Source organism: Humulus lupulus, chromosome 6, assembly GCF_963169125.1.
Source record: "Humulus lupulus chromosome 6, drHumLupu1.1, whole genome shotgun sequence".
In the NCBI taxonomy this organism is placed as follows: Eukaryota; Viridiplantae; Streptophyta; class Magnoliopsida; order Rosales; family Cannabaceae; genus Humulus; species Humulus lupulus.
In genome coordinates this window covers 73560757-73704935 of record NC_084798.1, presented here as the reverse complement: position 1 = coordinate 73704935, position 144179 = coordinate 73560757, and positions in this window count along the sequence as shown.

Genomic DNA, 144179 nt, shown 5'->3' with positions numbered 1-144179 from the left:
CATAGAGAAGAAAAGATAACAAAAGCTAAAGCTGCTACTAGCATTCCTCGTAGAGACACACCATTCAATAAAGAACAAAGCCGCTTTCCCAATGACAACAAAAGAGGGGCCCAAAATTTCCAATTTAGACAGGGATAGAATAATAAATTTAAAGGAGGTCAGAAAAATAGGCAATCTGGATTCCAACAACAACCACGATGTCAAACTTGTGGAAAGAATCATTTCGGGGAGTGCAGAATTCTAAGTAAGAGTTGCTTCAAATGTGGCAAGGGGGATCATTTTATCAAAGATTGTCCATTGATTATGAACCAACAAAAGAAGGATGAACCTCAAAAGACAAATGCTAGGGTGTTTACGATTACTCAGGCTGATGTTGATACTGACAACTCTGTGGTGTCAGATGATATTTTTGTATCTGGTATTCTTACTCATGCATTAATAGATTCAGGTGCCACACATTTATTTGCATCCTTGACATATGTAAAAGGTTGGGTAGATCGTGTGAGAAATTGTTAGAAGTTTTTAGTACAATGTTACCATTTGGAGAGATTTTATTTTCTACACATTGGTTGAGGGGGGTTCCTATTTGCATTGATGGTAGGGAATTATATGCTGATCTAATAATGTTAGAGATGATGATTATGAGGTGATTTTGGGTATGGATTGGCTTTCAAAGTATAATGCCACTATTGAATGTAGAAAGAAAACAGCGATATTTAAGCCTTCGAAGGAAGATGAGTTTATGTTTATTGGAACGACATCAAAAAGTTTCATTCCTTTAATTTCTGTTATGAAGGCCAAGCGACTGTTGGAAAGTGGATGTACGGGTTATCTCACTAGTGTGGTTGACACTTATAAGGAGCAAAAGTTAAAACCGGAAGATGTACCGGTAGTTAGAGATTTCTTAGAAGTATTTCCAGAAGATTTCACTGGTTAAGGTCTTGTGGAGAAGTTCAAATATTGAGGAAATGACATGGGAACTGTTGACCCTGATTTTGGTCAACTGACACGGAGTCAAATTTGCTTGATGTGGACAAACACGTTGGAAAGAATGTGATGGCGAAATAATAAAGAACACAAGGGTTTATAGTGGTTCGACCCCAGAATATGGTAATAACCTATGTCTACTTGAATTGTTATTGATATAGGATTCAAAGGAGTGATCAAAGAACTTGGGTTCAATGAGTTTCACCAACCTCTGAAGAACAATACAATATATCAAATAGGATAACTCTAATCTCTAGTGATCAGAAAGCAAGAAAGAAGAAGAAGATCCTTGTCCCTTGAGCCCTCCTTCTCTATTTATAGGCTCAAGGAGGATTTACATTAATTTGTTACAAATATCATTTCCTAAATAATCGGATACTCAGGAAATCATGGGAGATAATTTCAGATACTATCATAACTGCATAAGATCTTTTCCGCGCATAGCATTCGTACGACTAGGCTGGTCGTATGAAGAGATTGAACGTCGTGACACTAGATATCTTCCTGGTTGATAGCCGAGCACGAATTCTGCTAGATGTTAGCCACGTGTACTAAATGTTTGCCATGTCATCCATGCTTGTATTTTGGATAACATTTTCCCCCAAGTTTGTTTAGTGCGACCAGCAATAAAGAAACTTTAAGGAAGCAACCGCTCATATCCCCACGATGTCTGTCAGAATCCCTGTGCGTTTTTGAAAATCGTGACATGATTATGTCTAATCAAGCCCTTTCAGTTTTCAAGAAACAAATTGACGGCTTATACACTTCCCCACGTTTCTAGAATTAAAAAAAAAATGATTGCTACTTTTTAGCCATACCTCGGTCTCCATAAATACCTCCTTTTTCTTCTCAAAAAAGTTTTTCTTACTGTCTTTGTCAAGAACTTCAAGAACCTTGCCTTCAGAGCTTCGAAACCAGACAGTCGCCTAGCCGAGGATCTTCCCGACTCGAACTTTTTCATTCTCTTCCGAACCTCCATCTTCGCCCAGGTAATCACTCTGCCTTTCTAAATTTTTCATTATGCCATGCACGCCGTTTCTATGCTCTGTGATTTCTGCATTCTTGAGTAGGGTTTTATGAGGATCTTTTTGTATAAACCTTCCATCGCTTGGTAAGAGGGCGTCTTTACGCCTTGTATAGGTTGGGACCTAGTTTGATAGTTAGGATCATAGTCTTAGGGCGTAAGATCGACGTAAAAATTCAATCTTTAAGCTAGGTGAAAAAACCGAGTTTTGTCCCGCCCTTTAGGAGTCAAAACAGTTCTCTTTCAGAAAACAGTTTTTCTTCCTTCCTGATCCGTTTTTCAAACCATTAATGCCGAACTTAGCGTAGGAGTAGGATGCTGCTGGTTTTTTAGACGCGAGCAACGTTATCCCAATCTTCCACATTACTTCGCAAATTGTGTCTTATCTCCTCCATTGTCTGTTTGCAGTTCTTATGTAAGACCCTTGGGGGGAGAAAGACCTATTGAAGATGACCTCTTGGCCCAACTCCTTGAAGGCGAAGAGAACCCATCTACTTTGATACCAGAGATCCCCTTTTCTCGCCCTAGCTCAAACCGTCCTCCAGTCCCCAATCAAAGAATGGCCCGAACCAAAACAAAAGCTCGAAAAAGGAATAACCCTAACTCCTCAGGCCAGCCTTCTGCTGATGCCCCCTCGACTAGTGGTCGAGGAGAATTCGCTCCAGAGACCGATGTCCAAAGGTGTGCCCGCCCTCGCCATGTCGACCAGCCAGCCGTTGCATGGCATATCGTCCCTCAAAGCACGGTGACACTGCGGATGATTGCCAATTATCTAAACAGATACAATTTGACGGGTGTGACCTTAGTCAAACCATCTATCGACCAGCGAGCCAACCTGCCAGGTGGGGCTTACAGCGCCTGGTCGAGGTTCCATATTGAGGCAGGTGCCACCGTGCCTTTTCACTCATTTTTTCAGGGGGTGGCTAATTACTTCGGAGTAGCCCCCTTTCAAATCACCCTGAACGGATATAGAATGCCGGCCGCACTCTATATCCTTTATAAGCTCAAAAAATGGCCAGTACCTTCCCCCCACGAGGTCAATTTTCTTTTTGACCTTAAGTCCAACCCCAACCAAGATGGTACGGGGTTTTTTCACTTCTGCCATTAGGAATCCGGACGCACTTTTTTGTCTGACACCACCCATATCTCTAATGTGGGGAAGTATCACCACGAATACTTCCTCACTCCTGACCTTGCTGCGGACAACCTGGCTTTCACCCGAGGAGGTAAAAATTCTTACGCGAGTAGCTTCTTTACTTAGTGTCTTTCTGTCATAATATCTTAACATCTATCATGTTCCAGGCCCGTGGCTACGTCCAACCCCTACTCCAGGGATGGAGGCAAGGGCAACACTCTTAGCCAGCATGCCAAATGCTGATAAGAGTGTAAAAAACTTAGTCAACGAGGCCAACCTTAGACTGGTCGGCCTTTGGGGCTCTCAATCTGCGATGAATGAACCCTCGGTGGGCGATGCTCAAGCTGACATGGAACTCGAACAAGAACCCGAGTAGCAACCTCAGGTGCCTCCTCGGAGGCGGCCAACTGGGGTTATGATCAGGGAACCTGCCGTTCCCCCCCGAGCGGAGGAACCTTCAGTCCCCAAGGGCAATGGAAAACAAAAGGCTGTCGAGCCTACCGAACTTTCTAACGATTCATCAGATGTAAACGGTACAATAATCTCGCTTTTAAATAATTTTCCAATTCCCTCTCATCTATTTGATGGGGACGGAAACTTTAGGAATGCTCCCTCTTTAAACTCAGATTTCTTCCAGAAACTAGGTAGTTCAGTAAATATTGCTACGACCAGTAGTTGTAGCTCGGGTACTTTACTTGTAATCCTTTTACTTTTATCTCTGTCCCCCCTATGACCATTTAATCTGACTGCTCAAGTTGTTTCCCTTTGTGTAGGTATGGACTCTGGAGACGTCTTCGCTCATTACGAGGCTGTCACTGCCTCTTCTGTCCCGAAGAAGGATAGCAAGAGGGCTCGAGGGGAAAGCAGCAAGACCCCCTCGAAGAAGGCTCGAACAGAAGATACTCCAACCGCCGTCCCTTCCAAGGAGAACATGACACCTTCGCCCCCCACCGAACAGTCGACGCCCACACCTGTGAATCCACAGTCCTCCTCTAGGGCTGCTGACAAGGAGACTTTGGACAACCTATCCGAAGGCTCCCTGTCCAGCCTCGTGGTCGGGTCGGCCAGGGAGTGGATATACAAGCTCTCGAAGCACAGACGCAGTCAGGCCGCCATCAATGAAACTGCCTCAATGGAGGTTGACCAAATCATCAACAGAGGGTTGAATGAGATAGTCAGTGTAATTCATCTTCTGCTACTTCATCATTTATGTCTGACTTCTTTTCCTTACTTTCTCATTTTTTGTCTTCAGGGGATGCTGTCTTTAACTGCTAGCTAGCACCGTGCTGGGGCGTTGGTTTCCCGGGGACAGAACTTCGACTCCCGGCTTGCTCAAGCTAAGCAAGCACTTGAGGACGAGAACAACAAGCTGCTCGAGGAGAACAAGGAGTTGTCCAAGCTGAATGAACAACTGTGCGAGGACCAAGCCACTCTCACCAAGGAGCTTCAGGACAGCCAAGGGGCCTTGAAGAAATCCAACGAGGAGCGGCATAAATGGAGGGAAAGTTCTGTACTTATTACCCAAGAGTGTAAGTATCTCAAACTCGATCTGACTGCCAGCAGGGATGAGGCGAAGAAGCTTGAAGAGCGGGTGCGGGAGCTCGAGGGGCGAGTGCAGGAGGTTGAGGAGGAAGGGGTCATGAACTTGAAGAAGTATAAGGAGGCCACCCTCCTCTACTTTTATGACTTTTGGAAGCACAACTAGGAGGCCAACTTCAACTATCTTTCCGAGCGATTGAAGAGAACTTTGATGGTGCAGTGCGCCACCCGGTTGGAGGCAGAGGAGAAGGCTAAGGCTAAGGCTCCTGCTGCTAATGCTGAAGTTGGTCCTCCTGCCGACCAAGGCACTCCCCTTAATCCTCAAGACCCTCCTGCCCAGTAAAATTTTTTCTTTTATTTTGCTTTTATGGCCCACGGGTCTGTTTGTAAAGACAATTTATTTTTATTGCTGCAAGGGCAGCTTTTTTACTTATAACTGAACAATTGCATCCGAGCAATACTGCTCGCGGTGCAAAAGCTTTTTACTTTTAATCGAACAATTACATCCGAGCAATACTGCTCGCGGTGTAAAAGATTGCTTTATTGATATTATAATGTTTCTTTTATTATAATATCTGTTCGCATGACCGAACTTAGCATAGTACTTTGGTTTGATTTAACAAAACATAAATTTTGAAAAATACTCTAAGTACCGTAGCATGCTTTCACTCATTTTGTTCATGTGTTTACATACCCTTTGGTATGCTTTGCTATCGATGTACCTTATGTGCCCCCCAAGTGATCGAGGAGCTTTAGGTCCTTGGTCACTTGCTTTGACCACGACCTGTATGAACATTACTGCTCGATAGTAAACATAACACTTATAATACAGTAAAACAACAAAGGTAATGAACAAATACTTGTAAAAATAAATTTACAAAGGTTGGCAAGAATGACTAGCTGCGCAATCCCTTATAATCTCGTATTAAAAATGGACTAATCATGTCTTTACGAGTGATCTTAAAAAGATCTTACACTTATAAGCGATTAGCCATACAATGTGGCTAACCCTTTTTCGAAACTTGTAAAAAGTAAAAATTAATACAAGCCAGTCCTTTAAGAAGGACTGTTCACTGATAATACTTGCGCATGTGTTCTCCATTCCAATAGCGTGGAACAAGATCTCCATTTAAGCGTGCAAGTTTGTAGGTGCCCGGATGAAGGACTTCTTCAATCTGGTAAGGTCCTTCCCAGTTTGGTCCGAGTACTCCAGCAGTGGGGTCGCGGGTATTTAAGAAAAATTGTCGTAGCACTAGGTCACCGACGTTGAATTTCCTTTCTTTCACCTTTGAGTTAAAATACCAGGCTACCTTTTGCTGGTAGGCAGCAACTCGGAGTTGGGATCTTTCTCGTATTTCTTCAATTGAGTCTAGGGACTCCATCATCAGTTGGCTATTCTAGCTCTGGTCATATGTAATGCGTCGATGCGAGGGGGGATCTAATTTGACAGGTGACATGGCTTCATATCCGTATGCAAAGGAAAACGGGGTATGACCTGTCACTATTCGATGAGAAGTTCTATACGACCAGAGGACTTCAGGCAGCTGTTCTAGCCATGCTCCTTTAACATCTTCAAGCCTTTTCTTCAGGGTGTCCTTAAGCATTTTATTCACTGCTTCGACCTGCCCGTTTGCTTGTGGATGCGCGACTGAAGAAAAGCTTTTGATAATCCCATGTCTTTCGCAGAAGTCGGTGAATAAGTCACTGTCAAATTGGGTGCCATTGTCTGAGACAATCTTTTGAGGCAAACCATATCGACAAACAAGGTTCTTGATGACAAAGTCAAGAACTTTCTTGGTCGTTATGGTAGCGAGTGGTTCAGCTTTGGCCCATTTGGTGAAGTAGTCGACTGCTACAACTGCGTACTTCACTCCGCCTTTTCCCGTTGGCAGGGACCCAATCAAGTCTATACCCCATACTGCAAAAGGCCAAGGACTCTGCATCTGTTTTAATTCATTTGGAGCTGCGTGTGGGATTTTGGAAAATCTCTGATACTTATCGCACTTTCGTACAAACTCCATTGAATCTTCATTCATAGTCGGCCAGAAATAGCCCTGCCTTAGAATCTTTTTCGCCAAACTTTGCCCCCCAGTGTGATCCCTGCAGAAGCCTTCATGTACTTCCTTCATTAGCTCTTTAGCTTTCTCTGGTGTAATACATCTGAGCAATGGCATGGAATATCCCCTTCGGTATAGTACACCATCGACCAATATATACCTAGCAGCCTGCCTTTGAAGAGTTTTGGCTTTGTTTATATCTGTTGGTAGTACACCATTTGTCAGATACTCCAAGTAAGGCGCCATCCATGTATCTTCCATTCAGATTTCCATACTGGTTTCATTTTCTCGTATGCTTGGCTCACTCAATCTTTCCACTCAATCTTTTGCGTTCAAATTCTGATCCCGGGGGATTTGTTGGAGGGTATACTTCGTGAACTGGGCTAACAGGTCTTTAGTTTTGTTCAAGTAGGCTACCATTTTCAGGCCTCATGCTTGATATTCCCCTAGAACTTGATTCACTACCAGCTATGAATCACTGTAAATATCCAACACCTTTATACTCATGTCTTTTTCCATTCTTAATCCAGCGAGGAGTGCTTCGTATTCGGCTTCATTATTTGACGCGGTGAAGTCGAACCTAATGGCGCAATGAAATCGATGCCCTTCTGGCGTTATCAAGATCACTCATGCTCCTACGTGAGATTCGTTTGATGACCCATCTGTGAATAACTTCCACGAAGGAGCTTCATCTTGAGGCTCAGGCGCACTAGGCTTTTCGCACTGCTCGCTGTCCGGGAGTTCGGTGAACTCTGCAATAAGATCAGCCAAGACTTGTCCCTTTACTGCTGCTCGCGGTGAATATGTAATATCGAACTGCCCAAGTTCGACAACCCATTTCAATAAACGCCCAGCCGCCTCTGGTTTTTGGAGTACTTGCCGAAGGGGCTGGTCAGTTAAGACTATAATGGGATGGGCTTGGAAGTAAGGACGTAGCTTCCTTGAGGCTAAGATTAAACAATATGCCAACCTCTCGATGGGAGGATACCTTAGCTCTGCTTCGATTAGCCTCTTGCTCACATAGTAAACCGCTTTTTGTACGCCTTCTTCCTCTCGTACTAGTACCGCACTAGCAGCAACTTCAGTGATCGCCAGGTAAATGAACAAAGTTTCTCCTTCGATAGGCTTTGATAAAATAGGAGCCTGTGCCATATGGGCTTTCAAGGCCTGGAAAGCTTGCTCGCAGTCTCTTGTCCATTCAAACTTCTTGTTGCCCCTAAGTAGATTGAAGAAAGGGACGCATTTATCCGTTGACTTGGAAATAAATCTACTTAGGGCTGCAATTCTCCTGGTTAAACATTGTACATCCTTGATCTTCTCTGGCGATTTCATGTCGATCAGGGCTTTTATCTTGTCGGGGTTGGCCTCGATTCCTCTTGAGTTAACAATGAACCCCAAAAATTTCCCTGATCCAACTCCGAAGGAACATTTGAGAGGATTTAGTTTCATTTGATACTTGTTCAATACATCGAAACACTCTTGTAAATCCTTCACATGTCCTTCTGCCTTTTTTGACTTTATCAGCATGTCGTCCACGTACACCTCCATGTTTACTCCGATCAATTCTTTAAACATGTGGTTAACCAGTCGCTGGTAAGTCGCACCTGCGTTTATCAGTCTGAAGGGCATTACTTTATAACAGTATAATCCCGTATCGGTCCGAAAGCTGGTGTGATCCTCATCAGGGGGATGCATGCTGATCTGATTGTAGTTTGAGTATGCATCCATGAAAGAGAGGATCTCATGCCCTGTAGTAGCATCGACTAACTGGTTGATCCTCGGGAGTGGGAAGCAATCCTTCGGGCAGGTTTTATTGAGGTCTGTAAAATCCACACAGGTCCGCCATTTTCCGTTAGGCTTGGGAACCAGTACTGGATTAGAGACCCACGATGGATAAAACGCCACCTTGATGAACCCATTCTCCTTTAATCTTTCAACTTCTTCTTTTAAGGCTCTCGAGCGATCCTTATCGAGCAGCCTTCTTTTCTGTTGCACGAGTGGAAAATTCTTGTCTACGTTCAGGACATGGCTGATAACCGCAGGATCTATCCCATCCATGTATTTGTGCGACCAGGCAAAGACTTCTTGGTTTTTCCACAAAAACTCCACCAGTGCATGCTTCGTGGTTGGTTCTAAGTTTTTCCCGATCTTCACGACTTTGGTCAGGTCTTTTTCGTCAAGTTGGACCTCTTCCAGGTCCTCGACGGGTCCAACGTTTTCTTCAAAATCCCCAAAGCAAGGATCTAAATCTCTATCCTCACTTTGGGAAACACCCTATTTGGTGACTTCATCACCGAATTGGGCTTGTGTATCAATTGCCATCTGCAACCTATCTGGGGGAGTGCTCTTTGACGTTCCCTTCTTCGCCTTCATGACTGAGGCGTTGTAGCACTCCCTAGCCTCCCTCTGGTTTCCCAACATGCATCTTACCCCTGCGTCTGTCAAGAATTTCATGGCTAAGTGCCACATAGAGGTGACGACCCGTAGATCAACTAGTATAGGCCTCCTAATGACGGCATTGTACACCGAAGGACAATCGAGTACTATAAAAGTAGCGAGTAATGTCTCGGTAGCAGGTGCTGTACCTGCTATCACTGGTAGTCTGATTGACCCTGCGGGGGCGAGTCCCTCACTAGAGAAGCCGTATATTGTTTGGTTGCAGGGCTCCAGGTCCTTAATGGACAACTTCATGCGTTCCAGCGAAGACTTATACAGGATATTCACTGAACTTCCTGTATCAACCAGCACTCTCTTCACCATCATGTTGGCCATTTGGATATCCACGACCAGTGGATCGGAATGTGGGAACCAGACATGTTGGGCATCGCTATCAGAGAAGGTTATTTCGCCTTCTTCTGACTGAGCCTTTTTCGGCGCGCGGTCATCCACAGTCATCATCTCGATGTCCTGGTCGTGGCGCAGAGTCCGAGCATATCATTCTCTGACCTTTTCGCTGTTTCCCGCGAGGTGCAGGCCTCTACAGATGGTTAACAATGTGCCAGTTACGGGGTCAGGCTGCAAAGGTGGTGAGCGTTGGCGTGTGGGTGCTTGCTCTTTGCCACCTGGAGCTTCTCGTTGGGAATTTCCCAAGGCCCGTATATATCTTCTCAAGTGTCCTTGTCTAATAAGGAACTCGATCTCATCCTTCAGCTGGTTGCATTCGTTGGTATCATGTCCGTAGTCGTTATGATAATGACAAAACTTGGTAGTGTCTCTTCTCGAAATATCCTTTCGAATGGGAGCAGGTTTCTTATAAGGCACACTGGAACTAGTGGCCTGATAAACCTCTCCCCGAGACTTAACTAGGACAGTATAGTTAGTGAACTGAGGTTCATAACGGTTACCCTTGGCTCGTTTATTGTCAGAGGAGGAAGGCTCATTGTGTGGCCGTTTCCCCCCATTCTTGCCATTGCCGTTGCCGTTCCCGTTGCCTTTGCCGTTGCCGTTGGGCTTGGACCCATTGGCAGCTTTGGCGGGCTTGGCAGTCCCCTTGTCCTTGCTTGGGGGCTTTCCTTCATTGTTGATGGCGTCTTCTAGCTTGATGTAGCGATCAGCCCGATCTAAGAATTCCTGCGTAGTTCTAACCCCATGTTTTCGGAGGCTTTCCCAGAGAGGCGTGCGACGCTTAACCCCTGCGGTTATGGCCATCATCTTGCCTTCGTCTCCCATTGTTTTTGCTCCAGCAGCTGCTCGCATAAAGCGCTGGACGTAGTCCTTCAGTAGTTCTCCATCTTTCTGGCGTATTTCAACAAGCTAGTTTGCCTCAGTCGGGTGCACACGACCCGTGTAGAACTGTCCGTAAAACTCCTTTACGAACATTTCCCAGGAAACTATACTTGTAGGAGGGAATTTGAAAAACCACTCCTCTGCGGCATCAGAAAGTGTTGCAGGGAAGATCCTGCACTGAGCGTCCTTGGACACTTTATGAATGTCCATTTGTATCTCAAACTTGTTGACGTGAGATACTGGGTCACCATACCCATCAAAGTTCGGAAGCGTAGGCATTTTAAACTTGCTAGGAGTTTCTGCCATAGCTATCCTCTGGACGAAGGGAGTGCCTTTTCTCCTATCGTGGTCGATATAAGATGTCCTTCCCCAACCAGCTACTGCACTGCCTGGTTGAGGGCATCTATCTGGGCCTGCACGGCGCTAGGAATCGCCGTGGCCTTCGGTGCTGGGGGGACGTTCTCGTCTTGTCGCTCCCGGCGACCGTTGAGTACGTCTCTTAAGTCCTCGTCTCTCCTCTGCTGCTCGCTAGCTCTGAGCCAGTTGAAGACGTTATTTTGTCTGGGCTGCCCCCCAGTGTCCCGTCTGTCGCGTTGGTCATCCTGAGGTGGCTGGCTTCTGCCTCCACCTTTTTCTTCATTCCTCCGACCGGCATTTCCTCTGCCTGAGTCGACCTCGTTATAACCATGGACGTCTCTGAATCTTGATTGGCTATGGTGGGATCGACTGTTCCCTCGATTGCCTTCCCGGGCTGGAACCTCCCGAGCATTAGAGGGTGGTTTGCGTTCGTCGTTAGCTCCCCGTGCATTATCATGCCGTGGGGGGCCTCGGACCACAGAGCCTAACTCTGAGTTCCTCCTGTTACCAGGAGGATGCTGTCCTCTACTTGGAAGATTTGGCTCGTCTCCCCTATGGCGTCTAGGACTGCGAGGCTGCTGCCCGGCCCTATTCTGCCTTTGCTGCGGGGGATTGCCGCGACCAGTTTGGGATGGAGGCTGTGCTTCAGGGTCCCCTAGTGGGACATCGTCCTGAGGCGCCAGTGGCTGTTCGGGCCTTTGTGGGCTCGAGGGCTGGATAGGCGGGCTAGGATTGGGACCCCTGTGGGGTGGCCCATTCGCGGGTTGATTAGGCTGCGAGGCAGGTGCAACTTGATTCCTAGCCAGTTGCAAGGCTGCCTCGAGGGCTGCCATGGCCTCCCTCTGGCGACGGTCCATCTCCGCCTGCCTTTCACTCAGCTTTAAGTGCTGCCGTTCAATTTCTTGTTGCTGCGCGCCATGATTTCGGCAGCACTTTCCTGGCCGGCCCTCAGATTGGCCAGTTCCTCCTATAATACCCCTAGGGTATTCTTTAGCGTCTCGTCGTCCATTTCTTCCTCATCAAATTCCAAATGTGGCTCATCCTCAGCCACGTTGGGAGGAGGAGGAGGCGGGTGAGATGGTGCAGCGCCGGCCGCCTGTCCAGTTTTCCTGGTAGTTTTCGCCATTGATCTTTCAACGATAATGTATCAAGCTCTCAATGAAAGCACCAGAATGTTGACCCTGATTTTGGTCAACTGACACGGAGTCAAATTTTCTTGATGTGGACAAACACGTTGGAAAGAATGTGATGGCGAAATAATAAAGAACACAAAGGTTTATAGTGGTTCGGCCCCAGAATCTGGTAATAACCTACGTCCACTTGAATTGTTATTGATATAGGATTCAAAGATGGGTTCAATGAGTTTCACCAACCTCTGAAGAACAATACAATATATCAAATAGGATAACTCTAATCTTTAGTGATCAGAAAGCAAGAAAGAAGAAGAAGATCCCTGTCCCTTGAGCCCTCCTTCTCTATTTATAGGCTCAAGGAGGATTTACATTAATTTGTTACAGATATCATTTCCTAAATAATCGGATACTCAGGAAATCATGGGAGATAATTTCGGATACTATCATAACTGCATAAGATCTTTTTTGCGCATAGCATTCGTACGACCAGGCTGGTCGTATGAAGAGATCGAACGTCGTGACACTAGATGTCTTCCTGGTCGATAGTCGAGCATGAATTCTGCCAGATGTTATCCACGTGTACTTAATGTTTGCCATGTCATCCATGCTTGTTTTTTTGGATAACAGGAACGGAAATATGAAATGAGATCCAAATACCCAAAGTTATTTGGGTAAGAGAATTTCGAGTATGAAATTTTTATAAGGTGTGGATGATTGTAGCACCCACATTATTTTGATATAATATAGCTAATAATCACATGATTGCATTGCCTTACATATCATACAATATGTATAATTTGAGCATATGCATATTCTTATAAGTGTTTTCATGTATAAGTATAAAAGTTGTGTATATGATGTCTATGTGTATGTTCAATATTATTAACCTTGTGGCATTTGAGTTGTCTTTTATGGGTGTTTGATGTGCTCAAGATATAAGAAAGGATGAAAAATATGGACAAGGCATGAAATCAAGTGAGAAAAGTGAGATATAGAAGGCAAAAGATGTTAAGCGGTGAAAAATAGTACAATGTCGATTACTAGTATTTTGGTGTAAAATTGAGTATTAGTGGATTTACCACATATAATTAAGGTATCATTAAGGTCTCATTGATGAAGTAAAAATGGTTTTAGAACCATTAGATCAAGTCTTGATGGGAGGTATACATAATCAATGGTGTTGACGCAAAGTCAAAACGAGCTTAGCATAAGTGCGCTACGCTCAATCGGGTAAGCATAACTATTGGGTATGAACTCATATGAACCTAAGGTTTGGTGTGAGTGTTTCAAACATAAGGAGAATAGGCCTAGCAGATGATTAAGTTGAAATTATTGAAGTGATAAGGTCTTCATAAGTCAAAAAGTGAAATGATAATGTGAAAGGTGTCAAATTTTGATACAATAAGGCCAAATCATTGAAAATAAAGGATTGTTATCAACCTTATCACTTTCCATGACCAAGACTCTGAGAAACAGAGAGAAAAGAAAACCAAAAACATTTCTTGGCTGGCCTGAAGAGATTCTAAGGAGATTCAAGTTAAATAAAAGCCAAAGAAGTGGATCAAGCTTAGTTTTGGCCTTTTTATGGTAAGTTCTTGTACTTGGAAGTTAAACCATGTTTTTGAATTTTGCTGAGAGCTTATCTATGATGTTTTATTGTTTTAAGATATTTCTTGGTGGTTTCCAAGTGGTTTGAGGTTTAGGAAATCTTGAAGAGATTGTTTTCACCGAAAAGTTGCTCGGTAAGTTAAATTTTGTGTTTTATGAGGTTTTTGTCATTCTTGGAGTAAAAACTGATTTTTGGTTATTTTATGAATTATGTTGGTATTTGGGATATGTGGTTATGGCAGGTTATTTGATGTTGATTACTGATTGATTTTGATATTTGGGGATAGCTAAAATTAAGGGGAAGCACTGTCAAAATTTCTCCAAGTTTCTAAGATAAATCTAACGCTCGATCTAAGTGGTTTAAGATATTTTAGGCATGATTTGGATATGATGTTTTATGGATATTTTTAAATGATAGTTCAATGCCTTACTGCCATCATTATGATGTGAAATTCATGCCATTGTCAGGATAAGCACATCAACACCTAAGACACCACTTGTTACACGGTGAAATATATTTTGGACACAAGGTAAGTAAAATACTCAACTGCAACACAAGATTTACATGTTATGTGAAAGTATGCATTATATGAATATGTTGTGAATAAGTGGTATTAACATACATTGACACTTCATCATAAATTTCTATGCATGGCATAATAGTGATATGGTGAATTATTGTATGATATAAGACTATGTATGATATTATGATGGTTAATTATGTGATGCCTTAGCAAGTTTTATGCAACATAAAAGAAAGTTGTAATAAGAAGTTTAAGTTCAGTGCCACTGTTTTGAAAAGGAAAATGAGAGTATAAGTAAGTGTAAACGAAGGCCTATAGTTACGCTCATAGTGGCAGCCCAATAATTTGGGCTAGGTTTTAGTGAACCAATTATATTGTTTGTCATGTTCCCGTTTTTATTTCTCCTCCATATGAGTTATTGTTATATGTATTGACACCACAATGTGTTGCCACCTTAACTCTTGAGCCCGACGGGGCAACGATGGAATAAGGTTTTTAATGCGCACTACTATGGTGATGGCTAGCCGGAGGAGAACCCATGGGATTTTATATTATATGTGTAACAAGCCCTGTAGGCATTGGCCTAATCAAACAGCGTGCACAATATGAAGGGGCCCAAAATTTAAAAAGAAGTTGTGTATGTCCATTGACATTGGGTAATCATTTGCATTGCATGCATTTCTTTGCTTACTGAGCTTTAGGCTCACAGTTGTCTTGTGTTGCAGGTAGAGAAAGAAATGAGTGAATGACATTGGAGAACTGAAGCATGGTCCTGACTCTGATTTGTACATATGAACATATCGACCTTTTGTGGGTTATTTCAGTTTATCAGTGTGTATGTTTGTAATAAAGTGTGAAGTTATGTTTTGAAAACAAATTGGGTTATTTAATACTTATGTATAATATGTTTGAGACACACTTTATGTTTAATGTAAATAATGTGAAATACATTTTCTTTAGAAAAAAAAAATCCAGACTTCCGCTGAAAGTAAATATGATATAGTTTTAAAACCAATCAAAGAAGGATACTCATCTAGTCCCTAAGAAGAATGAAGGGCAATTCAAGGGTGTGAGGGGCCCTTGTTTTGTTTGTGGTAAGAGTGATCACATGTCTAGAGAATGTAAGTTCCAAAATTCCCACAACCAAATAGGAGTTGGTTGCTACCTTGAGTGAGGTGAATGCCCTCCAAGGAAAAGTGCAAGGATGGTGTTATGACACTTGTGCCACCATTCATGTAACTTATGATAGAGATATCTTCAAAACCTTTGAAGAGTCAAAGGATGACCATGAGATCCAAATGGAAAATGAGTATAGATCCAAGTTGTTGGGCAAGTGGAATGTTGATCTCTATTTCACATCTGGAAAGAAGGTTCTTTTGACCAATGTATTGTATGTTCCAAATATGAGTAGGAATCTTGTGAGTGGACACTTGTTGAGTAAACTGGGCATCAAAGCGGTGTTTGAGTCCGAAAAGCTAATCTTGTCCAAGGGGAACTACTTTATGAGGAAAGGGTATGTGTGTGATGAAATGATAAAATTGTATACCAAAAACTCAAGTTTTGATAATAATGCATGCACATATTCCTTTTATGTGTTTGTCTTTGATTCTATTACTTTGTGGCATAATAGACTTTCTCATGTAGGTTATAGTACAATTAATTTTTTTATCAAATGTGGTTTAATTATATGCAATGATGTTGAGCATGATAAATGTGAATAATGTATTAAATCTAAGATGGTAAAGAAACATTATCCAAATGTGAATTACCTTTATTGATGATTGTTCTAAATTTAAATATGTGTACTTGCTTGAGAATAAGGAAGATGCCTTTAGCATGTTTAAAATCTATAAAGCCGAAGTTGAAAATCAATTGGAAAAGAAAATTAAAGTGATTAGAAGTGATAAGGGTCGTGAATACTTTTCTAATGAATTCAATGTGTTTTTGTGAGATGCATGGTATAATACATGAATGTACAACCTCTTATACACTCCAACAAATTGGTATAGAAAAAAAAAAAAGAATAGAACATATGTTGAAATGATAAATGATATGCTTTTACAAGCAAATTTGAGTTTTGTGTTATGGGGAGAAGCCTTGCTATCCGCTTGTTATATTCTAAATTGGATTCCTCTATAGAAGAATCAGATTTTACCATATGAGATATGGAAAAGAATGTAGAGTCCAACAACTTTACTTAGCTAATTAGATAGTAGTAGTAGTAGCAAGAGCTAGTAGTATTTATAGTATGTTTTTGACTGTGGATTTTGGTTCAAGCCGGGACTTAGTTGGACACTCGTAGCAACACTTGTAGATTTTATAAGTTTAACCTATAGTTTAAGAATATTAATTATAACCTAAGGTTTGATTAATATGACTGATTATGAAGGTGTTATTTATTATACTATAAGGTTTAGATAGACCCAATAAGATAGTAACACTTGTCATGTGTATGCTTAATGAGAAATTAAGTATTTTTGAGGAATAAGTTTATTGAGAATAATATTTGAAAATCCTAGGGTCTGCCAGCAGCTTTGAAATCGTTAAAAGACTTAGTCAAGGCTGTTTACTCAATTCAAATTAGGCGGAAAAAGTGCAATTACGTGTATAATATTTCAGCGTATGCCGATATATCGCAGCTCTAGGGAGTGATATATCGCCACACGGGGATACAAAAAACATGTAACTTCACACGACAACTTCGACGAGCCTCGGGAATATCAGTCCAGGCGATATATCTCATAGCATGGGCGATATATTGTCTGCAGTGCATGATTTTTGAATTATTTTGAAACCAAGCTCATTTTATTCTTTAACCTCTTGATAAGTCCAAAATCTTTTTGTCCGAGTCTTCAGCCTCTACTGAATGATTATTCAAATGTTTTTCAATTAAAAAGCCATTATTTTAATCAAGCTAAATGAAGATCTTTTCATTCTTGAACTCTATAAATAGGACCTAGTACCCAGCCATTTCTTCATTCATCAAGCTGAATTCAGAGCCTACAAGTTGCAAGGATTACTTTAGAGTGTTAAACACTTGGGTTGGGGTTATAAGCTTTATCATCTTAGGCTTATCAAACACTGGGGAAGTAAGCTTTATAGTGTATTTCGATTTCGAGGTGTAGTTCGGTCATAGAAGTATTCAAAGGTATTCCTATTCTAGTTCCTTTCTGTATTATTTCATTAGTTCTTATAGTTTTTCTCTACTCAATTCCTAACTCAGTATTCTTTATTCTTGGTTAGGCATCTAAGTTCTTTGAACTTGAGGTTCTTGTTGGTAAGTATCTTCTCGATGGTTTAGTTCATTCTTTTCATCTCTTTCTTTTAGAATACTCACCTCTCTATTAATGGTTTTTAGGAGTGTTCCAAAATCCCGACCTTGTTCTCATCACCCCAGTATTTTGGTAAGGAAAATAGGATAGTTCTTATGTGATATGTGCTATGTTTATATAAAAGTGTTATGATTATGTTATAGTATGACTTTATGTGTTATGATATATGTATATAGTTGTTATATAGCAAATCCTATCACATTTATGTTTTGGGGCTTATAGTTGCTATATAGCAAACCCCAACACTTTTATGTTTTTGGGGCTTATAGTTGCTTAACTAGCAAACCTCATTTTAGTTTGAGGCTTATAGTTGCTTAGTTAGCAAACCCCAATAGTCACCATGTACATGGGTTAGAATTATGATATATGTGTTATAGTATATGATATATGTTCATAATTTATGTGTATGATTATGTTTCATGCTTGTAGTAGATTTTCTTTGCTGGGCATTAGGCTCATTCCTTTATGTTTTATATGTGCAGGAAAATAGTTATGGCAGCGGGAGGGTTCTTGGCAGCTTGGGAATGTGTATTGAGGGAGAACGGAATCGATGGACTGCGTGAACGATTCGAGGATGAAGTTGTTTAAGTCTCTTAATTATGATTTCTATGTATTTCCGCACTTAATATTGTAACCATTTTATTTTAGATTTAAGTTATGTTATGCTTTATTTTCAAAACAATGGGATCCCATATCCTACTCATGAATTTTTATGTATTTTAAACCTTTACTTTACAGTTTTTAAATAAAGTTATGGTTATTTTCTTAAGATTAGTGTCTGTGTATAGTAGTTATTAATGGTCCAAAATCTAGAATAGTTGGGTCGTTATAGTTGGTATCAAAGCAACGGTTCATTCGCATGAAATTCTCCTCGATACACACATCCGAATATGACCACCAAGTAAGTATTTAAGTTATAGTTATTATGTTTATATGTATAGCTAACGATTTTAGTCTTTATGTTTTCAGTTAAGAATGAACGAAGCATTAACTTATGAGGATATTCAAGCCATTAAGGCTTTAAAAAGAATTAGAGAACCGAGAAACACCGTAGGAGTGCTAGAAAGAATCACTCGGAGGCTGCTTTTGTTCCACAGAGAAATAGGTCACCTCCAAGAATCTAAGCAGATCATGATGAGAGCAACGAAGCAATACGTTTTAGTAATTAGACTATTTAGAGATTATCATACTGTAATTGCAGCCTTTGAGGAAATATGGGAAATAATGGATGATGAAAATGAATTGCCAGTAGCAATGAGATATTATTTTCTCTTAATTAGGTTCACTTCAAAAAAGGAATTTCACTTTACAAATTAGCAAAAGCATAGAATTTTTACGAACCTTCGTCGAGGGAATTTTGAGGCACATGATAATGAGGACTATGAGGAGTTAAATGATGATATGCTAGATGAAGGATCGGATATAGAAGATCCCGATTTTTAGAATAATTAGTTTCATTATTTGTTTTAATTTATTATTTGTTTTATTTTATGGTTGTAAATAGTGAAAAACTTTCTTTTCCAAATTAATATCATGGTTATTTTTGTTATCATATATGAGTTTGATTTTATTTGGCAATCATAATAAATAATAAATAAAATAAATAATGACTAAGTTCGGTGAGGGTGCATACAAATCAATAAACCAAGTTTCTATATTGAGAGTTAGGGGGCCATAGTAGTGGGAACGATTTTACTGATCCCAGCCCTCCCTCAATATGGTTAACTTTGGAACAAAGATGAGTTTTGAGCCTGATAATTAAGTCATATAGGATGATTAGAAACAGACTTAGAAAATAATAAAGATGGCTTATTTTTCTAAGTATAGAAACCCACTCTAATAATAAAGAAGACTTATATAATTTTCATAAGAAGTCATAATTAATAGGTCTGAGATATGTTTGTTTAGATTAAGTTTTTGCCTTAAAGCCTATTAGGGTAAAGTTCTGACATGTTTCTCTCAACTATTAGAACTCTACTGCGATGTTGCTCCGAAGATCTGCTCGCACCAACGGAAATGCCTCCAACGCTGCTCCGCTGAACAATGAAGCCCCTCCGGTTCGTAGAAGGGGAGTGCGTGCTGCTGCCAGCCGCAATGCGCCGCCGACACCACCGGTTGACAACACTGCAAAGATCGCTAGACTGCAACAACAAGTAGAGGAACTATTGCAGCAACAACGACAATAGGCTTAGCCCTAGACTCAGCCTCCCCCGTAGCCACAGCCGCAGCAAATGGCCTCAGCACCCCAACAAGTTGGTCCATATGGGGGATGGCCAATGGAGAATTATGCACCGTATCCGGCACAACACATTGAGCCAGTTTATGAGCAGTTCCGTAAGCAACACGCTTCGAACTTTGAAGGGACTACAGACCCCTTCGAGGCAGAAGAGTGGCTAAGAAACGTGGAGCCAATCTTGACACACATGAATCTAGGCAACGCGGACCGCATATCCTGCATTTCGTCTTTGCTCAAGAAGGATGCCAGGATATGGTGAGACTTAGTCCAGCAAACGCATGATGTTGCCACTATGACTTGGACCCGATTTGTGGAGTTGTTCCACAAGAAGTACTATAATTCGGCTGTACTCGCTTCAAGAGTTGAGGAGTTCGCTGGCCTGAAGCAAGGAAGTTTATCAGTGGCAGAGTATGCTTGGCAGTTCGACCGTTTGGATAAGTTTGCACCGGAATTGGTTCCAACTGACTATCTAAGGGTGTCTAAGTTTGTTAGAGGACTTCGACCGAAGATCGAGCTAGGGGTTAAGCTAGCAAACCCAGGAAATACTACTTATGCTGACGCTCTAGAGACGTCAATAGAAGTAGAAATGTTGCATGCTAACGTTTGTAAGGAAGAAGCCAGTAAGCCTGAGCCTAGACATCAGGGTCAATCTCAGACAAGTCGGAACAACAACCACAATTAGTACAGCAACAACAACAACAACAGTCAGAAAAGAAGGCATCCTGACAACAAACAGTCCGGCAACGATAAAAGGGCACGGACAAATAATGGAGGAAGTAGGTCGGGTTATGTAGAGTACCCACCATGTGCTAAGTGCCAAAGGAAACATCTTGGGGAATGCCGAGCAAACACCAAAGGATGTTACAACTGTAGTCAAGAGGGACACCGAAAGAAAGAATGTCCTCAGCTCAAGAGAGAGGGGGAAAAGGAAGATAAGATGGTTCTTGCCATGGTATTTGCCTTAACCCAAGGAGAGGCTGATGCTAGCAATAAGGTGGTCACAGGTCAGGTTTCTATCCTCAATAATATATGTTTTGTATTATTTGATTCGGGAGCAACTCATTCGTATATCTCGTTAGGAGTGATAGAAAAACTAGACAAACCTTGTGAAAGATTTAGAACTAGGTTTGTAACCAGGTTGCCTTCAGGCAAAGTAGTTCTATCATCACGGATAGTACGAGGCATACTAATCAAGATTGAGGACATGGAATTAGAAGGAGACCTGATAGAACCGGAGATCAAGGACTTCGACGTGATACTAGGCATGGACTGGCTAGCACGGCATGGCGCAACCATCAACTGCAAACACAAGAAAGTGACGTTCGAGACTCCTGACGGCCAGAGATTATGTTTCATGGGACAAGTTTCAGGATTACGCACACCGCTAGTATCATCTCTCAAAGCTCAAAGGATGATAGAAAAAGGATGTCAAGCGTTCTTAGCCAGCATCACAGACGTAGTACAGGAAGCACCACTTAAAGTTGGAGACGTCCGTATTGTAAGAGAATTCCCAGAGGTATTTCCCGATGACTTACTAGCGTTGTCGACGACTCGGGAAATTGACTTCACGATAGAATTAGTACCGGGCACCGAGCCTATCTCCAAGGCACCATACCAGATGGCCCCTACAGAACTCAAGGAGTTAAAGACGCAGCTGCAAGAACTCCTAGACTTGGGTTTAATTAGGCCAAGCCATTCGCCATGGGGAGCACCGGTTGTATTTGTGAAGAAGAAGGATAGAAGCATGCGGATGTGCATAGACTACCGCAAGCTGAATAAGGTAACAATTAAGAATAAGTACCCGCTACCCCGGATTGACGACTTGTTTGATCAACTCCGAGGTGCGACTGTATTTTCAAAGATTGATTTACGGTCCGGGTACCATTAGCTCAAGGTGCGGGGAGAAGATATTCCTAAGACAACCTTTAGAACTCGTTATGGACATTACGAGTTCTTAGTTATGTCTTTTGGTCTTACCAACGCACCAGCCTGTTATGGACTTGATGAATAGGGTCTTCAAGGACTACTTAGATAAATTCGTTGTAGTGTTCATCGATGACATCTTAGTATACTCCAAGGACGAAGTCGAGCACGAGGAACATTTGAGGTTGATTTTGTCATGACTAAAGGAGCATCAACTCTACGCCAAGTTTAAGAAATGCGAGTTTTGGCTTTCGCAAGTGGCGTTCCTCGGGCACATTATATCCAAGGACGGAGTTGCAGTAGACCCATCAAAGGTAGAGGTCGTGAAGGATTGGCCAAGACTGAAGAATGCATCCGAAGTAAGAAGCTTTCTGGGATTAGCTGGATATTATAGGAGGTTTGTTGAGGGATTTTCTAAGATAGCCACTCCGCTCACCAACCTGACCCGGAAACAACAAATATTCAACTGGAATGATAGATGTGAAGAAAGCTTCCAACTGCTTAAAGACAAGCTGTGCTACGCACCAGCACTCTGTGAACTGACACCCAACGATAAGTTCATAGTCTACTGCGATGCGTCGAAGCAAGGGTTGGGTTGCGTGCTGATGCAGAATGACAAGGTGATAGCCTACGCCTCAAGGAAACTGAAGGAGTACGAGCAACGCTTTCCAAATCACGATATGGAGTTGGCAGTGGTGGTCTTTGCGTTGAAAATCTGGCGCCATTATCTTTACGGAGAACGGTGCGAGATTTATACGGACCCAAAAAGTTTAAAGTACTTCTTTACTCAGAAGGAGCTCAACATGAGGCAGCGTAGGTGGTTAGAGCTAGTGAAGGATTACGACTGCGAAATCTTATACCACCAGGGAAAGGCAAACATAGTTGCCGATGTGCTTAGTAGGAAGAGTTATGGAAGTTTAGCAGCACTAGCAGGAATAGAAAAGCCGCTACAGCAGGAGCTGATCAGTGCCAGGATAGAAATAGTTGTCGGTAAGCTGGCTAATTTGTCTATCCAATCAAATCTGCTAGAAGATATACGGATTGGGCAAGGGCATGATGACACACTAGCGGCACATATGGATGCAGTCAGAGAAGGCAAGGCCACAGATTTCTCAATATCAAGTCAAGGATTATTGAGATATAAGGATCGGGTATGTATGCCAGATAATCAAGGGATTAGGATGGCGATTCTAGAAGAAGCGCACAGTACCCCGTACTCAGTTCACCCAGGGTCGACCAAGATGACACATGACATCAAAATAATCTATTGGTGGCCAGGGATGAAGAAGGACATAGCAGAATTTGTGTCTAAGTGTCTAGTATGCCAGCAAGTGAAAGCAGAACATCAGCGACCCGCAGGCTTATTACAACCGCTTAGCGTACCATAATGGAAGTGGGATGATATAGCCATGGATTTCGTGACAGGGTTGCCACGAACGAACAAGTAGCATGATTCCGCTTGGGTAGTAATAGATAGACTAACCAAGTCCGCTCATTTCCTTCCTGTTAAGACTTTATACACGGCAGATCAATATGCAGACATATATGTCAAAGAGATAGTACGGTTGCATGGAATCCCCAAGACAATAGTGTCAGATAGAGGATCGGTGTTTACATCGAGATTTTGGGGAAGTTTACAGCAAGCCATGGGTACTAAGTTAAGTCTTAGTACAACTTTTCATCCTCAGACAGACGGTCAGTCCGAGCGTACGATTCAAATTTTAGAGGATATGCTGCGCGCTTGTGTACTTGATTTCGGAGGATCATGGAATAAGTACTTGCCGCTGATAGAGTTCTCCTACAACATTAGCTACCAGTCGACGATCGGCATGGCACCTTATGAGTTGCTTTATGGAAGAAGGTGTCGATCGCCGCTATACTGGGACAAGGTAGGAGAAAGGCAGCTTCTCGGTCCCGAAGCTGTTAGAAAAGCTCAAGAAGCAGTAGCGCTAATTAGACAATGTATGCTTGTTGCTCAAAGCTGTCAGAAAAGCTATGCGGATGCCAAGTGACTCGATGTGGAATTCAAAGTCGGAGATCAAGTCTTCCTGAAGATATCTCCTATGAACGGTGTGAAGCGGTTTGGGAAGAAAGGCAAGCTTAGTCCCCGATTTATAGGCCCTTTTGCGATATTGGACAAAGGAGCAGTTGCGTATAGACTAGCCCTACCGCCAGCACTAGCAGATAGCCACAACATGTTCCACATCTCAATGCTACGCAAGTATGTGTTAGACCCATCTCACGTCCTCAAGTACGATACGATAACACTCCAGAAAGACTTGAGTTATGAGGAACGACCGGTTAGCATCCTAGATAGAGGGATGAAGCAGTTATGATCCAAGAGTATTCTGATAGTCAAAGTCATATGGAGTAACAGTTCTGAACGAGAGGCAACGTGGGAGTTGTAGGAGGACATGCAAGGCCTGTATCCGGAATTATTTGGTAAGTAAATTTTGAGTACGAAATTCTTTTTAGTAGGAGAGAATTGTAGAGTCCAAGAACTTTACTTAGCTAGTTAGATAGTAGTAGTAGTAGCAAGAGCTAGTAGTATTTATAGTATGTTTTTGACTGTGGATTTTGGTTCAAGTCGGGACTTAGTTGGACACTCGTAGCAACACTTGTAGATTTTATAAGTTTAACCTATAGTTTAAGAATATTTATTATAACCTAAGGTTTGATTAATATGACTGATTATGAAGATGATATTTATTATACTATAAGGTTTAGATAGACCCAATAAGATAGTAACACTTGTCATGTGTATGCTTAATGAGAAATTAAGTATTTTTGAGGAATAAGTTTATTGAGAATAATATTTGAAAATCCTAGGGTCTGCCAGCAGCTTTGAAATCGTTAAAAGACTTAGTCAAGACTATTTACTCAATTCAAATTAGGCTGAAAAAGTGTAATTACGTGTATAATATTTCAGCGTATGCCGATATATCGCAGCTCTAGGAGGCGATATATCGCCACACGGGGATACGAAAAACACGTAACTTCACACGACAACTTCGACGAACCTCGGGAATATCAGTCCAGGCAATATATCGCCTAGCATGGGTGATATATCGGCTGCAGTGCATGATTTTTGAATTTTTTTGGAAACCAAGCTCATTTTAATCCTTAACCTCTTGATAAGTCTAGAATCTTTTTGACCGAGTCTTCAGCCTCTGCTGAACGATTATTCAAATGTTTTTCAATTAAAAAGCCATTATTTTATTCAAGCTAAATGAAGATCTTTTCATTCTTGAACTCTATAAATAGGACCTAGTACCCAGCCATTTCTTCATTCATCAAGCTGAATTTAGAGCCTACAAGTTGCTAGGATTACTTTAGAGAGTTAAACACTTGGGTTGGGGTTATAAGCTTTATCATCTTAAGATTATCAAACACTTGGGAAGTAAGGTTTATAGTGTATTTCAGTTTCGAGGTGTACTTCGGTCATAGAAGCACATATTCTAGTTCCTTTCTGTATTATTTCATTAGTTCTTATAGTTTTTCTCTACTCAATTCCTAACTCAGTATTCCTTATTCTTGGTTAGGCATCTAAGTTCTTTGAACTTGAGGTTCTTTTTCGTAAGTATCTTCTCGATAGTTTAGTTCATTCTTTTCATCTCTTTCTTTTAGAATACTCACCTCTCTATTAATGGTTTTTAGGAGTGTTCCAAAATCCTGACCTTGTTCTCATCACCCTAGTATTTTGGTAAGGAAAATAGGATAGTTCTTATGTGATATGTGCTATGTTTATATAAAAGTGTTATGATTATGTATATAGTTGTTATATAGCAAACCCTATCACATTTATGTTTTGGGGCTTATAGTTGCTATATAGGAAACCCCAACACTTTTATGTTTTTGGGGCTTATAGTTGCTTAACTAGCAAACCTCATTGTAGTTTGAGGCTTATAGTTGCTTAGTTAGCAAACCCCAATAGTCACCATGTACATGGGTTAGAATTATGATATATGAGTTATAGTATATGATATATGTTCATAATTTATGTGTATGATTATGTTTCATGCTTGTAGTAGATTTTTCTTGCTGGGCATTAGGCTCATTCCTTTATGTTTTATATGTGTAGGAAAATAGTTATGGCGGCGGGAGGGTTCTTGGCAGCTTGGGAATGTGTATTGAGGGAGAACAGAATCGATGGACTGCGCGAACGATTCGAGGATGAAGTTGTTTAAGCCTCTTAATTATGATTTCTATGTATTTCCGCACTTACTATTGTAACCATTTTATTTAAGATTTAAGTTATGTTATGCTTTATTTTCAAAACAATGGGATCCCATTACTCATGAATTTTTATGTATTTTAAACCTTTACTTTACAGTTTTTAAATAAAGTTATGGTTATTTTCTTAAGATTAGTGTCTGTGTATAGTAGTTATTAATGGTCCAAAATCTAGAATAGTTGGGTCGTTACAAGGAAATAGGCCCAACCCAGGGTTTCTCAAAGTGTGGGGGTGCCTTGCTTATTGCAAGAGCATGGAGCATAAATGGACCAAGCTGGGTCTAAGGGTCATTAAATGTGTAGATGTAGGCAATACCTCAAATAGTAAGACCTATAGGCTATTAAACTTGGAGTCTAATGAGATAATTGAATCAAGAGAAGTTGAGTTCTTTGAGAATTTTTTATATAATGATAATGTGCCTCAAGAACCAATCTAATTAGAAGGAACTCAAGAGGAGTTACCTTCAAGGGTTGTAGAGAAACCGATATTGCCTAGTAGTAGCCAAAGGCTTAAAAGAGAGTGGATCACAAAATAATTTTTCTCAAGTGGAGAATCTTTATCTAGTAGAGGGAAATCACAAGGGAGACACTTAGAAGTATCCAATTGTACATCAAGTGGAGGATGATCCTAAAACTTTGCAAGAAGTTATGTCCTCAAGGGACTCTAACTTTTCGAAAGAGGCAATAAATGATTAGATGAATTCAATTATGTCTAATCACATTTAGGAGATTATTGATCTACCACAAGGATCAATGCCTATAGGTTGCAAGTGGGTATTTCGAAGAAAATACAACACTAATGGGACCATTCAAGCCTTTAAGGCAAGGTTGGTGGCCAAAGGGTTTAGACAAAATGAATATGTAGATTATTTTGATACATATGCTCCGGTAGCTAGGACAACATCTATACGATTGTTGTTTGCCTTATCATCAATACACAACCGATATGTTCATCAAATGGGTGTCAAAATGGCAATCTCGATGTGGAGGTGTACATGGAACAAACGGAAGGGTTTGCTCTAAGGGTAAATGAACATAAAGTGTGTAAGCTTGTTAAATCATTATATGGTTTAAGACAAGCACCAAAACAATGTCATAAGAAGTTTGATGAAGCCATTGTTTCGGATGGGTTTAGACACAATAGTTTAGACACATGCTTAAATTCTAAGACTTGTGATGACTATTTTTGGGGTTTTATGCCTTAATTAAAACCCAATTTCTTTGTAATCTCAATTTATTATCAATAAAAGAATAGAAATCATTTTTTACTTGGGCATGGTGCATGGTTCTATATGCTTATGTTATCTGTAGTGAGAGCTAGAGTTTTGTTGCAGGGAGGTGCATGGAACTCTTAGCTAGTGTGGTGGATACCACTTAGATTGTGCTAGTGAGATCAGGACAGACTGGATTAGTCTGTGGGTTTTGAATGTGTTTCCAGGTGGTCTGCCGGGGCTTCTTTTATATGAAAGGAGACTAGAATAGTGATCAGATTAGTGCCAGGAATAAATTTAGGTTTAAGGCACTGTTTTGAATGGCTCAGCAGAGTTATAAGAATTAAAGGTTTAGTTGCGGAGTAAGATGGAATTCTGTAAGGTGGATCTTGGATCTGGTTAGGACCAGTTAGAGGTCAGAGAGGAAGTTATATAAAAGATTATGTTGGTATCAGATAAGAGCACTGAGAGTGTTAAATATGCTTTGAGAATTGGTTTAATGTCAAGTGTTTATGAATTAGATGAATAGAGCATTCAAAGGTTTATTTGAATGGGATTTGTGATCGTCTTGGACGATGGTATTATGGTATTTTCTCTGCGGAGATTTGCCAAGGTTGAAGAATGCCTTAGGGGCAGGAGTGTCCTTGGGTGGTAAAGATATTTCAGGTGCCTTGGGAAAGTGTTCTGGGTCTTTTATAGACTAGGATCAGTTAGTGGATTGTTATGACATCTCAGTAATAGAGAAAAGTGATTGCCTATGCAATATGTTGATTAAAGGATCTGACCAGAACGAGAGTAGAGTTTCTGGTGGGCCAGGTGGCCAGTTTATTGTTTGAGATTATTATCTCAAGGAAGATAAAAAGGAAAGATGGTTAAGTGAGCCACAGATAGGAAAGATTGAATGGAAAGCTTTAGTTGGATTAGCTAAGGGTTGTGCAGTGACAGATATGAATTTATTAAGGTATAGAGATCGGACTTGGAATCCGATGGACATCGAGATTAACTGGGAGATTCTGGATGAATCTTGTGTTATTCTTCTCTTCTTTTCATTCAGGCATCATGGTAATGTAACAAGATATGAAAGCTTTATAGTGGTGGCCTGAGATGAAGAGGGATGTAATGGGATGTGTGGTAAAGTTCTTAACCTGTTAGCAGGTCAAGACAGGGTATCAGGAATCAGTAAGGCCATTATAGCCTTTGAGTATTTCATAATGGGAATAAGAGAGCATCGCGATGAGTTTCGCGGTGGGATTTCCAGGTTAGTGGAACAGTATGAGTTGGCATTGAGTCATTGTGGACTAGTAGTCCAAGTGAGTTCATTTTATCAGTAAGAATAAGTAAATAGTACAGTTGATCAGTATTCAAATCTCTTTGTGAGAAGGATAGAGCGCCTTCATGAAATTCAAGGTCTATCTTATCAGATGAAGACTCTATTGCGACTTCTAGGTTCTGGAAGGGTTAAGAAGGCGATGACTATATAGATGGAATTCAGTACAGTTTATTACTCTCAGACTGGTGGTAAATCAGAGAGAGAGGGTTATCCAATAATTATTGGAAGAACATCTTATAAGATGAATGAGTTAATATATATATCTGGATCCTGAGGGGGGTTCAGGGGACTAATGAGATTGCTAGAGATTGAAGCTTGGATGCTCACTTCTCAGAATAAATGGAAAAGTTTTACTGAATTGAAAAGTAGGAATGTGGAATTCCAGGTAGAAGAATGTATCTTCTTTAAAGTATCACCATGGAAAGAGGTGAGGAATTAAGGCAAGCTAAGCCCTAGTTCATCTCGACAGTTGAATCCTGGATAGGTCTGGATAGGTTGACTCTGGATCAGCTTTATCTTTCGCACTGGTAGTTGTATACAGTGTGTTATGTACTTCCATGTAGTGGACATGGGTTAAAGGAACTTATGCATTGAGTTATAAGAATCTGAAGGTTGAGGTTAAGTATTCTGGTAAGGAATAGCCAGTTCAGATTGTGACAGAAGTAATAAGGTTCTGTTGAACAGAGTGTACTTTAGGTAACACTATAGAGACAGTGAGGTCGAGGAAATGACCTGAGGAATTTGAGTCAATTGTGCGGAATTGTTATTCCGAGCTGTTTGAGTAAATTTCGAGGATGAAATTTCTGTAAGGAGGGGATAATTGTAATGCCCCGCATTTCCTAATAGGGTTTAGGACCTTGATTATGAGGCCGGGAGGGCCATAATTGATTTATCATGGTATTAAATGATTATATGCATGTTAATGTGAATTATATTATTATATGATGATAAATGCATGCATATGGGTGTATTTATAACCATAAGGGCATTTTGGTAAATTGGCATGTTGAGGGCATATTTGTAAATTGGGTGCATATTGTAATTTATGAATGAGATTTTATTATTATGGAGATATATTCGAGCTATTCGGCATGAGACGATCTTAGATTATTGATTAGCGGTTTTGTCATAACGGGGTCGATATTGGGTAATAAGAATGTTTATTTGGTGATAAATTGGGAGTATTTGAGGTCAGGAGGAAATTCAGGAAGTTTTGACTATAATGTCCCCAGGGGTGTTTTTGGGACCCCGAGCACTAGGTTTTATTTGAGGTTACTTAAGCTTGAAGTAGCTTGTCAGATAAGAATGTACGTTAGAAAATCTCTCTCTCCCTTCCCGATAGCTTGTTTTACCGTTTGAAGCCTTTTTGAAGGAATCTCGAGTTCTAGGAGTTGGAATCAAGCGAGGGTCGAGGCATAGCGATCCTAGGAAAGATTAGAAGCTTCTTAACTGAAGGATTTGACGGAAAACAACCCAATCGAAGGTAATCTAAGTTTAAGTTTTAAGTTTTCAAAGTTTTTAAGCTTAGAATTGGACTTTGTGAATCGTTTAGTTTTTGGTTCGTTTGAGCCTTGGGTTTTGATGGTTTTGGACCATTGGGAAGCTTGGGAACTTTGATTTGATGATTTGGGAATGTTTAGGCATGTTTTTGGAGGATTTGGGAAGTTGAAAATCGTGTTTGGGGATGGCCCAAGGTTGGGGGCCGCGACCCTGTTCTTAGGCGCCGCGACCCTAGCTCAATGAAGCAGGTGCCCCTGTTTTGTTCTTGCTAGGCACCGTGACCCTTGGTGTTGGGCGCCGCGGCGCTTGCTTCAGGTTGTGCTAGGGGCTGCGGCACAAGGTGCCAGGGCCGTGGCTCTTGGGTAGGGTTGAGCCCGTTTGTGTGTTTTGACCCCGGGAACATAGTTTTAGGCCTCAGGATGGTTCCTACTACTTGGATTAGTTTGGATTGATGTCCCAGAGGCTAGATTTTGGTTTGGAAACCTATGTTGATCATTTTTATTGATGGTGTCCCATATTTGGTTATGACTAGGTGACCGCTAAGGGCTTAAAGGTTGATCGTTCTCAAGGGTCGTTCTTATATTGATTCTAGCTCGAATCTGAGGTAAGCAAATTGCACCCTGTGTATATGTGACATGCATGATTATTCTTGATGCATGTTGGTTGATTAAATGTGGCATGCATGATTATTGTTGAGGCATGTCAGGTGGTTAAATATGATGCATATGATGCACGAAAAACATGTGATTAGGACATGCTTTGTATACTGAGTATGATATTGTTCAGAGCTTGAGCCTCTGTGTTTATGCATGGTCCTAATTGTACTAGTACTTGTTAAGTAAGTATGATGAATGCCTTGTATACGGATATTGGATATGTGATATATGTTTGGTGGCATTGCTTACTTGTTTATGGCACTGACTAGTCAGGGCAACTGACCTAAGAGTCAGAAATTGCATAGCGTCATGAACGCCGAGCCAAATGAAGATTAGATCTAATCGATATCAGCGTTGAATGGCTCTAAGGCATTAACACTGGACCGACTCTAAGGTCGACGAACTTATAAGCACTTGTCTAGTCTAAGACTAGTTACTAGAGCCGAGGCCTAGGGCCCAGGTGACTGCTTGTCACACGGCTAGGGAACGATGTTCCAAGGTTATGACTCTATAGTCATGAAGAAGGTTATGTTGGTGACTAATCACCATGCACCTATCCTGTTTAAGCTATGGAAGGTTCACTTATCTATTAAGCCCTGGTGACCCTATCGTCACATGGCTAGAGGGGGCTGTACCCACTTTTGTGACTTTTGCGACTGTCACCTATTTGTTTGGACCGAAAGTCCTGGATGATTATTATGATCGTTGGTTGATGTATTATACTCAACATTGCGTTTCTATATTGGGGCTAAGAGTCCTGGATGATTATTATGATCATTGGTTGATGTATTATACTCAACATTGGGTTTCTATATTGGGGCTAAGAGTCCTAGATGATTATTATGATCATTGGTTGATGTGTTATACTCAACATTATGTGGATCTGTTGCCTGCTGGAATAGGGCTATATCTACTAGGCGTGTGCCTTATGATTCGATGACATGTTATAACTGTTCATGAGCATATTAAGTTTTCTTGCTCACGGGTGCTATGTGGTGCAGGTAAAGGCAAGAGAAAATTGAACCATCCTTGAGTTGGAGAGCTTAGGTGATGGTGTACATATGCAGTTGCTCGTCCACCATGGCCGAGGTTTGAAGAGGAACTAGGATTAAACCCTGTTTTGCCGCATAGAACGACCTGTTGTAAATATTTTCTTGTAGTAGATTCTGAAATTATAATTTTGGGATCCCAACATATATATTAAACGTTATGATGAAACGTTATATCTTGTCCAAAATTTTTAATCCCTAAACCGTTAATCATACTTAGTTACACGATTTTGCCCAAATGACTCGATTAGCGAGTTTAGCATTGTTTACAAGGCACACCGTAACGGTCCCTGGAGTTTAGGGCGTTACATTCATCATTCAGGAAAAACATGTGGCTTTCACATATCAAAACAATGCTCATGTTTGATTTCCATTTCATGTAGTTATCACCAGTCAATTTCTCATTAGCAAGTAAAGTAGTTACAGCATTTAGATTAGACATATTGCTGAAAAATAAATAAATAAAATATAATGAATTAATGCATATACTAAATACCAGTTTATATTGGAATAGTAAATTTAATGCATGAATGCAACACATAAAATAATACATAAAAAAATAATTACTAATTACTAATCTACGATAGATTAATTTGAAAATTAATGGACCAATCTTTGGGTGGGTCAGACTAATTACAAATTAACCTTGAGATAAGATCTCAACTCCATAAGTGAAAACTTAAACACTCATTTTTATCTTTTGACTTATGAATTACCGTTAGTTTGGTCAAGATGTACTAGTCATTCTCGAAAACCTAGATACATCTTCAGAGTGTAACCCATTATTTTTCGATTAATGACTTAACTCAAGAGTGTGCCTTAGGGTCAGTCAAACTTGAAATACATCAATGATCTTATTCTCGTATGAGAAGTCAACCTTGAGATAAAATAAACATATTTGAAAGCCTTTCCTTAGGGAGGCCGCAAACGAAGGCGAAAAGAGGCCCTTCCTATGCCTCTTGTGTTCAACCAATAATGGGGACCATAAGACTTATTGTCATAACTCCCTCTCCCACTTTCTATTTTAAAATAATGTGTTTTTCTCAAAATCGATATTTTTCAATTTAGTTGTAAAACTAATTAAATTAATTTTACCAAATGATATTCTAAAAAAAATACTAATCCGATTCTGCAAAATAAAGAATCGTGCCCTAGATTAATTTTATTTTGCTTTTTAATAAAAAGAATATCATTTTAATTTAATAAAACATTTTTATTAAATAAGAAAACAAACAACTTTTAAATTCTATTTACCATCTTAACTAATTAAGACTAAATTAATTATATGAGTTATCAAATAAAAACATATAATTAATCATAAGCATGTTTCTAAAAATAGATGCATGTTTAATATGTATTGTGTGGATAATATGTATGGCATGTTGTAATGCATGATAAAATATTAAATCATTTAATCATGTTCAAGTAAATAAATAAATGCGGGTTGGGTGCTTTGGGTATTTCTAGAAAATTACAACACTTGCAAAAAATACACAAAAAAATAATAATTAAACTAACTAAGTTCTAATGAAGAGCAACTCATTTGATCTTGGACCTTCTCTTTTAGTCTTTGGGCCATTACCATTTTAATTATCTATTATTAATTAAATAACCTTTTAATTATTTTAAACAATTTAAAAATAATCAAACTTTTGGTTTTAATACCCAACAAGTTATTGAGGCCCAATTGGAATTTGGACTCACCACAATTAATTCAAAAATTATAATTAAAACACTTTCAATTATATTGGGCTCAAAATGACCCAAAAAGATAATTACACATCCATTAGGGTTTGCATGACACAAACCTTAATGGGTGTGTCATGGTGGGCGGTGGCAAGGGAACCCGACGGCGGAGGATGGCATGGCCGGCCATAGGTGGCGGGCTCACGTGCCTTGAGGTGCGAGCACACTAAGGCGGACGGAGAACCAAGGCCAAACGACCTTGGGACTTGTGCACGACCACGTTCGAGGGAGGAGGACCTGACCATGGTGAATTCTCCTCGGGTCCGGGCCTTGAACGCCCTACTACCTTAGAGTCGTTACCATGTGAGTTATAAATGTGTCATTAGCTCGCTAATCGAGGTTTTATGTTAAAAGTGTGACTAAATTGAAACAAAACTCGTTTAACGACATTAATTATAAAGATTGGGACATTCATTGTAATCATAAGAAGTTATACATTTGGGATCCCAAAAATACTATTTAGAAAATGTATTACAACTCAAAAATATAAATACGGTCGATCTAAGCGACAAAAAAAACCACTATAGTACATTTCCCCAAAATGACCTTCTCCGTGGCAGCCAGGTAGGCAGAACATGCACCCGTCGCTCCACGCTCTCCGTACTCATGGTTGGTCGACCTTTCCTTTGCCCTTACCTGCACCATAGAGCACCCGTGAGTCAAAGCCCATCAAGATAACTCAATGCTTATAAAGTATAGTCCAATCTAATAATAACACAAACAGTCAACAGACTAAACACATATCGACCTACGCCAACCCAGGGGCTTTACCAGGCCCTAGGCTCGCAATCTTCACCGAGCGGGTGGATACAACACCCTTGGAGAGTCTCGCCCTAGAGGCTTGCACTCAGTGTGCTCAACGCCAATCCTGGCTCCTTACTGTACTCGGCCTTCGCCGTTCCCGGCCTTCGCCATTCCCGGCCCTCTCCGTTCATTCATAAACACACATAACATTCACAGATACTCACACATATATTAAACATAAATAATAGGGTCGCATCCTGAGACACAAATAGTGGGGCCATGCCCTACACTACGGGTACAACAGTTTTCTTACCTGTGTCCCAAGTTGAGTGACTACCGTGATTCCGAGCACAGTCCCCTAACCCAAGCTTTGACGTAAACCTACTCACAATGCATCCATCATAACAATCCATCAAGCCTTGAACAAATTAATAACTTCGAAATATTATTCTAGCCTCAGGGACCTTGAATCCTACTAAACTGGGTAATAGAATCCTTGCCGAGCCTTAACATTTGAGTTCCCAAATTTAAAACTATCATTTCCCCTTCTTTCCATTTTGAGCCGCAGCCCGCCCCATAGGGCTGCGACTCGCTACAAGTCAGAGAGCAGAGCTCACTCTGCTGAATGGCACGAACTGTGGCGTACTATACCCTACGTCGCGATGCCTGGGAAAACTTCCGAGGCCCCCAGGCCTCAATGTTCAAACGAGTCACGGTGCCTGATGAACAGGATCGCGGCTCGAGCCTTAAAACCCAGAATTCTCACCACTTTTCTGCATTTTTCCCCGAGCCTAACTCAATAATCCACACCCAAACATTATTTAAACCCATAATTGAGTCTAGATTTCCTATTCACACAACCTAGGCAACCTAACAATCCCATAAACAATTTCATATCCTCATCAATGCTCAAAATCAAACTAAAGTTCACTCACATGCATGCCTATAGTTCTAACAAAATTCAACAAAACAACAACTGAAATTCCCTACCTCTGTGATGTCCTAAATCCTTGAGCTAACTCCAAGCATAGCAAGCCTCTTGTCTTCAATTCCTTGGTCTAGAATCCTCAAGGTTCCATCAAACTCCAAGCACCAAATAGAGATAGAGGGAGCCGTGAGTGAGAGAGTGTGATAAGCTAAGGGAAATTTGTTTCCTTATAAGTGACTCTAGAGTCTCAGCTGCCTAAGGTCTAAGTTTATCCCCTAGCTGAAAAGTCCAAAATACCCTCAAGACTATACTACATCCTCTAGTGTCACCAAGGGCAATCCTGTCAATTTCCACATCTCGCTAAATCCTCAAATGTTCCTATAAATCCCCATTTTATCCCCGATACACCTAATCAAACGTTAAATCACCACTCGTTACCCGGTAATTCTCGAACACATATTATATTCCCATAATATCCCTAGGCTTCTCCCGAGCCGGGTATTCGATCCCATTGTGACTATTCAGCTATTCCGCTCCCTAGGATCGTCCCAGATCGCACATTACGAACATATCACCACACCCTCGTGGTATCAACCACAGTACACATATATATCACATTTTTGCCATCAACAAGCTAAAATTACAAATATGCCCCTAATAACCAAATTGGACCCACATGCATATTTAATTCACCTAAGCATTTCTAATCACAAAATCACTTAATTCACAGCATAATTAAATAAATTATTGCCCTCCCGGTACGCTAATCAAGGCCCTAAGCCCTATTAGCAAATTTTGGACACTACAGGGCCATTGATTACAATATTTTTATAATTTAAAATACAATAAAATAAATAACAAAAATCTATGCCCCATAATGACTTAAAATTTTTATATATCTAGAAAATTTAAGAACTTTTCCTATCCCAAAACCGTCATATAAACCAACCCTTAAGAACATCAAAAATTCATACATAACATCCATCCATTCATATATTACACATAATATAAAAAATCCATATGATACCCACATAGTAATTAACATACGCAGGGATTAAAGATGGCTTTGGTACAAATTGTTCCTAGTGCACAACAGAAATTGCAGTAATGGTAACATTGTATACCACAAAAAAATTTCATAGAAACAATTTTATATAAGGATCTTTCAATATGAAATATGTTAATCAACAAAATATGCGTACGTAAACATTGATACGAAATGATTTACCTCTTGTAGCCTATCAAAAGTCCTTGAATCTTTTTGTAAATAATTCAATCTTCCTATACTCGCTAGAGTACTCACACCAAGATCTTCCAAGACGTTCTCTACACCTCAAGATGTGGGTGGGCACATAGAGAACAATAATCAAATTTGTGAATCAAAATTATTCTCAACACATGAGACTCTTGATTATTGGCTATAGAGAAAGAGAGGTTTTTCTTTTGTGAGAAAATGTGATCACTCTTACTCATGCTTCAAAAATTTCTTCTTTTCCTATTTTCCATCATATAGAATATATAGGTATTATTATTATCATAATAATAATAATAATAATAATAATAATAATAATAATAATAATAATAATAATAATAATAATAATAATAACAATAACAATAACAATAACAACAACAATAATAATAATAATAATAATAATAATAGTGATCATTTTAATAATAATAAATAAATAATATTTAAAGACAAAGTCTTACATTCTATTTAAAAATATTTTTCAAGATGTTTTATTAATTAATTAAATAAAAGAAAAAACCAATAACTTATCATTATCACTATCAGTAGTGGTACACGCATAAGGCAGTCTAGGAAACCCTGTGCGTGTAACACTTCCCTAAAATAAGGGGATTTGATTTTTCATACATATTTATTTTAATACATTAATAATTAGAAATTCAAATCAGGTATCATCTTTTTAAGGAAAAGATAACAACTGAAATTTCAAAATTCAAAATTCAAATTTTGAATTCTCATTATCTTCTTATTATTAATTAAATAAATATAATAATCAAAACTAATTTTGACTATCCATATTTATCCTTTCTCACTTAAATAAAATAATTGATTAAAATAAATTTCTTTTATTTCTATATAGTTTCGAAAATTGCATTAATGCAATAATAAATTGTGCAACTTCAATTATCACATAATTGTATATTTATCCCAAAGAATAAATATTCTCTCAAATATCTCATTCACAGTTTGACCCTTGTATCAACTCTTAACTTGAATAGTGTTGATAGAGTCACCCTAGGGACTTATGGACCAACAATTCCAAGCTCTAATAAATAATAGATTATTAACCAAAATTCATTGATTCAATAATCATATTTATTAATCTCATGATATTTCCACTATAAATATGAGACTGCACTCTTGAGAATTAAAGACATACTTTTACTGAGTACTATATTGTAACCACAAAATGTCCATTGATATAATCATTTCATACAAATTAATCCTCTAATGATGATTCATAATTTAGTGGGAAATTGTTTTACCCTTTTTAATTATATTTTGTTTCCTAGTGTACCATTGACTTCACTAGTGAAGGTTAATTCATAATCTAATTATGAATTTGACGTCAATAACATTTTCAGTTCCAAAAGCCAACCCAATAGGGAACCATCATTCAATCGATAAGAAAGTATAGATTCCAAATCTGTTAAGCTATGTCCCCAGCCATATACATCATTTAGTCCCCAAAACAATAGTTCTTAGCCAGATTATTCTGACAAACCATAGCACATGAATCAAAGGATCAAATGACATATATAGGAGTTCATAGTAACTTCGGGATTAAGATCAATTTGTATATGATCATCAATTTATGTGTTTCATAATACTATGAAACGATATTTAAACAAGTATTATCAAATCATATCTGGTCCAATTCTACATACTCTCAGTTTGCAAAGTACCTCCACTAAAGTGTCCTACACTAGTAACCCGGATCTAGATAACATATATTCATAATACTAGTGGACCATGCTAGTAGTAATTAATCTAAAGATTCCAAAACTTTATTTTACTGCAAAATATTTAAGTCCATTATCTCAATCTCGAACCTCTCATACTAATATGAGATTGAGACCACATAGATGAACTTGAGAATTTTCTAATATTTACTTAATATTATTACCAATAATATAGTACATAAGCTACATATACACAATAATTCAATTCATTTATTCTTTTCATTAAAACCATTGTCAACTACAATTGTTTTAAGGGCACTATTCCCAACACAATCCTATTTCCATTGCCCCTTCTCATTCCAGTGAAAGTACATACCTTTTTCTTTCTTGTTCTTCTTTTTTTCCCCCTTAGGCGTCTATGCACTTGGTTGTGCACTCATCTTTTTAGCCTTTACAGGTCTGGGGTTGGTGTTTATTCCACCTTTCTTCTTGTTTCCAGCTTTCGAAGATGAAGCTAGGTTAGTTTCAGCCTTAGTTGGATCAGCAGTAGTAGTCTTCTTTTCTCCTCTATTACTTGGTCCACCCATGATTGACTCGAAAGTCTGAAGCTCGTTCATGAGCTCCGTTAGACCATAGTTAAGTTTGTTCATCACATAGTTGGTGGTGAACGCCAGGAAAGCTGGAGAGAGATGGTTGAGGATTAAGCCAACTTAAGTCTCCTCATCTATTATTGCTCCATGTAGTTCAGCTTCCTGAAAGTAGTTGGTCATCTTGATCAGGTGATAAAAAATGTGCTGAGACAGTGCCATCCGAGCATTGGCATATTTCTTGGTGGCCTCAAAACAAGTCTGCACAGACTTTTCCCCGAACATGTCTTAGAGATATCCATGATTTCGTAGGTCGTCTTGACATTGTCCATCTTTGTCTTGAGAGTATCAACCATACTTGTCAACATGTAGTGTCGTGCCTTGTTATTAGCCACCTGCCAACGCTCATATTTTTCTCTTACATACTTGTTAGTTCCCTTCAGCTGAAACTTCTGGGGATTCTTCAATCATGACGAACTTAGAGTTGTCACCAATCAACACTATGTTGATGTTCTATTTCCACTTAAGGAAGTTTTCTCCAGTGAGTTTCTCCATAGAAAGTTGAGAAAGGATGGGAGTAGACACCGCCATAATAATACTACATATTATCAATAAAATATAAATCAATCACATTTGCTCAATAAAACTTCTATTCACTCAAATTTCAAGAATTAGCACAACATATATCTCAAAATATGTAAGATACGGAAAAAAATACCAAAATAATCATATCTCTATTTCTTTAGGTTTGTAACTAATCAATGATATTGTTGTCTCGGTTGGCAAGTGTCAAATAAAATATCATTAGTGAAATAGACTTGTAAACTCATTTAATAATGGGCACCATTATTAACAACCTACTATTTGATCAAAATAAGAAAACAAAATTTCTTATTTTATGAGCTAGACCCATGGTTTCGATAATCATAGATTTAGAATTCGATCTATAATTATCTATCTTTCGAAATCTAACCTTGTCAAAATAACTAATGAACACCTTCCATAGGGGACGAATCGAAGCGTCTCGAGGCCCCATTAAGCTATCGACCTTGTTAAACTAACGGTGGAGATTAAATATAATTCTTAAAATAAGCTCATTATTTAATTAAAAATAGTATTTTTTATTATTAATTTTCGAAAATTAATGACTATGGTTCTAAAAAAAATATAAAATTAAAATTTTAAAACCAAAGTCCTATAATTTTTTATTAATTCTAGAGTGTCACATTGAAACAAATTCAATGGAATTATAATTAATTTGTTGCTAATCAATATTAGGTTAAACTATTATAATGAACTTATATAATTAAGTCCAACTCAGGCAAATGAGCATTAACAATTGGGCTTGTATGGAGGAGGGTTGGGTCCAGTATGTCGTTCTCACTACTAGGGCCCCCAAACTTCCATACCAGGTCCAAAAGACAGGAATTTAAACCTTCATTTTATTAATTGATTAGGTCCACTATAGTCATGCAAAGTAAATATGCATTCATAGGTGGAATCAACCATAAGAGAGGAATTTAAACTTTACATTTTCTAATGGGCCCAAATAAAATCTATCATTTTATGAATGTTTTATTTAGCAAAATACCATATATTATGCAAACATATGGACCACTATATGCATCTAAGTCCAATTGCAAAAATACCACATATAGTGAAAAAAAAACATGTTATAATTCGATGGTCTTAATCATGTTACTATATGAACAAGTCTATGAATTTATGCAAAAAAATGCCACAATTTATGTCATTTGCAAAAATACCACAACTAATTTTCTAGAATTTATCCAAAATTTGAATTAATTAATTTTTTTGTGCAAAAAATAAATAAGTCAATTTAAATGAAATTTATCAACAATTAACAAAAGTTAATTTAAATTTCATTTATCAACAATCAACTTAGTTTAGGTCATTTTGAAAAATATTAATTTAATTTAAACAAGATTTATCAACAATTAACCTAAAGTTACTTTAAATCTCATTTATTAAAAAATATAATATTTTATTAATTGGTTTGCAAAAACGTGATATTTTTAAAATTTAACAAATTTTAAATTTTAAAACAAACATCATTAACTATTTTTCAAAAAATATCTTGTATTGTTACAACTATCAGCAAATATCTTAACCATTTATTACAAAAATAAAATATTAATAGTTATAACAAACCTAAAATATCTTAAGCAGTTAAACAAATTCAAATATCCGTAAAAATATATAGTCAACAAATTTTCAAATTTCAAATAATTTAAATATTAAAATCTATAGAATAATTAGATATTAATATTTTCAAATAAAAGATGTAAAAAATAACAAGTATTAAAAAATATCTTTAATATCTCATAACTTAAATCTAATATTTTAATATATTAAAAGATTTAAAATTAATTAGTTAACTTATTTTAAAATTTGAATTTGAAACTTTGTAGAAAATACCCAATTTTTAAGTACCAAACAACAAAAATATCTTATTTTAAAAAACAATTTTTAATGATAAAATAAATGTGATATTTTTGGGTTTGTTACAAAAAATTAAGTTTGTATTTTATTATCTTTAATTTTTTTTAAAAAATTAAAAAAAAGCAAAAAAAATTGTGATGATATGGGTACTGTCCATCGTGGCCGACTATGACATGCGCGCACGCACTGAGGTGCAGCGTCGAGGGACGCACGCGTCAGCAGGAGAGTTGCGTCGAGGGACGCGTGCGCGGATGGGGAGTTGTGTAGGGGTTGCATGCGCAGGTGGGAAGCAACACCAAGGGGCGCGCGTGGGTGGGTAACGCATGTGCAGATCAGCACGCAGGTAGCCCTTGCAGCCCAAATTTTTGTGTAATTTTTTTAACCGAAAACTGTTTTCTATATAATTTTTTCAATGTTTTACACCAAATAAAGTATTTATAAAAATTATTTGCATAGAAAACACAACAAAATAACCAAAATTTGCTAATAATCTCATGAAATTCAATATGATTCATAAAAAACATGAAATCCACCCCATTACTCAACGCGTAAAATAATTCGATTTTACCATTTTCATGCATGAAAATAAAAATTACCAAAGGCTTTGAGGCTAGTTGTTGGAAATACTAATAGATGATCTTATTTATTTTCATGTAAATCATATTTAAACAAATTAATATAAGCAAACCTAGAACATGTTTCTATATTTTAATTTAAACAGATCTAATGATAAGAACACTTAAATTATATGCAGCGGAATGAATAAGGCATTCCTTCAGTTTCCCTAACCCTTGTGTCCTTTCTGTAGAATGGTATCACCAAGAAACTGAACCGATCTTTAAATTTCTTCACAGTCTTCCATAGTATCCTTAGAATCACCTAGACTAGAGTAGGCAATTCTCAACACATGAGATAGATACAGAGAGAAGAAGAGAAGATAATATAGAGGCTTAGAAAAAGACTTTTGTTGTAGACAGAGTCTAAAATCCTAAAGTATCAAAACTAGATCTTCTGATCATCTGTTTTCAACTCTCACTTAAATTTCCTTTAAAGGCTCAAATAGGTCATTTATTTGACTAAAAAATCAATAAAGTAATAGGCAATTACATCCCTTAGGTCGAAATTCTCATGGACTATAGGCCCGTGAAATTTTCCATTTAATTATAAGCCCGTTGGACTTAAATTCAAGGCCCACATTATTTTCTATTGATTAATTAATTAAATAATGATTTAAATCCTTTACCAAATTAATTATTTATAATTTGAACATTGATTTAAATTTATTTATTAATTTAGACACTAATTTGTCTTAATTAATAAATTTGCCCTAAAATCTATCTTCTTCTCTAAATTGCATATAACTCTGTAAAACTATCCAAAATTGACCTGGTCAACATAAATAATTCTAATTGATAATTAAATCAATTAATTGAGGCTATCTAGATGATTTTATCCAAGGTACTGTGGGGACCATAGGCCTACGAAATCAAGCTCCAATAAGTTATCATAAATTTAACAAATAAAATTACTAACTTATTAATTCCTCGTGACTCCACTAAAGACTCGGAATTGCACTCTTAAATTCATAGAGCACTCTATAAGAAATATAGATAAGTTGTTAGTTATCCATTGTTACAACCATAATTATCACTCAGTCCTCTATAGACGGTCTACAATGAGATGGGACTAAAATACTGTTTTACGTTTCATTGTATTTTATCCTTAAAACATTTAGTTCTTTGTAAATGATATTTCAACAAACTAATATTAATTACTGAAATGAGATCTCTATCATTTAGCACCTTGAACTAAACTAAACAGAAACTATTGTTTTACTTCTTTATCAGAAGCTATAGATGTACATATCTATGATTAACACTCCCACTCAATCATACTACTGGGTTTCCAAGATGTAAGTATGAGCTAGTTCGTAGGGTAAGCTGGTAATGAACAAGTCAAAGAACTCAAATAATACAATCAGTTATAATACTAATCACTCAGAATTGAGATCGAATTGACCTATGGTCAACTATATGATATGACTAGAATAAATAATAATGATATGTTTACTTATCTTATCTACTGTCAATATCGGTCCAGTCCGATGTAACAAATACATTTGATCTTATCTATTTTGCTAATGTTCTGAAAAGAACATAACACTACAATGTGTAAGTAGATTATATCATAGATTGGCAAGTCAGTGTAAATCCTATGCAATGAATAATCTTAGGACTAACTTATTTTTGAATATATAATCATATTTATATTCCTTTGTGATTATGTCACTATATGTGGCATTTGAGATTGGGGCATACTGGTCTAGACAGAATTAACAGACTAACAAAGGATGGTCCTTAAAGAGAACTATCTATTGATTCTCTCACTGTCTGTGAATCTTGCCTAGAAGGCAAAATGACCAAGAGACCTTTCTCTTCTAAAGGTTCAAGAGCCACAAAACCACAACTTGTACATACAAACGTTTGTGGTCCATTAAATGTCCAAGATAGAGGAGGTTATGAATGTTTCGTCACTTTCAATTACGATTTTTCGAGATATGGTTACCTATATTCAATGCAAAGGAAATCCGAAACGTTTGGTAAGTTAAAAGAATTCACTACAGGAGCTGAAAAACAATTAGGTAAATCACTAAAAGTGCTTTGATCAGATCGATGTGGAGACTACTTAGATTATGAATTTAAGGACCATTTGCATGAGCATGGTATTCAATCGCAACTCACTACACCTGGAACGCCACAACAAAATGGTGTTTCAGAAAGACGGAACAGAGCCTTGTTGGATATGGGTAGATCGATGATTAGTTTCTCAGCATTGCCTTTGTCATTTTGGGGCTATGCAATAAAATGTGCTCTATGCATACTCAATATTGTTCCATCTAAGTATATTCAGAAAACTCCATTGGAATTATGGAATGGTACTAAACCTAGTTTACGCCATTTCTGTATATGGGGTTGTCCTGCACACGTGCTTAAAGGAAAGACTGGGAAGTTGGAATCACGCACTGAGGTGTGCATGTTTGTAGGATATTCCAAAGAAACAAAAGGTGGTGTATTTTATAGTCCAAAATATAACAAAACGTTTGTATCTACAAATGCCACTCTTTTGGAGCATGATTACATAAATAACCACAAACCTCAAAGTAAAGTTGTACTTGAGGAAATGGTCTCAAATAAACAGGACCAATCACTAGCACTGGCAAATGAAAAACGGCCAGACAATATCGCTAGTTCTAGTCAGAACAATGGAGAGCTTTGTCGTAGTAAGAGGGTTGGTAAACAACCAGATCGCTATGAACATGAAGTTTAGACGCTTGTGTCTAACACAAACAAAGATAATCCATTGACATATAGAGATGCAATGGAAGATTCTGACAAAGAAAAATGGCTAGACGCCATGGACCTTGAAATAGAATCGATGTATTCCAATTCTGACTGGACTCTTGAAGATCCACCTGAAAATGTTAAACCTATTGGTTGCAAATGGATATTCAAAAAAAGGAGAGGAACATATGGGAAAGTAGAGACTTTTAAAGCAAGGCTAGTAGAAAAAAGCTACACACAGAAAGAAGGAGTTGATTAAGAAGAAACTTTTTCACCTGTGGCCATGCTTAAATCTATCCGCATACTCTTATCCATAGCTGCTTGCATGGATTATGAGATTTGGCAAATGGACATTAAAACAACTTTTCTAAATGGCTATCTTGACGAAACCATTTACATGTCTCAACCAGAAGGGTTTGAAATTAAAGGCTAGGAGCAAAAAGTTTGCAAGCTTCTTAAGTCTATATATGGAATCAAACAAGCTTCGAGATCTTGGAATCTTAGATTTGATGAAACAATAAAAAACGTTTGGTTTTTAACAAAATGTTGATGAACCTTGTGTTTACAAAAAAAATCAAAGATAGGATTGTGGTATTCCTTGTTCTTTACATTGATGATATTCTACTCATTGGGAGTGAGAAAGAAACATTATCATTAGTAAAGAAACGGTTAGCTGAGCAATTTCAAATGAAGGATTTTGGAGAAGCCGAATATGTTATGGGAATTCAGATCTGTAGAGATCGAAAGAACAAAGTTTTGGCACAGTCTCAAGCAACTTATATTTTGATAAAGTACTAGAACGCTTTGGCATGCAAAACTCCAAGAAAGGGACTATGCCTACCCGGTCAGGAGTTAAATTTTCTAAAGAACAATGTCCACAAACACCTCAGGAAAAGGAGGACATGAGGCAATATCCCTATGCCTTTACAGTAGGTAGTCTAATGGATGCAATGTTGTGCACTAGACCTGACATTTGTTATGCAGTAGGGATAGTCAGCCGTTATCAATCCAATCCTGGACTGAGTCATTGGACAGTAGTAAACAATATTCTCAAGTATCTCATAAATACTAGAGATTACATGCTTGTGTATTCAGGTGGAGACCTGAACCCCACTGGATATACTGATATTGATTTTCAATCAGACAAATATAGTCGAAAGTCGACATTTGGATCAGTTTTCACACTTGGAGGAGGTGTTGTAGTTTGGATAAGTTGTAACGACCCTCAAAACATACAAGACCAAATTATGCGGAAATTTAAATTTTCTTACTTTTAACTCATTGTACCGAAAATCCATATAAAAATAAACTTTTAAAAGATCGTGTTCACACACTTTTAGTTTAGTAAACAAAAATACAACTACTCTTCCACAAAGTTATAACAAAACAAATGTTATAAAAGAAATAACAAGCTCCCAATGTTTCTTTTCAAAATGGGTTCCATCAAAAACCTCCCTAGGTCGGACTATATGTACATATCCACAAACAGACTCCGGCGCTCACTGCTCAACTTTGCTTTTTCACTTACCTACAACATGAAACAACTAGGTAAGCGAAAATGCTTAGTAAGAACAGCCTTGCACACAAATATACTAAACCTAGTAACGGGTCAACCTAAGGTAGATATAACTACCGGTCACTAGGGTACGAGAAAAGTCCCAACCCTACCAAACAATTTTTGCAAGTGATAAACATAACAGATATCAACACTTTGGTAGCACTCAAAAACCAATTTGTTATGTAACATAAATAATCCTGCACTCAGAAAATTCCCAGAACATTCAAGATATATATAATTATATCCAAAATAAATACTCTGGTTGTTTCTAACAACCGAGTTCACACATATCACAACAACCTACACTCAGAAAAGTCCTGGCTCAACCCAGTTCAAGATATAAAACACATATCATAACTAATCAATAGATTAACAACAAGGGATTCGGGCCTCAACCTGGTTCCAGCATTAATGTCCTGGCTCCAACCCAGACTGTATTACCATTGTCCTGGCTCCAACCCGGACCATATTACCTTTGTTTTGGCTTCAATCCGGACTATATACTTACCATGTCCTGGCTCCAACCCGGGTTATATACTTACCATGTCCTAGCTTCAACCTGGACTATTTTACGTTAGGGTTCTGGCTTGAACCCGAACCTACTTACCATCTAGCTGCAGAATGCATAAGCATTGCAAAGGTAGGCATTAAGCATACCCTGGTCTTAACGAACCAAACAAAACTAGTGTAGTCTACTACTATAAGCACACACTAGTATATTCATGTTGTAGACAAGAAAGAGAAATTCTAACTTACTTGGAGTCCTTAGCTCCCAGCTGGATCTTTAACACCGCTATTCGTTTTCCTTTTTTGCGATTACTGTAACTAATACAGTGTACTCAGATTACTATGGTTGTAACACCCTGGATAACCAAGCCTGTTACACTATGTGATTTTAAAGGTGCAAGACTTGCTAATCAAGTCATATATTTGAAAACGTGATCCTAAAGTCGTAATTAGGTTAGGGTTAAAACATTTTGGCCATGAACAAAAAATTCCTCATTTAAAATAAACGTTTAATAAATGGGATCCCAAAATAGGTTTTAAAGGAAAGTTTACAAAATTTCAACATTTAAGTACAACCAAAGCCACTCTAATGGAAAAATAGGCACTTTAGGTTCTCCTGTCCCTGTACCAATCCTCGGTTGTGGCAGCCGATCAACTGACTATGTACATTCTGCCCCAAAGCTCTCCAACTCAGAACCGGTCCACCTTGCCCTTGCCTTTACTTGCACCACGTAGCACCCGTGAGCCAAGGCCCATCAAGAAAACATAATGCATAGCATAAGCGACAATCAATAGACAGATAATTCACAAATCACCAATCAGATACTCAGCAAGTCACATTGTTCATATAGTCAACGATATCAATCTGCAAACCAGTAATCAATCATCCAGATAATAAACATGCCATAGTCATCACATTCATAACAATAAACATATCATTCAATAACTAGGGTCGACGCCCTTAGGCCACACCCTCTGCTTAAGTCACTGTCTTTGGCTCACTTAGGCCGAGCCTAGTGTTCAACCCACTGACTCTGGCTCTCTTAGGCCAAGCTCAATGATTATTTAATTAACCTCAGTTACCAATGGCCGAGCCGCGTTCTGTGCGCAAATAATGATTCTGGCACTCTTAGGCTGTTTATCACATGTCCCCATGGCATAATACCATCTTATGACATCACATAAAAATATAGGGAACTCTTAGTCCCAACATAATCACATAACTGGGTGCAGTTTCTTACCTTTGATTCTGATTGCTTTGGTTAAAAGAAACGATCCTCGAGCACGATCCCATCCAAGCTCTAGCGTACACCTAGTCACAACCATAAAATAGAACCATCATTAAACCTCAATACCGTAACCCAACATCGGGACCAATCCCAAGCCCTCGAGAAGCCCAAATCCACCAAATGGGGTGGTGGAATCGACCCCCGAGCCTCCAAGAAAAAACCCTAGGAAAAATACCCAAAACCCACTTCTGGAGGCAGGGTAGCACTACAGCGCCACAAGGTGGGTGCTACAACGCTACAAACAGGGACAAAAACCCCTCAGGAAAAGAAGCCTAGCGCTGTAGTGCTCCAAGGCTAGCACTACAATGCTACAACCAACATGAAAAAAACCTTCTGGGATTTCCTTCGAACTTCCCTGACCCAAAGCTCCACCAAACCACTCCAAACCTTAACCAACCCCAAAATTGACCTTACAACCCACTATAACTCAACCAAAACAACCCATCAACATCAAAAACCTAACTAAAAGTACCATCAATCACATAAACCAAACTTGAGCTCAAAAACTCAAGAACATCATCAGAAAACCAGAAACCCAAAACTTCAAAGTTAGAATTAGTTACCTTAACTGAGAGAATTCAACCTTAGGTTGTTTCTATGCCCTTCCAGCCTTTAGTTCCTCAAATCCCCAAGCTCAAGTCCCTTAATTCCCATCCAAAATTCAAAATCAAAATCAACTTCATCAAAGTCAGAAAATTCATACCAAACTCTGTAAATTTACCTTAATTGAACATTAACTCTAGCTGAACTTCTAGCCACTTCAAGGATCAAAGTCCCAAGACTTTTCCTAGACCTTCCCTGAGTTTCCAGCTCCAAAACCCACAAGAAATGGTGGGGAATAGGGCAAGCCGAGTGGAGGAGAAATGGGTGAGTTAAATGTTCTTCTTTTTTCTTCTTTCTTTCCTTCTATTTCTATCACTTTCTACAACTTCCACTAAAGAGTATCTCCCAATAGGCAAAAGACTCTTTTACCCTCCCATTTAATTCCAAGCCTTTTAGTCATTCTAGGGGCATTTTGGTCATTTGTTCTCAATTCCCGCTAATTCCTCGAGTGTTCCTAATATTTACCACTTAATTTCTGTCATCTAATTAATCACCAATTATTTTCCCCAAGGTCTATAAATCTCCAATATATTTCCCAGATTCCAAAAATACCCCAGGCTCTCCCGAGCCGGGTATAAACCCCCACCGTGACTATAACGCTAAACCGCTCACTAGGATCGCCTTGAGCCACTAGCTGCGAATACATCCACATAATAATGTGGTCTCAAAAATTTATCACAAATAATCACGTTTATGCCCTCAACGGGCCAAAATTCCGAATATGCCCCTATAAGCTAAACATGGCCTATATGCATACTAATACTCGTAGTCATGCATTTCACATATCCATATAATCATATAAGCATGCTTATCACATAATCATGCATTTAACCATTTAAATCACACATAAACCAATTATTCCCTCCCGACACACTAATCAAGGCCCTTAAGCCTTATTAGTAATTTTGGGTCATTACAATGGCATACTCTTATAGCTAATATTCTATGATAGCTACATGTAATAACGTTCTCTTAGAGACTCTATACCATAGTCTCTTATACACCTTACAATGTATAAGGCCAGATTTCGTTTTAGTCTTTATAGTAACATGAGAACATTGGCCTCATCGCTACACGCATTCCATGCCGTGCATCTTAATATTCATTAACTAGAGAACTCTCTTATCGGATAACTCGTATTTTAGTTTTTGGAAAAAAGGAGTTCTACTCAACCCCTTTCTTAGAAAAACACCAACTTGTCGTCCTCTCACAAAAGTTTACCATTTTCTATATTTACCAAAATATCGCTTTCTGACCCTTTACAAATAATATATGACAATGTTATCCCACTCTCTCAAAAATTCTACAAAAACCCAACTACCATTCGTACCATTTTTTTATCCATAACCTAGGATCTCTTTTTATGTTATTTTAAAAAAAGAAGGGCAATAGGACCCTTAACTTAAAAATGGTAAAATCAACTTTTAATTTAACTCAAACTGATTTGGGATTCATTAAGTCTCCAAATCCTTAGTTATCTTTACAAAGTATTATTTCTTTTAATTCCCAAAACTTTGCTTCCACTATTAATCTTAAGGGGTAAAGTCTCCTTTTTAAACTTTGCCCTAAGTTGAATTTTGGGAAAAAAAACCCTTAAACTATCGTTCACGTGTTCTATGTCATAAGAATGGGAACTAGGCAAAAGCCTCGCATAAAAAAATATTTTAGGTTAAGAGAACAAACCTCCCAAAAATCAATTTTCATTAAGGTTCGAAAGTACTACCTTTCAGTTTTTAAGGCAACCTTAGAAAAATTATTTCTCTTAAAATGTGACACCTTTTTCTTTAAAATTTTACATAATTCCTTATACACATCTTAAAAAATTCCCCTCAAAATTTCATAATTTTTGGGATGGCAAACCTCATTCAAATTTGTAAAGCAATCTGGGTAGTGCCTGCTGCCCATAAGTTTTTCCCAGATTTTAAGGTAATTTTGAAAATTCATTTCTCTTACACCGTAACACTATCCTTTTTAAAATTTTACAGGGATATTTATACATGTATAGATTAGATTCCTTCAAAATTTCATAGTTTTTAGAATAATAAAACTCATAAAAATGTTTAAAGAAATCTGGGTAGTGCTTTTTGCCCAGAAGTTTTGTTTCTAGATTCTAGGGGAAACTTTGAAAAATCACATCTCTTACACTTTGAAACACTTTCTTCTAAAATTTTACAGTGACTATTATACATGTTTAAACTAACACCCTACCAAATTTCATAGCTTATTTATTAGTAAAATGTGTTCAAAAGTCAAAACAATCTGGGCAGTCATGCTGCCCATAAATTTTCCAGATTTACATCGAAATACCAAAACGTTCATAACTTGGGTTTAAAAATACATTTTTACGATTTTCAAAAGACTATAATCAAGTAATCGCAAATAAATATGTAACTACACAAATATTTTTTCACAGACAGAGGCAGTAGTGTGCGATCTGACCCGTTGGAAGCCAGACCACAAAATTTTGGCATCATGCTTTTTTACACAACCTAACAACAATAAGCATTTCTAGCATAACCCTAGCCATATGCATGCATGAAAATCATCATACCACAAATAAATATCAACCTTAAGCATAAAATAAGCTTAAAAACTATTGAAACACCCTATACAACCAGATCTACAAGAATCATCATAAAACATAAAGAACTTAATCATAGATTCTACCTTTCGAAGCCCTAGCTTGGAGATGTGTACCTTAGCTCTTCAAAACCTTCCATTGGTGCCCTAAACTCTCAAAACTGAGCCCCAAGTCCCATGAAGATTTTAAGAAAAGGATTAGGGTAGAAAGAAGCTTAGATGAGGGACAAGAACATGCAAGCTCACAAAAACCTCTTACCTTGTTTTATTTGATCCCAATGGTGCTCAACTTGGAGATTCGACTAGTAAGGCTTCTCTTGAACCCTAGAATACAAGAACAAGGCCATGCTTGGCTTTTAGATCACATGCATGCATAAGGAACCCTAGATTTTTTGGTTTGAGTAAGAAGGAGAAGAATGAATCACAAGAGAGGATTTCACTTACCTCGAACTCGATTTGCTTAGGGTTGAACACTAGCTTAAATGGAGTCTCTCCTTGAGAGAGAAAGAGAGAGGAACGAAATGAGAGGGAGAGAGCCTCTAATTTTTTTTTCAGAGTTGGAAAAAAATGAAAAGGGAAGGAGAAGAGGGTGCCTATGTTTTGGGGGAAAATGGTAGGGAAAATTGTTTTAAGAAAAAAAAAAAACAATGATTACACCCTTAGCTCGTGAATGGGTAAGATTCTTCCCATTCTCTTTGGGGTATGTGTGCTAGCTCTTGAGAGCCCTAGGAACTAGCCTTGCTGCCCACTCCTCTCTCTCTCTACCCTTGAAATTTTTTTTTATGCCCTTGCTTATTTTACCTCACATTTAAGGGATCCAAGGGCCCTTTGGGAATTTTGTGCTCTAAATTTCCTTTAACTTTTAACCTATAGTTTTTAAATATCTCCAAGCTTGATTAATTAAATTAAATGTGACCCAAAAATAAATTTGTTACATATCACATAATTTTTGGTAATTTTAACAAATTGACCAAAATGCCCTAAGAGCCCGAGCAAGAAATTCTCATTCTTAAGCCCAGTTGATTGGAATTCAAACCTCAATCAATTTTTCTTAAACTTATTGGCTCGACTATAAAGTCCCAATTTCTAGACAAAATTAATATTTTTATGCCATAGTATCTCCTATTTTATTTAATCCAAGATTTTTTTCCCATTAGGGTTTATTCCTTAGTCCAAGACCAATCTTTCTTTGCATAAAGCTAGATCCATTACCAGATCATTACAGCGACTATAAAATTCACTAATCATTACAAATTCATATAATATCATTTATCAAAAAAATATTTCACATAATTCTTCACTGACTCCAATCGGCTACTAACGAGTGTTCAAAACGTGGGATGTTACAGAAGTATTAAACAATCCAGTATTCTAGACTCCACCACGGAAGCCAAATACATAGCAACTTGTGAAGCAACTAAAGAGGCTGTGTGGCTCATGTAATGACCCAAATTTCCTAATAAGGCTTAGGAACTCGATTAGGAGGTCGGGAGGGACATAATTGATTTATTATGCCATTAAATGATTATATGCATGATTATGTGAGTTATATTATTATATGATGATAAATGCATGCAAATAGGTCCACTTTTCATTATAAGGGCATTTTGGTAATTTGGTCCGTCGAGGGCATATTTGTATATTTTCATGCATGTTGGTGAATTATGAATGAGGCCACATTATAAAGTGGATTTGTTCAAGCTATTCAGCATGAGACGATCTTTGAATGCAAGTTAGCAGTTTGGTCATAACAGGGTTAATTTCTGGGCTCAGGGTGAGTCTCGGGGTAATTTGTTGATCAGTACATTACCGGGAATTATAGGGTAATGAGATATGATTTATTAATATTTGAGAATATTGGGATAACGGGAATTGGAGGACGTTAATTATAATTAACGAGATAGAAGGGAAATGACAATTTTATCCTTGCTAGCTTTAAAGGAAATTATTTAACCTAGGGGCATTTTAGTCTTTTGACCAAATGATATATTCAACTGTAGAAGGCTGTAGAAAACTAAACCAAAAATAGAGCTTCTCTCCTCTTCCTCCCGATCATCCTTTTTTCTTCTTCTTCCTTTGAAATTTTGAAGCTCCATTTGAGGATTCAAGCTTGGGAGTTAAAGCTTCAGGGTTCAGGATGGTGTTCTACCATTGAAGAGGGTTTAATCTTGAGCTTGAGGTAAGAATTCAGCCATGGAAACTCTGGTTTATGCCCTGTTTTTTAGTTGGTTTTCAGTTGACATTTTGGATTTGATAGTTGTGAATTCAATGAATTTTTTTGGCAAAGTTTGATTCGGTTTTGATGCCTAAGACTTGTAGGATTGGGATATGGTTTCATTTTTGGGTTTGGTTGAGGTTTGGAAGCAGCTTTTGAAGTTTGGAAATTGGAGAACTCGAAGGGGAAAAACCAAGGTTGGAATACCTTGGTTTTGGTGCTACAACACCTAGGGATGGGCGCTACAGCACTGTCTAGGGTATGGCAGCTCTGGTTGTAGCGCCATAGCGTCTGGGGGGTAGCACTGTAGCGCTACCCTGTTTTTCCAGGGCATTCTTTTGGGCACTTTTTAGGGTTTGACTCGGGGTTTCAATTCTTAAGGCTCGGGATCGAATTTATTAACCGTGTTAGTAGGATTCGAGGTCCTAGGAGAGAGGTTTAGATCATGAACCTTTTATTGTTGATTTCATTAATGGAATTCCATATTTGGTTATGAATAGGTGACCGCTATGGGATTAAAGGATTGATCATTCTCAAGGGTCGATTTTAACTTATTTCTCGCTCGAACCAGAGGTAAGAAAACTGAACCCAATATGTGATGCATGTGATGCATAAGATACATGAGATTAGGGCATGTCATGAATGTTGAATATTAAATTGATCAGATCTTTAGTCTCTGTAATTGTGCATGATTATAATTATGCTTCTGATTATTGATTAAGCATGCTAAATGCCTTATATCTGAATATTTGACATATGATACATGTCTGTTTGCATTACCTCATTGAGGAAGCACTGACTTATTAGTTAGGGAATGACAATGGTGTTAGTATTGATTGTGAAGCTGTGACTCATTAGTCAAGTTAGACAGTAGTACTGAGCACTGGTCGTATGGTATTGGCTTATGAGTTAAGAACGGTATTACCGTGTTTCACGCAAGCCGAAAAGATTAGATCTAATCGACATAAGCATTATCATCATAAGCATGAAATGCTTGACCGACCTTAAGTTTGATGAAAACTAAAATCGCTTGTCTAGTTTAAAGGCTAGTTACATAGAGCCAAGGCTATAAGCTCAGGTGGCTGATATGTCACATGGCTAGGAGGGCATGGGACCTCAGAGATAGACTTATCAGTCATCTAACAGAGATAGACTTATCAGTCATCTACATAAGGATAGACTTATTAGTCATCTATACAGAGAGACATATTAGTCATCTACCTCAGAGATAGACTTATCAGTCATCTAACAGAAATAGACTTATCAGTCATCTACATAAGGATAGACTTATTAGTCATCTACCTCAGAGATAGACTTATCAGTGATCTATATAGAGATAGACTTACCAGGCATCTACATAAGGATAGACTTATTAGTCATCTCTACAGAGTATGACTTATTAGCGTCTATTTAGAGAAAGACTTATTAGTCGTCTACCTCAGAGAGACTTATTAGTCATCTACCTCAGAGCGAGAGACTTATTAGTCATCTACTCAGAGCACGGAACTCCGCAAACATTTATTTGGAGTTGTTTGCATGCATGAGTAGAGTTATTACTGCTAGGCATGCCTATTATGATTTAGTAACATGTTATTACTTGTTCATGAGCATATTGAGTTTTCTTGCTGATCTTCAGCTCATGGGTGCTATGTGGTGCAGGTAAAGGCAAAAGGAAGTTGGACCATCCTTGAGTTGGAGAGCTTAGGTGACAATGTGTACATATGCGGTTGCTTGACCGCCACGACGGAGGGTTTAAAGAGGAGCTAGGGTTAAACCCTATTTTTCCGTTTACGTCAGCTGGTTGTAAATATTTTATGGTAATTAACCTTTAAATTATATTTTGGGATCCCGGTGTATACAGTAAACATTTTAGTGAAACATTGTATCTTTGACAAAAAATTTTAACCCTAAACCGTTAATCGCTCTTAGTTACACGATTATGACCAAATGGCTCGGTTAGTGAGTTTAGCACTGTTTAAAATGCACAACGTAACAGTCCCTGGGTAGTAGGGCATTACAACTCAGGATGTTCTATATTGATCTGGAAGTTGTTTCAGGTATGGATAAGCCACTTGTTCTGTACTATGATAACAGTGGGGCAATAGCTAATTCAAAAGAACCCAGAAGTCACAAGAGAGGAAAACACATCGAGAGGAAATATCACTTGATTTGAGAGATAGTCAACAAATGAGATGTTACTGTCTTGAAGATTGCCTCTAAAGATAATCTTGCAGATCCGTTGACAAAGACATTATCTATTAAATCTTTTCAGGGTCATGTAAGAAGCATGGGGTTGAGGGAAATACCTTATTTTCTTTAGGGCAAGTGGGAGATTGTTGGGAATAGTGCCCTTAAAGTAATTGTAGTTGACAATGGTTTTAATGAAATGAATAAATGAATTGAATTACTGTGTATATGTAGCTTATGTACTATATTATTGTTAATAATATTAATTAAATATCAGAAAATTCCCAAGTTCATCTATGTGGTCTCAGTCTCATATTGGTATGAGAGGATCAAGGTTGAGATAATGGACTTAAATAGTTCGCAATAAAATAAAGTTGTGGAATCTTTAGATTAATTATTGCTAGTACGATCCACTAGTATTATGAATACATGTGACCTAGATCTGTGTTACTAGTGTAGTAGGACACTTTAATGGAAGTACTTTGCATACTGAGAGTATGTAGAACTGGACCAAATGTGATTTGACAATACTTGTTTAAATACCATTTCGTAGTATTATAAAACACATTAACCGATGATCATATACAAACTGATCTTAATCCTGAAGTTATTATGAACTCCTACATATTTCCCTTGATCCTTTGATCCTTTGATTCATGCATTACAGTTTGTAAGAATGATCAGGCTAAGAGCTATTGTTTTGGGGACTCAATGATGTATATGGCTGGGGACATAACTTAACAGATATGGAATCTATACCATCTTATAGATTGAATGATGGTTCCCTATTGGGTTGACTTTTGGAACTAAAAAGGTTATTGACGTCAAATTCATAATCATATTATGAATTAACCTTCAGTAGTGAAGTCAATGGTACACTAGGAAGCAAGATATAATTAAAAGTGTAAAACAGTAATTTTATTCCCACTAAATTATGAATGATCAATAGAGGGTTAATTTGTATGCAATGATTATATCAATGAATACTTTATGGTTACAATAAAGTACTCAGTAAATGTATGTCTTTAATTCTCAAGAGTGCAATCTCATATTTATAGTGGAATATTCATGAGATTAATAAATATGATTATTGAATCAAAGAGTTTTGGTTAATAATCTATTATTTAATTGAGCTTGGAATTATTGGTCCATAGGTCCCCGAGGCAACTCTATCAACACTATTCAAGGTAAGAGTTGATACAAGGGTCAAACTGTGAATGAGATATTTGAGAGAATATTTATTCTTCAAGATAAATATACAATTATGTGATAATTGAAGTTGCACAATTTATTATTGCATTAATGCAATTTTTGAAATTGTATAGAAATGAAAGAAATTGATTTTAATCAATTATTTAATTTAAGTGAGAAAGAATAAATATGGATAGTCAAAATTTGTTTTTATTATTATATTTATTTAATTAATAATAAAATGATAATGAAAATTCAAAATTTTAAAATTTGAAATTTGAAATTTGAAATTTAAGTTGTTATCTTTTCTCTAAAAAGATGATAGATTATTTGAATTTCTAATTATTAATTTATTAAAATAAATATGTATGAAAAATCAAATCCCCTTATTTTAGGGAAGTGTTACACGTATAAAGTTTCCTGGACTGCCCTATGCGTGTACCACTATTGATAGTGATCAGTTATTGGTTTTTTCTGTTATTTAATTAATTAATAAAATATTTTGAAAAATGTTTTAAAATGGAATGTAAGATTTTGTCTTCAGTTATCATTTATTTATTATTATTAAAATGATCACTATTTTTTTTTATTATTATGATAATAATACCTATATATTCTGTATGATGGAAAATAGGAAATGAAGAAATTTTTGAATCATCAGTAAAAGTGATCACCATTTTCTCACAAAAGAAAAACCTCTCTTTCTCTCTAGCCAATAATCAAGAGTCTCATATGTTGAGGATACTTTTGATTCACAAATTTTATTTTTGTTCTCTATGTGCCCATCCACATCTTGAGGTGTAGAGAACGTCTTGGAAGATCTTGGTGTGAGCACTCTAGCGAGGATAAGAAGATCGAATTATATACGAAAAGCTTCAAGGACGCTTGATATGCTACAAGAGGTAAATCATTTCATATCAATTTTTACATATACGTATTTTGTTGATTAACATATTTCATATTAAAAGATCCTCATATAAAGTTGTTTGTATGAAATTTTGTTGTTGTATACAATGCTACCATTATTGAAATTTTCGTTGCGCTCTAGGAACAGTTCCTTATAGATCGCCCCAAGTTTCTAGCTGTGAAAAACAAATGTAATGTTATAGTTCATTTATCTTAGAGACATGTATTTTAAGGAATGAGAAATCCATTTGGATTATTGATCATGGATCTACTAACCATATTTGTAACTCTTTACAACTTCTTGAATCGTGGGAGGAAGTGGACGAAGGCGACTTAAAGTTTAGAGTTGCGAACAGAGCATTTTTTGTGGTCCAAGCTAGAGGAAGAGCTCGTCTGATGTTTGGAAATAAATATTTAATTTTGAAAGATGTATTTTTTATTCTGGGTTTTAGTAGAAATTTAATTTCAGTTTCCATGTTGCAATTAGAACAATTTGTTATAACTTTTACAAGTTTTAATATATCTATTTCTTTCAATGGATCACAATTGTGTATTGCATGTTTGGAAAACGGGCTTTATATTCTGCGACCTAACAAACCCCTCACTCTTAACAGTGATTTATTCAAAGTAGCTAAACCTAGGACCAATAAACGTTAAAAGACCGACAACGATAACATGACGTATTTATGGCACTTGAGACTAGGTCACATTGGTTATGATAGAATTCAAAGACTTAAAAAGGACAGACCTCTGAGGGAAGTCCCCTTAGGTGAATTACCTATCTGTGAATCTTGTCTAGAAGGAAAACTGACCAAGCGTCCATTCTCTACAAAGGGTGATAAGGCCAAAGAACCACTTTGACTTGTTCATTCAGATGTTTGTGGACCTTTGAATGTAAAAGTCAGGGGTGGTTTTGAGTATTTCGTCACTTTCATTGACGATTACTCTAGATACTCATGTGTTTACTTAATGCATAGGAAATCAGAAACATTTTCAAAGTTTCAGGAATTTCTAGCTATGGCTCTGAACCAATAAGGTAAAACATTAAAGATCTTGGGATCTGATAGGGGTGAGAATATTTGGATATGCAGTTCCAAGATCATTTAACTAAACTTGGGATTTTATCACAACTTGTTGCCTCATGTACTCCACAACAAAATGGTGTAGCAGAACGCTAGAACAGAACTTTATTGGAAATTGTTAGATGCATGCTTAGTTACTAAACCCTGCCAACTTCATTTTGAGGACAAGCAATTGAAACTGCGAACGACATTCTAAATGTCGTACCATCGAAATCAATCCCCAAAACACCTTTAGAACGTTGGAATGGTCGTGAACCTAGTTTACATCATTATAGAATCTGGGGGTGTCCCCCCTACGTCCTAAGGAAAAAGGAAGGACAACTAGAACCGTGAACTGAAGTTTGCGTGTTTGTTGGCTATCCTAAAGACACTCGGGGTGGACTTTTCTATAGTCATTTAGAAAAGAAAGTGTTTACTTCTATGAGTGCTAATTTTCTAGAAAACGAATATGTCCAAAACTTCAAACCGCGTCGTAAAATTGTTTTAGGGGAGATGGTTCAAGAATTGACTCCAACTAATGTTCCATCATCATCAACTAGAGTTGATGATGAAATCCCCACTCTTCATGTCCAACCGAAGCAAGTCAATTTAAATGAAGAAAGTACCATTGTTCCTGAGCAAACAATCACGGAGCCTCGTCATAGTGGGAGGGTTTCTAGGAACCCAGTTCGCTATAATTTGGATGGTGAAACCAATATGGTTGTTGGTGACATTGGTGACGATGATCCATTGCCTTTCAAACAAGTAATGGCTAGTCCTGAAAAAGAACTATGGCTCGAAGCCATGAAACAAGAAATGGAGTCCATGCACTCAACTTCTGTCTGGGATCTAGTGGAAGCACCTAGTGACTTTAGGGCCATTGGGTGCAAGTGGATCTACAAGAAAAAATGAGGTGTTTATGGAAAGATCGAAACTTATAAAGCTCGATTAGTGGCAAAGGGTTATACCCAAAGAGAAGGCGTGGACTATAAGGAAACTTTTAGTCCAGTAGCCATGCTCAAGTCCATTCGCATCCTCCTATCCAAAGCAGCCACTCTCGACTTTGAGATCTGGCAAATGGCGACAAGACAACTTTTCTTAATGGGAAGCTCAAAGAAGTCATTTATATGGATCAACCAGAAGGATTTAAAGTAGCTGGACAAGAAGGAAAAATTTACAAGTTGAATAGGTCCATTTATGGACTGAAACAAGCTCCTCGTTCCTAGAACCTTCGGTTTGATGAAATAATAAAAAAACTATGGCTTTGAACAAAATATTGATGAGTCTTGTGTTTACCTACTGAAGGCAAATCAAATAGTAGTATTCCTGGTTCTTTATGTAGATGATATCTTACTCATTGAAAACAATGTTAAGAAATTCTCAGTTATGAAGAATTGGCTGAGAACTCAATTCCAGATGAAAGATTTGGGTGAAACGAGTTATGTTCTAGGTATCCAAATCCTTAGGGATAGAAAGAACAATCTCTTAGCTCTATCTCAAGTAGCTTACATTGATAAAGTGCTTGAACGTTTCTCAATGACAAATTCCAAGAGAGGACGTCTACCGTCTCGCCATGGAATTCATCTTTCAAAGAAGTAGTCTCCCTGGACTCCTGAAAAGGAAGATGCAATGAGAAAATCTCCTTACGTATCTGCAGTTGGAAGTCTGATGTATGATATGTTGTGTACTAGACCAGATATCTGCTATGTAGTGGGAGTAGTGAGCAGGTATCAGTCAAACCCAAAGCCAGAACATTGGATAACAGTTAAGCATATTCTGAAGTATTTAAGGCGGACTAGGGATTATATGTTAGTCTACAAGGGTGGTGTTTTGAACCTTGTAGGCTACACAGATTCAGACTTTCAGACTAATGTCGATGACAGGAAGTCTACTTCTGGAATGGTGTTTACTCTTGTGGGTTGAGCCGTGATATGGAGAAGCGTAAAGCAGTTTGCGATATCAGAATCCACCATGGAGGCTGAGTACATAGCTGCATCTTAAGCAACTAAGAAAATAGTCTAGCTAAAGAATTTCTATTCAGACCTCGGTGTTATTCCAGATATGGATGAACCGCTTGTGTTGTTTTGTGACAACACAGGAGCAATAGCCAACTCAAAAGAGCCTCGAAGTCACAAGAGGAGTAAGCATGTAGAAAGAAAGTTTCACATAATTTGAGAATATGTGGCCAGGGGAGATGTGAAGGTTATGAAGATTACATATGAAGACAAACTTGCGGATCCGTTTACAAAGACACCTACCAGAAGCTACATTTGATAAGCATATCAAGGAAATGAGATTAGTAGAATTAAGGCATTAGTTTCAATTAGTGCAAGTGGGAGTTTGTTGGTGTTTTATGCCCTAATTAAAACCCAATTTCTTTGTAATCTCATTTTATTATCAATAAAAGAATAGAAATCATTTTTTATTTGGTCAATCACTTTGCTCACATGTTTTATTTTCATGCTTATATGTTTAATATAAACTTCTATTAAATCCTGAGCATATAGCTAATCATATTTATAGTGACATAATCACAGTGGAATATAAATACGATTATATGTTCAAAAATAAGTTAGTCCTAAGATTAGTCAGTGCATAGGATTTACACTGACTTGCCAATCTATGATATAATCTACTTACACATTGTAGTATTATGTTCTTTCTAGAACATTAGAAAAGTACATAAGATCTGATGTATTTGTTATATCGGACTGGACCAATATTGACAGTAGATAAGATAAGTAAACATAATGTTATTATCTATTCTAGTCATATCATATAGTTGACCATATGTCAATTCAATTTCAATTCTTAGTGGTTAGTATTCTAATTGATTGTATTATTTGAGTTCTTTGAGTTGTTCGTTACCAGCTTACCCTACGAACTAGCCCATATTTATATCTTGGGAACTCGGTAGTATAATTGAGTGGGAGTGTTAATCATAGATATGAACATCTATAGCTTTTGATGAAGAAGTAAAATGATGGTTTCCTTTTAGTTTAGTTCAAGGTGCTAAATGATAGAGATCTCATTTCAGTAATTAGTATTAGTTTACTAAAATTTCATTTACAAATAACTATGTGTTTTAAGGATAAAATACAATGAGGGGTAAAATGGTATTTTATTCCCATCTCATTGTAGAACGTCTATAGAGGATTGAGTAATAATTATGGTTGTAACAATGGATAACTAATAATGTATCTATATTGCTTATAGATCATTCTATGAATTCAAGAGTGAAATTTCAAGTCTTTAGTGGAGTCACGAGGAATTAATAAGTTAGTAAATTTATGATGACTTATTGGAGCTTGATTTCATAGGCCCATGGTCCCCATAGTACCTTGGATAAAATCTTCCAGATAGTCTCAATTAATAGATTTAATTATCAATTAGAATTATTAAAGTTGACTTTGTCAATTTTGGATAATTTCACAAAGTTATGCAATTTAGAGAAGAAAAGAGATTTTAGGGCAGATTTATTAATTAAGAAAATTTGGTGTCTAAATTAACAAATAAGTTTAAATCAAGGTTCAAATTTTAAAGGATTTAAATAATTATTTAATTAGTTGTTTAATAGAAAATAATATAGGCCTTGAATTTAAGTCCAATGAGCTTATAATTAAATGAGAAATTTCACGAGCCTATAGCCTATGAGAATTTCGACCAAAGGGTTGTAATTGTCTATTATTTTATTAATTAAATAAGTGACCTAATTGAGCCTTTAAAAGAATGCTAAGTGAGAGTTGAAAACAGATGATCAGAAGATCTGGTTTTGATACTTTAGGGTTTTAGACTCTCTCTACAACAAAAGTCCTTTTCTAAGCCTCTATACTCTCTTCTCTTCTTCTCTCTGTATCTATCTCATGTGTTGAGAATTGCCCACTCTAGTCTAGGTGATTTAAGGATACTATGGAAGATTGTCAAGAAATTTTAACATTGGTTCAGTTTCTTGGTGATATCCTATGACATAAATGATACAAGGGTTAGAGAAACTGAAGGAATGACTTATTCATTTCGCTGCATATAATGTAAGTGTTCTTATCATTATCTCTATTTAAATTCAATTATAGAAACATGTTCTAGGTTTTCTTATATTAATTTGTTTAATATATGATTTACATGAAAATAAATATGATCATGTATAAGTATTTCCAACTACTATGTCATCTTAGTATGTCTATATGTTGATGATATGTTGATATTATGTAATGATATGACATGCATAATAGAAATGATGATGTTTCAATCTTCTAACTTCAAGATGAATGACCTTGGAGAGGTTGATACCATACTAGGTATCAAATTTAGAAGAAATGTGGATGGGTATGCCTTAGGTCAAGCTCATTATGCTGAGAAGATGCTTGACAACTTTGTTCAACTTAATATCAAAGAGGAAAACAACCCCTTTTATTCAAGTCTAAAGATTGAAAAGAATGAAGGGAGAGCGATGGCTCAACTAGAGTATGCAAGTGCAATTGGAAGTTTGAAGTATGTCACATAATGTATTAGAGCGGATATTGCATTTGCGGTTAGTAAACTAAGTAGGTTTACTACCAATCCAAGTATGAAACATTGGAAGGTAATGGGAAGAGTATTTGGATACCTTAAAATGACCTAAGAGTTATGCCTCTAATATTATAAGTTTCCAAAGACACTTGAAGGATATTATGATGCAAGTTGGATATCTAGTGTAGGAGATAATCTCTCCACAACCGGTTGGGTGTTCACCCTTGGTGGGGGTGCCGTTTCTTGGGGATCTAAGAAACAAACATGTATATGTCACTCAATCATGGAGTCCGAGTTTGTAGCTCTAGCGACAATCAGCAAAGAGGCCGAGTGGCTAAGAGATCTCATGATGGAGATACTAAAAACCGTGGTTGATGTATCGACGATTTCAATACATTGTAATAATCAAGCAACTTTGATTAGAGCTTACAATAAGATATACAAATGAAAGTCTAGACATATAAGTCTAAGACACAACTATGTGAGGGAATTGATTGATAAGATTGTCATATCAATTTCGTATGTAAAATCTTGTGAGAACTTAGCATATCCATTTACCAAACCTCTAGGGAGAGATTTGGTGAGCTCTACAAATAGAGCGATGAAACTAAAACTCATTTACCAATAGATTCCCCAATGATGGCAACCCAACTCAAAACTTGTATACATCAAGTCTATAGTTCAATGTGTAAGAACAAGTTATTGATAGGGGATTAGTTTACAACATTAACGACTTAATGAGTCTCATGTAGGGGATTACAACATTAACGATTTAATGAGTCTCGTGTATACATCAAGTATATAGTTCAATGTGTAAGAACAAGTTATTGATAGGGGATTAGTTTACAACATTAACGACTTAATGAGTCTCATGTAGGATGAGTTAATGTTGAATGCTACCAGACATGAGGGTTAAGACATAGACTTTTAATGAAATTTAGTTGAAGAGGAACAAGCTTCTCTAAAGGTAGCAAAGATGCTGTAAGACATTCACCTATGTGAACCTAGAGGCTGTGCCGCCTCTCAAGGGAGTAGGAGTTTTCTCCCTTGATGGTTCATGAATGGATAAACACATGGCCATAAAACTGCTAAGCACGAAAAGTGGGAAATACATGAGTATTCAGGTAGAAGTTTGTGAGACATTACCTATTTTTATCACTAGGAATCTTGGGTTCAATATTTTAAGAATACCTTAGCATTTCATTAGAAGCTTTGTAGTGTTTTCACTAAGATAAAGTTCAAACCCAAAATGTATTTTATTTTATACATTAATATTGTTCTGGCTAGAGGATTGAGGATGTATTTAACCAAGTGGGGGATTGTTATGATCGGCTAAATACATAGTGAAATTTGTTAGGCACGAAGAGGTGCAAAAACCATAACAGTTTCATTAAAGTCAACATGTGAGAGTTTATTTTTAGTATATTAATTTATAAATCATATTTTTGAGTCCAAAGTGTTTCTTTGGAGTATATAAGTTTGGGAGCATCTGGGGATGTTTTGAGACAAGTTTAGGAGCTCCAAGTTAGTGGGAACTACGTTGTGTCGCCTCTGGGAGGCTACGCGTCGCTCATCCCATGAAGGACTACACATGTGACACTTTGCCTGCATAGTGGTGATGCATCGCTTGGGTGGAGACGACGCGTCGCCAGGGCGGTCCGTATAGGACCCGTACAGTGACGTGTTTTTGGCTCCAAAATTTAAATCAAATGCTCTAATCTCATTGGTTGAGTGTCATGAGAGTTCATATACTATCTAAAAGGGTCATTTGAGTTATTATGTAAATTGATCACTCACCTCTCTCTCTCTAGCTCTCAAGATTACTAGTTTTCTCTAAGATCTTCATCAAGAAAGCTTAACTTGCATGATGATTCAAGTCTTGTGAATCCCAATCTCATTCCATTGTGGTAGCTTCAAGCAATCTCGAGGAGGCTAGGAATAGAGATTTTTGGACAACAAACCTTCATTTGTGTCAAGCCTTTGTTACATTTTGTGAGTTACATAAAATCATAGACTTGTGACTTTACGTATCAAGGTTCTTCAACCCAAAACTCAATTCTATTACATGTTTTTCTTGTGTTATGTTCTTTGTATTATTCTTCCATTAGAGTATTGATTATCATTGTTTAATTCTTTGAGTTGTAATATACAAAGCTTGGTTTATAGCCTCAGTCCCAACAATCATATCCCCAACAGTGTGCAACCACTTCTTTGATGTCATGGCGTGCCTACTGGAATCCTACCCTAATAAGGCTATATCTTTATGGTAGACTCTATTGTTGTCTTCCTACTCTCGCGAGCTTATTTTAATAAACTTATTTGCAGGGTTGCCTTTTAGTGGAAATGTTCTCTTTGTCGTAACTTAATTACTTCCTTGTAGATGTTCTTTGACAAACTTCCTTGAGTCTAGTAGAAAGACTTAGCTCATTTCTCTTGTAAAGTAAAACAATCTCTTCAATTTCCTTGCGAGGTCATTCTTCGTGATAATTTTATGGTAATGTCACTTCGCAAGGATCTTTTCTATTGACATTGTCTCATGGGGTTCTTCTTTGAGAGGTCTTTTTGGTTCACATCACTTCATTGGTGGCTCTGTTCATGAGGTCATCTAGTGAGGCCATTCTTCATAATAATAGTTTTGATAACCAAACAATAAATAATAACACACCTTTTTTATTTTTATTGTTTACTCATTACGTTTTTTTTTCTTTTGTGTGAGGCGTGGAGAAATAATTTCTTTTTTCTTTTTATGAAATATATTATATTGGCAAGTCTAAAGTGTGGCATGCTTTCAGTGCATACTGGTGCGGTACTCACGTGGCACCGTGTAGCCAATGAGATGTTTGGTTTACCGTGTGGTCTCTCACACTATAAAATTGTTTATAGCTTATTTTGTGGGTTTTTTAAAATAAAATAATGTTTTCATATTTATAATAGAAAAGTTGTTGCCTGGCGTATGATTAAATATTCAATCATTGCTTATTTAATAATAATAAAAAAATTGTAACGTTTATTCTTCTTTCACTTTTCTCTCTCTTCTCCTCGAATTTAATTATTTTTTCTGGGCTCATCGCTTGTTATTTAGGTTCAAAAGTGATACAATTTCGACTTACTTTTCAAGGTGATCATTTTAATATGTAGGAAGCATAGGTTTTTTTGTCGTCATTGTCGCTGGAAAAGATGACCAAAATCAAGAGCAACATTTTAGTTTCTTTTATAGTTTGTTAACCAAAAAGTAACCAAACTTTAAACTTAAACAAAATTCAATATATCAACCAACTTCATGGGTTACTATAAATTTGTTATTTCATATTTAAAAGTTACAAGATGGTATTCTAAATAAGCCTATTTTATAGAGAAATTTCGATAGATTCATAAAAAAAACTTAAAAGGAAACCAAATGATATCTTAAACATCATATAATCAGTTACATTTGTTAGGAAAACTTTTATACAAGATCTTTATTTATTTTCATGTAGATCTAATATTAAACAAATTAATATGAGATAACCCAGAGCATGTTTCTAAAATTGAATTCAAAGAGAAACAAAGATAAGAATACTTATAGTATACACAGCGGAATGAAAGAGTCATTCCTTCAGTTTCTCTAACTCTTGTATCCTTTCTGTCGCAGAGTATTATCAAAAAACTAAACCGTTCTTCTAATTTCTTCACAGTCTTCCAATGTATCCTTAGAATCACTTAGACTAGTGTGGGAAATTCTCAACACATGAGATAGATACAGAGAGAAGAAGAGAAAATAACAAAGAGGCTTAGAAAATGACTTGTGTTTAGAGAGAATCTAAAACCTATCAGAAAATCTGAATTAAGAACTTATGAACTTGTGCTTTGATTTCTCTCTAAGCACTCCTTTTATAGACTCAATTATGCCATTTAATTTAATTAAAAAATCCATAAAATAATAGCCAATTAATAACCCTAGGTCAAAATTATTATGGGCTTTAGGCCCGTGAAATTTCCCATTTGATTATAAGTCCATTGGACTTAAAATCAATGCCTGCATTATTTTCTATTGATTTAATTAATTAAATAATTATTTAAATTCTTTATCAAATTAATTATTTATAATTTGAACATTGATTTAAACTTATTTATTAATTTAGATACCAATTTATCTTAATTAATAAAAATGCCATAATTTCTCTTTTTTTCTCAAAATTACATAACTCTATGAAACTACCCAAAATTGACCTGGTCAACTTTGATAATTAAATCAATTAATTGAGACTATCTAGATGATTTTATCCAAGGTAAAATGGGGACCATGAGCCTATGAAATCAAGCTCCAATAAGTCATCATAAATCTACAAATAAATTTACTAACTTATTAATTCCTTGTGACTCCACTATAGACTTGGAATTGCACTCTTGAATTCATATAACGTTTTATAAAAAATATAGATACGCTATTAATTATCCATTGTTACAACCATAATTGTCACTCAATCCTCTATAGACGGTCTACAATGAGATGGGACTAAAATACCATCTTACCCCTCATTGTATTTTATCCTTAAAGCACTTAGTTCCTTGTAAATGATATTTCACTAAACTAATTTAATTACTGAAATGAGATCTCTATCATTTAACACCTTAAACCAAACTAAAAGGAAACCATCATTTCACTTCTTCATTAGAAGCTATAGATGTTCATATCTATGATTAACACTCCCACTCAATTATACTACTGAGTTCCCAAGATGTAAGTATGGGCTAGTCCGTATGGTAAGCTGGTAACGAACAAGTCAAAGAACTCAAATAATACAATCAGTTAGAATACTAACCACTCAGAATTGAGATTGAATTGACCTATGGTCAACTATATGATATGACTAGAATAGATAATAACGTCATGTTTACTTAACTTATCAACTATCAATATCGGTTTTGAACATATAGTCATATTTATATTCCACTGTGATTAAGTCACTATAAATAAGATTAGCTATATGCTCGGGATTTAATAGAAGTTTATATTAAACAAATAATCATGAAAATAAACACATGTGAGCAAAGTGATTGACCAAGTAAAAAAATGATTTCTATTCTTTTATTGATAATAGAATGAGATTACCAAGAATTTGAGTTTTAATTAGGGCATAAAACCCCAACAACATTACCAAAAAAAACTAACGATACTAATTTTTCTAATAAGTTATATGGTAAGTTCTTATAATTTATTGTAACTCATTAGTTTCTTAAATAGGTTTGAAGGTGTTATCCAGATTTCCGGATAGCGTTTAGATTGACGTCCTCGGGGAAGCGGAATTATCGATGTCTTTCACGGTAGGTGACCCGAGTTCGCGGATGGACAGAAAGGCTTCGCCTCACCTGTTTAGTATCCGGATTACTCTTCCAAGCAAGCACAACACGGAAACTCGTCGACTCTCCCGGACTCCCGAAGGATACCCCTCAGGGAGGCCCCTTCCAGGAGAGGCTCTTCGAGTGGTCCCCGCGGAAACAGTTCCGTGCCTCGCACAGAACAAAACCGAACGGTCGAGTCCGGGAGAAGGCATATTTGGAACGATATCCGTCTGACACAGGATCCCGCCTGACACGCCCGTCAGGTCAAAGCCGCACACATCCCAGCACGCCTAAGGGTACCTTTTCGCCTACTGTTCCGCTGACAACTTGGAAAAGACGGCTGACTTTGTGTATTCCCCATACTTTCACGTAAATATACCCACATAGAGTCTTGTAGCCATGCTACTACAGTAATGGTATCCCCTATTTATGGCTGGTGTAATTAAGACTCATGTACGTAGAGAAAAACCCTAATCCGAAACCCTAGCTATAAAGACCCCTTCATTTTACAAGAAGAGGGACGAAAAAATCACATAGCAAAAACTCTACTAAAATCTCTCTAGCTTCATCTTCTTCAAGAGAACCCGAGAGAAACACTGTGAGTGTGTGAAGTTCTTGTGCACCAGCCATCTTACTGTAACCTTTTCCAAGTATAATAACATCGACTCGTGGACTAGGGCTTGTTAACGCCTGAACCACGTAAAAACACTGTTTGTTTAGTTACATTTCAGCATTTCTACAGTTCTTATCTTTTTATCATTCTGTTAGTTATTCGTTTCCGAAAAACTCGGTAAACAGAAGGTGACGTAAATGTATCTTAAACAACATAATAACATAATTTAACTTACAAATGAAACAATGGTCTTAAAGGTAGCTAATCAAAATAGGTAACCAACGTGTATATGAGATAATTTATCTTAAAGTGAAACTTTTTATAAAAAGGTAAGTAATTGGTATCTTATCTGCATCATAAGCAACCAAAATGTTACTTTTTTAAAACCCAGAAAAATGAAGAATTTTCGGAAGCAAGATTTTCCCATTTTTTTTTTTCATTTTTGGTAGAGATTATTTTAGATTTCGGTATACTAGTGTTGACGTGGCATAGTGTATGTGTAAATAATTTGTTGAATGTATTTTTGTAATTACTTTTGATTCTATGTAAATAAATGAAAACTCCCATGATTTTTTTTGATGGATCATGCTATGGAAGAGTTTTGCATTGGGTATCGAAATCTTTGATATAACTTTTCTTAGATTGAGCAAAGACGATTACAAAGATGAAATGGAGAAGGAAGTTAAGAAGGGTAACCATTATACCTACCATGATTATGTTTATTTTATTAAGTGAGTGATGAGTTACAATCTATTCTATGGTTTACAAGCAATTTTGAATACTTTTTTTTTTTTTATCGAAACATTGGTAATTGCATTAAAAATTAAGGAGACCACTCATGGTCATTACAAATAACATTTGGAGGAATGGAGTCCCCATCAAAAGCTCCAAATGGCTTACTCAATACTGCCCATTTAACACAGTTATGAGCTATAAGATTAAGATTTCTAGTAACATACTTAAAACAAAAACAATGAATGTTCCCATAAAGGGCTTGAAAATCAGGGATTAAACTCCTTAGCTCCTAGGAGCTTGAGGTACCATTGAGTACATTGATGACGTTGAGGGCATCCCTTTCAATGATGATTGTACGCCTTAAAATTCAGCACGAGTCTTTTAGACAACTCAGATACAGCTAGCTAGCCAAGAACTGTAAAGGCAGCACGATTCCCCAGGTCTACAACATGAGCCGGTGAATACGAAGCAATAGGCACGAGCTGGCGCTACACTCAGCTCGGGGTACGCTAGAGATCTGCCATTTCCCTGGATCTTTATAAAGGTGGATACGTTATATAGACGTGCATGGACAGACATTACATGTCCACAAATCCCTGAAATCGTGGACACATAATATAATCGTGCATGATCAGACATCACATGTTCGATTATCCCTGATGACCCATGATCAGTTTTACCTAATGATTAGATCATACCTTAATATAAATTGTAATATTTACCATTATTGTGAGACATGTCACACGAGGGATTTGGATTCACGTGATGACCCCAATGCCTATCCAGGGATTTTCTATATAAATACTAAGACCTTGGATATGGAGAGTGGGTGATCCTTCTGTAATGCAAAAACTCTGTCAAAATTCAGAGAGACAAATAGTAATAATACAGACTCGTGGACTGGGTGGATTTTAAACTCCGAACCACGTAAAAAGAGACGAGTGTTCTTGATATTTCTTTTTCTAGGGTTTATAAGTATCATTTTATCATTACGGTTTACCATCAAGCACTAATCCATCCCAGCTATTTTTCATAATTCACTGTTGGCGAAAAACCGCGTCAACAGTTTGGAGCTTTCATTGAGAGCTGCAGATTAGTGCTATTGTAAAAGATTCAGATCAAAGTTCATCATGGTGGTTACTCACTCGAGACATGGTAATGAAACTGATCCACATGACGGGCAGGAGGCTCACCATACCGCTGTTTCCGATGAACAAAACCCTGAGATCCAACAACAGTCGGGAAAACAACCGATGGGCCACGACGACACTAGGAGTTCAGCGTCATTACCACCAAATTCGAACCCGAATTACTTGACTGCGGTAGAATTGGAAAACATGAAGTTAAGGAGCCATCTGGTAAAAGCCAAAAAACAAATCGAGGAGGTTTTGGTTTGGCTACCCCCTCTTGCAACCGACATTAATGCCGGAAAGAGGCAAGGTGGAACTCATAAGTCCCCCCGGGATAGGCGATCTAGCCTAAGTCAATTAGTTAGAACCTCGACCCCGAGTTTTGCACCCATGGCGCAAGATCATCAAGTAATTCCGTTTGATGGCCCTCCCAGAGGCCATCGGCAAGTCAGCCGGTCGGTTAGGACCTCAACCTCGAGTTCAGTACCACCGTCGAGTGCGCTTGGAAGCGCCCATGGCAACCCACGTAGAAGGTCTAGGGAAAAATCGCAAAGACAGCATGTTCCAGTCGACCCCCTGCGTCACGATCAGATCACCAGACATAGAGAGTTAGAAATGGCGGAGTAGAGCGACTGCGGGCTAACTTGGTACATCCTGACGGGACAAGAATTGCCTCACCGATTAGGCATCCCCTGTCGCCCATAAGGAATCCAACACCACCTCATTCCGCTCGAAACATTCCTACCTATGGGGACAGCAGGAGGAATCCTCCTCCCGCTGCCCCTACTTATGCCCCACGAGCACGCGGAAATATCCCAGATCCTCATCCTCAACCGCAAGCTGTAAGTTTCTCTAATGGAAGTTATTGGACCGAGGGACGTCAAAGTGGTAGGACTGGCGTAGATTTGAGAAATCGGTTGAGTTCGGCTCAGAGCCCTCAAGTTGATCCACAGACCGATCTACGAGATTGCCTAAACTCACAAAGGAGAAATCCAAGCCCATGATGGAATCAGTGACACTCACCACGAGGGGGGCCCTTCTAAAGTACATGACAACGAAAATTTCCTGCCCAACCAGGCTCGAGCTTGGAGGGACAATAGCTCGCCGAACGCGTACGACCATATGGGAGCTGTTGAACAACCCCATAACAACCAAGGGACCAAGGACCAAACCCTCAAAAGGTTAGCCCAGATGGAGAAGTGATGAAAAGACTCCTATCGGAGAAGGAAAAAGACGAATATGATTCAAGGGATGAGCTCGAACTTTTCGCCCCAAGCATCCCAGCAACAACATACCCGCCGAGTTTCAGAATGCCCCATTTGTCAAAATTCGATGGAGATGGAGATCCGTCTGACCACTTGGGAATGTTCAACACCTTGATGATGGCCCACAATATTGGACCTGAGCTGAGGTGCCTGGTATTCCCCTCGACACTGGTCGAGCCGGCTAGACAATGGTTCAAGGAATACAAGAAACATTCTATCAGCTCGTGGAAAAGTTTCTCCGCTGATTTCAAGAGGGTATTCCGGGCTTCTCAGGTGGCTCGCATTAAGGCAGACTCCCTCACAAATGTAAAGCAGAAGCCCGGAGAGCCTCTAAAAGCATATCTAAGTTTGCCAATGTTGTTGCGCGAGCTAGAGACGCGGATGAAATTTCTAGGCTCATGGCAATGAGAACATGAATTCTTGTTGGGGGCGACCTATTGCAAGAACTCCAAAGAAAGGGGGTGAACACCGTGGATGAGTTCCTAAACAAGGCTCAAAGGTGGATCAACTTGGAAGAAGCACGAGCTTCAGTCGCAGGAACCAGCCAAGTCCCTACTCAGCCCGTTGGAGCTATAACGGATGTTGCAGCTACGGCTCAAACCTTTACCCAGAATAACCAAGGGGGAAATAACAAGAGGAAGGGAGATGGTGAGGGCGGCCAGAGCGGTTCAAAGAAAAACAAGCCCATGGAGAAGTTTAAGCCGATCTATACGACTTATGCTGACCTCACGGATACTAGAGAGCATATCTTCTTGGCGAATTCTGCCCGCCTTCCGTGGAAAAGGCCAGAGCCGTTAAAGAATCAAAGGGCGAAGAGAGATCCCTCAAAATTTTGTTGATTCCACAATGACATTGATCACAACACTGATGATTACAAGCACTTGAAGGATGAGATCGAGACGCTCATTAGGTCCGTACCATTGGCTTAGTATGCCAGAAATCGAGTAACTCCCGGTCAGCTCACTGAGCAAAATATTCCATCAGCTCCAGAAGCCCCAACGAATCAGACTGAAGCTTAGGTGAATCAGAATACGCCTCCTCCGATAACAGGGGGAGAAATAACAACCATCTCCGGAGGCCCTCATCTGGCAGGCATGAGCAGAGGTGCCCAGAAGAGGTATATCAATGAGCTGAGGTCTCATAATGGAGTTGAGTTTGTCCCAGAGCAGCGTTTATCTAAGCAGCATCGATTGGAGAAGCAACCAATCAACTTTACTGAAGAAGATGCTAGCCATGTCCAATTCCCGCATAATGATCCTCTAGTCATAACCGTCCAGCTTGCCAACCGAAGAGTTAGGAGGACACTGGTGGATAATGGAAGTTCCGTGAACCTACTATTTAGGTCCACACTAGAAAAAATGGGATTGTCTGCAACCGAGCTGAAGGCAACCTCCATGATGCTGTATGGGTTTTCTGGTGAGGGATCGGCCGCTATCAGAACAATCGAGTTAGTAATAACCTTGGGTGAAGGACCACAGATTGTTTCCAAGCTTCTCGAGTTTGTGGTCATCAATTTTCCGACCGCGTACAATGCAATTTTGGGCTGACCTACGTTAATGGCATTCAAAGCCATGACATCTGTCCGCCACCTTGTGATCAAGTCCCTCTCATCTATGGGAATATGCACTGTCCAAGGCAATCAACTTGCTGCTAGAGAATGCTACAACAATTCCATGAAGGGAAAATCACAACCCGGGCAGCAAACGATGGCCATACAGGACGAAGGCGAGGAATCCCAAGGAGTAAGGGCTGCTCCTGGGGTGGAAGAACCTCAGCAAGCCAGTGGTAGGGGGATTACCCCAAATGATGATATTGATCCACGAGTAGGCAAAGATAAATCTGAGCTCCGAGCTATTGAAGAGCTCGAAGAAGTAAACATCGATCCCAAAGATGCCTCTAGAGTTGTTAAGCTTGAGAAAAATCTCGGCGATGAGAGGAAGAAAGAGCTGATAAATATTTTACAAGGGAATCTAGATATGTTCGAGTAGTCTTGTGAAGACATGGTAAGGATAAGCCCGAGTGTGATCATGCATACCCTGAACTTGGATAAAAGTGTGCCCGCGAAATCCCAGAAACAGGGGCATCTAGGTATAACCCGAGCTGAGGCTCTGGAAGAAGAAGTAGCTCGGCTATTAAAATGTGGGTTTATTCACGAGGCTAAATATCCGATCTGGGTCGCCAATCCTGTCCTGGTCCCAAAGCCAAATGGAAAGTGGCAGACCTGCATCGATTTCTCTGACCTAAACAAAGCTTGTAACACCCCACGTCACTATGGCTGCTTCTTGGAATGACGACTGGCCCTACAAACCAACACGAGTCTTTCCAGCGTGCTTTGTCCTCACTCGTACGCTTCCTAGGAAAAATTCCCATGAGGTCACCCATCTTGAGATTACTCCAGGTCAAGCACGCTTAACTTTGGAGTTCTCAAGTGATGGGCTACCGAAAAGAAGATGCATCTTGTTGATATAGGTAGTACCCATCAATCCATTTAAGCCCTCTTCAACTGTGTAGTCTCATACATACACTGTAACGCCCTGGATAACCAAGACCGTTGCACTGTGTGTTTGAAATAGTGCAAGACTTGCTAATCAAGCCATTCGATTAAAAATGTGAATCTAGCGATACAAACAGCTTAGGTTTAAAAGATTTTGGTTATAAAGAATAATTTTCATTAAAATATATGTTTGGCACATGGGATCCCAAATCAAGGTTTAAATAACATAATTACAGAATCTCCCAAAAATTATAAATAACCATGCCACTGTAATGGAAAAATACGCGTTTTAGGTTCTCGTCCCTGTACCAACCCTCGACCGTGGCGGCCGAGCAGCTGACATTGTACACCTTGCCCCCAGAGCTCTCCAACACATGGTTAACTCGTCCTACCTTTGCCTTTACCTGCACCACGTAGCACCTGTGAGCCAAGGCCCAGCAAGAAAACATAACATTTAAAACACAATCAATATTAATAACCAACTATCTTACAAGACACAACCAGGTACTCAACATTCACCTATTCAACGATAACAATCAACAAACTAACAGTTTGTCATTCAAACAACCGGCATATCATATTCATCAGAATAGTAACAAACAAATCACATGATAATTTGGGCCGACAACTTAGGTCACACCCTCTGTTTATCCCACTGACTCTGGCTCGCTTAAACCGAGCTCAGTGCATAATAAGCTGTCCTCAGCTACCAGTGGCCGAGCCGCGCCCTGTGCGCAAGTGTAAACCCCAGTGCTCTTAGGCTGCTCGTTTACTATTTATATGGCGTGATACCATTCATTTACAATTCACGTGGCATAATACCATCCTCTTAAAGAGCATACAAAATAGGGAACCCTTAGTTCCAATACAAATCCAAACGCTATGATTACAAGAAATGCCCCTTGAGCGCGATTCGTTTCCCGAGCCCTAGATTTTACCTAGTCACAACCAAGATAAGGAATTCCATTAATATTCGAATAAAGGTTTCTGGGTAAAGTTCTAGCTTCTGGGACATCGAATTCCACCAAACACGGTGATGGAATCGATCCCGAGCATCCTAGGTTAGATTCCTGTGCTTAAAACCTCCATTTAGCCAAAAATGCCCTTTAGAGCCTCGGCCCTAAAAACCTGTGCCGCGGCCCGCCTCCAAAAACAGAGGCTAGGCCTCTCTGATCACAGACACGCGCCGCGACCTTGCCTTGTGGCGCCGCGGCGCTTCCCTTCGGCAAAGCCTCCTTGGCTCTTCTTTGCTTCGCAGAGCCGCAACACTCTAGAACAGAGCCGCGGCCCAACCCCTTGTGCCCAGAAAATCCACCATTTTTAGCATCCCAACCTTGCTCAAAACCACCCTAAACCATCCTAATCCCAAAATCCTTTGATCACAAAACTTCTAATATGATTCTAGTAACATAACCCAGCAAAATCCTAGCTTAGAAACTCATTAAAATCCCATTTTAATTTATGAAACTCAACAGCTCAAGAACACAAGAAAACCAGTCATAAATGCTCAGAATTCAAACACTAAATCAAGAATTGGAGCTTACCTTCTCTGTTGAACCAATTCTCTAAAGGATTCCTGAGCTAACTTCCAAGTTTCAGCTTCAATTCAACCCTTCAATATCAAAATCCATAAACACCTCAAAACCCAGCCAAAACACAGAATTCTAATGATCAAGAGTATGATTCAGTTCTTACCTTTGTTGCTAGCTTGATTCCCCTAGTTTCCACTGAGTTAAACCTCCAATTCCTCAGCTCAAACTCTGAATTCCCAGCCAAAATCCCTTAGTTTTCAATGTTTCCTTGGGAGAGAAGAAGAGAGAGGAGGAGAGGAAATGGAGAGGGTCAGTTCCTTGAGTTTCTACTGTTTTCCTATTTTACTTAGTCTAACCTTAGTTAATTAAGTCAACCCCGAGGCTCGGGGTACCGAAAACGTCCCTGAGGGCTAAATGGTAAAACTCCCCAGTATTTCCACCTAGGCTTCCTAACCTCAAATATATCTCCAATTATTTATTTTCATAACCCGATAACCCAAATAACCATCTAATACCCGATATACCCCTTGGCTTGCCTCAAGTCAAGAACCAGGTCCCGTTGTGACTTTCCCGCTACTTGCTCCCTAGTATTGCCTCGTAAGAAAACTGCAAACACATATATCCACATAATAATGTGGTCCTAATAGTTTATCATAAATAATCATGTTTATGCCCCAACGGGCCAAAATTACAATTATGCCCTTGCAACCAAATAGGGCCCGCATGCTTATCCAATACTCATAAACATGCATTTCACATAATCACGCATATCGCACCATCAACTCACATAACTTCCAATTATGCCCTCCCGGCACACTAATCAAGGCCCTTAAGCCTTATTAGTAATTTTGGGTCGTTACAACTATCCCCTCCTTATAATAATTTCGTCCTCAAAATTTACTCAAACACATCAGATAGTAAACCTCATACCTCTGACTATAATTCCCAAGGTCTAACGTGAACAACAATCTTCTTCCACAAGATCTTGTCCAATGGCTATATTTTCATTAATCTCCGCTTGCACCACAAACCCGCTGAAACTCCAGGGTCGGTTTAGCTCACAATGACCACATCATTGTCTTATTATCAATACCAGAAATAACTATGAGTCATCACCCCCTACCAGGGTGAGATCATCTTATAGGCCCCCGACCTAACCCTTGGTACAACCACATAATTCCTATCAAATTGGGAGTCAGAACTCCCCTTTCTTTCCTTGAATAACATACTTTTCCTTGTCTACACTTAATTGGAGAGATACAAATCTCTCATCCTGGAACTTCGTATACCAAAGCTAAAAGTTTTCAAACTCTTATGTCCTTTAAAATAGGTAGACACTCCTGCCTTAAGAGTTCCAACAACCTCTTTGGTTATTTTTTTTCCTGAACTAATACTGAACCGCAGTATCCGCTATCTTCCACTTCCTTACTTTGCATAGTTTTCCTTGCTTTTCATCTTACCTAGTCGTAAGCCGTGTCACCCTTGCTGTACTTCAAGATTCACCACTATGACTATCTCATCAAGGATTACACTTTCCTTAATTTCTCAAATATTCGCACACTTAACGCTTAATTCCTTAAGATAACTGTTAAGCCTTCAGATTGCCATTCCATCTGCAATCAATCAGTAATTTCAGATTTCTACTCTATTATCTTTGTTCTTTAATTCATTTCCAAAACTTGGAAAACTATAGGGTCTTAACTTAGCATTACCAATGCCCTGTCCCATTACTAGATCATGCAAACCAAGTTACACTAACTCAATCAGCGGAGTTAAAGTTTTCCCTGTCCAATCACCTTACTTAAAATCTAATGTGGTCCATTCCTATGATCCACCACCATATCGCTTTACCTTACAATATTCAAGCTTCCTAAATTCTATTACCTGCTTAAACCTCCTGGTACAACATTCTTTAGGAGGTGGAATGTTGTCCACTCAGAATTCTCATCTCCACACCAAATTCCCATCGGATCATTCATCCGATTCTTGTACCTTAACTCGTATTACATTCATAGGGTTCTTCCCCATTAGCACAAAACCAATACTCACAATTCCATTATCTAATGGAATATATACCTGTTCATCACCACTCAATGATGCCATACCAATCTCAATTGTTACCTTGTCTTTCCACTCCATTGAAATATGTGGCGTTCCTTTTTAACTAACACACACCTCCCAAGTAAGAGATCCGCCTCCAATTAAATTTTCCCCTTGTACAGTCGAGGATATCTAACACCAATCATCCATCCATTACATTTCACTGAACCTTGGTCTCAAGGTTATCTTTCTTACAAATGACCAAACGCTCATTACCTTACGTTGCACATACACTGCCTACCTATCATTTTAGGTATATCGACCATGTTCTCGTTTTACCTCCCACCAGGCTTGATCCATCCTCTCATTAGTCTAAGCCTAGGCGTGCCCTAACCTGTGGTGCACCCCTCACAGTTCATATCTTAATAAAAAGTTAGGTCCTTTATGCTATCCTTCTGTATTCAATCATAACATGCATATTCTCACATCACCAAGCGCTAATCAATTCTTACTCTGTCTTCTGAACTTCTAATCTGACACTATCCATTCAGTCTAACTTCAAGTTTTACTATCCCTCTAATCTCTGGTGAAGCTGTCGGCGAAGACGCTTATGTAGTAGATGACGCGTTTGCCAGTCTTGTTGTGCTTTCTGTTCTTCAGACGTTCTTCAGTAGCTTCTTTGTGGCTTCAGATCAAATCCCTTCATACCTGTCCCCTCTTCTTGTAGCTTCTCTTCTTGTAGCACTATTCTGAATACCCTTGGCGAAACCAAACTGACACTTCATGGAGCCCTACCTGTGACCCTGCTTCCTTAGTACCAACATCATCAGCATAGTAGTTGTTTGCATTCCACTTCTGACTAGGAGTAGTCCAACATACTGCTCATACACCTGAAGGAAAATTGTCCATACCATGCCTATATTTTCTGCTTGAAGAACTTACCTATGTTGCTGAAGCTTGAGTCAACTACGAATCTTTGTTACCAATACATCACACCCTACTCGGTACAAGTAGTAATTCCTAAAATGTCTCTTTCCTTGATCTCCAGCTGGTAATAACCAGATCGTAGATCAATTCCTGGAGACATTGTCCCATCTTATACCCGATATTAAAACTTTTCATCCTTAACTAACGATGCCAATAATTCCCACTATACAACGCTCTGTCTGATTCACCCCAAGGAAAACTTCTTCAGCTGCTTCAGTAATTCTTTCTGTCAAACTAGTACCATCTTCCACAATGTTCCTAATACCAAATCCATCTGTAGCCGAATCCTGAAACACACCCAATCTTTCCTTGTATACCCATCTGAATCCCTACTAGTCAACTTAGTTTCCATCCAATCCAATTAAAGTACTCCCAAATGTTACCCCTACAATCCATGGTTGTCTCTTAACAATTTAACTCTCACTACGAACCCCATTAATACTTGTATCCCAATTCCTCTTCCAGAAGTTTCTAATTCCTCCTCAACAATACCAATGTCTCCAGTCCCTCGTATATTACCCCTGAGGCATGATCTCTATATCTAAACCTTTCCTGGAACATTCTGAACATCGAATTCTTCCAGCTCGTTATATAACCAAAAACGTGAACTATCCCGTCAACTGATCATCTCCGAGGAACTAGCCTTGGGCTTCTAATGTAACAAGGCATTCCAGTCTTCCGTTCCCTAACCATGGGAAATCAATCCTAACATAGCAAATCATTCCATATAAAAGTCGTACCCTCATTTAGCATCTTCCCAGGGGCGTCCCCTACCTATGGTGCATACTAAGTAACTTCACTGGTTCCTATCACTATCCTGACGGCTATCTTGTAAATCAGACCCCTTCCTGTCAAAACCAGGAGCCATAGAACTATCTTGGGTTATTCTACCTCGTTTACCGATACTCTGTCCTTAATGAATCCCACCAATGGAAATACTGTCTTTTGCATCTCTTGCCCTATGACATTCATGCTCTAAACCTCATTTCCCAGACCTCAAATAGCATGGCCCTCACTGCTGCCTAAACCCAGGTGAAGATCTCACACACTGGAGTGACCCTAATGCTCTGGATTATCCCAGAGTTTGATCCTTAAATGGGTCATCATTTCCAGCCACATCTGCTTATATCAATTCCAAATGAATTATCCAATGTGCAACACTTATTGACATACATTGTCATTACCTTACCATTCCAAATCAATCTCATAAGCCTATTAATCTCCACAACTCAACCTATGTTGTTATAATCTCTTTCATCAAATCACCATCTATGTTCTTCCCAACCCATTGTGCCAATATTTCGGTTTGAGTACCATTCCCAGGCATCCTTCTGCCACAATTACCTATTACAATTCCTTAGTTGTTACCTCTCATCTACATATAACCAAGGATGGAATTAGCTTTATCCATCCACTGACCAATTCTTAGGCAACCCAAACTTTCCTCAAAACCAGAGGATAACGCCTCTTAAGCCTTCCATATAACACTCTTATCTGTCTGTATCCTTATATTAAACCAACACTGGTAACCTCACTATCAAAGTATACAAAGCAGCTCATTCTCTAGAAAAGTCTGTTGTTCTGCCATCTAGTCTCAGCTATCAAACCCCACAACTTCCTCACATACTAGCGAACATCCACTGTGACTTTCAGGGGTAGATGGAGGTTTCCAACCCCGGATATCATCTGCAACCCCCTTGCAACACAATGCGAAGCCCACTTAACCACTTTGGCTCAAAAAATTTGAATTCATCCGCCACTACTGACTAAACTCCTCAGCCCTGAGGTTCACTGTAACGCCCTACCACCTTAGAGTCGTTACTAAGTGAGTTTAAAAATGTGCTTTTAACTTGCTAATCGAGGTTTTAAGTCAAACAGTGTAATTAAGCCGTAAACAAAGAAAAAACATTAGAGATAGTAATCTTTCATAGTAAATCATAAAAGTTTTACACTTGGGATCCCAAAATACGGTTTAGAAATATTTACAACATAAAAACTGTATTGAGTTGGCTAAACGACAAAATCTAAATTCATCACAAACATCTCCCAAAATCCTCTGGCTGTGACAGCCAGGCTGGCCAAACATGTACACGCCGCCTCACGCCTGCTGTACTCATGGTTGGTTGATCTTCTCTTTACCTTTACCTGCACCACAGAGCATCTGTGAGCCGAAGCCCAGCAAGAGAACCCACAAACAGATAACATATGCAACACATATAACAAGCATATAAAGAGCCCACCAAAGGCTAAACACATACGGCCTAGCCGTCCCAGGCGTTTACCAAGCCCTGGGTTCGCGGACCACGCCGTGAGGATATCCCAGGTATCCTTCTAGGGACTCGCCCTGGCAACTCGCACTCTACGTGCTCGATGCTGCTCCCGGCCCCTTGCCGTTCTCGGCCTTGCACACAACGTGCCCAATGCCGTTCTCGGCCCTACGCTATTCTCGATCTACACCGTTCCTGGCTCAAGCCGACCATTCACATCATAATATACATAGCATAACAAGCAGGTATAGAAATCTAGCATAATCAGATAAAGAGCTACGCCCCGCAGTTCTAACATATTGGGCTCGGCCCTGCACATCAATTCTATTCAAACACGTTGGGCTCAGCCCTGCACACAAGCTCTATGGGAACAAGGGTTCTCTTACCTGAATTCCGAGCTTTTTGAGCACCGATTCCCTGAGCACAGTCCTCTAACGTGAGCCTCGCCGAAACCCTAGTCACAGCACATTAACAACGTCCATACATCAAATTCTAATCTAATAAATAATTTCGAGCCATAACCCTAACCTCCGGGTCCTTGAATTCCATCAATCCGGGTGATAAAATCCACCCCGAGCCTTACCCCTTGAGTTCCCAAGCCTAAAATACTCTAAAAACTCAAACTGGCACTAAGGGCCGCGACCCCACCCACAAGAGCCGCGGCTAGCCTCGAAACAGAGGCTAGCACCACACTAACCCCCACACGGGCTGCGGCGCGCATGAACCTCTCGGCCTCCCATGGACGTGCGCGCACGCGGGCCGCGACGCTCTACACCAAACCCAGATTTTACACCATTTTCCTAAACTTTTCCCCAAGACAATTCATCCTAAAACTTAACTAGCATTCCCAAATATCAAGTACAGTTGTTCCAGCTCAGAAACAACATCAAGACCCCATTAAATATATGTTCCAAAACTCAGCTAGAACACCCAAAGATAAATGAAGCTTAGCCAACATGCAATCCCCTATAACCAGCAGAAATTTAAGACTAAACCTTAGTAATTAAAGCTTAACTTGCAGAGCTTAGTCCCTGAGTTTGATCCTCAATCCCCAAGCTTCAAGTTCCTAGAGTATCCCAGCTGAAATCCCTTCAATTCCTCAGCCAACTCCTTTGAGTTCCCTTTGAATTTTGCCTTAGAGAGTGAAAGAGAGAGAGACAAGAACTATCTTCAGTTCAAAGGAAAATATGTGTCGGTTTCCTCAAGTTTCTAAACAATTCTCCCTTTTTGTTTTATTTGACTTAAGTCTAAAGGGTTACCTCAAGGCTCGGGGTACCAAAACGTCCCCGAGGGCAAAATGGTAAATTTCCCAAATATTCCCGCCTAGACATTCTATCGTCAAATATATCTCCAAATATTTATTTTCATGTCCCGATAACCCCATAACTCATCTAATACCCAAATTACCCCTCGACTTGCCCCGAGTCTGAATCTCTACCCCGTTGTGACATTCTGGCTAACCGCTCCCCATGACTGTCTCGGATCGTGCTGTACAGACATATCACATATATACAACATTTATCTCATTTATCACACTTATGCCCCTAATATTCAGACGGAGCCCACATGCACATTTAACTCAATTAAACATGCATCATAATCATATATACACATAAATCCACATATAGGCATATTAAACCACTTATTGCCCTCCAGGCACACTTAATCAAGGCCCTAAGCCTGATTAGCAAATTCGGGTCGTTACATTCACACTCCGAACCAACCATTACCAGGTCCAAATAACCACAATTTTCATGCATACATAAAGTACATTAAACACAGATCCATAATGCTATACATTTAGCTACCAAGTACATTCACACTTTACCATGCTTCCTGCATACCAATAAACAGGTACAACATATAAATTCAATTCAGACAGTTAACCACATACAACCAGTATGCAAACCATTATCCAAATATTCATTCACATGCAATGGCCATGCTAATCAGCACGCCTCAATCTCATCACACAATAGTCAAGGGCCAGGCCCTATCAGTTCTCATGTTCCCTATAGTCATACAACATAATACATTCATATTTCAATAAAAAAACTTAAGCATATAATCCCATACATTCAATTACAGAACCCCAAGTCGAGCTTGTCTTTAGTGGCGAGTGTACATGTCCAGCCTATCTCCAGGAACCCTTAAACCTAGGACGCTTTGATACCAAGTTGTAACGCCTTGGATAACCAAGACCGTTACACTGTGTGTTTGAAATAGTGCAAGACTTGCTAATCAAGTCATTTGATTAAAAATGTGAATCTAACGATACAAACAGGTTAGGTTTAAAAGATTTTGGTTATAAACGAATAATTTTCATGAAAATATATGTTTGGCACATGGAATCCCAAATCAAGGTTTAAATAACGTAATTACAGAATCTCCCAAAACTTATAAATAACCAAGCCACTCTAATGGAAACATACGCGTTTTAGGTTCTCGTCCCTGTACTAACCCTCGACCGTGGCGGCCGAGCAGCTGACAATGTACACCTTGCCCCCAGAGCTCTCCAACACATGGTCAGCTCGTCCTACCCTTGCCTTTACCTGCACCACGTAGCACCTGTGAGCCAAGGCCCAGCAAGAAAACATAACATTTAAAACACAATCAATATTAATAACCAACTATCTTACAAGACACAACCAGGTACTCAACACTCACCTATTCAACGATAACAATCAACAAACTAACAATTTGTCATTCAAACAACCGGCATATCATATTCATCAGAATAGTAACAAACAAATCACATGATAATTTGGGCCGACAACTTAGGTCACACCCTCTGTTTATCCCACTGACTCTGGCTCGCTTAAACCGAGCTCAGTGCATAATAAGCTGTCCTCAGCTACCAGTGGCCGAGTCGCGCCCTGTGCGCAAGTGTAAACCCCGGCGCTCTTAGGCCGCTCATTTACTATTTATATGGCATGATACCATTCATTTACAATTCACATGGCATAATACCATCCTCTTAAAGAGCATACAAAATAGGGAACCCTTAGTCCCAATACAATTCCACAACCGGGTGCAATTTTCTTACCTTTAATTTCCAAACGCTATGATTACAAGAAATGCCCCTTGAGCGTGATCTGTTTCCCGAGCCCTAGCTTTTACCTAGTCACAACCAAGATAAGGAATTCCATTAATATTCGAATAAAGGTTTCCAGGACATCGAATTCCACCAAACACGACGGCAGAATCAATCCCGAGCATCCTAGGTTAGATTCCCGCACTTAAAACCTCCATTTAGCCAAAAATTCCCCTTAGGGCCGTAGCCCTAAAAGCTTGCGCCGCGGACCACCCCCAAAAATAGAGGCTAGGCCTCTCTGATCACAGACATGCGCCGCGGCCTTGTCCTGTGGCGCCGCGGTGCTTCCTTTCGGCAGAGCCTCCTTGGAAGTATATGTCGATGATATGCTGGTCAAATCTAAGACTTTCGATAACCATGTTCCCCATCTGGAGGAATGTTTTGAGATCTTAAGGAGATATAATATGAGGTTGAATCCTCAGAAGTGTACTTAAGGAGTGGCATTAGGAAAATTTATGGGATTCATAGTCAATACTAGAGGGATAGAGGCGAACCTCGATAAAATTAGATCGTTATTAGAAATGCCTTTGCCCAGGTCGCGTAAAGATGTCCAGAGTCTGACTGGGAGAGTGGCAGCCCTTAATCGGTTCGTTTCTAAGTCTACTGACAAGTGTTTGCCATTCTATAGCCTGCTCTGAGGAAATAAGAAGTTTGAATGGAATGAGGAGTGCGAATAGGCATTTCTCGATCTAAAAACACATTTGGCTGAGCCACCAGTATTTTCTAAAGCAGCGGCGGGGGAGCCCTTTTTCTTTATTTGGCTGTTACGGAAAGTGCAGCCAGTGCTGTGTTGGTCTGAGAGGAAGACCGGGTTCAAAAACTGGTATATTATATAAGCAAAAGACTTCTCGGAGCTGAATCGCGGTATCCCTTAATGGAAAATATGGCGTTCTACCTTATTGTGGCCTCCAAGAAGCTTAGACCGTACTTCTAATCCCATTCAATCCACATCATGACCGATCAACCTTTAAGGCAGGTGTAGCAAAAACCTGAAGCATCGGGACGTCTCTTAAAATGGGCAATCGAACTCATCTAGTTCGAAATATTGTACGTATCATGGACTACGATCAAAAGCCAAGCCCTGGCTGATTTAATGGTTGAGTGCACCGGGTTTCAGGAGGAGCTGTTGAGAGAACCAGTATAGGCATTGTGGAAAATATTTGTGGACGGTTCATCTAACGAGAACGGATCCGGGGATGGGATCATATTGATCTCTCCAGAAGGGCATCGATTCCACTCCATGCTATGGTTCGGGTTCGAGGCATCCACAATGAAGCCGAATACGAAGCTTTACTGGCCGGACTTAGAGTGGCAAAGGAGTTGAAGACCAGGGCCATCCAGTGCTATAGCGATTCCCAGCTCGTGGTAAATCAAGTATCAGGAGAATACTAAGTGCAAGGGACCAAGATGGCAGCTTACCTAGCCAAGGTAAAGAAAGAGCTATCAGATTTTGAATATGGCCTTGTCGAACAGATCCCTCGTGAGCAGAACGCCAACACTGACGCATTGGCGAGACTCACTACCTCCAAAGAAGCCGAGACTCTGAGCATAATACCGGTGGAATTCTTGGAAAGCCCAAGCGTGGCAGGAAACACGATGGAGGTCGAGATGATCGACACCAGGCCGACCTGGATGACTCCCATAATAAAGTATCTTACAACAGGGAAGTTGCTCGAGGAACAAAAAGACACGAGAAGGATACTCTATCAAGTTCCAAGGTATATAATCATGGATGGGGCATTTTACCGACGTGGCCATTCTTTGCCTCTTCTCTGATGTGTTCTGCCAGAGGAGGCCAAAACTATTTTACAGGAAGTGCATGAAGGATTCTGTGGGGATCATGCTGGGGGGAAAAACTTGGCCTTAAAAATATTAAGGCAGGGATATTATTGGCCCACTTTAGCAAAGGATTCCATCTCCTATGTTCGAAAGTGCGACAAATGCCAGCGGTTCACCATAGTCGCCCGAGATCCACCAGTCAAGCTAAAAATGATCTCATCCCCATGGCCATTCGTGGTATGCGGAATTGATATAATTGGAGCTTTACCTACGAGAAAAGGAGGAGTTCGCTATGCGGTGGTGGACATTGATTATTTCACGAAGTGAGCAGAGGCCTAGCCCCTGGCAACAATCACCTCAAAAAGAGTCCTCGACTTTGTAGTCAAGAGTATTGTGTGCCGATTTGGACTGCCCAAGAAGATTGTATCAGATAATGGAACACAGTTCGATAGTGATCTCTTCACCGAGTTCTGTAAAAGGCACGACATTATTAAAAGTTTTTCTTCGGTTTCGTACCCACAGGCCAATGGGAAGGTCGAGGCCGTGAATAAGACCCTAAAAGCTAGCCTTAAGAAAAGGTTAGACGAAGCCAAGGGAGTTTGGCCTGAGCAGCTCCCGCAGGTACTGTGGATGTACCGGACCTCCCACCGAACTTCTACGAGATACACCCCTTTCTCCTTGACCTTCGGAAGTGAGGCCATCCTTCCCGTCGAGACAAAGATAACCATGCACAGGATACAAACATTCAACCAAGAGCAGAATGATGAGTTTCTCAGTGCGTCTCTCGACCAAATTGATGAAAAGCGAGAGGATTTGCAGCTACAGCTTGCGCGTTACCATAAAAAAGTCACTCGTTATTTTAATTCCAATGTCAGGAGGCGTATCTTTGGTTTGGGCGACCTGGTACTCCGAAGGGTCTTTTTGGCAAACAAAGACCCCAAAGACGGTGCTTTAGGTCTGAGCTGGGAAGGACCCTATCAAATAGTGGAGGTCGTACATGAGGGAACCTTCAAATTAGCTTGACTTAATGGAGAAACAGTCCCACGGACTCGGAATGGTATGCACCTAAAGAAATATTATCAATGATGATACCACCTGTCTATTTAAAGCTTATTTATGAAGGTCGTTTGATTAAGAAATGAAGGAATCATTGTGTACTTCTTGTCTTTCATATAATTCATTTATGTATTAGTTCGTGTGATAACATTTGTCCAAGCAACCAAGAAAGTCCACTTTCTGGTTCCTTGGGGGGCATATAATCCGAGAAGTATCAAAACTATCCTGGATACAACTAGGTCCTAAACTTGGAAGTTAGTAAAATTGATAAACTGATGTTTTCTTTTAAGAAAACACGAGGTGTCAATAAATCTAGCACAAACTATGTTCTAAATCATTAAAAACCCCAGACATAACCAAGTACAAAACTATCCTGGATACAACCAGGTCCAAAACTTGGAAGTTAGTAAAATTGATAAACCGATGTTTTCTTTTAAGAAAACACGAGGTGTCAATAAGTCTAGCACGAACTAAGTTTTAACTAAAAATACTAGACATGACTAGGCCCACGACTTAGAAGTTAGCAAAATTGAAGATCTGATGGCTTCCTTAGAAGCTCGGGATTGCAATAAAACCTAACAAGAACTAAGTTTGAAATATTCAAAATCTTGGATATAACCGAGTCCAAGGCCTAAAACTTAACAGGTAGGATGTAAATCAAACATTAATTTTCATTGTAACCAAAATTAAAATATCTATCCCAATCTAAAAGTCATTTCCTAAGATTTTAAATGTACAAGTCATAAACATAAGAAAAATCAAGGAAAAGACAGGTGGATAAAAAGTAGGTATTCCAATTATAAATAAATTGTCTCGAGGAAGATAACCTCGTGCCGGGCCAAAACGGCAAATGTTTACAAAATATATATATATATATATAAGGGGAATAAAGACAAAAGAAAATTAAGACCCTCCAGGGCGCTCTGAGGATGTCACCTCCTCGATCTCCTGCTCGCCAGCAGTGGAGGCCTCCCCGGTCTAGGACTGCTCTTGTTGAATCTGAGCCTTGAACTTCTCAAGGTAGGGATCCCACACTTCAGAGGCCATCCTGGTTGAAGGCCCAGCAGTGGTATCGCATGATTTCCATGGAGGATAGCGAGGCCGCCTTTTCCTCCTTAGTAGCAGTCTCGGCCTCCAACTGCTTGGCTTTGGCGTCTGCGAGCTCAGCTTGAAGAGCAGCCAAGGAAGCCTTTGCTGCCTGCTCGCACTCTTGAGACGCTGCTAGGGCAGCCTTGGCACCTAATTTACTTTGATAAGCAATTGCGAGGACAGTGGTCAGGGCGGCCTGAGCGGTTTGGAGCTCAGCCCGAAGCTCTTCATTCCTGGCCCTGGCCCTGGCCCGAGCTATACTGCGGTGCTGAGTCAAGACCACTTGTAAAGAGTAAGAAACAAAGTTAGACGCAGACCGTGATAAAATCAAAAGAGTATGTTCAACTAAGGAAAGTTGGCTTACTGTAAGATTCATCCCCAGCGCGGTTTCCATGACGTTCTCCGGGCTCCTTTCCTCGATCACCCTCAAATCCTTCGAATTGGCCTTGTAAAAATGTTCCACCGTATCGTTCACTGTCTCATAGATAGTCCCCCAAAAGGTGTTTGGGATCTTCTCCAGGTCCTGGGCATTGACCGGGATGCGTACGGTGGTGGCAGGGACAATCGGAGCTGGGGGATCAGCTGGTGCTGCCTGATCGCGAGCAGGGGTGGAAGGAAATCGGGGAGGAGGTGGAGGCGGACCCCTTTTCTCCTGACCAGTAGTAGTTGGAGCTATCGAGCTCTGGCCTTTCCCCTTAGGTGGGGATTTAGAGGTCATCCCTACAGCAGGAGGCGCCTTCTTTGCTAGAAGCCGGGGCTTCTTTACGAGTGGCCCCAAGTTGGATTTTCCATCTTGGAAAATCGTGCGAATGTCGGGAACCCCTGGTTGTGCCATCTCCTCTCTTGAAAAAGAGAGGGAAGGACATTAATATACATACAAAGTCATCAGTTTACATAAAATGTGTATACATGTATACGATATAACAAAAAGTCCTACCCTCCGAGCTAGAGGAGGAGTCTATTGCCATGACATCCGGCCTTGTAACCACTATAGGAGAGGGGGAGCCTAAGTCTACAACTTCTTAGATTAGGGGAGGTTCAGGCTCAGGTTCTATCTCGGGGCTAGACTCCTCTATGTATTGCCTAAGTCCAGGGTCAAGGATACCCTGGAGCAGAGAGGGCCACGACCTGAGGTTGGTTCCATACTCTTCAAAAAAGACCGACCTAAAGGATAGAGTGTTGTCTACAACTACGGTGCCTTTAGGATGGCCCATGTCATGACGTTTCACTAAATGATCCACACACGGAAGCAGGGTTATGTTACGGTTGGGATCATGGGGGTGACGATGGATGAGCAGGTTTGGATTAAACCTGATTAACCGAAGGTTGACAACAACCCTATCTAAGTCCCTATAAGGGTATGGGTTACCTTGGCCGGAGGGGCCGGCTGCTGCCCCCGATGAGGCTCGCTTTACATCAGGGTCCTGAGCAGCCTTGGGAGCTCACCTCTTCCACACGAGAGGTACCTCGTCTTCTACTTGCTCTTTGCCTTCATCGACTTTAGCACCCCTTTCAGGGATAGGCAGGAGCTCGCATACTATCGGGATGTTAGCCCGTGTTCTTCTCAAGGCCAGAGTCTGGCCTTCAGTAATTAACTTACATGCCAACTTCGTGTTGTCAGACACGAGCTAGCAGTAATCCTTCTTGCTAGGTGGAAGCCTCGATAGAGTATCATATTGACCCCCGAGGGTCACAGATTTGGCCGTCCTCGCAAAAATGGCTGCATGAAGATACTACGCAGTTAGTATACACACGAGAAATAACTCTAGATACAATGAGAATAATTTACGAGTTTAGAAAGGAAAGAAAACTTACGAGGACGATTGAAGTAGCGATGTTCGTAGTTTCGGAACCCATTCGACATAAAGAATTGATCTTTATAATCGTTGGGATAGTTGGGGAGCTCGATGACTGAGGGCGAGTTCGGGAATCGGGTCAAATAATAAAACCAGTCACCTCGCCCTTGTTGTTCCGGGTTGGCCTTGAGGCAGAAGAAGTAAAGGATATCTGCCGGAGTGGGGACCTCCCACTCGTGCTTCAAGAAAAGAAACTTCAACCCCTCCAGCAGTCGATACGAGTTTGGGGGGAGCTGAAACGGCACCAACGTCATGTAATTTAGGAAGTTCACGAAGTATTGGTTAAGGGGAAGAAAGGCCCCCGCCTTTAGGTGCTCATCGCTCCAGGCCGTGAAGTCATCCTGGAGTGGCGTGTAGCTCCGCTCCCCTTCATAGGGGGGTCGAACAATGAGGACGCCAGATCCGACCTCAATATTGTGGGTCAACATAATCTTGTTGACCCTTCCTTGGGTCGTGTTCTTGGAGACAGTTCTCTCCACCTCGAAGAATGCGTCAGGCCCGACCACGCCCTCCTCCTCCACCATGGGAACAAACTAAGGGATAGGGGATTCAGAGGCGACCTCTTTTCCCTTGTTGGCTCGTTGAGATGACGAGCTGGCAACACTCTTCTTACCTACGCTCTTCTTGGGTGCCATTAGATCGCCTAGCAAACAAGAACGACGAATCAACAGTTTAGGCAACCTAACATTTTTATAAAGGCAAGAAAGCACGAAGATTGGTGTTTTTAATGCTCGAGCTGAGGAAATCTCAGCTCGAGGCGTGATGCCACGCACTACCTTGCTACGCGCCTAGGTTTCCCAACAGATCCTGACATTTAGGGATCCGAGTGTCAGAAAATCCGGCCATTATTGATCGGGGGAGGGAAGTTTATAGAAAATCCATCAAAGAAAGTGTGTTCCCTAAGCAACCTAATTTTTTGGAACCCTAGCCTTTCATCTTCTATGCACCTAATGGGTGTTTTCTAAAAGTTGCCCAATTCTACCCTAAAAATACCCTATGTCATAAGTGCCGCAATATTAGGAGAAGTTCAAAGTCTTTTGTATAACCCTAAAGGTGAAATATATTGTGTACGGTGAAGCATGAAGAAATATGGCAAGTAAAGTGTATAAATTTATAAAGAAAGAACCCGAAAGGAAGGCTATGACTTACAGTGAGATTGTCAATACAAGAGGTGCACTTCGTACAGCTCGGAAAACTCACTCCTGGGCAGCTGAACGGCTGGGTCTTCGGAAGATTCTGGGCACAGGGGTTTTTTGAAAGCTTTTCTTTTCTCTGGAAAGGAAGAAGGTATGAAAACTTAGAAGGAAGAAGATGAGGAAAATTTTAAAATGAAAGGTGGTAAGCTATGAAATTAACATGTCCTTTTTTATATGTAAAAGGCATAAAATGACGTGGACCGTTCGATCAAACTAGCACAAGATTCGAGGATAGTGTTTCGAAAGACGAAAAAGTGGCAAAAAGTTGGCTAGGCCATTAATGCAGTCCTCGAAACCTGAACATATGCCAATTGTAGCATTCGACGTGTCCAGTACTCGAGTAATGGGCAAACATGGATAATCACGATAGAAGTTTAAAAGTCCTCGCCGTGTAAGTTAGGAGATGATGTCATATAACACGGGCAGAGACTTAGGGGGAAAATGTACGTCCTAAAATTCAGCACGAGTCTTTTAGTCAGCTCGGATACAGCTGGCTAGCCAAGAACTGTAATAGATGATCCACAAATCCATATTTCCTCTGTAAAGGCAGCACGATTCCCTAGGTCTATAGCACGATCTGGTGAATACAAAGCAATAGGCACGAGTTGACGCTACACTCAGCTCGGGGTACGCTAGAGATCTACCATTTCCCTGGATCTTTATAAAGCTGAATACGTTATATAGACGTGCGTGGATAGAAATTACATGTCCATAAATCCCTGAAATCCCAGACATGCAATATAATCATGCATGATTAGACATCACATGTCCGGTTATCCTTGATGACCCATGATAAATTTTACCTAATGATTAGACCATACCTTAATATAAATTGTAATATTTATCATTATTGTGAGACAGGTCACACGATGGATTTGGATTCACGTGATGACCCCAATGCCTGTCCAGGGATTTTCTCTATAAATACTAAGACCTTGGATAGGGAGAGTGGGTGGTCCTTCTATAATGCAAAAGCTTTGTCGAAATTCAGAGAGACAAATAGTAATAATACAGACTCGTGGACTAGGTGGATTTTAACCTTCGAACCATGTAAAAAGAGACGAGTATTCTTGATATTTCTTTTTCTAGGGTTTATAAGTATCATTTTATCATTGCAGTTTATCATCAAGCACTAATCTATCCTAGCTATTTTTCATAATTCACTGTTGGCGAAAAACCGCGTCAACAATGATAAATTTATATCCTCTAGTAATAGAATACTTAAGAGTAAGCAAAGCAGCCCTCACCTCTTCCATCAAAGCAGAGGAAGGATCACATTCTTGTGCTTCCACCCAAAGAATCTTCTCCACCTCATTTTTGGCTAATGTATAGATACACCATTCCTCTGGTTTCACAGCAAGGTCAAAAGCGAATTTAGTCCACCCCCACTGATAAACGAGTTTTAGGCTCGTTTATGGTTCTAGTTTTTAGGTTATTTTTCTTTAGTTAGGATTGTTTTATTTCGGATTTATGCTCGTTTGTTCTTGTTTCAGGGTAATTGACGTTAAGTGTTGCAAATATTGAAAAGGAGCGAAAATGGAATGAAATCGAGACGGATTTGTGACTTTTGGGTGTTTCTGTAAGTAGCGCTACAGCGCTACCTTGGGAGCGCCGTAGCGCTAGGAAGAATTCTTGAAGAGCTTCAGCACTGACTTAAGCGCTACAGCGCTACAACATCAGCGCTACAGCGCTGGGAAGCAGTTTTCAGGAAGATAGTTCCTGACTTTAGCGCTATAGCGCTACCAAAAGAGCGCTACAGCGCTGGTGCCTAGTTTTTTCCCCGTTTTGTTTCTGAGTTTAGCGCTACAGCGCTACAATGTTAGCGCTATAGCGCTGGGGTCGCGATTTCTGGCATAATTGGTTATTTTTGATGGGCAATTCAGTCTTTTCGAGAGGAAATTTTCAGTAGGGTTTTTTTGGGAGTCATATAGGCGACTGAGAGAGGCTAATCAGAGACGACGACGACTAGAGTAAGAACACCATATTGGAGGATTCGTCCCTGAGTTTTCATCATTTTTTTCTGTCAATTTTCATGTTTGTAATTGAATTATCTTATTGCTAGAATGAAGATCATAGGCTAAATTTTCTTTTAGGGATTTTATGTGAATCTTTTGGAAACCCTTGTTATGGTTTAATGCAAAGTTGATATTCTTCTTCATCTCTTTCAATTCCTTGCAATCTATGTTAATTGTGCGATTATTGATTGATCACCTCTAATTGCTATTTTATGAATCAAATTGAAATCTGAAAAGTGAAATTTGATATGCTTTGATTGTTTGGATGCAAATTTAATTTAGAACGAAGGTATCTAGATTATTTGCGTATTTTCTGAGTTGCGTGGCTAATGCCCTCTACATGATTCATCTTACCATAGAAATATAGGAAGTTGTCATTTAGATTGAATTTCATAAGTCTTAACCAGATTATGAATTGTTGTTGCAACTTATTCTTGAATAGGGAGAAGGGAATATAGACGCTTGCATTAGGAAATAACAGGGTGGAAAAATAGAGGATCATAATTGTCCTAATTGTATTTTCTTTGTTAATTTGTTTAATTCTTCTTTGCGCTTCGTTAGTATTTTTCTTAGTTTAAAATCCTTGATAATTGTTTCATCAAATAGAATTAAAGGATTAATTGATTGGTAATTGATAAATCAGTCCTTGAGGACGATATTCGGTTTTTACCATTTTTTTTACGAATTGCGACTGTGTGCACTTGCATAGCTATAAATTTCGCAACAAGTTTTTGGCGCCGTTGCCGGGGACTATTTAATCAATATCAAATATAATTGATTCTTGATTCTAATTTGGTTTGTATATATTTTTTTTCTTTTATGTTTTTTTTTTTCTATGTTTGTTTTTTGTCTTGCGAGGAACTTGAGGTGTCTCATATGCAAGTCCTCATGAATTTTTTTCAACACGATTTGGAGCCTTTATACAAGGCATGGTGGAGATACAAAGCTTTGCTAATGAGGTTCCCATACCATGGTCTGTCCAAAGAGTGTCAATTAGAGGTATTCCTCAATGGGTTGAATGTCGAAGCGAGAGAATGGGTAGAAAGAGGAGATGGTACCGCCAATTTCTACCAATTATCCGTGGATGAAGCCTATTGGATGTTGGAAGACATGGCAGAATACAATGAATGGTTGTATTGGAATTGTTCAGTGACCAACAAAGGATGGGAGAGCACTTATAACAATATGGAGCCAACTTTTAACACTTGCACTCAAGGAACAAATGAGGAAAATTTGGATGATTTTCAAGAAGTAATTATAGAAGAGAAACCTCACCAAGCGGCTCAATCATGTTCATTGAAGGTATTGATGATGGAGTATATGGATAAAAATGAAGCCGTAATTCAAAGCCAAGATTCATCATTGAGGAATTTTGAAAATTCAAGAGGGAAAGATCAAAGTGAGGAGGTCAATTTGGGGAATGGTGAGGAGATGGAGCTACCAATGGAAGAATTTGAACATCAAATGGAGTCCTCTTCAATCCAAAGTAAGGAAGAAAAGGGAGAGAAAATAGTAGTGTTGAATGCTATCTCTACCCAAGATGTGGATAAATTGTTTGAGCAAAGTAGTGAAGAAAGGCTACATCCACCATCACACTCCATGCAACAAGTACTCGATCCTCAATATAGTGAGCTAATGATAATGGAAAAGTACACATATGACGATCCTTATAGGCCACCACCATCTCCACCTCCATTAGAATCATTCCTTTGCATCCATCATGCTTATATTTCCAAAGAAAGTCAAGTTGAACATTGGAGCTCATCAATTCCAAATCTAGCCAAGCTTGAGGGCATTCCCAATGACAACCTTCAAGTTGTCTTGTATGACGCTTATTATGGGCGTCAACCACTCATTGATGTGTTTCGAAATATAAAACACTAATGAGGCTAGCAATGAGAGTCACTACAATGGAGCAATACATTGGATTATAGGGAAGTTTTCTTTTCCTTTTCTTTTATTTATACATTGGGGACAATGTTTAGATTAAGTTTGGGGGAAGGGATTTGATTTTTATTGCTTTGCTCATTGTAGATATCTTAGTTTGTTTAAGTTTTGTTAGGTTTAGGTTTATATTTATTTTTATGTTTTGAGTCATGTTTTAGAGTATAAATTAAGTTGACAATAATGGCCATTTCAATCTGATTGACTGTTTTGTAGTATAATCCAAAGGAATTTTTTTCGTGCTTCTAAATTAATCTGTGTGCTTGGTTAGATTACTTTGTTTTTCACTGTGATTTGTTGATATCAGAGATCTATTGTTCACACATTGCAAATGTTATACTTGAGTTATTTTATGCATGTCAAATTTGGTTTGTGGATTGAAAAGTTTGAAATTTTCTAGAACCTGCTTGCTTACTATTTGAAATGAAATTTGAAACAGTGCACATTTAGGAAAATGATATAGGCCATTTTTGGACTGGTTGTGCCTTTCAAGCTAACCCTATTAAAGTTTATCCTTAGTCAACCCTTTCGAGCCTTATAACCATTTTCTTGATTAACACATTCTTTTGAGCCTAACTGTAAAATGAAATACCATTTACTCTTTTTGACCCATACCATGAGCATGAAAATCATTATATGAGGGGAGTGAATGTGTAAGGAGATGCTGGTATTATGTGTTATTCAGGAAATTACTTTTGATTGAGAAAGATAAAAAAAAAAGAGAAAAGAAAGTGAAAAATGATTATGCTCCCAAACAATTATTTATTGAAAAATCAAAGTTTAGGGGAGTTTATTGAAAAAAAAATATAAACATTCTCAATCATTGCACAGAAAAAGGGGTAACAAGGGATGAGTGGTGTGAATTTGTTGGGCAAGATTGTTTAATGGAATGCTTGTGGTATGATTAAGCCTAAAAACTGTCTCTTTGTCCACCTATACCTAAGCCTTCTATTTCAACCCTTATAAAGCCCTATTGATTTTTATTTGTGCATTTGTTTATATTAATGGAGAATAGTAAGTGATGCAGGCATATGGAATACTTGAGTTTGTGGTTAGTTGGTGAGAATTTGATGTGCATAAAGTAGTTCAATTATTTTATTTGCAAGTTATGAGTAAATGATCTTTGATGTTGAGAAATTGCAGTGAATTGTGAAGTGGTTAAGACTGAAAATCTAGATTAAAGTTTAAATTTCATGATTGTTTTTCCTGAGAATTATATATGCATAACAGTCTTGAGTGTTTGAATTGGTTAGTTATGTCAACTTGGTTTGTTAGGTTTGAGTCTAGTTAGATTATTTATTCGAGGGCGAGTAAATGTTAAGTTTGGGGGAATTTGTTAGGTTCATTTTAGGTTTGTTTTAGAGATCGTTTTAGGTTGTGTTTTTAGTTATTTAGGATTGTTTAGTGCAGATTTATGCTTGTTTTCTTTTTGTTTCAGGTTTTAATGGTCAATTACATAATATGGAGTGAAATGAGAAGAAACATGTTAAATATGATAAATAAGATGGATTTCGTGTTGATTGTGGAGCTTCAAGACATTATGTGTGGAAAATACTACATTGAAGATGCTCAACACACGTCGTTTATGCTCTATAACGCAAGTCTGAAACTTCAAGCTGCATTTTTACCATGATGTATTCACTTTCTGGAAACACTTCTAGAAATAGAAGTTGTATATATTTCTCTTAGATTTCCATAGCTTTTTGAATAATTCAATTCGGAGTTATATCGAAGGAGTTATGATCAAAATACGATGAGATGACGCTGCAGGCTGTTCGAACCGAGTTTTGTCGGTTCTGACTTTAGCGCTACAGCGCCATAATAAGAGCGCTACAGCGCTAGTGCACCATATTTTGAAGCATTTTGGCACTGTTAATAGCGCTATAGCGCTCCAGAAGTAGCGCTACAGCGCTAGAGACGCGATTTTCACAGATTTGATCATTTTTTGATGGGCAATTTGGTCCATTCACTTGGGAACTTTTGATAGGTTTTTTTGGAATCATATATGCGACTGAAAGAGGGCTAAAGAGACGACGACGGCTGGAGTAAGAACACCATATTGGAGGATTCGTCCCTGAGTTTTCATCATTTTTTTCTGTCAATTTTCATGTTTGTAATTGAATTATCTTATTGCTAGAATGAAGATCATAGGCTAAATTTTCTTTTAGGGCTTTTATGTGAATCTTTTGGAAACCCTTGTTATGGTTTAATGCAAAGTTGATATTCTTCTTCATCTCTTTCAATTCCTTGCAATCTATGGTAATTGTGCGATTATTGATTGATCACCTCTAATTGCTATTTTATGAATCAAATTGAAATCTGAAAAGTGAAATTTGATATGCTTTGATTGTTTGGATGCAAATTTAATTTAGAACGAAGGTATCTAGATTATTTGCGTATTTTCTGAGTTGCGTGGCTAATGCCCTCTACATGATTCATCTTACCATAGAAATATAGGAAGTTGTCATTTAGATTGAATTTCATAAGTCTTAACCAGATTATGAATTGTTGTTGCAACTTATTCTTGAATAGGGAGAAGGGAATATAGACGCTTGCATTAGGAAATAACAGGGTGGAAAAATAGAGGATCATAATTGTCCTAATTGTATTTTCTTTGTTAATTTGTTTAATTCTTCTTTGCGCTTCGTTAGTATTTTTCTTAGTTTAAAATCCCTGATAATTGTTTCATCAAATAGAATTAAAGGATTAATTGATTGGTAATTGATAAATCAGTCCTTGAGGACGATATTCGGTTTTTACCATTTTTATTACGAATTGTGACTGTGTGCACTTGCATAGAATTACGAATCACACGATGGATTTGGATTCACGTGATGACCCCAATGCCTGTCCAGGGATTTTCTCTATAAATACTAAGACCTTGGATAGGGAGAGTGGGTGGTCCTTCTATAATGCAAAAGCTTTGTCGAAATTCAGAGAGACAAATAGTAATAATACAGACTCGTGGACTAGGTGGATTTTAACCTTCGAACCATGTAAAAAGAGACGAGTGTTCTTGATATTTCTTTTTCTAGGGTTTATAAGTATCATTTTATCATTGCAGTTTATCATCAAGCACTAATCTATCCTAGCTATTTTTCATAATTCACTGTTGGCGAAAAACCGCGTCAACAATGATAAATTTCTATCCTCTAGTAATAGAATACTTAAGAGTAAGCAAAGCAGCCCTCACCTCTCCCATCAAAGCAGAGGAAGGATCACATTCTTGTGCTTCCACCCAAAGAATCTTCTCCACCTCATTTTTGGCTAATGTATAGATACACCATTCCTCTGGTTTCACAGCAAGGTCAAAAGCGAATTTAGTCCACCCCCACGGAGGAGGGTCCCAAACTTCGGACAACTCACTATTATTGGGGAACAACTCTTTACTAAAGTCTTCAAAAGATTCATCAATTCTCTTGACCAATTCCACACAATTTAGGGTAATTTTCTCATGTATGAACTTGTTCCTGCACCACCAAATATTATCTATAACAATAGAAGAAAATAGGAGAAAAGATTTGGAATCCATACACAAACGACTCGACATGTTGATGTAGTTGAGCCAATCCAAGCAAGTTGGATGATCACACATATTTGAAGTGATGTTCCAAGGGGAGGCAAACCAAATGTACTGAGAAAAGTTACAGAACAAAAAAATATGATCAATGGTTTCAATGTGGTTACTGCAGAATGGGCATCGGTTAGTTTCCATTGGAATCACTCGTCTTAAATTAAATCTGGTGGCAGGGCATTGGAGAGAATACTTCACCAGGTAAACTTATGTCGTTCATGAATTTCGGCCTTCCATAGAGTCGACCACAACTTTGGATGGGGTAGATGAATCCTGAGTGGCTCTTTTGAGTGCAAAAGTAAGGTAAGTCGATCAAGTAGTGAAAGATCCACTGCTATTTAGGATCCAAGTCCACTTCTCCTCTCCTCGATTGCTTCCCAGATTGATTCTTCGAATTGCATTGACATATTATTCATCAAAATTCTCCTTCAATTTATGCACATCCCAACACCCATTAGTGGTAATGAAGTCGACAATAAAGAATCGTCCAGCCCTTGGGGATCCTCAGGGTATTGGGCGATGACCTGGTACATCAGGACCCCAGGGATCTTCCCATATATTGACAGAAGTGCCTCGACTTGGGATTTTAACTACACCTTTCTTGATAATTGGGATTGTGTTGACCACCGCTTTCCAACAGACGAGTCTGTATTTTTGCAAGTGGCGTCTAAGAATTTTTTACCCTTGCAGTACTTAGCCCTCACTAATCTACAACACAAAGAATTATCATTAGAAATAAGCATCCAACCCCATCTAGCTACCAGGGCTCTGTTCATCCCCTGAACCTTTCTGAAGCCCGGTCCACCCAATTATTTTAGCAGGCACAAAGCATCCCAAGACCTCCAAAATATGCATCGCCTACTATTATTGTAGCCCCCATAAAAAATCTCTTATTTTGGCATCCATTTTATTATCTAGGGACAATGCAATACTAACTACTTGCATTGTGTACAATGGGAGAGCCAGGGCCACTAACTTCACATGAGTTGCTCGACCAGCCTTGGACATGAGCTTTGCCTTCCACCCAATTAACTTGGTTTTGAGTCTGTCAATAATTAATTTGAAGTCAAATGTTTTCTTTCGCATTCTAAACAACAGGAGCCCAATATACTTAAGGTTTCCAATGCGAGTTGAGATTCCAAGTGCTTGGACAATATCTATTTTAACCTCATTTTTCGTGTTTCTGTTGAAGAATATATTTTTCTTAAGTTTGTTGACCTCTTGGCCCATGTAGATACAAAAATGATGGATACACTCCCATAATGCCTTTGCTTCTTGAATATTAGCCCTCCCCAAGAGAATCATATCATGAACAAAGAAGAGATGGGTGAGTTTAGGGCCTCCCCTTAAAGTTGGATTCCTTGGAATTTATCCTTGGCTGGTACACTATAAATAATTCAAGAAAGAATTTCAGCAGCACGCATAAACATACAGGGTGATATTGGGTCTCCCTGCCTAATGCCATAAGCAGGTTTAATATTCCCAACCGCCTCACTATTCACGCAGACAGCCTTCGAGGCCGACTCAATACAACTTCTATTCCAATTGCAGAACTTGCGAGGGAAATTGAAAAATAACAACGACTTATAAAAAACTCCTAATCAAGTTTGTCATAGGGCTTAACTAGATCAATCTTGATAGCAAATAAGCCACCTTTACCATATTTTTGTTAGGAATATATTTTACAGGATGATAAATATTTTCATGTATGTTATATATATTAAACAAATTAACATATAAAACAACCTAGAAACATGTTTCTAATGAATTTCATAGAGTAAATCAAATAACAGAGTTTAAGAATCTTACTTTTATGCAACGAATATTGAGACTCCTTCCTTCGCTCTCTCTAACCCTTGTTCCTTTCTGTCGCGGAGTAATAACAAGAGAGCGAACTGGATCTTCAAATGACACAGTCTTCCACAATTTCCTTTGATCACCTAGACTTGGGTGGGAAATTCTAAACACATGATATGAGAAAATTATGAAGAAGAAGAGAGTAGTGATGGGCGACCACAATAGGTCTCTTTTGAGACTAGGTTTTTGCTTAATCACACTTACTTGACAACCCTAGACTTAAGTCCCTATTTATAGCAACATTTTAGGGTTAATATAATTTAATTAAATAAATAAAATAACAGCTTAAAAATCCCTATATGGCTGAATATTAGATATTTTTCCAAGTCTTGGGATTTTTCTATTTTTAAATTTAAAGCATAAAAGCCTTTAAATTCAAATACTCACTACTACAAAAAATGATTTTCTATGCGATTTTTTTCCTTAATACGCTGCGGTTTTTGGGAGTACTAAGAACATGAGTGTATACGACCGCAGAGAAAAGTTTTAAGAAACCGCGAAGAAAGAATATCTTTCTCTGCGGTTATGTTAAATAACCGCAAAGAATTTTTTTATTTTATTTTTGTTATTTTTGGGCGTGTTTCTATATATTTTCAATTTCGATTCTATAATATACCTAATTTTATTGATTATTATTATATGCCTAAGTTTTATATAATATGATAAAATATCTAATTTGATAAATTATTATCTAATTAAAAGATAACATATAACATATTATTATATACATTCACATATCATTTCTAATTAAATAATAATATTTTACACACACACACACACATATATATATATAGGTAGTTTGCATATAAATACATAAGCACACATATGAAAAATTAGACTTCATACATAAATGACATTAATCTTGCTAAACAATCGCTTTGTAGTGGGAGCAGATCGTCCATGACATTGTATTCCATTTTGTCAAACCACTACAAAAATGAAATGTTCATATAGATTAGATGATTAAATACTATATCTAGTTTTTCTTAAGTAAAAAAGAGTATAAAATATAACATACTTTCTTATTGATAGCTTCTGCCGGATTCAGTGTATTTACAAGATCATAAATGTGTCTTAGTACATAAAAACCACATTCATGAATTTCGGGATGATTTGGACAAGAACCTCTCAGCATTTTTGTAGATGTGCCAATGTATTCATTTTCTGAACATTGTGCGTATACTCTACAAAACGGTAAAATTAATTAACTACATATTATACTCTCAACTCTTAAAAATTAATGATGCCTACATTAAAATAAAATAAAAAAAACATACTTTTCCATAACCTCCTTCATTATTGATGGAGATTTATGATTTTTCAAAGGGTCCAAAATTATGGTTGTCCCCTGCATCATCACGAGCACCAACATCCAATGTCGATTAAAACAATAATAAATTATAATTATTATAATTTTAAAATCCACACATAGTAGTGATAATATTTAAGTTGTCTGTTCTTACTCAACTATCCAAGAAATGAAATATATTTGGCTTTGTCTATCCATAGTCATCATCCATTTGGCTATAAGATGCACCGTATTATTTTTACTTTCATCATTGCTAATAGAAAGATGTTTGCTGTCAAAAAAATTGTATAGCTATCGTGAATTTGGGTGCATGCTTTCCCAAATGCATCTGTAGAATCAATCATGCATATTACATATTCAAAAACATTTTCAATTAATAAATTAATATCATAAAAAAATTGGGCAGAGTTTCCTCTGTTTCTATAGCGTATCCAAAATTATTAGTACCTATAAATTCAATTCAAATAAATAATGACTTGTACTCTAGATCCAAGATATGATATCATATTTGTATATACATCACCTGTTGGTTGTCACAGATCGTTCCATTCAAGATCTTTCCATTAATGCATTACAAAAATAAATAAACACAAGTATTGTATAACTTACAATTCATCCTTTCTTTTCTTTTTTTATTTTCATTTTGGTCGATTCACAATCGATCCATATTCCTTCTTTGATCTCGTTTATAAGATAATCACGATCACCAGTATCGCTATTGCTATCATTGTCCTGAATATTCTCAACTTGTTCATGTATTTGTTGTCCAACAATCGAACAATCATGATATAAATCATCATTTTCATCGTCATCTTCTAATTTTGAGAACTTCCTCTCGGGAACTTATAAAAGGATTGACCATTTATCATTAACTAGACCAGTTATATAAAACTCTTGTTCTCCTTGGGCAGCCATGATAAAAGCATCGTTCTTGCTTCCCTTCTTACTTACATCAGTTAGAGTGAATCCAAGTTCGTCAGTTTTAACTCCACTATTGTTGTCTACCCAAGAACGTTTAAGAAGAAGAATACGCAATAATGAATAATCTAGCTCCCATCTTTCTTCAACAAACCCATAGTATGTCATTGTGCCTGTAATTGAGTTATTATCTTTTGCACTGGAAAAATGTCTAGCTTCTGTAACTATACTTACTCCACTATTTTGAACCAGTCGAGAATCATCTCTTGACTTTTTATGAAATCGTTTCCCGCCAAAAATGTAAGCTTGGTGCTTTATTACATCAATGCTTGCTCCAAGAGATATGAGCTTCAACTCAATCGACACTCCATGATTTTTTTCTCCTAATTTCCTCAAAATTGTGTTCTTCAGCCACTGGCAAAATATTTTATTATGCTCATCTATAAACCATTTCCTTTTATTTTTAACCTTGTTTGGAATCATCGACTGTAATAACTCCATGTGATCACTAAAACATATATAAGAGTACAAACAAGTTTAAACAACAAAAAGAAAATCACTACTCTAATATATATGATTGAAATGTATTCTCTACTTACCTTATATATGATTGGATCTCGGGATTATTTTGCATCACAACTAATTGAGAATTCTACCCTAGATACAGTGATCACTGTTCCGTTCCCTCGTACTCCTTTATCAACCCCATCTGAGTTATTCCATGGTTTGTTGATTCCGATTGCCTCTACCCCACTCATGTATTTTGAGCAAAATTCTACTGCCTCTTCTAATATATAACGCTCAACCATACTAGCTTCAGGACAATACTGATTATGCACATAACTTTTCCACACCTTCATACTCATTTCAAATGGATACATCCATCTCGCCCAAACTGGTCCACACAACTTGGCTTCCCTTACTAGATGAACCATTAAATGTATCATAATGTCAAAGAAGGATGGCGGAAAAAATATTTCAAGGTTGCATAGAGTTTCCACTATCTTACAATGCAATGCATCCAATTTTTTCATTTCTAATTCTTTTCCGCATAAATGACTGTAGAATATGCAAACATTTGTTTAACATTCTCAAACTTTTTTCGGTAAGACTGACTGGATGGCAATAGGAAGTAATTGTTGCATTGACATATGACAATCATGTGATTTCATACCCATCAACTTCAATTCCTCCATGGATACCAAGTTTCGAATGTTGGATGAATAACCATCAGGCACTTTCATCTCTGCAAATTATTTACATACGACTTTTTTCTCTTCTCTAGATAACGTGAACAAGAATGAGGTAAATATGTGTGTTTACCTTTCTCTCAAGGTGCTAAATCAGTTTGTATACCCATTTCAACAAGATCTAAACGACTAGTTAAACCATCCTTAAGTTAAAGACTTCTTTCTTAACCCCGAGAGCTTACCATAAGCCAGGAAATCATTATCAGTCCACAACAACATAAATTTTAAGTTAAAGACTTCTTTCTTAAAACCATCATATGCCTCAACACCATTTTCATACAAATATTTCAAATCACCAATTAATGGTGCCAAATAAACATCTATATCGTGTCCCAGTTGTTTTGGGCCTGAAATCATTAACGTGAACATCAAAATCTTTCTTCTCATCACTAACCACAGAGGAAGATTATACATAACAAGGAACACAGACCACGAACTATGCGTACTACTTAGAGATTTATGTGGATTTACACCATCGACAACTAGATCTAGACGAAGATGTCTTGCTTCAGTTTTAAATTATGGCTTTAAATTATTAACTTTTTCTAAGCTTGCGAATCTGCAAGATGTTGGATTTTACCATACACACTTCTATGGGAATAATGTAGAGATTTCCCCACATCTGGGAGCAACTCCAAGGTGGCATCACTCACTGAAAGGGGACGACAGTTTCCCGTACACACTTCTATGGGAATAATGTAGAGCTTTCCCCACATCTAGGAGCAACTCCAAGGTGGCATCACTCACTGAAAGGGGACTAAGAGAAAGTTGGGAGTTATGACCTTCCATGACAAAAGCTGAATGACACCTTGGAAACACTTGGAGCCACACGACAATGAAAACCACAAACACCTATCGTCAAGTCAAACAAGGGACCAAGTAGAAAAAGGAAAAAAGAGCAGAAAAAATATGTCAACGATGACACAAGAGAGGCACAAACAAGACACAAAAGAAAACATAAAATACAAACCCCATGCAGTAGCTCAATACAAACTTCCAGGATCAACCATCAACAACAGACACGGTATCGAGAGAAGAGAAGTAGACTATGGAAGGACTTGGAAAACGGGATCTCAAAGAGAGCACAAGGTGCTAGACAAACCGATAGGAAGACCAGGAGAGATAGTTGGACATAGAGAGAATTGAGAGAGAAGCCCTTATCTCAAACATCCTTAAAAGGTAAGGATTAAGCAAGAATGAATGATTTTTTTTTCTTTCAAATTCAACTATTGAATACAGGTTGTTAATGTGTTATTTTATGTGTTAATACTAAGAAATGCCAACAAATTAAAGTAAATGAGAAGAATAGAGAGGTAAGAATGTATCCCATATGTGTAGCTCATTTGGCAATCCACTTCTTGGTAGAAACTATATTTTGTTCGTATACTATTATTAAGTTACTTTCTGTTAAAGATTTACATTTTTTTTAAAGTTTATTCATAATTAATTTACGTTAATGGGTTATGAATTATATTTTCATTCACGATGGTGATAATATTGGGGGGGGGGGGGGGGGGAGTTTGGCATATGGAAGATGTTTGTTGAAAGAAATAAGGTGAAACAAGATGACACAGTAACTCACACAAATAAGCTACAACCTTCACAATTGAATTCCAAGTTTGGTTATATTGACTTCTATGACTAATATATTCTAATTATGTCTACTGATGACTTATGGTCGAAAAAGCCAAAATTTAAATGCATGAGTAACACTATAAGCTACACATAACTAAGATACTAACTTCAAATATGGATTTCTAATTTGGTTATTCAAAAGAACCAAAATTTGAATGCATGAATAACACGATAGACCCTAACTAAACATAACTAAGCTACTAACTTCAAATATAGGTTTCTAATTTGGTTACTTAGTTACCAAATTAGTATAGTTTGGCCAATGTTTGACTTCTAAGAAATTTGTTTTCTTAGATAGAAGGCGTTGGTATTAAATCTATACACATGCCTGTGTAGAAGTTTGTTTTCTTAGATAGAAGACATTGATGGTATTAAATCCATACACACGCATGTGTTGTTTGCTATGATTGTGAAAACATAAACCCATAATTTGATCAAATTAAGTGTAACCGAAAATCCTATATGTGACGCAAATCAATTCGAAATAAAAATTAATATATTGGTAATTAATATTCAATTCTCATGGGAATGATACTCTATTTATCACTTTGTTACTTGTTTACGATTGCGTATATTTGCAAATTTCACAACAGTTTGCTAAGTCATATGTGGTGTTGGTGGGATTAAATTAATACACATGTGTGTGTTGTTTGATGTTATGGCGAAAAAATGAACTTGTAACTTTGTTAAACTACATGTAACCAAATGATTCATTTGTAACTGAAAATGTATATTACTATATTATATTTTAAAGTTAATGAAAATTAATAAAATTTTCATATATGATAGAATTTGTAACCATAATATAATCCTGAGACCCAATATGTCGCCATGTGGTTGACCATGCTGACTGCAACAATCTCATATGGGATAAGGGGGATCTTTAATTTAACTTTCCTGAGTATGAAGGCCTCCCTTAGAGGCAAGGAGGATTTTAAGGCTAAGCTTTAAAAGGAGAAGGAGAAGGCAATGGCGACCGCAAATGATTTCACCCATCATGTTTACAGATTTCCATTGCCCATTATGGTGTATAAATCCTTTCCTAAATTGAGTACATCTTACTATCAGCATGACGAGAATAGGTCCCGCAAATGTTGAATTGGAAAACCAATGAAACTATCCTCACTTACAATGAGTTGGAAAGGAATTGAAAACAAATGCGTTAATGAGGAGCACACTGTATAAATAGTATTCATATCACTATTTTCATTAAATGTACTTTTATTAAATTTGAAGGAAATTCACTAGTTGTTAGATTACTCTTACCTATGTGATGCTACAAAGATAACTCATGAGTTTTTGGCTACTCATGCTTATATGATGCTTCTATATGATTAAGTATTAATCCTAGTTGTTGCCCCTAGATTTGGTCAACGACACGGAGTCATGAAAATGACATGAAAAGTACGAGTTGAATGAAATAAGATAAACGACACCAAGATTTAATAGTGGTTCGGCCCCGATGATCGATAATGACCTACGCCCACTTAGTGTTTTTATTAATGTAAAGACTCCAAAACCTGCGATCAGTGAACTAGGGTTCACTAAGTCTCACAAGCTCTGAAGATGGATACAAAGATCGTGTATATAAGCACTCTAGTTCTCTCTGAGTACAAATTATCGCGCATGAAATAAATGAATCCTATGAGTCCTATTTATAGGCTCATGGATGGACACATGGGCCATGGGCTATCCTTAACTTGCGTTACAACTATAATAGAATAATAATTTGAATAATAATATTTACATTTAAATTAGCAAATATCCCTGAAATATCTAACTTATAACTGTATTTTAGTGTTTGTCTCGGTCCCACGAGCAGCTCTGGTTGCATGTTAATGTCCATCTTCTTTTCCTGCTGCTCAGCATATTCCTTGCGTCTAATGAGCAACACAGTTTCTTCTGATAACCTGTTTGTAGGTCAACCAGACCTTCATTACTAATTGGTCACGTGCTGTTCACATGCCTCTTTAATGTGCCACATCATCATGCTAATATTTAGGGAAACATTTGCCCACCAAGTTTATTTTAATGTGAACAAAATTTAATAAGCTTACTCGATCAGTAATCTGCTAACCTGTCACATCCAACTGTACTTATTTTCTTGAAAAGGTACGTAATTATGACCTTTTAGGATTTCTAGGAATGATTTTACGGTTATTGCAGTTTCCCATACCTCAAAACCCTACTTTCATCATTACTTGTTAATAATACCATGATCAGTATAAATATAGGTCTCCTCACTCCTTTTCATTTCTACACGAATTTTCTCTTTTTTCAAGAACTTAAAAAATCTCCCCAAAACCTTCAAGTGTTTATCAGTGCAATTCGAAGCTTTCTGAGCAATGTTGAGCAATCTTCTTGCGATTTATTCAACAATCTTCATTTCAAGTAAGTTTTCGAACAAGTCCTTTGGATTTTGTAGCAATTTCCCTACTTTTTTGGCTGTGATTCTTCTATTTTTGTAACTATTCTTTGATGTTCTTGGTGTGTTCTTGAATATGATCGAGTTTAGGCAAAAAATACATAGGAATTCAAGGATGAAATAGGTATTTAAGGTAGTTTTATCACATATAACAATGTTTAGAAGAGGTATTTGGGTTTATTAGCACTGATTTTGGGTCCAAAATCGAAGTAAAATTTTGATTTTGCTATTTCAGAAAAACTGAGTATTTCCCGCCTATTTTTGAAGTTGAAAAGTTTTTCCAACCTGCTCGCAGGATTTTTGTGTTTTTACTCAGATGTTGCTGGTCGGATAAAAACCTAACTTTTATCCATGAGCAGCATTATCCTTTCCTTTTTGTTTTTCTTTCTCTACTAGTCGTAGATTCTCACTTCCCATTATTCTTATTAGATATTCATACACGATCCCTGGGGAAGTGAGAGACCAATAGACGACGATCTCTTATCTTTTTTAATTGAAGATCGCGAGCCACCTTCTTTGCCGATGTTAGAACCTTCACCACCCCCCCAATTCCTTCGACCAGCCTTCCTTGACCGGTTTTTTCCTCTTCCCATACCAAAAGATAACCGAAAATGAAACAACCATCCATGGCCCGTGTCGAACAGACCGCCCAGAGGAAGAAGAAAACCCTCGACCCACCTATTGGCCATCGTGCAACCAACACTGAGGGTCCTTCGAGCGGCCCTCAGCCACTAAGGGTCGATAAACCCGAGGTGGTAATCCAAAATAAAGCAATTGTAAGGGAGGGTGATAGAGTAGATGTACCCTGGTACATCGCCCCTCCTAGCGTCATTTCGACCAGGATGGTGGCCAAGTACCCCAGGAAGTATGGGCTTCCTGGAATTACTTTATAAAAAACCTACCTTCGACCAGAGGGCAAACTTGCCCAGAGTCGCCTTCAGGGCCAGGTCGAGGAACCATATTGAGGCAGGGGCAATTTTTCCTTTGGGCGATTTTTTCTAAGGGGTGGCGAACTACTTTGAGGTCGCCCCCTTCTAAATAACCCTGAACGGATATAGAGTGTTGTTCGCACCCTATATTCTGTATCACCATAAGAAGTCGACCGTGCCCATTCCTCACGAGATCAATTTTCTATTCAACCTCAAATCCAACCCCAATAAACATAATACGAGGTTCTTTCATTTTTATCACCAAGAATCTGGTCGCACCTTTCTGACCGACATAACCTATAAGTCCAATGTGGGGAAATATTTCAATGAATATTTCCTCATAACCGATCTGGTCACTAATAACATGGCCTTCACTCGGGGAGGTTAATTTCTACTAATCTCTGTTCGTAACTTTCTATATGATTTTTTAGTTTTGTGTGTCCTTAGTTATTATTTTCGCATTTAGGCCCACGGGACAGACCAAAACCTACTCCAGAAATGAAGGCTTGGGCTGCGACCCTGGCCAGCCTAACGCCTGTTGAGAAGAGCGTGAAAGAACTGGTCATAAAGAATAATCTGAGACTGGTCGACCTTTTGGAACCTCACCAAGATGTGAGGGAATCGACCGCGAGGAATGATAACAGGGATGGCACCGAGGAGCATGCAACCCTCGATTAGCAAAAGGATGTTTCACAACCCCCCGAGGCATTGTCCGACGGGTGTGAGCATCCAAGAACCTGATCCCAATACCCGACCAGCTGGCATCCCTCCTCGACATAGGAAGGGGAAACAAAATCTGCCTGAGTATTCTAGTTGGGTGTATGAGTGTTCTGACGAGAATGGTATGGATTTTTCAGCCTTAGATACATTTAGCATTACTTATAATCTATTCGATAGGGATGGGAAATTTATTTTTTTGACCAGTAGTGTTAGCTTTGACTTCTTCGAGGCAGATAGTGAGTGTAGCTATAGTGGCTTAGATAAAGAAGTAACCAGTAATTGTAGTTCGGGTATAGCACTTAGAATTTCTCGGTTTGTCTTCACATAACTTTTTGAACTACTTCTAACATATCTACTCCTTCATCTTTTGCATTCATGCAGGCCAATGCTACTTTCGACATCTATGCCTCTGGGGGAAAAACTATTGACTCGAAGAAATCGAGCAGAAGATGCCTTTGGGGCACTTAAAAACAAAAGAACACGAGCAGAAGAAACTCGTGCAACTACTCCTTCCAAAACCACAACTCCTCATCCACCTCCTCGACCCGAGTCCTCCATTAAGCAGGTGAGAGAACCCTTAGCGACTGAGCTGTTGAACAATGCCTCTAGCTCAACAATCGACAAAATGCAGAAGGTGGCCAGGCACCGCCTCAGCAAAGAGGCTTTTGCCTCTCTATCCTCGTTGAAACCTGACCAGATCCTTGCTCGCGGGTTCAACGAACTAATCGGTGTAAGTTTCTCCTCTATTCGATCAATGTTGTTTTATTCCTTATTTTAAAAACTAACAACTTCCATTTTTACACAGTTTGCAGGGTTTTCTGATCGTGAATAACGATTGGTTCTATGTAAAGGAGATTAGCTCTAAGCATGATAAGGAGATAAAGGCATGGGATGATAAATTGTCTACTTTAATCAAGGAGCTGAGGAAGAACAAGGAGAGCCTGGAAAAAGTCGTGGATGCTAAGGAGAAGTTTAAGGTGACATCTGAGCATAATCATACTAAAGCAGTCAAGCTCCAAGATGATCTGGTCGTAAGCCATAAATAGGTCATTGTTCTAGAGGATAAAGTAAAGTTAAACGTAGATCATAATGCCAGCGACCTGGAAAGGTTCCAGGGGGCTAATTTTAACTGTTTTTACATGTTATGGAAGAAAAATCAAGGTACAAACTTTGACTATCTTCACGAGCAGCTGAAACAGTTTGAGCTTGCTCGTTGTCCTGCTCGGCTGGAAGAGGAGAAGAATTCCCCTGAGTCTCCTGAAATCTCCCTGGCTATATGCATCAATGGAGGAGAAGAGGAGGTTGGTACTACCGTCGACAAGAAACCCCAGCAGGAGCCCCCGCTCCCCCACAACTGCTCAGTAAACTCTTTTTTTTCTTCTATTTATTTCTTATTTTGTAACTATACCCCAATAGTCTGTTCGTGGCGTTAAGACAATTTGTTGCCTAAGGCAGTTTTATTTACTATTTATAATATTTTAATTACATCCAAGCATCAATTGCTCGTATGACCGGACCCAGCATAACACTTTATTATTTCACAAAATATGTTAATTGTTTTTGAAAAATACTCAAAGTGTTATAGTATGCTGTCCCTTATTTTTCTCATGTGTTTACATATGTTTATAATTTGATATGCTCGCTCACTATCTTATATGCTCCCAAGTGATCGAGGAGTTTGAGGTTCTTAGTCACTTGCCATTGACCAATACCTGTTCGAACATTACTACTCACGTACTTATAAAAACAATGAGAATATAGGAAAACAACACACGTAATGAGAAAATACTTGTAATAAATACAATAATTGGAAAGAATAATTGGCTGCACATAGTTACTTTTATTTCTTGTAAAAAATGGACAAAAATTCGTGTCTGTACGAGTGAATGATAATTGATCTTACACTTATAAGCGACCAGTCATCTAACAGGCCAGCCTTTGTTAAAAAACTTGTAAAAAAGTAAAACTAAATACAAGCCAAATCTTTAAAAATAAATGTCCATGATAATACTTGCGCTCATGTTCTCCATTCTAATAGTGAGGAACACGATCTCCGTTTAAGCAAGAAAGTTTGTATGTGCCTGGTTAAAGAATTTCTTCAATTTGATATGGACCTTCCTAGTTTAGCCCGAGTACTCTTGCAGCGGGGTCGCGAGTATTGAGAAAAACTCTTCGAAGGCTGGGTGAGCTTTTATTTTCCTTTACCTGCACCACATAGCACCCGTGAGGCAAGGCTCAGCAAGAAAACTCATTAATTCATGTATACAATATCAAATGATGATTATGATGATCATATTTGGCTTGTAGCCCTAATCAGATGATATCGAGATTCTAATAATCATGTTGGGGCGTGTAGCCCTAATCAGATAAGTGACTGATGAGTAAGTCACGAACTTAAACCAGATGATTGACTAAGGAGTCACAAACTTAATTCAGATAAGAAACTGATGAGTAAGTCACGATCTTGGGCTCCGCACCCATAGCCGTGTGATAATGCAAACACTTGGGCCTTCTGGCCCCGACTCTAAGTAACTAGCCATTAGACTAGACAAGCGCATTTGTTTTTCATCGAACTCAAGGTCGGTCAAGCATTTCATGCTTATGAGGACAATGCTTATGTCGATTAGATCTAATCTTTTCGGCTTCCGTTAAACACGCTAATACCGTTCTCGACTCATAAGCCAATACCATACGACCAGTGCTCAGTACTACTGCTGAACTTGAGTAATGAGTCACAGCTTCACAGTCAATACTAACACCTTTGCCGATTCCTGACTCATAGGTCAGTGCCATACACAGATAAGCAAATTGCTAAGCATTTGATATGCATTCCAGATATACAAATAAAGCTCTCAACATTTTACATCACTAACCATGCATGTCACATACTAGGTGCAATTTTCTTACCTCTGGTTCGACCAAGAAATAATAAAAGAACGATCATTGAGAACGATCGATCCTTTGATTCCTTAGCAGTCACCCAGTCATAACCAAATATAACTCCCATAAATGGAAATGAAATAAAAGGTTCCCGGACCAAGACCTAGCCTCCGGGACATCGAATCCTACTAAATCAGGTAGTAGGAACGATCCCGAGGCCTAAGTTTTGGAGTCCCACGATGAAAACACAATTCTAGCCAAAATTCCATTAAGGGCGGCGGCCAGCCTCCCCCCATGCCACGGCCAGCCTCCCTGCCTTCAGCACGCGCCATGGCCAGCCTCCTCCTATGTCACGGCCCTATGGCCCTTTATCACCACCCTTCATCTTCATCAAGCTTGGGCCGCGACGCTCTAGAATAGGACCGGGGCCCCACCTGAAACCCAGCCAAAAACCCCTATTTTTCCTCTTCGAACTCATTTCAAATACCTACTAAAACATTTCCAATTCAACAAAGCAAAGTTCCCTAATATTACCACAACTTATCCATCATATATCCAACAAACCTCATCAAATTTCCATTCCTATGATCTAAACTCCAATCTCAAAACTAACACAAAAACAGAGCAAGGAACTAGAAAAATTGAACTAAAACCTTACCTTAAACTCAAATTGAAGCCTCTTCAATGGGTGAACACTAGCCTAGGACCTCAATCTTCAATCTCCAAGTTTGAATCCTCAAACTTGCTTCAAAATTTCAAAGGAAGGAGAAACAGAATGATGATCATGAGAGAGGAAGGAAAATGGCTCTGTTTTGCTTAAGCTTTCTACAACCTTCCCTAGTTAAATATAAACCCTTGGTTAAAAGACCAAAATGCCCCCAAGCCTAACTCTCTTCTTAACAGCCCCCAAGGGCAAAGTCTTCCTTTCTCCTCTAACCCCGTTAATCATAATTAATGTCATCCAATCCCTGTTATTCCCAAATAGTAATTACATTATATCCCATTCCCCGTTAATTCTCGGTAATGTACTAACCATAAAATTACCCCGAGACTCACCCCGAGCCCTGAAATTAACCCCGTTATTGTATTCAAAGATCTTCTCATGCCAAATAGCTCGAACAAATCCACATTATAATGTGGCCTTATCATAAATCACCAACATACATGATAATATACAAATATTCCCTCAATGGGCCAAATTACCAAAATGCCCTTATAATGAAAAATGGACCCACATGCATGCATTAATCATCATATAATAATATAATTCACATAATCATGCATATAATCATTTCATGGCATAATAAATCAATTATGGCCCTCCCGGCCTTCTAATCCGACCATTAAACCTCGTTAGGGATTTTGGGGCATTACAACTATCCCTTCCTTATAGAAATTTCGTCCTCGATATTTACCTGAACAGCTCGGGATACTGACTCTGTATATCTGACTCCAGCTCCCAAGTTGCTTCCTCGACCTTGCTATTCCTTCATAATACCTTAACCAAAGGTATCACTTTATTCCTAAGGACCTTGTCCTTTCTGTCTAGTATCTGGAGTGGCTGTTCCTCATAGGAGAGATCTGGCTCAAGCTCCAGATCTTTGTAACTCAAGACATGAGTCACATCAGATACATACCTCCGAAGAGCTGAAACATGAAATACGTTATGCACAGTTGACAATGCCGGTGGTAAGGCCAACCTATAAGCCACCTGACCAATCCTCTCCAGGATCTCAAATGGATCTACAAATCTAGGGCTTAACTTGCCCTTCTTCCCAAATCTTCTCATCCCTTTCCATGGCGAGACTCTAAGGAAGATGTAGTCTCCCACTTGGAACTCCACGTTCTCGCATTTAGGTTCTGCATAACTCTTCTGTCTACTCTGAGAAGCGGGCATCCGAGCTCTAATCTTCTCAATAGCCTCACTGGTCCTCTAAACTGCCTCAGGACCCAAGTATCTCCTTTCTCCTGTCTCATCCCAATGAATGGAAGATCTACATTTCCTACCATACAACATCTCATAAGGTGCCACCCCAATGGTCGACTGATAGCTGTTGTTATAGGAAAAGTCTATCAAAGGTAGATACTTACTCCAGGATCCACCAAAGTCTAGCACACATGCTCGCAGCATGTCCTCTAATATCTTAATCATCCTCTCAGATTGTCCATCTGTCTGAGGATGATAAGTAGTATTGAACATTAACTGTGTTCCCATGGCCTTCTGTAAACTTCCCCAGAAATTGGAAGTAAAAGTGGGGTCCCGATCTGACACGATTGACCTCGGTGATCCATGGAGGCACACGATCTCTCTCACATAAAGATCTACGTACTGGTCAACTGTACATGAAGTCTTCACTGGTAAGAAGTGAGCTAACTTGGTGTAGCGATCCACAATAACCCATACTGAATCATGTTGACGAACAATCCTGGGTAACCCCACCACGAAATCCATCGTGATGTCTTCCCCTTTCCACTCTGGGATGTCTAGAGGCTGCAATAACCCTGTCAGCCTCTAATGCTTAGCCTTGACCTGTTGACATGTCAAGCACTTAGCCACATACTCCACCACATCCCTCTTCATCCCCGGCCACCAATACAATGATCTCACATCCTGATACATCTTCATGGTGCCTGGATGCAAAGAATAAGGAGTAGTATGAGATTCATCCAGAATCTCCCATCTCATAGCAGTGTCTAACGGAACACATATCCGACCCTTGTATCTCAGCAAGCCCAAATCAGACACTGTACAATATCTGGACACTCCAGCCAAAACATCCTCTCTAATCTTGATCAGTTGTGGATCACCCAACTAACCTTCCTTGATTCTTTACAATAGTGTAGACTGTAGCGTAATATTGGCCAACTGGCCCACTAGCAACTCTATACCAGCTCTGGTCACATCCTTTGCTAATTCTCTGGCTATCAGCCTCGCACTATAAATCTGTCCCGGACCCTTCCGTCTTAAAGCATCAGCTACCACGTTGGCTTTTCCTGGATGACATAGAATCTCACAATCATAATCCTTTACTAACTCCAGCCAACACCTTTGTCTCATGTTCAGGTCTTTCTGTGTGAAGAAGTACTTCAGGCTCCCGTGGTCAGTGTAGATCTCACACTTCTCCCCATAAATGTAATGCCTCCATACCTTCAAAGCAAAGACCATAGCTGTCAACTCTAAATCATGAGTGGGATATCTCTGTTCATACTCCTTCAGCTAACGTGAGGCATAAGCAATCACCTTTCCTGCCTGCATCAAAACACAACCCAAACCTTGATGTGAGGCATCATAGTATATCGCAAACTTCTCCTGATCTGTTGGAAGACTTAGAACTGGAGATGTAATCAACCTCTGCTTCATTTCTTGGAAGCTATTCTCACTCCTGGTTGACCATACAAAATTCTAATTCTTGCGAGTCAGCTCAGTCAACGAAGTAGCAATCTGTAAGAACCCTTCCACGAAATGTCTTTAATAACCTGCCAATCTAAGGAAGCTTCTCACCTCTGAAGCATTCTTTGGCCTTGGCCAATCTCTGACCACCTCAATCTTGGCTGGATCTACTTTAATCCCCTCCTTACTTAAAATGTGCCCAAGGAAAGATACCTGAGATAACTAGAACTCACACTTCTTGAACTTTGCAAACAGTCCGTGTTCCCTCAATCTCTGTAGAACCAATCTCAAATGCTATTCATGCTCTGACTCTGACTGAGAATAAACCAGAATATCATCGATGAAGACGATCACAAACTGGTCCAGATAATCACTGAACACTCTGTTCATCAAATCCATAAAAGCAGCTGGGGCATTAGTCAATCCAAAAGACATGACTAAGAAGTCATAATGCCAATATCTAGTGTGAAAAGCAATCTTTGGTATGTCTCCCTCCTTGACCCTCAAGTGATGATAACCAGAACGAAGGTCTATCTTTGAGAATACCATTTTTCCTTCAACTGATCAAACGGATCATCTATCCTTGGCAGAGGATACTTGCTCTTAATTGTTAACTTATTCAGTTCTCTGTAATCAATACACATCCTCAAAGAACCATCTTTCTTTTTCACAAATAGAACTGGCGCACCCCAAGGTGAGAAAATAGGTCTGATAAAACACAAATCTAACAGCTCTTGCAACTGTACTTTCAATTCTTTTAATTCAGCTGGGACCATTTTGTAAGGTGCTCTAGACACTGGCTCCATCCCTGGTGCCAATTCTATCACAAACTCAATCTCTCTGTGTAGTGGCAACCCTGGTAAATCTTCTGGAAACACATCTAGAAACTCACAGACTAGTCTGGTCTCTTCTAGTCTCATTGGCATGACCTGAGTGGTATCAACCACACTGGCTAAGAATCCAATGCAACCTCCTTGCAATAGATCTCTAGCCCTCAAAATAGATATCATAGGTATACGAGGTCCATGCAAAGTACCAACAAACACAAATGGATCCTCACCTTCAGGCTCAAATGTGACCATCTTCCTTCTACAATCTATGGTTGCCCTATACTTCACTAACCAATCCATACCCAGAATCATGTCAAAGTCAGTCATAACTAACTCTATCAAATCCACTGACAAATCTCTTCCCTCCACTATCATTGGCAAAGATCTGACCCATCTCTTGTACCACTAACTCCCCAGTGGGTAATAAGGTCCTGAACCCCACAACATAATAATCACATGGTCTACACAGTCTTTCAATAATTCTACTAGCAAAAAAAGAATGTGTAGCACCAGAATCAATCAAAACAGTATAAGGGGTTCCAGCACTAAGAAGCTGACCTGTAACTACTAAGGGTGAAGCCTCAGCTTCTGCTTGAGTCAATGCGAACACTCGAGTTGGGGCTGAGTTGTCCGTCTTTCTGGGTTCTTCTTTTCTTGCTTTTCGGAAATGTTTCTTGAAATGTCCTACTACCCCACATAAGAAGCAGACTCTTGCACCTAGGGCACTCAAGATAAGTCTTCCAGGCCTCACTGCCACCCTGACGACCCATTGTAATACGACATGGTCACCTGTCAGGACCTGGAGTTTGGAAGGTGTCAGGAACCTTCCTCTTCTGATCACTGGGGCCTCAACCCCTACCTGAACCCACAAATGGAGGACCTGTCCTCCTCAACTTTCTTCTAGCTGCATTGTCTCACCAGATCTTATTTTCTGTGCTCTTAGCTGTGAACGCGTTCTCCACCATCTGTGCATAAATAGTAACTCCAGCCATAGTGGTGATACAAACATCCAGGGCTAATCTAGGTTGTAGCCCCTGGAGAAACCTCTCCCTTCTGGTCCTATCAATGGGCACCAGCTCCATGGCAAACTTTGCCAATCTATCAAACTTTAGGGCATACTCAGTCACTGATAGACTTCCCTGAAGTAATCTGATAAACTATTCACCCTTTGCAGGCTTGATGGCATCATTATAATACTTCTCATTAAACAGAGTCTGAAACTCTTCCCAACTCAGGGCATTGATGTTTCTGGTTTGGGATATAACCTCCCACCAAATTCAGGCATCCTCCTGAAACATGTATGTGGCACAGGCCACCCTCTCATTACAAGACTCCCTCATACTCATCATACTCATCCATTGCTCTGCCTTAGCAGGGTCTGCACTGCCCTCAAATACTCGAGGTTGCTATTTTCTAAACCTTTCATAAATAAGTTCCCATTTGCTTCTAGCCTCAGGCAACTGCTCAATTGTTGGCACCACTACAGGTGGTGCCTCTGGCAGAACGTTCCCTGCAGGAACTTGTTGTTGTCTCAGGAGGCGGATTTCTTCTTCTTGCCTTAATACTCTGGCCTGTAAGTCATTAAACAATTGCTGTCAATTATCAGGAACTAGCAGTGGAATCTGATTCTGGTCATTCTCTTGACCATGTCTATTATTCTAACCCTGATCTTCCTGGCCAGCTGGTGAATCTGTCTGTATTGGAATCATTCTTATAACTTATATTGTTCTGAAACAATCAATACAGCCAGTTAAGCAGTGATAACTAAATCTCTTGCTGCCTCACGGTCCAAGATTAATAGATAATCACCCATATTCCACAATTATATAGATATACAAATGGATATATGATCATAGCATTTAGCATTGAACACGTATCAATTAATAATTCACAATGAACAATACTAATAAGTATGTTCTAGCAATATCAGTACTAATAAGCACGTTCTTACTGATGATGCAGTAGTTAAGGCCCAGCCTTATTAATGTATTTCATGTAGACAGGTAAAGCATTTATACTTTATTTAAGCAGTTAAATATATAACCACATAAATAGTTACCAAACCATGAGTCGAGCTTATCTTCAATGGTGAGTGTACATGCCCAGCCAGTCTACAGGAACCCTAAACCTTGGCACGCTCTGATACCAAGTTGTAACGCCTTGGTTACTCCAAGACCGTTACTGTGAACTTTAAACCGTGCTTAACTCACTGAACGAGTCATTCAATTATAAACGTGCTTCTAGGTGTTATTAATAGGCTAAGGTGAAAAATCACGATAAAAAGGAAATGATATATTTTATTTAAAACATAAAACTGTACAAGGGCCCATAAAAGTGTTTTCAAGCTATTTACAATCCAAAATGGTCATTACAATGCAAAAATTACAACTCGCCGACCTAAGCGGCAAAATATAGGGTTAACCACTAGTTCCTCTAAGAAACACCTTGGCCGTGGTGGTCAAGCGGCCGCATATGTACACATCACCACCTAACCTCTCCACTCAAGGCTGGGTTAGCTTTTCTTTTCTTTTATTTGCACCACATAGCACCCGTGAGCCAAGTCTCAACAAGAAGACTCATTAATGCATGTATACAATATCAAATGATGATTATGATAGTCATACTGGGCTTGTAGCCCTAATAAGATGATATCAAGATTCTAATAATCATTCTGGGGTGTGTAGCCCTAATTAGATGGTATCGAGATTCTAATAATCATGCTGAGGCGTGTAGCCCTAATCGGATAAGTGACTGATGAGTAAGTCACGAACTTAAACCAGATGAGTGACTATGGAGTCATAACTTGAATCAGATAAGTGACTAATGAGTAAGTCACGAACTTGGGCTCCGCACCCATAGCCGTGTGACAATGCAGTCACCTGGGCCTTCTGGCCTCGACTCTAAGTAACTAGCCATTAGACTAGATAAGCGCATTTGTTTTTCATCAAACTTAAGGTCGGTCAAGCATTTTATGCTTATGACGATAATGCTTATGTTGATTAGAACTAATATTTTCAGCTTGCGTTAAACACGCTAATACCGTTCTTGAATTATAAGCCAATACCATACGACCAATGCTCAGTACTACAGCCAAACTTGAGTAATGAGTCACATCTTCACAGTCAATACTGACACCTTTGCCGATTCCTGACTCATAGGTCAGTGCCATACATAGATAAGCAAATTTCTATGCATTTGATATGCATTCCAGATATACAAATAGAGCTCTCAACATGTTACATCAATAATCATGCATGTCACATACTAGGTGTAGTTTTCTTACCTCTGGTTCGAGCGAGAAATAATAAAAGAACGACCCTTGAGAACGATCGATCCTTTGATTCCTTAGCGGTCACCTAGTCATAACCAAATATAACCCCCATCAATGGAAATGAGCAATAAAAGGTTCCCGGACCAAGACCTAGCCTCCGGGACATCGAATCCTACTAAACTGGGTAGTGGGAATGACCCTGAGGCCTAAGGTTTGGATTCCCATGATGAAAACACAATTCTGGCCAAAATGCCACTAAGGGCCGCAGCCAGCCTCCCTTCATGCCGCGGCCCGCCTCCTTGCCTTTAGCACGTGTCGCGGCCAGCCTCCTCCTATGCTGCGGCCCTATGGCTTTTTAGCACCACCTTTCATTTTCATCAAGCTTGGGCTGCGGTGCTCTAGAATAGAGCCACCACCCACCTAAAACCCAGCCAAAAACCCTTGTTTTTCCTCTTCGAACTCATTTCAAAAACCTACTAAACCACTTCCAATTCCACAAAGCACAGTTCCCAAATATTACCACAACTTTTCCATCTTATATCCAACAAAACCTACGCTTTAAAGCATTCAAAACCTCATAAAATTCCCATTCCTATGATCTAAACTCCAATCTCAAAACTAACACAAAAACAAAGCAAGGAACCAGAAAAATTGAACTAAAACCTTACCTTAAACTCGAATTGAAGCCTCTTCAATGGATGAATACTAGCCTAGGACCTCAAGCTTTAATCTCCAAGTTTGAATCCTTAAACTTACTTCAAAATTTCAAAGGAAGGAGAAGGAGAAAGTTGATGGTGGGAGAGGAAGGAAAAGGGCTCTGTTTTGCTTAAGCTTTCTACAACCTTCCCTAGTTAAATATAACCCTTGGTCAAAAGACCAAAATGCCCCCAAGCCTAACTCCCTTCTTAACAGCCCCCAAGGGAAAAGTCGTCCTTCCTCCTCTAATCCAGTTAATCATAATTAACGTCCTTCAGTTCCCGTTATTCCCAAATAGTAATTACATTATATCCCATTATCCTTTAATTCCTTGTAATGTACTAATCATTAAATTACCCCGAGACTCACCCCAAGCCCTGAAATTAACCCCGTTATGACCAAACCGCTAACTTGTATTCAAAGATCATCTCATGCCGAATAGCTTGAACAAATCCACATTATAATGTGGCCTTATCATAAATAACCAACATACATGATAATATACAAATGTGCCCTCAACGGGCCAAATTACCAAAATTCCCTTATAATGAAAAGTTGACCCACGTGCATGCATTTATCGTCATATAATAATATAATTCACATAATTATGCATATAATCATTAAATGGCATAATAAATCAATTATGGCCTCCCCGCCTTCTAATCCAACCATTAAACCTCATTAGGGATTTTGGAGCATTACAATATTTGACATTTCCTTTTCCTGTACGCAAAGATCCGATCAGGTCTATTCCCCAAATTGCAAATGTGCACGGGCTTTGCATTTGTTTAAGCTCATTTGGGAGTGCTCAAGGTATTTTGGAGAATCTTTGAAATTTATGAAATTTTTTAACAAACTCCATGGAATCCTCAATCATAGTAGGCCAACAATACCTTTTTTGTAGAATTTTCTATGCCAAGCTTTGCCCGCCAGCATGATTTCCACAGAACCCTTCATGTACTTCTCGCATCATTTCCTTAGCTTTTTCCTTGGAAATACATCTCAATAAGGGCATAGAGTACCCTCGTCGATACAGAGTTCCATCTACCAGAATAAACCGAGCAGATTGCCTTTGTAGTGTTCTCAACTTATTTCTGTCTATTGGTAACAATCCCTGTTCGAGATATTGAATGATGGGAGTCATCAAAGTGTTAGCTATTTGTATTGCTAGGGAGGATTATTTTGCTTGAATACTCAGCGTGTCGGTGTCCTTGGCGCTTGCTAATTTGGCTAAGGCTTCAACATTTGAGTTCTGGTCACGAGGTACTTAAGGTAAAGTCTACTTTTCAAACTGCACTAGCAAGTACTTTTCTTTTTTTAGATACACGATCATTTTAAGACCCCTGGCCTAATATTCTCCAACGATTTGATTAACAACTAGTTGGGAGTCACTATATATTTCCAGTGACTTCACACTCATATCTATGGCTAGTCTCAAAACTGAGAGCAATGATTCATATACTGCTTCATTATTGGAGGCTTTAAAATAAAATCTTATTGCGTAGTGAAACCGATGTACCTCCAAAGTTATCAGAATATATCCTGCCCCAAAGTTATGCTCATTTGAGGACCCGTCCATTAACAATTTCCAGGTTGGAGTTTTATCTTGGGCATCAGGCTCTACAATCTGCTCGTCGGTTGAGAGTTCAATGAATTCAGATACAAAGTCTGCTAAGGCTTGTCCCTTTGCAAAGTGGTGAATAAGAAATTTTGAACTGCCCTAACTCAATTACCTATACCAGTGGCTTCTGGTTTTTGCAAGACTTGCCGTAGTGGCTGGTCGGTAAAAACTATTATGGCGTTGGCTTGGAAGTAGGGTCGCAGCTTTCTCGATGCCAGTATCAAGCAGTAAGCCAATTTCACTAGTAATTCTCCTCCCACTAGCCTTTTACTTATATAGTATACTGCCTTTTGGATGTTATTTTCTTCCCTGATTAAAACAACATTGGCAGCATACTATATTAACGCTAGGTAGATGTACAAAGTTTCTCCTTCGACCGGCTTGGATAGAATGGGTGGTTGTGTCATGTGGTCCTTAAGTGCTTGAAAAGCCTATTCACACTCTTTTGTCCATTCAAATTTTTTGTTTCCTCTGTGTAAATTAAAAACGGGATGACTTGTCCATAGATTTGGACATAAATCTGCTTAGAGCAACAATTATTCCTCTTAGGCTTTATACATCTTTAATTTTAGCTGGTGAATGCATCTCGATCAGTGCTCAAATTTTTTCGGGATTGGCTTCAATTCCTCGCGAGTTTACTATGAAGCCCAAAATTTTTCCTGATCCGACTTTGAAGGAACACTTGAGAGGATTAAGCTTCATCTGATATTTTTTCATGATGTTGAAGCATTCCTGAAGGTCCTTAATGTGCTCACCATCTTTTTTCGACTTGACCAACATGTCATCAATATAAACCACCATGTTATTACTGATCTAGTCTTTGATTATGTGATGTACTAGTCATTGGTAAGTCGCACCAACATTTTTCAAACTGAAGGGTATTACCTTGTAATAGTAAAGCCCCGTATCTGTTCGAAAGCTGGTATGTTCCTCATCAGGCAGATGTATACTAATTTGATTATAGCTGGAGTACGCATCCATGAATGATATAATTTTATGTCATGGGGTAGCATCGACTAGCTGGTCGATCCTTGGAAGTGGGAAACAATCTTTCGGGCAACCTTTATTAAGGTCTGTGAAATCCACGCAAGTCCGCCATTTTCCATTGGTTTAGGGACCACTACGGGATTAGAGACCTAGGATGAATAAAATGCTACCCTGATGAATTCTTTTTCCTTTAGCTTCTTGCCCTCTTCTTTTAAGGCTTTAGATCAGTCATTTCGAGCAACCTTCCTTTTTGTTGAACAGGTGGGTGGTTTTTGTCTATGTTAAGAGCATGGCAGATAACTGTTGGGTCAATCCCCACCATGTCTTTATGCGACCAAGCAAAGACTTCCTGGGTTTTCTTCAAAAACTCCACCAAGTTTTCTTTGATTGTTGTTTCTAAGTTTTGGCCTACTTTCACAACTTTGGTCGGTTCTTTTTCTTCTAACTGGATCTCCTCGAGATCCTCCACGAGTCCTATATCTTCTTCAAAATCCCCAAAGCAAGGATCTATGTCTACATCCTCACTTTGGGAAACACCCTATTTGGTGACTTGTTCACTTGATTAGGCATGTGACTCATTTATTACTAGCAACCTTTTCTCTACTCCGCTAGAACTGCTCGGAGAAATTAATCCGCTCCCCGATCCACACTTTCTCACTTTGGTAATCGAGGAGTTATAGCATTCTCTAGCTTCTTCCCAACACACACTCGACTCCTACATCTGTTGGAAACTTCATGGCTAGATGCCATATTGAAGTTATCACTCGTAGCTCTACCAAGATAGGTCTTCCAATTACGAAATTATATGCGGACGAACAGTCAAATACTATAAAAGTAGTGAGTAGTGAGTACCCACTAGCAGCCTTGGTCAACTCTTCCTTTTTGCCCTGATCGACCTTTGGAGACTTTCCTTCATTGGCAATAGCCTCCTCCAACTTTATGTATTTGTCTGCTCGATCCAAGAATTCTTGAGTACTTTAGACTTCATTTTTTCTTAGGTTACTCCAGAGTGGAGATTGACCCTGCACCTATGCGGTAATGGGCATCATATTTCTTTCATCTCCAACTGATTTGGCTAAAGCAACTACTCACATGAACCTATGGATGTACTCTTTAAGGAGTTCTCCTTCTTTTTGCCCTATATCGACCAGTTTGTTGGCCTTTGTCGAATGTATCTGACCAGCATAAAATTTTCTGTAATATTCCTTTACGAACATTTCCCATGAAACTATGCTGGCCGGTGGAAATTTATATTACCACTTCTGAGCAGCATCAGACAAAGTAGCTGGAAAGATCTTTCATCAAGCATCTTCGGACACCTTCTGGATGTTCATTTGTATGTCAAATTTTTGCACATGAGATATTGGGTCTTCTTTTCTAGTATAGCTGGGCAGCATTGACATTTTGAACATGCTTGGGATTTCAACCATAGCAATTCTTTTAATGAATTGGGTGCCCTTTCTCTGGTCGTAATCTATATGGGAATTTGTATTCCCGACAAGCTGTTGTACTGTCTGGTTTAGTTCGTCTATTGGAGCCTGAACAACAACTGGTATAGCAAGGGCAGGAGCAATCGCAACAGGTGGGACATGCTCGTCGTGTCTTTCTCTTATGTTATTGAGTATATCCCTTAAATCCTCATCTCTCCTTCTCTGCTCGCTTGCTCCTAGCCTATGAAAGACGTTAGGTTTCCTGAGCTGCCCCCCTGTGTTCTTGCTTGCTGGTCGATTGTCCTTTGGAGGAGGGTTTTGCTGCTCGAACCTTTGTTCTTGTTGCTGCCTAGAATTTCTTCTATGATATTCAGAGTCCCCTTCAGTATAATTATGGTCGTCTCTGAACTGTGACCTATGGGTACGCGACCTGCTATATGCACTGTCCCCCTCTCTTCTCCCCAAATCATCTCAGTAAACAAGAGGAGGCTTGCGCTGGTCATTAGGTCCCAGGACATTGTTCTATCGTGGGGAATCCCAGACCACATAGCCTAAGTCCGGTTGCCTCCTATTTCTTGAGGGAACCTATCCCCTGCCAGGTAAGACTTGCTCGTCTGTTGCGAGATGTATAGGGCTCTTGGGACATTGTTTGTCCCTATTTTTTCTGTGTTTCTATTTGCTACCTCGACCAGCATGAGAGGGTTGGCACTACTCGTTATTTCTATCAGGATTCTGAGGCTATCTTTCCTGCTAGGCAGCTTGGTGTTGTTCCGGCTACTGTGGATTTCTCGGGTTTTGTGGGTTCAGAGGATATTGGAGATGCTCTGATCGTGGGTTTTTAGGATGATGAGGATTCTATGGTAAATCTAGTTGGGGGTTTTGTGCATGTGTCAGTTCTCGAGCCAATGTATGGCCACTTCTAAGGCCGCCATCGCGTCTCTCCGTCGACGATCAATGTCTGCCTGTCTCTCATTTAATTCTCGTCGCTGTCGGTTGAGCTCCATTTTTTGCATCACCATTGTCTCAGCCGCATTCTCTTGGTTAGCTTTTTAGGTGCCTAACTCGTCCTATAACATTCCCAAGGTTGTTCACAGGGTTCTAGTGTCCATCTCCTCCTCTTCCTCTTCCAGTTCCACCTATGGTTTGTACTATATTATGCATGATGGAGGAGGTGGATTTTGTGGATTCTCCGAAGTCCGACCAGCTTGACCCGTCCTCCTGGTGTTCTTAGCCATTTTTTTTCTTTATATCCTCGAGTTCAACTCTCAACGAAAAGCACCAAAATATTGACCCTAGATTTGGTTAACGACATGAAGTCACGAAAATGATGTGAAAAGTATGAGTTGAATGAAATAAAACAAACGACACCAAGATTTTATAGTGATTTGGTCCTAATGATCGGTAATACCCTACGTCCACTTAGTGTGTTTTATTAATGTAAAGACTCCAAAAACTGCGATTAGCGAACTAGGGCTCACTGAGTCTCACAAGCTCTGAAGATGGTTGCAAAGATCGTGTATATAAGCACTCTTATTCTCTCTAAGTACAAAATTATGGCGCGTGAAATAAATGAATCCTATGAGTCCTATTTATGGGCTCATGGGATTACACATGGGCCATGGGCCGTCCTTAACTTGCATTACAAGCATAATAATTTAAATAATATTGTTTACATTTGAATTAGCAAATATCCCTGAAATATCTAACTTATAACTGCATTTTAGTGTTTGTCTCGATCCCATCAGCAGCTCTGGTCGCATGTTTTCTGTCCATCTTCTTTTCCTGTTGCTCAGTATATTCCTTGCGTCTATCGAGCATCACAGTTTCTTCTAATAACATGGTCATAGGTTGACCATACCTTCGTTAATGATCGATCACATGCTGTTCACATGCCTCTTTAATGTGCTACGTCATCATGCTAATATTTAGGAAAACAGTAGTTCTTTATACTTTTTAAAATTTTACAACTTCGAAGATTCAGTCATATCCAATCTCTTTTATGCAATGATTTTTATTGGGGATTCAACATTAAATGCATTTTTCCTTCACAAATTAATAATAACATGTTACGCTACTTTTCTAATAAATCATAATAGAATTTCATAAAACCAACTAAAATATGAACAACACTTTAAAAAAAATAAATATGAAGAGGGCCCATTTCATTATTGATCAATCAATAAATTATGAAGAAGGGTTTCTAAAAATTAGTTGTGAAGAAAGTCTATTTTTAATTAATATTAAAACCAAAGAAGAATCTAACAACTATGATGGAAAGGGGAAAAACATAATTAATGTGACAAACTTATTTTTGTATTGTTTTAAAAATTATTTATAACGATTTGGCCAAACAAAATTATGTGATAAATTTGTGTGGTATACTTGTCGTAGCACTACAACAATTTTTACTTTTAATGTAATCTCTATAATGACTTACACCAATGGTGTAAGACATTAAAAGTATTCAGAGATATTTTAAGTCTAAGGGTGTAAGTCATTAAAAGTTCTTGTTTATGACTAAGTGGGTAAGTCATTAAAAATGTTCGGAGACGTTATTTAGAATAAATTAAAAAATTCATAATAAAATAATTACTTTATAAAATATCAGATTTTGGGAGGCCTCTAATGTCTCCCCTTTGTAGACGTGGAGATATATAATGTCTCCCTTGGGAAGGTGTGCCACATCGGACGTCTCCCCAGGGGAGACATTAGATGTCTCCACGAATACCAAGGGGAGACGTTAGATGCATCCCCTTAATAAATACCTATTCTTTCTTCTTCCCCGAGCCACACGAACCATGGGCACCTAACAACATATTTGGAGCTCAAAAAATTGGTGCGATTTTGGGCGATTTCATTTCGATTTTGGTAGATTTTGGGCTCCAAAAACTCATTTCAAGTATGTTTTTAAGATTAAATGAATGATAATAGTTAGGATAATAATTTTTTTTGTTTATTTTCTATAATTATTAGTAGGTTAATATTGGGTTTTTAGGGTTTTTGTATGTTGCAGTTTTGGGCGAATCTTACCTCAATAAAGTTGATTTCAAGCATATTTAAGGTAAGATTGCAAGATTAAAACAATGCATTATAGTAAGAATGATAGAAAAAATAATTTTTGTGTATTTTTTTATATGATTTGTGGGTTTATTAGAAATATTTATTTAAAGAATGAAAAATAATTTTATTGTAGAGATTACAGAAACCACATTATTTACTTTTAAGATGATACCACATTATTTACTATTTTTAATTTTTTTTTACAATTTAATCCAAAAATTATACATTTTTTTAATTAATTTTTAGGTTGATTAAGTATATATATATGTCTAGAATAAGGAAAATAATTTAATTTTAATTTTAATTTTATATACTAAATTGCATGTATATAGATATAAGTAATTAAAGTATATATGTTCATGATCTTTTTAGTTTATATTATTATTTAATTCGAAAATTATTTATATTTGTATATATATTTTAAATATTTTATTAACATTTAAGTGGGTTGATTATATATAGTTATATTTTTTTATTTTCTTAATAATCTTTTATTTATTAATTAACTTAATTTTGTAGGTTGTTGTTTTAACTAGTGAGATTTTTGCCTCAAAATTTCTATTTCAAGCAAACATTTGAGGTTGTTAAGTTTCTAAAAGTGCAACAATAAGTTATTATTAATCTAATTATTTAGTGATATTTTTTTAGTAATCTTTTCTTTATTAATTAATTTAATTTTGTAGGTTGTGAATTTAATAGCAAAGTGCATTGCAAAGTGAAGTAAATTTGCTAGCTAGGATTATTAATTGCAAGTGGTACATATATTATCTTATTTCTTATTTTAGTATTATTAAAATTTTGTTAGAGGAGTTTGAATATCTTAAATATTAATCCATAGTGAAGTAGGTTCTGAGATTAAAATTGCGTGTTGCGGTGATAACATAAGGTTGAGAATTGTGTGTTTTAGTGAAGTAGGTTCTAGAGAATTTGTTTGTGGGTTAGGGAGCCATAAGAAAGAGACTTATTGTGTGTTGTTTGAATTGTTTGACTTGTTGTTCACAGATGGTTAAATAACTATTAAATGGGAAATGCTGCCCGATTTTGTCTAGAATTATGTATTTTATTATTATATTTGAATTGTGTTGTGCTTATTTGATTGGATTTGATAAGATTGACATATGGCAAGGTTACTAATATAGGGAAAATGCAGCCCAATTTTTTGGATGCTCTGTCGTATGCTTATTTAATTTTGTTTGTTTAATTTGTCATAGACACAGGAGAATATATGGATAGAATATGAATATCAGCGAATAGGTTATCTGTGGAATATAAAAATGGGTCGATTTGTTCTTAAGATTTTGTTTAGAAATAGTGAAAGACCTAAAATTTACTTCTTGCCCATGTGTTAAGTGTGGAAATGTAAGAAAAATAGATCTTAGTAAGATCAAACAACACTTATTTTTCAATGAAATCGATAAAAGTTACACAATTTGGTATATGCATGGGGAGAGAATTCAAGTTGCTCCAACTCCGTCAAGTAGACCCAATGAAGTGAGGAGGAATATGTTATGAATTGTGCCCTTAAAAAAACTGTAGTGGACAATGTTTTTAATGGTATAAATGAATGAATTGAATTATTGTATATATGTAGCTTATGTACTATATTATTGTTCATAAAATTAAGTAAATAAAATAAAATTTATAAGTTCATCTATGTGGCTCAATCTCATATTGGTATGAGAGGATCGAGATTGAGATGGGGGACTTAAATAGTTCGTAGTAAAATAAAGTTATGAAATCTTTAGATTAATTACTGCTAGTACGGTCCACTAGTATTATGAATACATGTGACCTAGATCCGGGTTACTAGTGTAGTAGGACACTTTAGAGGACGTACTTTGCATACTGAGAGTATGTAGAACTGGACCAGATGTGATTTAATAATACTTGTTTGAATACCATTTCGTAGTATTATAAAACACATCAACTGATGATCATATACAAACTGATCTTAACCCTGAAGTTACTATGAACTCCTATATATGTCATTTGATCCTTTGATTCATGCATTATAGTTTGTCAGAATAATCAGGCGAAGAACTATTATTTTGGGGACTCAACGATGTATATGGCTTGGGACATAGCTTAACAGATTTGGAATTTATACCTTCGTCTAGATTGAATGATGGTTCCCTATTGGGTTGGCTTTTGGAACTGAAAATGTTAAGATGTCAAATTCATAATCAGATTATGAATTAACACTCACTAGTAAAGTCAATCGCACACTAGGAATCAAGATATAATTAAATGGTTAATACAATAATTTTATTCCCACCTAATTATGAATCATCAATATATGATTAATTTGTATGTAATAATTATATCAATGGACATTTTAGGGTTACAATAAAGTACTTAGTAAATATATGTCTTTAATTCTCAAGAGTGCAGTCTCATATTTATAGTGGAGTAATCATGAGATTAATAAATATGATTATTGAATCAAAAAGTTTTGGTTAATAATCTTTTATTTATTGGAGCTTGGAATTATTGGTCCATAGGTCCCCGGGGCGGCTCTATCAACACTATTCAAGGTAAGAGTTGATACAAGGGTCAAACTGTGAATGAGTTATTTGAGAGAATATTTATTCTTCGGAATAAATATGCATTAATGTGATAATTGAAGTTGCACAATTTATTATTGCATTTATGCAATTTTCAAAATTGTGTATAAATAAAAGAAGTTGATTTTAATTAATTATTTTATTTAATTCTGAAAGGATAAATATAAATAGTTAGAATTGGTTTTGATTATTGTATTTAATTAATTAATAATAAGATGATAATGGAAATTCAAATTTTGAATTTTGAAATTTAAGTTGTCATCTTTTTCTTAAAAGAGATGATATCTTATTTGAATTTCTAATTATTATTTAATTAAAATAAATATGCATGAAAAATCAAATCCTCTTATTTCAGGGAAGTGTTACACGCATTAGGCTTCTTGGACTTCCCCATGTGTGTACCACTATTGATAGTGATAAGTTATTGGTTTTTTATTTTATTTAATTAATTAATAAAATATTTTGAAAAAGGTTTTAAAATGGAGTGTAAGACTTTGTCTTTAATTATCATTTATTTATTATTATTAAGATGATGACTTTTATTTGATTATTATTATTATTATTATTATTATTATTATTATATCTATATATTCTATATGATAGAAAATATGGATATAACAATTTTACAAGAGAAATAAGAAAAAAAAAACTGATCATCTTTTTCTCACAAAAGATAAACCTATCTCTCTAGCCTATAATCAAGAGTCTCATATGTTGAGAATACTTTTGATTCAAATATTTGATTCTTGTTCTCTATGTGCCCACCCACATCTTGAAGTGTAGAGAACGTCTGGCGTGAGTACTCTGACGAGGATAGGAATATTGAAATATATACGAAAATATTCAAGGATTCATGATAGGCTGCAAGAGGTAAATCATTTTGTATTATTTTTACATATACATATTTTGTTGATTAACATATTGCATATGAAAGGGTCCACATATACAGTTGTTTATAAGAATTTTTTTTTGTTATATACAATGCGACCATTACCGCAATTTCCGTTGCACACTAGGACCTGTTTCTAACAATTGGTACCCGAGCCATCTTTAATACTGTGTGGGTATCACATGCATTTTTTATATTATGTGTAATATATTAATGGATGGATGTTTATGTATAAATTGTTTATGTTCTTAATGGTTGGTTTTCATGGTGTTTTTGGGTTAGGAAAAGTTCTTAAATTTTCTAGATATACAAAAATTGTAAGCCATTTTGGGGCATAAGAATTTTGTAATTTATTTTAAAATTATGGATAAAATTTTATTATAGCCCAAGCCCCGAGCTTGAACCCCAAGGCCCAAGCCTGTGCCCCTACGTCGTGCTTGCCTTGCGCCGATGCATCCCATGCCGAGCCTGCCCTCTGCCCACGTCGTGCAAGCGCGCCTCTGCATCGTGCCTGCCCTACGGCCATGCAATGCCAGCGCGCCCAACGCCGTGCCGCACCTCTGCCAGACGCCACACACCATGACACCCATTAGGGTTTGTGTCATGCAAACCCTAATGGATGTGTAATTGTCCATTTGAGCCATTTTGAGCCCAATATAATTAAAAGTGTTTAATTATAATATTTGAATTAATTATGGTGAGTCCAAATTCCAATTGGGCCTTAATCACTTGTTGGGTATTAAAACCCAAAGTTTGATTGTTTTAAAGTTGTTTAAAATGATTAAAAGGTTATTTAATTCACAATGGATAATTAAAATGGTCATGGCCCAAAGACTAAAAGAGAAGGTCCAAGATCAAAGGAGTTGCTCTTCATTAGGCCTTAGTTAGTTTAATTATTTTTGTGTATTTTTTGCAAGTGTTGTAATTATCTAAAAATACCCAAAGCACCCAACCTCCATTTATTTATTTGCTTCAACATGATTAAATTGTTTAATACTTTATCATGCATTATAGCTTGCCATACATATTACCCACACAATACATATTAAGCATGCATTTTTTTAGAAACATGCTTTGGATTGATTATATGTTTTTATATCATAACTCATATAATTAATTTAGTCTTTTTAGTTCAGATGGTAAAAAGAATTTAAAGTTGTTTATTTTATTAGTTAATAATTTTTTTTATTAAATTAAATGAGATTCTATTTAAGAAGGCAAACAAAAAAAAATTAATCTAGGGCACGATTATTTATTTTGCATAATTGCATTAGTATTTGCTAGAATATCATTTGGTAAAATTAATTTAATTATTTTTGCAACCAAATTAAAAAATATTGATTTTGAGAGAAACACATTTTTTTAAAAATAGTGAGTGGGAGAGGGAATTATGACAATAAGTCCCATGGTCTCCATTATTGGTTGAACATCGAGAGGCATAGGAAGGGCCTCGTGTCGCCTCCGTTTGCGGCCTCACTAAGGAAAGGCTTCCGAATATGTTTATTTTATCTCAAGGTTGACTTCTCATAAGAGAATAAGATCAATGATGTATTTCATGTTTGACTGACTCTAAGACACACTCTTGAGTTAAGTCATTAATAGAAAAGTAATGGGTTACACTCCGAAGATGTATCTAGGCTTTCGAGGACGAATAGTACATCTTGACCAAACTAACAGTAATTCATAAGTCAAAAGAGACAAAAGAGTTTTTTAAGTTTTCACTTGTGGAGTTGAGATCTTGTCTTAAGATAAATTTGTGATTAGTCTGACCTATCCTACTATTTTTTGTGTGTTATTTTACGTGTTGCATACATGCATCATGTTTACTATTCCAAATATAAACTGATATTTATTATATGCATTAATTCATTATATTTTATTCACGTAATTTTCAACAATATGTCAAATCCAGACCATGTAACTGCTTTACTTGCTAATGATAAATTGACTAGTGATAACTACATGAAATGGAAATCAAACATGAACATTGTTTTGATATGTGAAAAACCACATGTTTGTCCTAAATGAGGAATGTCTTGAGGAACCTGCTCTCACTGCTAGAGAAAAGTATGACAATAAGAACTTATCTAACAATAAGGCCAAATGTTATATGCTTGTTAATATGACTGATGTGCTTAGAAAGAAGTTTGAAATTGTTGAAACAGCTTATGAGATTTGGGAATCTCTAAAAGGCATGTTTGGCCAACAATTTGATAAGTGCAGACATGATGCTACTAGAAACTTCATGAATATGAAAATGAAGAAAAATATTTCTGTCAAAGAACATGTCCTAGACATGATCAACATATTGCACGATGCAGAAATCCATGGTGCGACCATTGATGAGAGAACTCAAGTAAGTGTGATACTTGAATCTCTCACACCAGCTTCTGCGATATTCACTACCAACTATGTTATGAAAAAGTTGGAGTACAACATGACCCAACTGCTAAATGAGTTGCAAACTTATGAGTCTCTAAAAAAAAGTTCCACTAAGGTTGAGGAGGCAACTGTTGCTGAAACCAAGCCTTCCACTTCAAATGGTAATTCGAAGAAAATGAAGGGTGGCCAAGGAAAGGACAAGAAAAAGGATAAACAACTAGAGAAGACCAACAAGTCTTCCAAGAAGAATAATTCTGCAAAGAACTCCAAAAAGAAGGCGCCGAAAGGATCATGCTTTCATTGTGGAGTTGATGGTCATGGAAAAGTAATTGTCCTAAGTATCTGGCTGAACTGAAAGACAAAAAGAAGGGTAAATTTGATTTGCTTGTTTTAGAATCTTTTTTAGTGGAAAATGATTTTTCATCTTGGATAATTGATTCTGGAGACACTAATCATGTTTGTTTTTCTTTGCAGATTCTTAGTGCTTTTAGGAAGCTGGCTTATGGAGAGGTGACCATGAGAGTTGGAAGTGGACAGGAGGTCTCGGTAGTTAAAGTTGGAAAAGCTCGCCTAGTTATTTATAATAATAAATTTATTGTGTTGGTCAATGTTTATTTTATTCTTGGATTTTCTAGATATTTGATTTCCTTATCAAAATTGCATGAACAAGGTTTTAATATTTCCTTTAATAACAATTCAATTGTTATTTCAAAATATGGTTTTGACATTTTTTCTGCAAAGTCTGAAGGTGGACTTTACAAGTTAGAATCCAATGTTGAGCATGTTTATAATTCTGATTTATTTAAAACTGCAAATCCTAGATCTATTAAAAGACAAAAGACAGATTCTGATACTGAAATATATCTGTGGAATTTGAGATTGTGACACATTGGTCTAGATAGAATTATCAGACTAACAAAGGATGGTCCTTTAAGAAAATTGTCTATTGGTTCTCTCCTAGTCTTTGAATCCTGCCTAGAAGGAAAAATGACCAAGAAACCTTTCTCTGCTAAAGGTTCAAGAGCCACAGAACCACTTCAACTTGTACATACGAACGTTTATGGTCCATTAAATGTCCAAGCTAGAAGAGGTTGTGAATATTTCGTCACTTTCAGTGACGATTATTCAAGATATGGTTATCTATACTTAATGCAAAGGAAATCCGAAACTTTTGGTAAGTTTAAAGAATTCCAAGAAGAAGCTGAAAAGCAATTAGGTAAATCACTAAAAGTACTTCGATCATATCGAGATGGAGAGTACATAGATTATGAATTTGAGGACCATTTGCGTGAGTATGGAATTTAATCCCAACTCAATGCACATGGAATGATACAACAAAATGGTGTTTCAGAAAGGCAGAATAGAACCTTATTGGATATGGTTAGATCGATGATTAGTTTCTCATCATTGGCTTTGACATTCTGGGGTTATGAAATAAAATGTGCTCTATACATACTCAATCTTGTTCCATCTAAGTTTATTCAGAAAAACCCATTAGAATTATGGAATGGTACTAAACCTAGTTTATGCCATTCCCGTATATGGGGTTGTCCTGCATAAGCCCTTAAAGGAAAGTCTGGGAGGTTGGAATCATGCATTGAAGTGTGCATGTTTGTAGGATATTCCAAAGAAACAAAATGTGGTATATTTTATAGTCCGAAAGATAACAAAATGTTTGTATCTACAAATGCTACTTTTTTGGAGCATGAGTATGTAAATAATCACAAACGTCAAAGTAAAGTCGTACTTGAGGAAATGGTCTCAAATAAACAAGACCAATCACCAACAGTGGAAAATGAAAAATGGCCAAAGGATATCGCTAGTTCTAGTGAGAACAATGGAGAACTTCGTCGTAGTGGGAGGGTTGGTAAACAACCAAATCTCTATGATATGAAGTTCAGATGCTTGTGTTTGACACAAACAAAGATGATCCATTCACATATAGAGATGCAATGGAAGATTCCGACAAAGAAAAATGGCTAACCGCCATGGACCTTGAAATGGAATCGATGTATTCCAATTCTGTCTGGACTCTTGAAGATCCATCTTAAAATGTTAAACCTATTAGTTGCAAATGGATATTCAAGTAGAAGAGAGGAGTAGATGGGAAAGTAGAGACTTTCAAAGCAAGGCTAGTGGCAAAAGGCTACACAGAGAAAGAAGGAGTTGATTATGAAGAAATTTTTTCACCTGGGGCCATGCTTAAATCTATCTGCATACTCTTATCCATAGCTGCTTGCATGGATTATGAGATTTGTCAAATGGACGTTAAAACAACTTTTCTGAATGAATAAATTGATAAAACCATTTACATGTCTCAATCAGAAGGGTTCGAAGTTAAAGGTCAGGAGCAAAAAGTTTGCAAGCTTCTTAAGTCTATTTATGGACTTAAACAAGCTTCGAGATCTTGGAATTTTAGATTTGATGAAACAATTAAGACATTTGGTTTTGAACAAAACCTTGATGAACCATGTGTTTACAAACGAATCAGAGATAAGATTGTGGTATTCCTCGTTCTTTACGTTGATGATATTGTACTCTTTGGGAATGACATAGAAACATTATCAAAAGTAAAGAAATGGTTAGCTAAGCAATTTCAAATGAAAGATTTGGGAGAAGCTAAATATGTTTGGGAATTCAGATTTGTAGATCGAAAGAACAAAGTTTTGGCACTGTCTCAAGCAACCTATATTGATAAAGTGCTAGAACACTTTGGCATGCAAAAAACCAAGAAAGGCACTATGCCTACCTGGTTAGGAGTTAAATTTTATAAAGAACAATGTCCACAAACACCTCAGGAAGAGGAAGACATGAGACAATATCCCTATGCCTCTGCGGTAGGTAGTCTAATATATGCAATGTTATGCACTAGACCTGACATCTATTATGTAGTAGGGATAGTCAGCCGTTATCAATCCAACCCTGGATTGAGTCATTGGACAACAGTAAGGGATATTCTCAAGTATCTCAGACATGCTAGAGATTACATGCTTGTGTATTCAGGTGGAGACCTGAACCCCACTGGATATACTAATTCGTATTTTCAATCAGAAAAAGATAGTCGAAAGTTGACATTTGGATCAATTTTCACACTGGAGGAGGTGTTATAGTTTGGAGAAGTATTAAACAATCCAGTATTGCAGACTCCACCATGGAAGCTGAATACATAGTAGCTTGTGAAACAGCTAAAGAGGTTGTGTGACTCAGGAAGTTCTATATTGACCTGGAAGTTGTTCCAGGTATGGATAACTCACTTGTTTTGTATTGTGATAACAGTGGGGCAATAACTAATTCAAAGGAACCCAGAAGTCACAAGAGGGGAAAGCACATCGAGAGGAAATATCACTTGATTCGAGAGATAGTCAACCGAGAAGATGTTACTGTCTTGAAGATTGCCTCTGAAGATAATCTTCCAGATCTGTTCATAAAGACTTTATCTATTAAATATTTTCAGGGTCATGTAAGAAGCATGTGGTTAAGGGAAATGCCTCATTTGCTTTAGGGCAAGTGGGAGATTGTTGGGAAATGTTCCCTTAAAGCAATTGAAGTTGACAATGGTTTTAATGAAATAAATGAATGAATTGAATTATTGTATATATGTAGCTTATGTACTATATTATTGTCAATAATATTAAGTAAATATAAAAAAATTCCCAAGTTCATCTATGTGGTCTCAATTTCATATTGGTATGAGAGGATCGAGATTGAGACAATGGACTTAAATAGTTTGTTATGAAATAAAGTTATGGAATCTTTAGATTAATTATTGCTAGTATAGTCCACTAGTATTATGAATGCACGTGACCTAGATCCGGGTTACTAGTGTAGTAAGACACTTTAGTGGAGGTACTTTGCATACTGAGAGTATGTAGAATTGGACTAGATGTGATTTAATAATACTTGTTTGAATGTCGTTTCGTAGTACTATAATAAACATCAACTGATGATCATATACAAACTGATCTTAATCCTAAAGTTACTATGAACTCCTATATATGTCATTTGATCATTTGATTCATGTGTTATGATTTTTCAGAATGATCAGGCTAAGAACTATTATTTTGGGGACTCAATGATGTATATGGCTGGGGACATATCTTAACAGATATGAAATCTATACCTTCTTATAGATTGAATGATGGTTCCCTATTGGGTTGGCTTTTGGAACTGAAAAGGTTATTGACGTCAAATTTTTAATCAGACTATGAATTAACATTCACTAGTAAAGTCAATGGTACACTAGGAATCAAGATATAATTAAAAGGGTAAAACAGTAATTTTATTCTCCCTTATTTATGAATCATCAATAGAGGATTAATATGTATGTAATGATTATATCAATGGACATTTTATGGTTACAATAAAATACTCAGTAAATATATGTCTTTAATTCTCAAGAGTGTAGTCTCATATTTATAGTGGAGTAATCATGAGATTAATAAATATGATTATTGAATCATAGAGTTTTGGTTAATAATCTTTTATTTATTGGAGCTTGGAATTATTGGTCCATAGGTTACCTGGGCGACTCTATCAACACAATTCAAGGTAAGAGTTTGTACAAGGGTCAAACTGTGAATGGACTATTTGAGAGAATATTTATCCTTCGGAATAAATATGTAATTATGTGATAATTGAAGTTGCACAATTTATTATTATATTTATGCAATTTTTGAAATTGTGTAGAAATAAAAGAAGTTGATTTTAATCAATTATTTTATTTAAGTGTGAAAGGATAAATATGGATAGTCAAAATTGGTTTTGATTATTATATTTATTTAATTAATAATAGATAATAATAATAATGGAAATTCATTTGAATTTTGAAATTTAAGTTGTTGTCTTTTCCTTAAAAAGATGATACCTTATTTGAATTTCTAATTATTAATTAATTAAAATAAATATGAATGAAAAATCAAATCCACTTATGTCAGGGAAGTGTTACACGCATTAGGCTTCCTGGACTGCCCTATGCGTGTACCACTACTGATAGTGATCACGTATTAATTTTTTATTTTATTTAATTAATTAATAAAACATTTTGAAAATGGTTTTTAAAATGGAATGTAAGACTTTGTCTTTAATTATCATTTATTTATCATTAAGATTATTAATTTAATTTTATTATTTTATTATTATTATTATGATAATAATATCGATATATTGTATATGATAGAAAATAGGGATATGACAGTTTTACAAGAGAAATTAGAAAAAAAAAATTGATTATCTTTTTCTCAAAAATGATAAACCTTACTCTTTAGCCTATAATCAAGAGTCTCATGTGTTGAGAATACTTTTGATTCACATATTTGACTTGTTCTCTATGTGCCCACCCACATCTTGAGGTGTAGAGAACGTCTGGCGTGAGTACTCTGACGAGGATAGGAAGATCGAAATATATACGAAATTATTCAAGGATTCATGATAGGCTGCAAGAGGTAGATCATTTCGTATTATTTTTACATATACATATTTTGTTGATTAACATATTGCATATTAAAGGATCCACATATAAAGTTGTTTATATGAAACAATAATTGTTTTATACAATGCTACCATTACCGCAATCTTCTTTGCACACTAGGAATTGTCCCTAACAGAATATAGTATAGAAGAATTGGGATCCATTAGATGATATGATTGATGACGCACATTATGGATCTGGAGTAGACCCAGATAAGTTTGAGACACTACTTAGTGATACTGAGAAACCGATGAAGTAGACCCAATGAAGTGAGGAGCCATCTTACTATGTGCCTGACCCACCAGCATCGTCTTACAATGTGCCCCACCCACCAGCGACATCTTGCTATGTGCCCAACCCACCATCGCAATCTTACTATCAGTCCGACCCACCAACACCATTTGTGCCTGAGGTAATTTGAATTTGATAGTTGAAAGTGACTATGTATGTATATGCATACACACATATATACATAATGCTACTTATTATAATGTGCAGGTATCTAATTTCCAGTTAGCCATTGGTTTTCTATCCAATATTATTGCATCGGGCAAACCCATGACAAAGAGTCAGGTAACAACTACCAAGTGGTGATTATGGACACTATTAAGTCGGCGACGCATCTTCCTTTTGCATATCCTGATAAGAATATGTACATAGTATTTAAGGCTATTGGGCATCCTATATCGTGGCCTGACGAATTGGTCATCGTATCCGATGATATACATGAACAAATGATGTATCATGCTTATATAATTATATTTCTTATTATATATTTCAATTTTTTTCTAAATTTTTTAATTATTAATATTATTTTACAGACTTGTTCTAGAAGTAATAACAGATTAGAACAACCAATTGCTCCTTCAACACAACGAACATGAGAAATGATACAACGTTTGAGTGATTATCTAACACAAGTACTAGTCCTTTGGAACAGATATACAATATTATATCTTGTTGGGATGACAACAAATGTATCAATCCAGGCATAGAAGAGAATGTATTCGGTCAGGGTATGTCAAGTCTTTACGTATGTAAAGAGGACATACTCCAATTTATTCGAATGGAAAAGATTGGACAAGAAGTTGTCATTTGCTATATGAGGTATTTCACAAGTTTTTTTTAATAACCTTTCTTATTTGATTTATTTTAACAACAAATTTCCCAAATTATATTTTTGACTTTTTTTCTTTCTTCTGAATAGGTTATTATACAATTTATTGGTAGAACATGGGCACTAAAATAAGTTTTTATTTGTCAATCCTAATGTTGTAGCCACTAAAGGAAGTTCATTCGAAGAGCGTGTTCAAGGTATGTTCAAGGGTTGTCGTCAATTAAGGTCAAGTGAACAACTTATGCTTGTCCCTTGGAACCAAGGGTAAGTTTAAAAATTTGTTATTGTCAGATACTTAGTCCTTATAACATTTGCATTGGACTTATATCTAGTATTGTTTTTCTTGGCAGTGAGCATTGAATGTTGATTATATTGGCCCCATATGCATATTACGTTTGTTGTTGTGATCCGGTGAACTCAAAACTGGAAAACCGTGAAGAAATTGTGGCAGGTATAATAAATGCTTTCAACCATTTTCTGACCAGTCTACCAAAACCTCCCGAGATTCCAAATAATATAGAAATTGTTCAACTGAAAGTAAGTAACTACGACTTTAATTATTTTGCAAATCTATACTTGAATTTTACTAATATTTTGTTATATTAATTGCTTGACATTTTATTTAAATATTAGTGTCCACACCAACTAGACAATGTAGTATGTGTATATTATGTGATGAGAATGTTGAAGGGTTACATTGAACATTCACGACCTGAGCGTTACTTGAAGAAAGAGGTATGTATATAAATTTATTTATTATTAAAGTATATATAATCAAATAATAATAATTAACTAATATATTTTACTTTGTATTTTTTGTAGCTAAACACTACGCCATATACACTAGTACATATTAATGAAATGCGACAACACTCGGCGAGCCATATGATACCGATAGTTGAAAGTCATCGTCCCACGTATTAAGTTTTTGTTGTTGTTTATTTTTCTTTCTTACTATATGTCTAGCTAGCTAGTGTAATATTTGTTAATTTTGTATGTTTAGTTAGCTAGCTAAAACATATTATATACATATTTAAGTTTTATTAATAAACATTCACAATTTAAATTTGCATATAATTTAGATTTTTTAATTAATATATTTAATTACATTTTAAAAAAAATCAATATATTTAATTATTTAAAAAAATAATAATACAAAAACCAATGATGACTCGCGATATGAGACATTACATGTATAGGGAGTCTTTAGGGAGACGTTGTAGGTACCCTATGATGACTCCTAGGGGGAGACTTTGTAGACATTCAACATCTCCCACTGGGAGTCATCGTAGGGTGTAAACTGTACACTCTTTGATGACTCCCACGGGGAGACGTTGAATGTCTACAAAGTCTCCCCATGGGAGTCATCGTAGGGCTATTTATGATGGCTTCTCCAACAACGTCTCCCCTTGGGGAGACATTAAATATCTACAATGTCTCCCCTATATAGTCATTAAACTCCTATTTCCTATTTTGTTGTAGTGATAGCCTTATTGGCTAATTTCGTGCTGCACCAGTACGCACTGTAACTGTGACGTTTTTAAAGATTTTTTCAATATTATATTATATATATATATTTGTTTTTGAGTGGGATTAGTCGTAATCATTATGCTAGCTATTTTGCCCCTCCTTAGATATAGAATCATATTAATCAAACCAAGAATATCATGATCGATTTCATTGAATAATTCGAGCTTAATGTTGTCAATTTTACACAAACAATCTCATCAACCAAACAACTCACAATGAATAATCTTATCCTATTTATAATAGAAGTATACCAATTATCAGTAAGAAGTTTATTTCTTAATCTTGGTAAATTGGCATTGAGCTTAACCTACAAAACAAATAACAATTATAAATTATAAGAGGTGTTTATGGACACTGTCTGTTATTTTCTCTCCAAAATAGCCACGTAGCATTACTTATTCATTCTAGAGTTTTATCACCTTTTTTATAAGTAAATTGGGCTTATTGAGACTTTAGCAAATATATAAACATATAGTTGCCCATAACTTGAATTAATTTTGACATTAGAGTGAGCAGTTCACATAAAAATTCCAACGTATCTTGTTTTGTTTTGTGATGCATACAAGAACAATATTCTAATTAGTCTCAGTGTTTCCATACAAGTGTCTTTTAGGAGAACACTTGAGAAAACAGAGTAAAGAGAGAACAGAGAAAACAAAAAGAATCACAAGTGTTTGAAGAACTGAAAGTATGGCTTATTTCTGTACTAAGCTTCTCATTACAAGTCATATTTATAGAGTACAATTACAGAGAGAAAAGCCAAAGTTGTTACAGGGAAAAACTTACAACCCGAGAGACCAAAACTCTAACTAATCTAACAAACTAACTGCCTTAACAACTTAATCACAGCTGTCAAAATCATCAGCTAAATTGGTATATTCAACAACCCCCCTCAAACTGCACTGAGATGTATCCAGTGACAGTTTGGTACAAAGAAAGTGGAACTTAGGCAAGGTGAGAGGTTTGGTTAGTATATCAGCCGGTTGAAGCTTCGTAGGAATGTAATTGACAACAAGTTTGTTCCAAGAAACCAAATCACGAACATAATGGACATCAACCTCAATGTTCTTGGTCCTTGAGTGATAAACCAGGTTGGAAACTAACATCTGAGCTCCTTGGTTGTCACACCAAATGATTGGTGTTGAAGGAAGACCAATACCAAGTTCAGTAAGAGCTGATTGCACCCAAACAATTTCAGTAGCTATAGTAGACAAGGACCGATATTTGGACTCGGTACTAGATCGAGCAATAGCTTTCTGCTTGCGAGAGGCCCAAGTGATAAGATTGCCCCCAAGCTTAAGACAAAAACCAGTGGTAGACTTCCTATCATCAAGATTGCAAGCCCAATCTTCATCGGAGTAGCCTTCTAGAGTGAGTAAGGCAGCTGGTTTGAAGACAAGTCCAAGAGAAATAGTGCCTTTAAGGTACCGCAGAAGCCGTTTGCAAGCACACCAATGAGTAATAGTTGGCTCTTGCATAAATTGACTCAGTTTATTTACAGCATAGGATAGATCAGGCCTAGTCAAAGTCAAGTATTGCAATGCCCCAAGAGTGCTACGATAAAGAGTGGGATCATGAAATGGCTGACTGTCCTTGAGAAAAAGCTTATAACCAGGACACATGGGCATTGCACAAGGCTTCCAATCCTCCATTTTGGTGCACTGTAGAATGTCAATAGTATACTTTGATTGACAGAGAAAAAGTCTATCCTTGGTTCTATGAACCTCAAATCTAAGAAAGTAATTGATTGAACCAAGATTCTTTAAAGCAAACTTGGTATTCAAAGCATGAATTAGCTGCTGTATGTGACTAGAATCAGCCCCTGTGATCAGTATATCATCAATGTATACAAGAAAAAGCAAAAGATTCCCATCTTTGTTGGAGAAAAATAAGGAAGAATCAGAAATTGAATTAGTAAAACCCCATGACAAAAGAGCAGTTTTCAACTTGTTAAACCAGGTTCTAGGAGCTTGTTTGGGGCCATAGAGAGCCTTGTGAAGTTGACAAACATGATTTGGATACTGTGGATGCTCAAAACCCTTTGGTTGTTGCATGAAAACTGTCTCTTCTAAATCTCCATTAAGAAATACATTATTAATATCCACTTGTTTGATATCCCAACCATTTGTA